At 47.7% G+C, this 110,297-nt stretch overlaps 1 protein-coding gene across 6 annotated transcripts; it reads left to right on the forward strand.

Annotated features, from left to right (window-relative positions):
- Positions 1-31,463: 31,463 nt before the first annotated feature.
- On the forward strand, positions 31,464-83,084 carry ASCC2 (activating signal cointegrator 1 complex subunit 2). Of its 6 annotated transcripts, XM_007975354.3 has the most exons (20): positions 31,464-31,589; positions 37,443-37,540; positions 43,970-44,128; positions 44,492-44,662; positions 47,594-47,723; positions 53,862-53,929; positions 55,139-55,249; positions 56,384-56,496; positions 62,085-62,159; positions 63,396-63,503; positions 63,747-63,815; positions 64,011-64,085; positions 66,126-66,306; positions 69,030-69,244; positions 70,121-70,240; positions 77,956-78,055; positions 78,142-78,272; positions 79,190-79,289; positions 81,154-81,233; positions 82,507-83,084. In XM_007975354.3, the coding sequence occupies exons 2-20, from the start codon at positions 37,460-37,462 to the stop codon at positions 82,676-82,678; spliced, it is 2,259 nt and encodes a 752-aa protein (XP_007973545.3). In that variant the 5' UTR covers positions 31,464-31,589; positions 37,443-37,459; the 3' UTR covers positions 82,679-83,084. The 6 variants fall into 6 exon arrangements, with proteins under 6 accessions (XP_007973545.3, XP_007973547.3, XP_072862928.1 ...); XM_007975356.3 differs by lacking the exon at positions 43,970-44,128 and having other exon boundaries at positions 31,482-31,589; XM_073006827.1 differs by lacking the exon at positions 37,443-37,540 and having other exon boundaries at positions 31,482-31,589.
- The last annotated feature ends 27,213 nt before the right edge of the window (positions 83,085-110,297 follow it).

Below are 110,297 nucleotides of genomic sequence, written 5' to 3' on the forward strand. Positions count from 1 at the left end.
GTGCATGAACATGACTCACTGCAGCCTCAACTTCCTGGGTTCAAGTGATCCTCCCACCTTGGCCTCCCAAGTAGTTGGGACTATAGGTGTACCACCAAAACTGGGTAATTTTTTTTTCAGTTTTTATAGACAGGTTCTTGCTATGTTGCCCAGGCTGCTCTCAAATTCCTGGACTCAAGTGATCCTTCTGCATCAATCTCCCAAAGTACTGAGATCGCAGGCATGAGCCACCATGCCCTGCCTTCTCTGCAATTTCCATAAGACAAGACAAGGGTTTAAGAGCAGTAGTCTGGTTGGAAAAAGGGACTAGGAAACTGTGCATTTGCATTTGCAGGACACATATGCATAGCACATGCACTTTTTTTTTTTTTTTTTTTTTTTTGAGACTGTCTCGCTCTGTCGCACAGGCTGGGGTGCAGTGGTGCCATCTAGGCTCACTGCAACCTTTACCTCCTGGGTTCAAGCAATTCTCCTGCCTCAGCCTACTGAGTAGCTGGGATTACAGCCACCCGCTGCCACACCCAGTTAATTTTTGTATTTTTTGCAGAGACGGGGTTCCACCATGTTGGCCAGGCTGGTCTCAAACTCCTAACATCGAGTGATCCACCTGCCTCCACCTCCCAAAGTGCTAGGATTACAGGCGTGAGCCACCGTGCCTGGCCACACATGCACTTTTTACTTACAGTGGATATTCACTTTTAGTAATTGGGAGGGGACTGATAGAGAATTTGAGGTAAAAACTCCAACCATTTCTCAGATCTGCCCCTGCTGTAGCTACTGTGGACCAAGCTTAGTGTCTGCCGTTTTGTAGGCTCCCATTTCACTGGTCCACAAATTAATCCTGCAAGCAAGTAATGTGATCTCCAGTGAGTGATGGAGAAGGTGAGGCTCCATGAGGTTCGTTAACTTACCTACCCGCCTAGTGTTGCTCAGGTGATAAATGATGGAATCACAGTCCGTTTGCAAGTCTCCTGGCCCCAAAGTCAGTATCTATTCCAATGCACCCTACTGATTGGAACCACTACCCTGAGCCTATGTTTTAATGATCAGGGTACTCACAGTCAATTTCTTATAATTTCATACTTTATTACATAGAGCATTAGATAGTTTGATAAATGTTTCACATGTTAGTCTTCATTCAGTCTCTCTGTGGATTGATTTCTTATGTTTTATTCACCTCAGTTCAATATTTGAGCCAAAATTCCTTTGAGTTCTTGACTCAGAAGTAGGCTCACGTAGATATGCCCAACTGATTTTTGACAAAGGTGCAAAAGCAATTCAACAGAGGAAAAATCACATTTTAAACAAATGATGCCAGAGCAATTGGACATCCATGGAAAAAAAAAGAACCTGGATAATATACAAAAATTAACTCAAAATGGATCAAAGACTTAAATGTGAAACGTAAAACTATAAACCTTTTAAGAAAAATACATAGGAGAGAATCTTTGGGATCTAGGATTAGGCAAAAAGTTTTCAGACTTGACACCAAAAGCACAAGCCATAAAAGGAAACATAAATAAATTGTACCATATCAAAATTTAAAACTGATGCTTTGTGAAAGACCTTGTGAAGAAAATGAAAAGACAAGCTACAGGCCAGGCGCAGTGGCTCACGCCGGTGATCCCAGCACTTTGGGAAGCCAAGGCAGGTGGATCACGAGGTCAGGAGTTCGAGACCAGTCTGGCCAACATGGTGAAACTCCGTCTCTACTAAAAAGAAAAATAGAAAAATTAGCCAGGTGTGGTGGTGTGTGCCTGTAATCCCAACTACTCGGGAGGTGCAGGCAGGAGAATGGCGTGAACCCGGGAGGCAGAGCTTACAGTGAGCCAAGATCACACCACTGCACTCCAGCCTGGGTGATAAAGGGAGACTCTGTCTCAAAAAAAAAAAAAAAAAGACAAGCTACAGACTGGGAGAAAATATTTGTAGGCTACATATCTGACAAAGAACTATGAAAATTCAATGGTAAGCCAGGCGCAGTGGTGCACACCCATAGTCCTAGCTACTCAGGAGGCTGAAGTGAGAGGGTTGCTCGAGCCCAGGAGTTCAAGTTCAGCCTGGGCAATAAAACTAGACCCCATCTTTAAAACAATGACAAACCCAACAGTAAAGATCCAACAATCCAATTAGAAAGTGGGCAAAAGACATGAACAGACATTCCACTGACAGAATATGCAGATGGAAAATGATCACATGAAAAGATGCTCAGATTAGTAATTAGGGAAATGCAAATTAAAACTACAATGAGATATAACTACACATCTGGCAGAATGACTAAAATAAAAAATAGACCAGGTGGTTCATGCCTGTAATCCCAGCATTTTGGGAGTCCAAGGTGGGAGGACCACTTGAACCCAGAAGTTTGAGACCAGCCTGGACAACATGGCAAGTGCCTGTCTTTAACAACAACAACAAAATAGCTGGACATGGTGGGGCATGCCTGTGATCCCAGCTACTCTAGAGGCTGAGGCAGGAAGGTCACTTGAGTCCGAAAGGTTGAGGCTGCAGTGAGCTATGATCATGCCACTGCACTCCAGCCTGGGTGACAGAGCAAGACCCTATCTCAAAAATAAAATAAAATAATAAAAACAATGATAACACCAAATGCTGGTGAGGATGCAGAGAAATTGGATCACTCATACATTGCTGGTGGGAATGCAAAATGGCAAAAACAGTGTGGAAAAAATATGACAGTTTCTTAAAAATTTAAACATATGCTTACCAATACCCAGCAGTTATACTCTTGGGCATTTATTCCAGAGAAATGAAAAATGTAGTGTTCATGCAAAAATCTGTACGTGACGCCTGTAATCCCAGCACTTTGGGAGGCCAGGGCAGGTGGATCACCTGAGGTCAGAAGTTCGAGACCAGCCTGGTCAGTATGGTGAAACCTCATCTCTACTAAAAATACAAAAAGGAGCCAGGCATGGTGGTGGGCACTTGTAATCCCAGCTACTTGGGAGGCTGAGGCAGGAAAATCACTTGAACCTGGGAGGCGGAGGTTGCTATGAGCCGAGATTGCACCACTGCACTCCAGCCTGGGCAACAAAGTGAGACTCAATCTTAAAAAAAAAAAAAAAAAAATCTATGCATGATTATCCATAGCAGCTTTATCGTAATAGTCCCAAATTGGAAACCAACCAAATGACCTTCAATGGGTAAATGTAAAACAAACTGTGGTACATGGTATCATGGACTATCACTCAACAATAAAAAGGAAAGAACTATTGACACCTGCAACGACTTTGTTGGATCTCAAGGAAATTATGTTGAGTGGAAAAAAAGTCAATCTCAAAGAGCTACATAGGGCAGGGCCCGGTGGCTCATGTCTGTAATCCCAGCACTTTGGGAGGCCAAGGTGGGCAGATCACTTGAGCCCAGGAGTTTGAGACTAACCTGGGCAACACAGCAAAACTCTGTCTCTACAAGAAAATTCAAAAAGTAGCGGTGTGCACCTCTAGTGCCAGCTACTTAGAAAGCTGAGATGAGAGGATCACCTAAACCTGGGGAGGTCGAGGCTGTAGTGAACCGTAATCACACTACTGCACTTTAGCCTGGGTGACAGAGTGAAACCCTGTCTCAAAAAAAAAAAAAAAAGGCTGAGCATGGCCTTTTGGTTTATAGACTCAAACCTGTAATTTCAGCACTTTGAGAGGCTGAGGTGGGAGGATCACTGGAGTCCAGGAGTTCAAAAATGAGCCTGGGCAACAAAGTGAGACCCCATCTCTACTTATAAAATTAAAAAAAATAAATAAAGGCTAAATACTGTGTAATTCTATTTATGTAACATTCTTGAAATGACAAAATTATAGAGATGGAGAATAGATTAGTTGCCAGGAGTTAGGGAGGCAGGAAGGAAGGGAGAAGGCTGTGGCTATAAAAGGGTTACACAAGGTATCCTTGTGATGAAACTGTGGGTGGTAGTCAAACAAATCTACCCATGATAAAATTGTACAGAACTAGGCATACACACACACACACACACACACACACACACACACACACACACGAACGAATATAAAACTGGGGAAATCTAAATAAGGTCGATGGATTGTATCGATGTCAATTTCCTGATTGTGATAATATACTATAGTTATAGAAGATGTCACCATTGGGGGAAAATGGGCAAAAGACATAGGGACCTAGGGGATCTCTCCATATGCTTTCTTACAACTGTACACAGATCTACAATTATCTCAAAATAAAAGGGTTGTGGCTGGGCACGGTGGCTTACATCTGTAATCCCAGCACTTTGGTAGGCCAAGGCGGGCAGATCACTTGAGGCCAGGAGTTTGAGACCAGCCTGACCTACATGGCGAAGCCCCATCTCTACTAAAAATACAAACAAATTAACTGGTGTGGTGGCGCCCACTTGTAATCCTAGCTACTCGGGTAACTAGGCATAAGAATCGCTTGAGCCCAGGAAGCAGAGGTTGCAGTGAGCACTCCAGCCTGGGCTACAGAGTAAGACTGTCTCAAAATAATAATAACAATAAAAAATAAAATAAAATAAAATAGGCTGGGCACGGTGGCTCACATCTGTAATCCCAGCACTTTGGGAGGCCAAGATGGGCAGATCACGAGGTCAGGAGATTGAGGCTATCCTGGCTAACACGATGAAACCCCGTCTCTACTTAAAATTCAAAAAATTAGCCGGGCATGGTGTCACATGCCTGTAGTCCTAGCTACGTGTGAGGCTGAGGCAGGAGAATTGCTTGAACCCGGGCGGCCGAGGTTGCAGTGAGCCAAGATCTGGCCACTGCACTCCAGCCTGGGTGGCAGAGTGAGACTCCGTCTCAAAAAATAAAATAAAATAAAATAAAAAATAAAATAAAAGGGTTTTGTTTTGTTTTGGTTTGGTTTAGGTTTTAATTCTTTTGAGTTTTTGGCCCAAGATGGTTCATTTCAGGATTTAAGGTGCACTGGCCATTCATTTGTCTACTAAGATCACCTCATAGCTTTTGGCAAAGCCCATGTCTGCCAGGCACAGTGCTAAGTGCTCTTCATAGATTAACTCTTTTAATAGAACCTAGTAAAGTTGGAAACATTGTTATTATATACCCACTTAACAGATGAGGAAACTGAAGCTCAGCAAAGTCAAGTCTTTATAAAGATATGCTCCAATCTTTATAGCCATTAAAAGCCAGGAAAAAAACCAGAGCCTCTGAGTCCAAGTCCACACCCTTACCCTCTGCACTATACCTCTTCTCTGATTAGATGCCACATGGCATTGATCTTTGGTACAGACTAGCTTTGAACCTAGGACAAAATGCCAAGGTTCTCCTTTGAGTTCTACTAGGATAGCAGTACAGTGGAAAGAACACTGCATCATTCCACTAGATTCCTCTAGACCATTCCAATTAACAAGACTAAGTTTAAGTCCCAATGCCAGCACTTGGCGGCTTTGTAGCCTTAGAAAAGTCACTTCTGTGGGAGCCTCAGTCTTTCTTCTTTAAACCAGAGCTTGTAATTCCAGCACTGCCGGTGGATCAAATGAAGTAATGTATTTTAAAGGCCTTTGGACACTCCAAAGGGGGCAGTTATTATTAATAACAGGGCACTGTGAAGTAAATTCTAAATATAGGCCACTCACTCCTATTTATCTTCTGGTTTGATGGTAAATGCTTTGAAGGCTTGAGCTGAGTTTTGGCCTTTTATTTTATCCTAACCTCTCCTTTATGAAGTGCTCCCCCAAAATGGTAGATTTCTAAAAGTTTTTGTTAACTGTAATATTGAAAGAAATGTGATCAGAATGCAAAAAGAAAAAGAAAAGTATTGATGGTAAAAATACAGAACTCTGTGCTTTAACTGCGTTTTTCTTGCAAATTGTGAAGAGAACTCAGAATGGTCTCAGCCAAAACTCAGCTCTTGAATTTCCTGCCTTACCCCAGGTAAACTTCTTATTTTCAGTTTTGGAATTGTGGGTTCTATCTTTCCAGGGGCATGGAAGAATGTGAAATTTGCAAAGTACTTTGAGGCACAACGTGTTCTTGCTATTTATACTAACCAGAATCTGTGGCTGTTTTTTGGGTAAGGTTTTTCCACATAAAACCAAACTTTTTTTCACCCTTTTCCCAGTTACAACAACCTTACAAACTCACAAACAAATTCCTCAGCTTTACTACTAATGCCAGTAACATGAACTTTAAAAATGCCTTTCATCTCCTCCCTTAAGCAACGTTGCAAACAGTAATTAAAATTCAACACTCTTGTGAAGGAAGCATCTATTATTCAACCCATTTTCCAAGCAGGTAAACCCAGACTTAGAAATTATGCTGGGTGCAGTGACTCACGTCTGTAATCCTAGCACTTTGAGAGGACAAGGTGGGTGGATCACCAGAGGTCAGGAGTTCAAGACCAGCCTGGCTAACATGGTGAAACCCCGTCTCTACTAAAAACATAAAAATTACCTGGGCATAGTGGTGTGTGCCTGTAATCCCAGCTACCCGGGAGGCTAAGGCAGGAGAACCACTGGAACCTGGGAGGTGGAGGCTGCAGTGAGCAGAGATCGTGCCATTGCACTCTAGCCTGGGTGACAGAATGAGACTCTGTCTGGAAAAAAAAAAAGAAAGAAAGGATGAAAGAAAGAAAGGAAAGGAAGGAAGGAAGGAAGGAAGGAAGGAAGGAAGGAAGGAAGGAAGGAAGAAAGAAAGAAAGAAAGAAAGAAAGAAAGAAAGAAAGAAAGAAAGAAAGAAAGAAAGAAAGAAAGAAAGAAAGATTAGAGGCCTGCCCATAAGTCAACAGGGTTTAGAGCAGGGAGGGTAGTGGAATTAAGACTTCTAGACTTCCTAGCTCTTAGATTCACCAAGGCGTGGGGCAGTAAGAGTCTATGGGCAGAAAAGGGGAGATGCCCTCTCAGAGCAGGTATTCAATGAGGTAGGGTGATCTAGAGGAGGCAGAAAGGAGAAACAGACCAGATTCAATGATACTCAAGGAAAGGAAGGAGGGAGAAAAGGAAAGAAGGAAGGATTTAATAATAGATGGATGGATGACAGGCAAATAGAATGAATGGATGAAAGAAGAAAGGCTGGATGGGAGGAAGGAAGGGAGGAAGGGGGGAAGGAAGGAAGGAAAGAAGGAAGGAAGGAAAGAAGGAAGGAAGGAAAGAAGGAAGGAAGGAAGGAAGGAAGGAAGGAAGGAAGGAAGGAAGGAAGGAAGGAAAGAAGGAAAAGAGGGAGGAAGGGAGGGAGGGAGGGAAGGGCGAGCCTGAAATCACTTATAAAAGAAAATAAATGAATTAGATCCACAAATTTGGTTGAAGGCAAGAAGGATTATGATGGAAAGAATAGTATGCTTAAACTGTCTGATTTTTAAATGAAGAATAGGAAGGATAAGATTTTTTTAACTTCATATTTTGAAAAAACTATAGACTCACAAGAAGTTGCAAAACAGTACAGAGAAGTTCCGTGTACCCATCATCCAACTTCCCCCAGTGGTAATATCTTGCATAACTATAGTGCATTACCAAAGTCAGGAAATTAATTGGCAATTAACAAGACAATGGATTTACTCAGATTACACTAGTTTAGGAAGCATAATATATGTTTACAATTTTATTTTACACATAAAGTACACAAATCTTAAGTGTACAGCCTGATGTAGTTTTATATATGTGAACATTCATGTAACCAACATCTCTATCAAGATATAGAATGTTATCAGCCCCCAATGTTACCAACTCCCTCATGTTCCCTATAGTCAATAACTGCCTTCCCACATAACTGTTATTCTTTTTTTTTTTTTTTTTTTTGAAACAGGGTCTCACCCTGTCACCCAGACTGAAGTGCAGTGGTGTGATCACAGCTCACTGCAGCCTTGACCTCCTGGGTTCAAGTGAATCTCCCACCTTAGCCTCCCAAGTAGCTAGGACTACAGGCATGTGCCACCATGCCCAGCTAATATTTTTGTACTTTTTATAGAGATGGGGATCTCGCCATGTTGCCTAGGCTGGCCTCTAACTCTCGGACTCAAGCTATCCACCTGCCTCGGCCTCCCAAAATGCTGGGATTATAAGCATGAGCCACCTCGCCTGGCCCACTATTCTTTTATTGCTGTATATTAGTTTGCCTTATCTTGAACTTTATATAAATGGAATCATACAGTATATTCTCTTTTATTTTTGGCATATGTATATCTGCGTGTGTGTGTGTGTGTGTGTATATATATATGCGCATATATATATTTTTAGAGACAGGGTCTCGCTCTATCGCCCAGGCCGGAGTGCAGTGGCTCAATCATAGCTCACTACTACCTCAAACTTCTGGGTTCAAGTGATCCTCCTGGGTAGCTGGGACTACAGGCATGTGCCACTTTGTCTAGCTAATTAAAATATTTTTTAGACTGGGCACGTTGGCTCATGCCTGTAATATCAACACTTTGGGAAGCCGAGGTGGGTGGATCACGAGATCAAGAGATCGAGACCATCCTGGCCAACATGGTGAAACCCCGTCTCTACTAAAAATACAAAAATTAGCTAGGCATGGTGGTGCACACCTGTAGTCCCAGCTACTCAGGAGGCTGAGGCAGGAGTATCACTTAAACCCGGGAGGCGGCGGTTGCAGTGAGCTGAGATCGTGCCATGCACTTCAGTTTGGGTGACAGAGCGAGACTCATCTCAAAAAAAAAAAAAAAAATGTATATATATATATATATATATAAATTAGGCCAAGGTGGGTGGATTGCTTGCACTCAGGAGTTTGAGACCAGCCTAGGTAACATGATGAGACCCTTCTCTACTAAAAACACAACAACAAAAAAATAGCCAGGCATAATGGTGCGTATCTTTGGTCTCAGCTACTCAGGAAGCTGAAGTGGAAGGATTGCTTGAGCCTGGGGGTCAGAGGTTGCAGTAAGCCAAGATCATGTCACTGCACTCCAGCCTGGTGACAGAGTGAGACCCAGTCTCAAAAAAAATTATTTTTTTATAGAAACCAGGTCTCACTTTGTTGCAAAGGTTGGTCTTGAACTCCTGGCTTCAAGTGATCCTCCCTCCTCAGCCACCCAAAGTGCGGAGATTACAGGCATGAACTACCGTGCAAGCCTACCTGGCTTCTTTCACTCAACATTATGTCTATTAGACTCATTCATGATTTGACATGTGGCAGGGGTTTATTGTTTTTCATTGTTGTCCAGTATTTTATTATATGAATAGATCATAATTATTTATCCATTCTACTGTGGATGGATGTTGGGGTTGTGTGTACATGTTGTTTGTTGAACCTAAGCACTCATCTCTCTCCCTCTCTCCCTCCCTCCCTCCCTCCTTTCCTTCCTTCCTTCTTTCCTTCCTTCCTTCCTTCCTTCCTTCCTTCCTTCCTTCCTTCCTTCCTTCCTTCCTTCCTTCCTTCACAGGGTCTTGCTTTGTCACCCAGGCTAAAACGCAGTGGTGCAATCATGGCTCACTGCAGCTTCGAACTCCTGGGTTCAAGCGATCCTCTTTCCTCAGCCTCCTGAGCAGCTGAGATCACAAGCATGAGACACGATGACCAGGTAATTTTTGTTTTGTTTTGTTTTGTTTTGTTTTGCAGAGGCGGGATTTCACCATGTTGCCCAGGCTGGCGTCAAACTCTTGGGCTCAAGTGATCCCCTTGCCTCAGCCTCCCAATGTGCTGGGATTACAGGCATGAGTCACCATGCTCAGCCCTAAGCACCCATTTCTGATATGTAGGAAAGGAGCTGCTGGTAAGAGGGTAGGTAGATGTTCAGTTCTGGGAAATACTCCTAACAAGTTTTCCAATTTGTATCAATTTAATTTATCCTCCCACCACCAGTGTATGAGAATTCCATGGGAGTATAAAATTTTATGTCATTAAACTCTGACAAACGATTGCCTGCAAGTCCAACTATGATCTATCTGTTCTTCAGAATTCTCATTTCAAAGTGTTTTTCTGTTCAAACGCAAAAGTAGAGAAAGTGTCTAAGAAAATCTCAAAGGCTTCAGGGCACGAAGATGACATCAGAGGTCAGGAAGTTAAGAAATTAGAATGGTCATTTTCTTGGGAGACTTGGAGTCAGTCACTGCTCTGAGCCTCAGTTTCCTTATCTTTAAAGTAAAGCCAATGGATGGGCTCATTTCTAACATTCTTTTTAATTCCCAATGTCATGATTCCAACTTGAAAAATGTTGATGTTGTAATGTTAAGTAAAATGATAGAGGCCAGGCACAGTGGCTCACTGTCTGTAATCCAGCACCTTGGGAGGCTGAGGCAGGCAGATCACTTGAGCTCAGGAGTGCAAGACCAGCCTGGGCAACATGGAGAAACTCCATCTCTACTAAAAATACAAAAATTAGCCTGGCGTGGTGGCAGGCACCTGTAATCTCGGCTCCTCGGGAGGCTGAGGCAGGAGAATCGCTTCAACCCAGGAGGCGGAGGTTGCCGTAAGCTGAGATCGCACCACTGCACTCCAGCTTGGGCAACAGAATGAGACTGCCTCAAGAAAAAAAAAAAAAGTCAAAGGGTAGAAAGAACATATGCTGCCACTTTGGAAAATATACAACTGGAGGAAAATAAACAATGCTTATATTGTTAGATTGTTGCATATTTATTTTCTTTCCATGTTTAATAATACAGGATTTTAAAATTTGTGGTTATATGAGTCTACAATATTTGTGTATGTAAATATATATTTGATGTATTAACATAATAATATTAGCCTACCATATTAACATACTATAGCACATGAACTAATTATTTTTTCCATTTTTTTATTTTTTAGAGACAGGGTCTCGCTATGTTGCCCAGACTGGAGTTCAATTGCTCTTCACAGGTGCGATCATAGTACACTGCAGCCTCAAACTCCTGGCCTCAAGATGTCCTCCCATCTTGGCCTACCAAGCAGCTGGAATTATAGACGTGGCTTTCACTTTTTTTTTTTTTTTTTTTTTTGAGACGGAGTCTCGCTCTGTCGCCCAGGCTGGAGTGCAGTGGCCGATCTCAGCTCACTGCAAGCTCCGCCTCCCGGGTTCACGCCATTCTCCTGCCTCAGCCTCCCGAGTAGCTGGGACTACAGGCGCCCGCCACCGCGCCCGGCTAGTTTTTTGTATTTTTTAGTAGAGACGGGGTTTCACCATGTTAGCCAGGATGGTCTCGATCTCCTGACCTCGTGATCCGCCCGTCTCGGCCTCCCAAAGTGCTAGGATTACAGGCTTGAGCCACCGCGCCCGGCCTCACTTTCATATATAATATAAAACCTGAGATTTCATTAACTCCAGATATATCATCAACTCAAATTATTAGACACTTTGAAGCCAACTAATATTTATTCAAGAAATACTGAGCACCTTCTCTGTGCCAGACACAAGGCTTGGCCCTGAAGACATGATTGGTGAACTAGACATAGGACTTGAATGTCTAGGAATTTATCACCTGCTGCAAGGGACAAGCACATCAATGGACAAGTACAAGGCAATGTGCTAAGGTTTATTTTTGGCAACTTGGGAACTTACAGGAGGAACCTTACTCAGTTTGAGAAAGTCAGAAGGGTTTCCTGGAGGACATGGCACTCAGCTGAGATCTGAAAGATGATTCTAAGTACACCAGGTACAAGGGGAACAGGAGTGGGAAGAGCATCCTCTGCAGTGGGACTAGCTGGGATACAGACATGGGAGCTAGAGGGGTGAGATGGTCATGGAGCCACAGTTGAGTCAACTGTGGGTGTTTGTGGGACAAGATAATATACAGTTGAAGAGGTTAAAATACCCCACACAGTTCATTGAACTGCCATGGAGAACCATTGCAAAATATCAATCCGGGGCTAGTCAGTAACCATTCAGTTTTGTTCCAAATTCCCCAGATATGGCTGACCATAAACTGAGATATTGACAAATACGTATAAACTGGGCTGTTTTCATGCCCTGCTGGCACTGCTGATTTTCTCATAGGGAGCTAAAGGATTGTCAAAGGCAAAAAGTACTGGGTCTGCTGGTCTCATTGGCAATCAACAAGAAGCAAGGTTTCAGCCCGGGGAGGTGTCCAAGGGCCCTATTAGGAAGATGACACAGGTGGCTGGACAGGGGCCAGAGGGTTGAGAAAATGAGGCACTCATCCAAACAGTGTCAGGGATTATCCGTGGGCACTGGTATAGGGCACAGAGCCCAGAGGAGCAGAGATGTATTGTAACATATGTCTATCTATAGTCAGTAGGGAAGCGGCAAGGCCACTAGAGACAGGGAGACAGCCCATTCTCCAGCTTCCTCTTAGTATCACTGCAAAAGCTGCTTTGTGCCTTGTCACCAGCAAGCCACCCCAATGAAACACTCAGTGACCGAGTGGCATTGAGAACACATCAGTAGTAGCATGATACATTGGTCAGAACCACAGGAGCTCAGTTGGAGGCATAGCCGCCTTCTCTCTTTGGCTGGTGACAGGTTGGTAAAGTTCTCAAGTCCTGCAGTCAGCCCCTGACAGCTTCTCTGGGCAACGGTTCATGTTGGGATGCTTCTGCCACCCTCCTGTACACCCCAGGCACAGCAGCTGGCCGGCTACTGCCTCCTACCAGGAAAGGTCTGGACCTCACTGGGATTCCAGAAGCTTGACTTTCAGTCCCTTCGTGCAGCATCCTCTGAGTGCAGCTCCTGATCAGCAGGCAGGAGGCCAATTTAAAAACACAAAACGTACTTATTTCTCACATGTCTAAAAAGTATAAAGACAAATCTAAATCTCAGACCAGCTAAAATCTTTGACTTATCCTAGATTCCCCTAAAAATAGAGTATGAGGCCGGGCAGGGTGGCTTATGCCTGTAATCCCAGCATTTTGGGAGGCTGAGGCAGGCAGATCACCTGAGGACAGGAGTTCAAAACCAGACTGGCCAACATGGTGAAAACCTGTCTCTACTAAAAATACAAAAATTAGATGGGTGTGGTGGCACATGCCTGTAGTCCCAGCTACTCAGGAGGCTGAGGCAGGAGAATCACTTGAACCCAGGAGGCAGAGGTTGCAGTGAGCTGAGATCTCACGACTCCACTCCAGCCTGGGCAACAGAGTGACTCCATCTTAAAAAAAAAAAAAAAAAAAATTGGTTGGGCACAGTGGATCATGCCTGTAATACTAGCACTTTGGGAGGCCGACACGGGTAGATCATGAGGTCAAGAGATGGAGACCATCCTGGCCGATATGGTGAAACCCTGTCTCTGCTAAAAATACAAAAATTAGCTGGGCGCTGTGATGCGCACTTGTATTCCTAGCTACTTGGGAGGCTGAGGCAGAAGAATCGCTTGAACCCAGGAGGCAGAGGTTGCAGTCAGCTGAGGCAGCACCACTGCACTCCAGCCTGGCGACACAGTGATAGTCCATCTCAAAAAAAAAAATTACTCAGTCTCAGTATTCTGTTATAGCAGTACAAAATGGACTAAGACGTGCTCAGCATCCTTCCCTCCATTCCTGGGAACGGCATCTCCATTTTGGGATTGGGAAACCACCCTCTCACTTCCAGTCCCTGTGACTGGGTGAGGCTAACCTCTCCTTGTTCCCAAGACACCAACTCCAAGGGTTGCTCAAGTCCCAGTTCCAGCCAATCAACACAGCCTGTTCCTCCCTGCCAGCTACAATGATTAGTTCACGACCAGTCCCTGAATCGTAGGTGCTTAGATCTTCATTTGAGTATTCACACAGCCACGTATTTTGGGAATACAATTCCATCCCATGGGTAGGACCTGAGAGGCTTAAACTAACCAGTTTAAGTACATCCATTCCACTGAATGAAGACACTAATTTTGGAGTGAGCATTTGACCAAAGTGGCCCAGCCAGCCTGCCTATCAAGACTGGCTTGGAATGCTGGAACACGTGTGTTCTTTCTGTGCTCAAGGGAAGAAGGAAGCCCATGGTGCTGGCTGCGGATGGAGGGCATCTTTTTTTTTTTTTTTTTTTTGAGATGCAGTCTCGCTCTGTCTCCCAGGCTGGAGTGCAGTGATGCGATCTTGGCTCACTGCAAGCTCTGCCTCCCACGTTCATGCCATTCTCCTGCCTCAGCCTCCCAAGTAGCTGGGACTACAGGCGCTGGAGCGCATCTTAAGACCCCGAGGTGAACCATTCTCAGTAGAACACCTCACTATATATGGCAGAGCAAAAAGACAAAACCGGTCCCTGAGGACCCAGGTGAGTTGTTGGATCAGCCAAACTTGAAGCTCAACTTACTTCTGGATCTCCACTTATGTGCACCAATGATTCCCCTTCACTGTTTAAGTCCATTTATGGTGGATATTTTGTTACTTGCAAGCTGAATGCAAACCTAACCAAGCCTGAAGTTAAACCTAAAAGACAACCATGAGTTCATGTAATAGAAAGGTCCCAGGCTGGATGTGGTGGCTCAGGCCTGTAATCCCAGCACTTTGGGAGGCCAAGGCGGGTGGATCACCTGAGGTCAGGAGCTGGAGACCAGCCTGGCCAACGTGGTGAAACCCCATCTCTACTAAGAATACAAAAATTAGCCCGGTGTGGTGGCGCATGCCTGTAATCCCAGCTACTTGGGAGGCTGGGGTAGGAGAATTGCTTGAATCCAGGAGGAGGAGGCTGAAGTGAGCCAAAATCCTGCCACTGCTCTCCAGCCTGGGTAACAGTTGGAGACTCTGTCTCAAAAAATAAATAAATAAAAGAAAAGTCACAGGGTAGAGACACTCCAAATAAGCTGAGGCTTTACATCCATGATCTCATTTGATTGTCATATCATACTGGTCACTACCATTCAGATCCCCATTTAATAGATGAGAAAAAAAAGATTCAAAAAAGTGATGGCACCAACCCGGTAGTTCTCAAGCAGAAGAAATTTTGCCCCCCCACCCCCAACCCAGGGGACCAGGTACACTTGATACTGTCTACAGACATTTTTGGTTGTCATAACTTGGGAGTGGGGAAGGGGAAGGAGGGAGCTATGGTACTGGCGTCTAGTGAGTAGAAGCCAGAAATGGTACTCAATGTCCTACAATGCATGAAACAGTCCCCCACAACAAGGAATTATCCAGGCCAAATGTCAATAGAGCTGACATTGAGAAACCCTGCTTGATTAATCCACGGTCACTTGGATGGTAGGCTCAGATTCAAACCCAAGCCACTCCACAGAATGCTGCTTGAGCCCACTCTAAATATGCAATACATCCCTATGCCAGAGCCGATCAAAGGGTGGCTACAGCTAAGGCTCGGGAAAGCGAGAGGTCTGAGAGCTCAGGAGTAACGGAGCCCGGCCACTTCAGGGGCACCGTAATCTTGTACCAACTTCACCCTCTGTCAAGTGCATTCCACGGTAAGCCCCTTGTGGGTTCCTGCTTCATTTCTTGGCCCTGGTGGCCTGTGCTTTGGAGGACCTAGGGAGGTCTGTGGCTCCATGCCCAAGGTCCCAATTCCATTTCTACCTATTTGCCTGGCATTTGCTCTCCAAACCTGGAAATTAATAATTCATTTTGCAGGATGAATAATTCAGCAGAGAGGACAAAGGGCCACTGGCAGTGGTTGACACCACAAAATCAGTCTGTTTTCTTCTAAAGGGAGAGGGGACTGGGCACAGTGGCTCATGCCTGTAATTCCAGCACTTTGAGAGGCTGAGGCAGGTGGATCACCTAAGGTGAGGAGTTCAAGACCAGCCTGGCCAACATGGCGAAACTCCTTCTTTACTAAAAAATGTAAAAATTAGCCATGTGTGGTGGTGCACATCTGTAATCCCAGCTACTTGGGAGGCTGAGGCAGGTTGAACCCAGGAGGCGGAGGTTGTGGTGAGCCAAGGTCGTGCCATTGCACTCCATCCTGGGCGACAGAGTGAGACTCCATCTCAAAATAAAATAAAAATACAAAATTAGCCACGTGTGGTGGCGCACTCCTGTAGTCCCAGCTATTTGGGAGGCTGAGCATCAAGGATCACTTCAGCCTGGAAGGCTGAGACTGCAGTGAGCTGTGATTGTGCCACTGCCATCCAGCCTGGGTGACACAGCAAGACTCTGTCTCAAAAAAATGAAAGAATGGGCCGGCCGCAGTAGCTCACACCTGTAATCCCAGCACTTTTGGAGGCCCAGGTGGGCAGGTTGCTTGAGCCCAGGAATTAGAGACCAGCCTTGGCAACATGGCAAAACTTCATCTCCATTAAAAACAAATAAATAGCCAAATAGCTGAGTGCGGTGACTCATGACTGTAATCCCAGCTACTCAGGAGGCTGAGGCAGGAGAATCACTTGAACCCTCGAGGTGAAGGTTGCAGTGAGCCGAGATCGCACCATTGCACTCCAGCCTGGGTGACAGAGTAAGACTCTGTATATACACACACACACACACACACACACATATATATATAGCTGGGCGCGGTGGCTCAAGCCTGTAATCCCAGAACTTTGGGAGGCCGAGGCGGGCGGATCACGAGGTCAGGATATCGAGACCATCCTGGCTAACAAGGTGAAACCCCGTCTCCACTGAAAATACAAAAAAATTAGCCAGGCATGGTGGCAGGTGCCTGTAGTCCCAGGTACTCGGGAGGCTGAGGCAGGAGAATGGCATGAACCCGGGAGGCGGAACTTGCAGTGAGCCAAGATCACGCCACTGCACTCCAGCCTGGGTGACAGAGCAAGACTCCGTCTCAAAAAAAAGGAAAAAAAGTATATATATATAATATAAATAAAATTAAATTAAAAGAAAATAAAATGATAAAAAATAAAGGGAGAAGGGGCTAGTTGCAGCAACTCACACCTATAATGTAATTCCAGCACTTTGAGAGGCCAAGGCAGGAGGATCACTTGAGCCCAGGAGTTCGAGACCTGCCTGGGCAACATAGTAAGATCTCATCTCTAAAAAAAAAAAAAAAAAAAAAAATTAGCCAACGCCTATAATCTTAGCTACTTGACAGGCTGAGGCAAGAAGATCACATGAGGCCGGGAGTTCAAGGCTGCAGTGAGCCATGGTCACACCACTGCACTCCAGCTTGAGCGAGAGTGAGAATCTAACTCAAAAAAATAAAAAATAAAATAAAGGGAAAGGGGAAAAGAAACTCTACATCCAGGATGATGTCTGGATGGAAATGACACCAATACTGGACAATTTAAACAAGCCCCCCTTTTGGGAATGGGCGTTGGTGAAGACAGTGGGGCTACCTAAAGGGAATTCTGGACTGTGTTTCCCTCCCCACATCACTTCCAGCCTCTTGAACTTTCACAGTCCATTACAGCCCAGCTTGATTGGTACCTACTCCAGTAAGCTTTCCCTGACATCCCTAACCAGTTGAAGCTGAAAATGTATTTGTGATTCCATGTATTAACCACTGACCACTGCCCTGACCACTGCCTGCCTCTCAGCCTCACACTAAGCCATGTTTCTATCACCACAGATTCTTGGGCCTTGAGATGGCTTTTCTTTTTTTTTTTTTTTTTTTTTTTTTGAGACGGAGTCTCGCTCTGTTGCCCAGGCTGGAGTGCAGTGGCGCAATCTCGGCTCACTGCAAGCTCCGCCTCCCGGGTTCACGCCATTCTCCTGCCTCAGCCTCCCGAGTAGCTGGGACTACAGGCACCCACCACTGCACCCGGCTAATTTTTTTCTATTTTTTAATAGAGACAGGGTTTCACCATGGTCTCGATCTCCTGACCTTGTGATCCGCCCGCCTCGGCCTCCCAAAGTGCTGGGATTACAGGCGTGAGCCACAAGAGGTTCACCAGGGTGCTGGTGTGAGTTGCTCTTAGCCTTTTGAGGATGTTTCTTTAAGGATCAGATGAAGCCTCTCAGCCTCTCTACTGAAAAATGTTCCCCAAACACAACTGTGTACAATTCAAGAGGGACACAGATCTTGGGAGCCCCTTCATGGACCTGAGTTTAGAATTCGTGCCTCATGGGGAGCCTTCTGTTAAGGAGAGGAATTACAGTTGTTCAGAATGTGTGCTATGGTTTGAATGTGCGCCCTCCAAATTCAGGTGTTGCCAATGTGACAGTATTAAAAGGTGGAGCCTTTACGAGGTGATTGAGTTAGGTGCTCTCATGAAAGGATTTTTTTTTTTTTGCTCTTGTTGCACAAGCTGGAGCGCGGGGCCACAATCTTGGCTCACTGCAATCTCTGCCTCCCAAGTTCAAGCAATTCTCCTGCTACAGCCTCCCAAGGAGCTGGGATTACTGGCGCCTGCCACCATGCCCAGCTAATTTTCTGTATTTTTAGTAGAGATGGGGTTTCACCATGTTGGCCAGGCTGCTCTTGAACTCCTGACCTCAGATGATCCACCCACCTCGGCCTCCAAAAGTGCTAGGATTACAGGCATGAGTCACCGTGCCCGGCCTCATAAAAGGATTTGATGAAGGAAGTTCAACCTTCTTGCCCTTCCTCTTTCTGCCATGCAAGAACACAGTGTTCCTTCTCTCTGAAGGATACAGCAACACAGCACCATCTTGGAAGCAAGAAAGCAAGGCCTCACCAGACAACCAAAGCTGCTAGTGCTTTAATCTTGGACTTCCCAGCCTCCTGAACCGTTAGAAATAAATGTATGTTCTTTGTTGGCTGGGCGCGGTGGCTCACGCCTGTAATCCCAGCACTTTGGGAGGCCAAGGTGGGCGGATCATGAGGTCAGGAGATCGAGACCATCCTGGCTAACATGGTGAAATCCCGCCTGTACTAAAAATACAAAAAAATTAACTGGGCCTGGTGGTGGGCACCTGTAGTCCTAGCTACTTGGGAGGCTGGGACAGGAGAATGGCGTGAACCTGGGAGGTAAAGCTTGCAGTGAGCTGAGATTGCACCACTGCACTCCAGCCTGGGTGACAGAGCAAGGCTCCGACTCAAGAAAAAAAAAAAAAGAAATAAATTGATGATCTTTGTAAATAGCTCAACCTCAAGTGTTCTGTTTTAACAACACAAACGGACTAAAACAGTATGGAAAACAGCTCAGTCTCTCAGTCTTGCCTCTCCTCAAAATGGCCCTGTCTCAGGGCCAAGGTATTTTAAGGAAGTCAGTAATCAACAAGGAGCTATTAGACACCTTCTATGTGACCCTGGGCAAGTCATTGCCCATCTCTGGACCACAGTTTCTTACTTGGAATTGGAAGAGTTGGTCTAGATTATCCTAGCACTTTGATTCAATCATTCAGTCAGCAAATATTTATTACACATTATAAGATGCCAGGTACCAAGCTAAGCACTGGGGATAAGGTTGGTGAACAAAACAGATGAGGTCTCTAATTTGTCAGAACACATAGTCTAACGAAGGAGTCAATCATTCATTGACCACACATAAATACAGGAAGATAAGCTGTGACCGGTGATATACAAGGGAAGTGAAGGGAGCTAGCTAGGAATGCGTGTATCAGGAAAGTGATTATAACCTGGGAAAAGATGAGATGAAGAGGAGGCTTTACCTTGACAAGGAGAGCAAGGGGTTATTTCAGGCCGAGGAAGCAGCATGGGCTAGTTCCCTGAGGTGTGAAGGGGCCGTTGCACTCAAGGAATTAGGTCAGAGCAGGGGCATACTGAAATCTCTGGGGACTGTGCAAGCCCAGAGAGTAGATACCCAGCAAGAAGAGAAAGTAGGGTTCCCTTCTTTTCATGATGGTCAAGGTAAATCTTCCAGTAACTTCTTTTCAAACTCTCTCAAGGAAAGCTGAAGAGCTGGCGATATTCCACTGGATTGAAACCCCAGGTTTAATGGCCAAAACTGCCAAGTATCAATCTTTCCCATCACCAGGATAGCCGGAGACCTCTTGAAATTCCTTCCTTTCAGATCCTACATGGAAAGTACGAGATGTGGCTGGGCATGGTGACTCACGCCTGTAATCCCAACACTTTGGGAGGCTGAGCTGTGAGGATCGCTTGAGTCCAGGAGTTTGAAACCAGCTTGGGCAACAGAGCAAGACCTCATCTCTAAGAAAAAAAAATTTTTAAATAGCTGGGCACAGTGGCTTGTGCCTGTAATTCCAGCTATTCAGGAGGCTGAGGCAGGAGGATTGCTTGAGCCAGGAGGTCAAGGCTTCAGTGAGCTGTGATCACTGACACTGCACTTTAGCCTGGGCAACAGAGCAAGACCCTGTCTCAAAAAAAAAAAAAGAATGCACAAGATGCTACCAAATAAAAAATGTTAAATCTTGACGTGAAGCAAAATGCTCGCTGCCCCAACCCTCTCTGAATTTAAACCACGTCCCAGCGTTTGAGGAATTGTTTCTACCTCCTGGTTCTGTGGCTTTATTGTCCCACCCTGATGATTATAGAGAGACCTGAACATGCCAACTGCCACTTTGATGGGTGGTCTGAGTGCAGAGTCTCCAGGCTGCATGGAAGCAGACAGGGCCACCCTTTCATCTCCCTGGGTGGGGCTTTAGGCTAGAGCCAGCATGGAAACTTTGGTTCCAGTGCCCATTCTGCCATCTCCCCCACTGCTGGGTAATTCTGAAAGGTCCCATTCCCTCTTTGGGCCTCAGTTTCCTCATCCATAAAATGAGAGGTTTGAGTTACATGTTCTGTAAGCGTTTTCTTCGATTTGGGGGATTCTCTGCCCTCTGATTTCTAAAACGTGTTAACTCTGACTTTTTTTTTCATCTTTCTGACTGTTGTTCACAGACCAGTGACAGGAGGCAAGACAACCACTATTTGTAAATTATAACGAATGGATAATTAGCTGCCTTCAAATTAAAGCTCTCTTCCTGGAAGCCAGGAGACCTGGTTTTTAAGTTGTTTACCATTATCATCACTTAACGCTGTTTTCTCACTAAAACCAAAAGGGGTAGGAGACAATGACAAGCAGATGTTTTGTTATTAGGGGCCCTGGGGGATGATTTGAGACTTTTCACTGCAGTGATCATTCTCTAGAATCTTCTGGAGTCAGCAGAAGCTTTGATGAATCCGACAGAGGCCAAGGGGATTGGACAGACACAGAACGGAGGCCTATTGAAAGAAAACCTGGCTTAACAGAAAGCTGCTGGGGACAGCAGTTCCTGGCTGAGGACAGTGTGGATTATGAAATTAATATATTTATGTGACACTTTGCAAAGAGATTTCAACTGCCATTATTTCATTTTCTCATGAGGACATTTTGCCATTGGTTGAGCTCACACTGCTATTACTTCTCACATGAATCTTTTTTATTAAATGGTATCGCTGGCTGTGGTTGATTTCCTGTTAAAACAGTCACCAAAGATCTGTAAGACAGAAAACAGACCCGTAGTTGCCCATGGATGGGGAAGAAGGACTAATTCCTCTCCACTTGAATCAGAGCTGGCTTTGTAACTTGCTTTGACCAATAGAATGTGGACGAAGTGATAGTGTGGCGTTCCAGAGCCTAGGGCTTGAGAAAAATGGCAGCTTCATTCATCCCTGAGAGGTCTTACAAAGATACATACATACATACATACATACATAAAAAGAAATATGACGCTTCGGCCAGGTGCCGTGGCTCATGCCTATAATCCCACCACTTTGGGAGGCCAAGGCAGGCAGATCACCTGAGGTTGGGAGTTTGAGACCAGCCTGACCAACATGGAGAAACTCCATCTCTACTAAAAATACAAAAGTAGCCAGGCGTGATGGTGCATGCCTGTAATCCCAGCTACTTGGGAGGCTGATGCAGGAGAATCGCTTGAACATGGGAGATGGAGGTTGCGGTGAGCCAAGATGGAGCCAATGCACTCCAGCCTGGGCAACAAGAGAGAAACTCCATCTCAAAAAAAAAAAAAAGAAAGAAAGAAAAGAAAAGAAATATGGCAGTTTCTTGGCTAGGCACGGTGGCTCCTGCCTGTAATCCCAGCAATTTTGTTGGCCAGGGCAGGTAGATCGCTTGAGCCCCGGAGTTCAAGACCAGCATGGGAAACATGACAGAACCCCATATTTACACAAAATACAAAAATTAGTTGGGCACGGTGGCATGCGCCTGTGGTCCCAGCTACTTGGTGGGGCTGAGGCAGGAGAATTGTTTGAGCCCAAGAGGTCGAGGCTGCAGTGAGTCGTGTTGGCACCACTGTACTCCAGCCTGGGTAACAAAGTGAGACTCCGTCTCAAGAAAACAAAAAACAGGCCAGGCACAGTGGCTCACACCTGTAATCTCAGCACTTTGGGAGGCTGAGGACTGGCCAACATGGTACAACCCCATCTCTACTACAATACAAAAATTAACTGGGTGTGTTGACAAGTGCCTATAATTTCAGCTACCCTAGAGGCTGAGGCAGGAGAATCACTTGAACCCAGGAGGTGGAGGCTGCAGTGACTTGAGATCATGCCACTGCACTCCAGCCTGGGTAACAGAGTGAAACTCAGTCTCAAAAGAAAAAAAAAAAAAAGAAAGAAGGAAAAGAAAAGAAATATGTTTTCCATTTTTTACCCTCTTGGGGTCTAAACCACCACACAGAAGCTCCGGCTATACCACCATTTCTCAAGCTCATTATTATTAATACTTTGGGTCAGATAGTTCTTTGTGGTGAGGCTGTTCTGTGTATTGCAGGATGTTTAGCAGCATCCCTGGCCTCTAATTCCTAGTTCCTCTAGTAGTGGCAACCAGAAATGTCTCCAGACATTGCCATATGTCCCCTGTGGGAGAAAATCACCCCTGCTTGAGAACTGCTGGACTAGACTACTGAATGATGAGAGAGACCATGTGGCAAGAGAGCCCCACCCAGCCGCCAGCTATTCCAGCTACCCCAACTCAGATGCCAGACATATGAATGATGCTGTCTGGGACGTTCCAGCCTCAAATGAGCATGCAACTCAGTGTAACCAAATGATAACACCAGCTGACACTACGTGGAGCAGAAGAACCACTCAGCTTAGCCCAGCCAATTCACAGAATCATGAGACATAATACATCTTTATAAGCCACTAAATTTGGGGGTAGTTTATTATGCAGCAACAGATAACTGTGACACAGGCCTAGCTCCATTCTTTTATCTTTTTTTTTAAGGCAAGGTCTTGCTCTGTCAGCCAGTCACCCAGGCTGGAGTGCGGTGGCATCATCATGGCTCACTGCTGCCTCAACCTCCTGGGGTCAAGTGATCCTCCTGCCTCAGCTTTCCAAGTAGCTGGTACTAGAGGTGTGAGCCACCACACCCAACTTTTTATATTTTTTTGAAGAGACAGAGCCTCTCTATGTTGCCTAGGCTGGTCTCAAAGTCGTGGGCTCAAGTGATTCTCCCATCTTGGCCTTCCAAACCATTGAGATTACAGATGTGAACCACTGCACCAGCCCTAGCTCCATTCTTGCTATCATCTATTCTGTCCACTGCCATGGCTATTAGAGTTATCTTTTTTCTTTTGTTTTTTGTTTTGTTTTGTTTTGTTTTTGAGGTGGAGTCTCACTCTGTCGCCCAGGCTGGAGTGCAGTGGGCGGATCTCAGCTCACTGCTAGCTCCGCCTCCCGAGTTTATGCCATTCTCCTGCCTCAGCCTCCCGAGTAACTGGGACTACAGGCGCCCACCACCTCGCCCGGCTAGTTTTTTGTATTTTTTAGTAGAGATGGGGTTTCACTGTGTTAGCCAGGATGGTCTCGATCTCCTGACCTCGTGATCCGCCCGTCTCAGCCTCCCAAAGTGCTGGGATTACAGGCTTGAGCCACCGCGCCCAGCCTTTTCTTTTATTCCTTTCACAAAACTGCCTACCATTGACTACTAGAGTTATCTTTCTAAAAATTTCTCAGCTCCATTCAAACCCTCCAGGACCTTCCCCACCGTCAGTTGCTTAGCATGGTCCACAAAGCCCTCCGTAATCTGGCCTCTCCTTAAAATGCCCTTAAACTCTGAGATTCAAGCTATACACATTTACTTGCAATTACCTGAATGGTCCATCTTCTTTTATACCTCTGGGTCTTTGCTCCTTTCCTTGTTAAGTTCTACTAACCTGTCAGTTCCTAGATTTCCTGAAAACTCAGATTAAACAGCATCCTCCCCAGAGAGTCCATGTATATCCTACTACATACGATGCTTTTCCTGGCCGGGTGTGGTGGCTCATACCTGCAATACCAGTTGGGAGGCTGAGGTGGAAGGATCACTTGAGCCTAGGAGTCCCAGGTTGCAGTGAGCAATGATGGTGCCACTGAACTCCAGCCTGGGAAACAGAGTGAGACTTTGTCTCAAAAAAAAAAAAAAAAAATTTTTTTTGGCCAGGCACAGTGGCTCATGCCTCTAATCCCAGCACTTTGGGGGGCCGAGGTGGGTGGATCACATGAGGTCAGGAGTTTAAGACCAGCCTGGCCAACATGGTGAAACCCCGTCTCAACTAAAAATATGAAAAAATAGCGGGGCATGGTGGTGGGTGCCTATAATCCTAGCTACTTCAGGAGGCTGAGGCAGGAGAATCACTTGAACCTGGGAGGCAGAGGTTGCAGTGAGCCGAGATTGCACCATTACACTTCAGCCTGGGTGACAAGAGCAAAACTTTGTCTCAAAAAAAAAAAAGGTTTTTCCCTTATGACCTCAAAGCATTATGTATATGCCTATCACAATACTTCTTAAACCGTGCTATATAATTTATGTTTTATTCATATTTCTGACAAGACTGTGAAAACCTTGAAGGCTGGAATTGAATTGTTACTTTATTGATGATAACTGGCACATGGTAGGTGCTCAATGAATATTTGTTGCTGAGTGATTATAGTAGGTTGAACAAGCATTATTATACAGCTAAGGAAACAGAGGCTTAGATAAGCTAGGCAACTTATCCAGTTTGCCTAGTAATTAAGGGATATAAATGGGCTTAACACTTATATCATTAGACTGTACAACGAATCCATCAGCTACCTCTTTACCATGTACCTCTCCAGAACACCACTGGTCTAATAAAAGAATACCAATTGGTGGGTACCCAAAGTATACCTGGTCTATCCAGAAGCTAATATCTCCTTATTCCTAATCTAGCAACTTGAAATGCCAGCCACTGTTTCTGGTCATGATCTTGAACAGTTAACAATCTCACCCCTCTTGCCCCAGTGGGTACCAGTCATAATCTTTAGAAAAGGCTGGTCAACTAAACAGGAGGAGGACTGAGCATCTAAAAGTTGTATTAGGACAGAAGCCCATCTCAAAGTGGCTTAAGCAAAACAGGCATGAGAAAAGCCTCAGGGTACCTGAATTCAGATTTGCCTAGATCCAGGGTTCAAATGATGTCATCTCTCTCTTTCATTCTCTCTCTGTTTATCATTCCTTTTCTTGGCTCTGCAGTTCTCTGAGTTGGCTTCATTCTCAGGTTCTATGTGGTGGCCTCCAGCCAGCATAAGTTTATTCTTACTGCTAACAATCTCATCAGAAGGAGAGCTTCTCTTTCCTTTTGATTTCAAATAAAGATACCAGAATTGGGTATCACTGGATAGATTTGGCAGACTGGATGGAATGGCTCATACCTGTAATCCTAGCACTTTGGGAGGCTGAGGCGGGAGGGTCACTTGAGACCAGGAGTTCAAGACTGGCCTGGGCAATATAGACCCTGTCTCTTAAAAAAAACAATTGAACGTCATGTATCCACTCTTGAGCCAATCACTGTGACTGAAGGTTTAGAATATGCCATTTATCCAGGCTCATATTAGTTTGATGTGGCAGCTTCCAAGATGGCACCCAGTGATCTTGCCTTCTGATATCCATGCCCTTGTATAGTAAGACCCCTCCCACACTGAATCAAGACTGGCCTATGTGACCAGTAAAAATGTGGCTGAAGTGATAGTTTGTGACGTCTAAAGCTAGGCCACAAAGACATTGGTGCTTCTGCTTTGATCTCTTAGATTGTTCGCTTTGAGAGATGCCAGGGGCCATGTGGTGGGGACACTCAACTAGCCCTGTAGAGAGGAACCGAGGCCCCTTGCCAATAGCCAGTACCAACCCAGCAGTCATGCGAGTAAACGATCCACTGCAGAAGTGAATCCTTCAGCTCTAATCAAGTCTTCAGTCCTAGCTGACATCTGATTGCATCTTCCTGAGAGACCCTAAGCCAGAACCACCCAGCCAAGCCACTTTGGAACTCCCAACCCACAGATACCATATGGGATAATAAACTATTTTTTTAAATTCAGATGGGGTTTCACTATGTTGCCCAGGCTAGTCTTGAACTCCTGGGCCCAAGTGATCCTCCCACCTTGGCCTCCCAAAGTGCTGGGATTACAAGCATGAGCCACTGCACCTGGCCTAAAAAACTATTATTACTGTTTTGTTTTGTTTTGTTTTGTTTAGATGGAGTCTTGCTCTGTTGCCCAGGCTGGAGTGCGTGGTGTGGTCTTAGCTCACTGCAACCTCTGCCTCCCGGGTTCAAGCAATTCTCCTGCCTCAGCCTAGCAAGTAGCTGGGATTACAGGCACCCGCCACCACACCTGGCTAGTTTTTTTGTATTTTTAGTAGAGACGGGGTTTCACCATGTTAGCCAGGATGGTCTCAATCTCCTGACCTCGTGATCCGCCCTCCTCAGCCTCCCAAAGTGCTGGGATTACTGTTTTAAACTGTTGTATTTTGGGATGATTTGTTGCATAGCCCTAGATGACTAATACAATTTTGGACATTTAAACTCTGGGTAAGGGGTCAATGCCACTCCATACATGTTGAAATGGGAGTGACGGTTCCCTAAGGAGTGATCAAGTTGCTATTGGTAGGAAAACAGAGGAAATAAACACTGGATGCCAAACAACAGCTAATCTCAACAATGAATGCTCTGCAAACACATGCTTGCTGGAGGACTGACATGCAAAAGAAGGGAACACTTATTCATCTGAGGTGACTCAGAGTGTCTGGGCCAGGCAAGACTCAGACCTAGATATTTCAATGTCTATTTTGTAGCACTGAATATTGACAGTTTTCTCCCTAGTTACCCCTAGACTTTGTTGATTATACGAACCATGGACACTTCTCTCTTTTGCCAACCCAAATAGTTGTTCTTAGTTGTTTTTCTTTTAATCTAGAGGAGAAGCCAGGCCAAGAAATTACTCTGTATTTGCATGTTTGCAAATGACTTATGCATGATTTGAGGCCTCTCCTGTTAACTCGGCTTTTAAATTTAATTTCAGTTGGACACATATTAGCTCAGACAAGAATGTGTCTTTTGTAAACCAACATTCCTCATTAAGCTCTTTCAGCAAGGGAGAAAGATGAAAGAAATGTAAAAGTTAACACTCCAGCTGATAGGGAGTCTCCTTTCTTCCTTCCTTCCTTTTCACTAACATTTTTCGAGCACCTACTATGTTCTTGGCATTGTCTATATTATCTCATTTAAGCTTTCTGTTTTGTTTTGTTTTGAGACTGAAATGCAGTGGCACAACCATGGCTTACTGCAGCCTCCACCTCCCAGGCTCAAACTATCCTCCCATCTCAGCCTCCAGAGCAGCTGGGACTACAGGTGTGTGCCACCACACCCAGCTAGTTTTTTTATTTTTATTTTTTGAGAGATAAGTCTCATTATGTTGCCCGGGTTGGTCTCGAACTCTTGGCCTCATGCAATCCTCCCACCTCAGCCTCTCAAAGTGCTGCAATTACAGGCACGAGTCACCACATCCAGCCTTAAGCCTTCTAATGATGAGGTGGATATTAACTATCTTGTTTAACAGATGAGAAAACAGATACATTTGGAGAAGTTGGTGACTTATTGGATGTTTTTTTTTTTGAGACGGAGTCTCGCTCTGTCACCCAGGCTGGAGTGCAGTGGCCGGATCTCAGCTTACTGCTAGCTCCGCCTCCTGGGTTCACGCCATTCTCCTGCCTCAGCCTCCCGAGTAGCTAGGACTATAGGCGCCCGCCACCTCGCCCGGCTAGTTTTTTGTATTTTTTAGTAGAGACGGGGTTTCACCGTGTTAGCCAGGATGGTCTCAATCTCCTGACCTCGTGATCCGCCCGTCTCGGCCTCCCAAAGTGCTGGGATTACAGGCGTGAGCCACCGCGCCCGGCCTGGATGTTTTGACTTCTTACAGTCATGTTATTTAGTTCCAAAACCTTTGTGATATGAACATCTTTGTACCCATAGGAAAAGATGGAATCAGTGCACATATTTTTTCCGGAACTATTATTTTAAGTTTTTCCTGGACCAAAGACTGCTGTATGTGATTTTCTCCCAACTAGTCACCAGGATACAGGTTGCGTTTTCCATGCGTCCAGTGTGTGTGGATGACAGAGAAGAAACAAAACAACACAAAACAAAACACACAGTTTCTGGCACCTTTTTCTGTCCCTTCCATGTCAGTGGAAGATCAGTTTTCCAAAAATGACAGCAAGAGGCTGGCATGGTGGCTGTAATCCCAACACTTTGGGAGGCTGAGGTGGGAGGATTGTTTGAGCCCAAGAGTTCAAGACCAGCCTGGGCAACATATTGAGATACCATCTCTACAAAAAAATTAAAAATTAGCCAGGCGCAGTGGTGCATGCCTATAGTCACACCTACTCAGGAGACTGAGGCAAGAGAACTGCTTGAGCCCAGTAGGCAGAGGCTGAAATGAGCCATGATCATGCCACTGCACTCCAGCCTGAGTGACAGAGGGAGACCCTATCTCTAAATAAATAAAATAATAATACTAACAGCAACAAAGGGAAACATTCACTGTTCTGACACAGCTTGTGGCACTTGAGACCTCTTGGAGCTTGGGAAGGGCTCTTGGTAGGGAGGTTATGAGGACAGGCTCTGTGGTTAAACAGGGCTGAATTCAAATCCCCACTCCACCCACTTACCAGCTCTGTGACTCTGGTCTAGTCTTTAAACCTCTCTTTAAAATGGGGTAATAATAGCATCTACCTCTTATCATTCTTACAAAGATTCAAGGAGCACCTGGCTCAGTGGCTCATACCTGTAATCCCAGCAGTTTGGGAGACCAAGATGGGCAGATCACCTGAGGTCAGGAGTTCGTGACCAGCCTGGCCAACATGGCAAAACACCGTCTCTACTAAAAATACAAAAATTAGCCCAGTGTGGTGGCATGTGCCTGTAGTCCCGGCTACGAGGGAGGCTGAGGAAGGAGGATGGCTTGAACCTGGGAGGCGGAGGTTGCAGTGAGCCGAGATCGTGCCACTGCACTCCAACCTGGGTGACAGAGTGAGATTCCATCTCAGTAAAAAAAAAAAAAAGTCAAAGAGATAATGTATATTAAATGCTTATTCCAGTGCCTGGGATGAAGCAAGGGTTTGACAAATGTGGTCATTACTATCACAATTGTCTTTATCTCTCTGCACCTCTACCTCCTCTGCAGCAGACCTGGGGTTGATATGTGTCCTCTAAGTATCTGTGGCAGGCAGACTCTAGAATGGCCTCCATTGATTCACATCTTTTGGTATTCCTGCCCTTGTGTAATCCCCTGTGGGCAAATCCTGTGACTTGCTACTAACAAATAGAACACGGCAAAAGTGATGTCACTTTCATGATTAGGTTACATGAGATTGTAATTTCTCTCTTGCTAATAGAATCTCCCATTGCCTCCTTTTGTTTGTTTGAGACAGGGTCTTGCTCTGTTGTGCAGACTGGAGTGCAGTGGTGTGATCACGGCTAACTGCAGCCTTGAACTCCCGGGCTCAAGCAATCCTCCTGCCCCAACCTCCTAAGCAGCTGGGACTACAGGCATGCACCACCATGCCTGGCTAATTTTTAATTTTTTTTTGTAGAGACGAAGTCTCGCTATGTTGCCTAGGATGGCCTCAAACTTCTGGGCTCAAGCAATCTTCCTACCTCAGTCTCCCAAAGTGTTGGGATTATAGGCATGAGTCACTGTGCCCAGCCCCTATTGCCTTCTTTGAATTTTTTTTTTTAATTTTTAGAGACTGGGTCTTGCTATGTTGCTCAGGCTCTATTTGAACTCCTAGGGGCAAACAATCCTCCTGCTTCAGCCTCCCAACCTGCTGGAACTACCAGCATGTGCCACCACTCTTGGCTTCCCTGTTAACTTTTAGGCTTTCGTGCTTTGATGAAGCAGGCTGCTACACTGGAGAAGCCTACGTGACAAGCCTTTGGCCAAAATCCAGCTAGGAACTGAGACCCTTAGTCCAACAACCATTAAGGAACTGAATTTAGCCAGTAGCCATGGGAACTCAGAAGCAGACCCTTTTTGAGTTGAGTCTTTAAATGAGACTCCAGCCCTGGCTGATACCTTGATTACAGTCTTGTGGGTGACCCTGATGTAGAGGAGCCGGCTATGCCATCCTCAGATTCCTGGCCCACAGAAAATGTGAGAATAAATGTGTTTGTTGGCCAGGCGTGATAGTTCACGCCTGTAACCCCAGCGCTTTGGGAGGCCAAGGTGGGCAGATCACGAGGTCAAGAGATCGAGACCATCCTGGCCAATATGGTGAAACCCCGTCTCTACTAAAAATACAAAAGTTAGCTGGGGGTGGTGGCACGTGCCTGTAGTCCCAGCTACTTGGGAGGCTGAGGCAGGAAAATCGCTTGAACCCAGGAGGCAGAGGTTACAGTGAGCCAAGATCGCACCACTGCACTCTAGTCTGGTGACAGAGTGAGACTCCGTCTCAAAATAAATAAATGTGTTTGTTATAAGTGGCAAGCAGTGTGTTGTTGTAAGTTTGTGGTAATATGTTATGCAGCAATACAAAACTAATATAAAATCCAGCTCCTCTCATCTCATTTCTGGTTTACAGGCCATCTCTCCTATTTCCTCAGCACCTTGCATTCATCACATTGACTCGTTGCTATTGGTTTTCTTGCACTCCCTATTTTGTAAACTCCTTGAGGACAGGCACTGGACTAAGCATTACTTGTAGCCCTAGTGCAGATAGCAGGGGTTGGCAGGAGGGTCCTGGGAAATATTTCACGATCCCAGGGTAGGGTTGTATTTTCCATTCGGGGGCTTCTATAATACCCCAATAATGATGGTGGTTGGTTTTGAATTCTTACTGTGTGCCAGGCACTGAGATGAAGCCAGGGATGTGTGTTCTTAACAAGTTTTCTGTGATGATTCTGATCCATAGCCAGACTTAGGAACCACTAAATCTACATTACCTGAGACATTTTGTAGAAAAACTGCATCCTTCTCTCAGGATAGCTATACTTGTACCTTCATTAAAAAAAAAACAAGAACAAAAACCAAAAAAAACTGTATTGCATACATACAGAAAAGTGCACAAATTTTAAGTGTACAATTTGATGAATTTTCCAAAGTGAACACATCTACATGGCTACCACCGAGATGAAGACAGGGGTGACCCCAGCCTCACTTGTGGCCCCTCCCAGTCCACAGCCCCAGAGGAAACCACCAATCTTAACACCATCACCACTCATGAGTTCTGTCTGTTCCAGAATTTCCCGTAAATGAAATCGCAGTCTGTACTCGTACATCTGCTTAATACTATGTTCGTGCTTTTGACTTGTTAAAATTTCTCTTCTGGATTAAATATGTAAAACGGTGACTAAGGAGGTCGGGCAGAAGGTGGAAGCCTGGGATTCCGAGACGCCTTCTTAGCTGCCCAACTTCGATTTCCCGAGAGGTGTAATCACGTAGGGGACGTAGGAGGGGAAGGAGGCGTGGCTACAGACTGCCGAGTGTGGGGCGGAGTCTTAAGAATTGAGGTGCTGCCCGGGTCCGGCTTCCCGGCGGTAGTTTGCTCTGCTCTGGGGGCGGGGCCAGGCCGAGACTTCCTGTCTGCTCCTGCGGAATCGCCGTTTGACCCCGGAAGTGCGGGCGCTCAGGGAGCTGTCACCGTGGTCGGCGGCTGCGGCGGCGGCGGCGGAGGAGGTGGCGGCACAGAGCTGGTGGTGGAGCCGCCGAGGTGAGTGCGTGGCTGGTCCCTGCCGGATGCAGGGCAAGAGGCCCCGGAGGAGCCGCGGCTGTGCCTTGGGCACCCTTGGCTTTCCCACCCTCTGGCCTCCATTGTGGGGCCCACGCGTACGCTGAGGGGTTGTGAGCCGCCCCCCGCTCCCGAGACTTGGCCGCCAGGGTCAGGAGCCACGGGTTCGAAGTTCGGCCCCAGAGTGGCCTTGGACTAGCCACAATCCCCACCCGGGGCTTCAGTTTTCTCAGGGTTCACTCATTCGTTCAGCAAATATTTGTGGAGTGCTTCCTATGTGCCAGACACAGATCTAGGCACTGGGGATATACATAAAGCAAGACAGACAAGGCTTCTGCCCTCATGGAGCTTACAGTCTAGTGGGAGGAGATGGTCAACGACAAACAAATGCACGAGGTCATTAAAGCTGTGACACTAACTGGGAGAGTAGATACTATAGGTAGAGCAATCAGAAGGTCTCTGAGGAGAGTAATATTCAATTGAGAGACTAGAGGAATGATGACAAAGAAACTGAGGAAGCAATAGCCCCGGGGATGTTCCCAGGCCATATTGTAATTGGGTGCTTGTAGGGAACTCCCGTCCCTTTCTTAGCTTTTGGCTTTCGCTGTCCTGCCTGCCGGGGGAATACAGTGGTGGCACAGACATAGTCGTGATTATTGTTTGTCCTTTTGAAACTTAAAGTTCAGATTGCCTAGTTAATTTCTTTTTTTTTCTCCCCAAAACGGGGTCTTGCTCTGTCGCCCAGGCTGGAGTGCAGTGGCGCGATCTCGTCCCACTGCAACCTCCACCTCCTGGGTTCAAGCGATTCTCCTGCCTCAGCCTCCCGAGTAGCTAGGATTACAGGCATGCGCCACCACGCCCAGCTATTTTTTTTTTTATTTTTTATTTTTGTATTTTTAGTAGAGGCGGGGTTTCACCTTGTTAGCCAGAATGGTCTCGATCTCCTGACCTCGTGATCTGCCTGCCTCGGCCTCCCAAAGTGCTGGGATTACAGGCGTGAGCCATCGTGCCCAGCCCTGCCTAGTTAATTTGTACCCATGCTTTAGACAAAAACTCAGGTTTTCCTTGACATCCCTCCTCCCTCAAGCCAGGTCTCTCTTTTAAATGCTGCCACAGCTTCATGAGCCTTACCTACATAGCTACATCATGGTATTGGTTTTTATTTGTTTGTATGGCTAATTGGAAAAGTATCTGTCTTTCCCCATTATGACTGTAAGCTCTGTGAAGGGCAGGACCAGGTTTGTTATTTGCCCACCTTAATATTCTCTGGGCATCAGTGCCTGCCACATAATAGGTGGTCAAAAATATTTGAATGGCCGGGCAGTGACTCATGCCTGTAATCCCAGCACTTTGGGAGGCCAAGGCGGGTGGATCACCTGAGGTCAGGAGTTCCAGACCAGCCTGGCCAGCATGGCAAAACCCTCTCTCTACTAAAAACACAAAAATTAGCCAGGCATGTGCCTGTAATTCCAGCTACTAGGGAGGCTGAGGCAGGAGAATCTCTTGAACCTGGGAGGCAGAGGTTGCAGTGAGCCGAGATCGTTCCTCTGTACTCTAGCCTGGGTGACAGAGTGAGACTCCATCTCAAAAAAAAAAAAAAGGAATAAATGAAATGATTAACATACTGTTTGCTCTCCCATGGTTTATAAAAGGTCTTTTCTGCCACCAGGTTATCATCATCTCTTTCTGGTCACGTCTCTCCCATACTTATGTGAGTCCTCACTGCTTTCAGGTGAAATACTAAAATCTTTAGTGTAGCATTGAGGCTTTTTTTTTGAGATGGAGTCTCGCTCTGTCGCCCAGGCTGGAGTGCAATGACATGGTCTCTGCTCACTGCAACCTTCGCCTCCCGGGTTCAAGCTATTTTGAGGCTCTTTTTAAACTGGTCCTGTCTTCCCTATCCAGCTTCTCTTCTCTCTTCACTTCTGTCATCCCCTATCTGACCTTGTGGTTTCAGCAACACCAAATGTCTCCCTCTTCCTTCAAAGCCACACTTTTTAGACAGGGTCTCACTGTGTCCCCTAGGCTGGAGTTCAGTGATGTATTATGATTCCCTGCAACCTCACTCTCCTGGGCTCAAGCAATTCTCCTGCCACGGCTTCCCAAAGTGCTGAGACTGCAGGCGGGAGCCACCTCACCCAACCCAGAGCCACACATTTTAAGACTCTGAGCCTTTGTTCATGCTTGCTTTCTGCTTGGAATGTCACCTTTTCCCCCATTCTTCAACATCCAGGTTATAGATCACCTTCTTTGTAACATCCTTCATTTCTCTACTGTACATTTCCTGTTATAGCTTTAACGCCAAATGATAGTCAGTTATATGCCTAGGACCCAGATTATATGCAGGACATTTCCTGTTACAGCTTTAACGCCAAATGATAGTCAGTTATATGCCTAGGACCCAGATTATATTCAGGAATTGTTTGCTGAATAAACCAGGAAGCCCAAAGTGTCTTGCCTCTGGTTGAGACTTGAATAATAACAACTAAATTTTATTGAGTGTTTATTATGTGCCAGGTATTGGGTTGAGCACTTCACACTGATTACTTCTCATGGCAACCCTGGGAGTTTATATACTATTACAATTCTGATATTACAGAAGAGGCAATCAAAAGTTACAGAGGTTAGGGAACTGTCTCAAGGTCTCAATATGGATAAGAAAAGGTGGAGCCAGGATTTGAACCCAGGCTGTAGGACTGTAACGCTGTCTCCTTACCACCACACCAGACTAGCCCTGAATTGCCCTGGCGGGCAATGGTTTGTAAGGGTGAATTTCTTTTAAAAAAAAAAATTTTTTTTTTTTTTAATTTTGAGACCAGGTCTTGCTCTGTCACCTAGGATGGAGTGCAGTGGTGCCATCATGGCTCACTACAGCCTTGATCTCCTGGGCTCAAGTGATCCTTCCTCCTCAGCCTCTTAAGTAGCTGGGACTACAGGTGTGCACCACCACTCCTGACTAATTTTTGAATTTTTTGTAGAGATGAGGTCTCACTATGTTGCTTAGGCTGGTCTCAAACTCCTGGCTTCAAACAATCCTCCCGCCTTGGCCTCCCAAGTGTGGGGATTACAGGTGTGAGCCAATGCACCTGGCCGTGAATTTCTTCTGAAAGCAAATGCTGTCTCTACCGGTCTAGGCCTGGACTGTAGGGCCTAGAGGTTAAAGGGTGGAGACTTGCTTCCTCCTCATGACTTTTTTTCCACCCTGTGTCTCAGAGCCAACACTCCCACGGCCATCTTCAGCGGGCAAGCCTGGAAAGAATTGGGCCTGTCAGTCATTTAGAGTTCTGCACTGGTGTGCAAAGCAGTGGTGTTTCCAGCTCGCCTTCCAGCATGGCTAGAGGGTTAGGAAAATAAATTATTATTATTGTTTTTTTTAACATATTCAGCACGAGAGCCCCAGGTGCCCTAGCAAAAGACCTGGGCTTTGGTTTCAGCTTGGCCAATAATGTATTTACCTTGAGCAAATCAGGGCCCCTCTTTGGACATCTGAGCATAGTAATCCTTGTCCTTAATTGGGTTGTTGTGAGAGGCTAGTAAGATAGTAACTTGATTAGAAATAGGTGCAGCAGAAGATATTATCTATGCTTTGCAAAGCTGAAAGGTGAAAACTTACCCCAAGCTCTTTATTACTTTCTTTGCCTTGTGATTTTTTTTTCAGGCCACCTCATGTATGCAGAGACCGTGTGTGTCTGATCTGCTGGGATCCTATAGCTGGAACAGTTGTCAAGGACTAGGCAGACTGGTCCTCTCTCATTACTCCTTCTAGGGTGGGGATTTTCACAGTCTTTATAACAGGCCGGAACCAAGGTTCCTTGGGTGCCAGGCTGTGTCTACCTCCTTGCCTTTGCTCTGCTGTTTCCTCTGCCTGGGGCACCCTTCTTTCCTGGTCAGTTTCTATTATCAAGACTACTCAGGGTCTCCTCTAGAAGTGCTTTGACTCTCACTCCACCCCTTCACCCAGCCCCACCCCTAAGTTTAACTAAACTAGACACAGTATAGTGAATAGTTAAGAACCAGCCTGCTTCACCACCTACTAACTGTGAGACCTTGGGCAGGTTTCTTGTTTTCTGTGAGCCTCTGTTTTGTCACTGATAAAATGAGGATAATAATAGAACTAACCTTAGAGTTTTTGTGAGCATTAATACATGTAAAGCCAGTTAACTGGGCAAGTAAGTTAATGCTGAGAAAAGCACTTAGAGGCCAGGCACTCACACCTATGATCCCAGCACTTTGGGAAGCCAAAATGGGCAGTTTGCTTGAGCTCAGGAGTTTGAAACCAGCCTGGGCAACATGGCGAAACCCCATCTCTATTTTAAAAAAGAAAAAGAAAAAAGAAATTCACTTAGAGGAGCTCTTCATATCATTAAGCCTGGCCCAATGTCTGAGATATGACACACCTGGTAGCTCATGTCCCCCGTGCTCCTCTGCTTGTCTGTGAAGGCTCAAGAGGTGACAGTTTCATCACCCCAGCCTCTGTCTCTTCATGTTGTCATTGAGACTGTTCCAGCCTTTTATGGCATGTTTTTTGAGGGGCCTAATTCACTTCTATTCCATGATTCATTTAACATGTATGTCCCTTCTGTGGGTCAGGCCAAGTGATATTGTGAAAAGAACACTGGACAGCAAGACAGGAGACCTTGGATCTGCCGCTTACTGACTGTGAGGTCAGTTTGGGCTTTTGTAGAAAGAAACTTGCACTGTCAGTTTTCTATGAATTATCTTTTTCCCTGGTCCTTCTGTTTTTCCATGTCCTTCTTCCCTTCTTCTCATGTCCTATTCTTCCATCTACTTCTTCCCTGAAGCCTAGAAAGATTGTAAAATCTTAACATCCTCTACAAGTGAGGAAAGGCCCATGGCTTCACCCCTCAAAAGACTTAAAATCTGGCTAGAGTTTTAAAAGGAGTGTCCTCACATGTAGTTGTTCTTCAGGCATTTGTTGAGGCCACCTCTGTACCAATCCTGTGCTCACAGAAAAGATAGCAAGAGTAGAGGCCTGGGCGCTATCTTCATAGAGCTCACAGGCTAGTGAGCTCACAGAGCTAGAGCTGTAATAAAGAGAATCTAAGTATTTTTAGCCAGTACTTCTCAAAGTGGGTGGAAACAGGCTGGACACAGAGGCTCACACCTGTGAGTGCTTTGGGAGGCAGAGGCAGCACTTTAGGAGGCCAAGACAGGAGGATCATTTGAACCCAGGAGTTTGAGACCAGCCCAAGTGATGTAGTAAGAACTCATCTGTCAAAAAATAAAGCCTGTCTCTACAAAAAATTTAAAAAATTAGCTGACCGTAGTGGTGAATGCCTGTAGTCCCAGCTACTCAGGAGGCTGAGGTGGGAGGATTGCTTTAGCTCAAGAGTTAAGAGGCCACAGTGAGCTATGATCATACCACTTCACTGGGCAACAGAGTAAGACTCTGTCTCTTTAAAAAAAAAAAAAAAAAGGCTAGGCGTGGTGTGTGCCTGTAGACCCAGCTACTGGGGAGGCTGAGGCAGGAGGATCACTTGAACCGGGGAGGCGGAGGTTGCAGTGAGCTGAGATAGTGCTACTGCACTTCAGCCTGGCGACAGATCGAGACTCCATCTCAAAAAAAAATTAAAAAAAAGTGTGGAAGTCATCTGGGGAAGTATTTTCTTCTACAATTTGAGAACTGCTTTATGCAAAAAAACAGTCACTTTGTCTGGGTTAATAGGCGCATGAACCAGGTCCTGAACCACAACAGGAGCCTCCTAAGGCGAGAGGTCGAAGCTTCTCTTCTGACTCTGTGATCAGCCCCAGAGCAGGCCCTGCCCCCAGGAGTCTGTGTGTCTGCTCTCTTCTTCCCATCCATATTCCTTTCAGGAGGGTCACGCAGCACAATGCCAGCTCTGCCCCTGGACCAACTCCAGATCACCCACAAGGACCTGAAGACAGGAAAGCTGAGGACTTCACCAGCGCTGGTGAGCCGGTCCCTTAAGGCCATTCAGCCTGATATTGTCAGTCTTGCAATTTCAGAAGCAAAAAGTAAATTCCTTCTTTATCTGTTCCAAGAATGACCCGAGGGCCATGGTCAGTGATTCAGTAGCTGAGACACTACTAGTCTCTTCCAGGCCCAGAGTAGGAATTTCCTTCCGAGGGGCAGCTTGAATTTGCATAGGATTTTCCATGTCACCACCCTGCACCTTCCCCCCAAAGCATTTTATTTCAAATCAGTCTGATGGCAGTTCTGATTTAGCCTGGATCGGGCTAGAAATGAGTCCAGCCCAAAGCTGGGTTTGGGGATTTGACCCTGTGGAGGGTGTTCAGGTTTCAGGTAGCGTTTTCAGAGCTATCTAAGCTGCTATCCGTATTTTGGTGGGAACGCTGATTTCAGAGGTTGGGCTGTGTTTTATCTCAACTGAGATAAGAAGCACCACATACAAACACCCCGGCAGGGCTTGTGAGACTGAAAAATAAGGAGGCTGCGAACATGTCGATTACCAGCTGCAGAGAGAGATTAGAGCCATGGAGAGGTACCAGGCTGCTGAAGAAGGAGATAGATGCGGCCCTGGAGTTCCTATACCCGCTTGTTGTTTTCCCAAGAATTTGAGCTCCCTTGAACAAGGTGGGAGGAAGTGTTTTCTAGGGGTTTGAGTAAAGTCGTGGGAAACAGGAATTGGTGTTTTATTTCCTGCCTTCTAGATGGCTTCTCATTACTTCTTAAATACTATCTAATAATAGTACCTGACATTTATAGAGTACTTGCCCTGTGCCAGACCATTCTAAACACTTATGTCATTTAGTCCACATCACAGCCCTACAAATAGACATTTTGATTGTCCCCATTTTACAGATGAGGAAACTGAAAGTTCAGAGTCACAGAATTAGGAAATTAGGGGAGCCAGGATGGGAACCTAGCCGAGCAGACCCTAGGACACATATCCTTAAAATCTTTCTACTGTAAAGCCTCATGTTTCCTTTTTATAACCTTTTTATGTGTGGGAGATATTTATCAGAAAATCTGGAGTGTTCTTTTCGGTACGATAGCCACCCAATTCATTCACCACATGTAGCTATTAAGCACTTGTAATGTGAATAGTGAGTGTATGCTGAGGAACTAGATTTTTAATTTAATTGTAACGCTTTTAAATTAAAATAGCCCCATGTGGTGAGTGCCAGCACAGATATAGAGCAGTTCTATTGCAGAAAGTTCTGTTGGAAACACTGATGGAGACTGGCTCCTTGGGTGGTCAAGTATGATTTTCCACCTCAGTCCTCCCCCCATACGGAATGAACATGTGGGTTGTTAGACTGCGGGCACTGTGAGAGCAGCGGCCTAGTCCTTGCCCTTTACTCCTGATTTCCAGTGCCAGGCGCATAGGAGGCTCTCAGAAAACATTTGGTACATGAGTCAGGGACTGTAGCCAGGCCGTGTGCCAGGTGCTGGAGCTATAAAGAGAAAAGACATGTTCTCTGCCCTTGAAGAACCCACGACCTAAGAGAAAGACAGACCAGTAGCTTCTCTAGTGTGATCAGGGTTGTGATAGAAGGAAGTCTAGGCTGCTTCATGAGTGCAGAGCCGGGGCCGCTGATCCAGATCAGTGGGGTGTATAGGGGCAGGGAGGCCTTGGGCCTGGTGGAAGGGTACGTGCAGCCCAGGAAGGCTTCCTGAAGGAAAGGACTTCTGAACTGGGTATTGAAGGGTGACTTAATACTAGCTGGGCAGAGCAACAGAAGGCTGGACCTGGTAGGACGACCTTAGTATGCAGTCCTGGAGTCTTGAGAGAGCCTGACTCTTACACTAACCACAAGTCACTTGAGGTAGCAACAGTATAGCAGAGTTAGCAAGTACAGGCTTTGTGTTCATTTCACACATATTTGGATATTTGTCTTTGTGTCTTTGGACAAGTTATTGAACTTCTCTAAGCCTCAAATCCAAAAACGATAATAATAGGACCAGCTTTGCAGGGTGGTTGTGGGGACTAAATTAGATGTCTATGAATGAGCACTGTGCCTGGAACATAGTAAGCACTCAATAAATTGTTTTTACAATAGTGATGACAGCAGGGACAACAACAGCAGCACTGAATGGGGGGTAGGGTGGGAAGGCGGATGAGCTGAGGGAGGCAGCTGCCTGATTGAGGAAGGGTCTTGTTCGCAGACTGAAGGGTGTTACTCCGAAGGCCACGGGAAGCTCCTGAAAGATTGTACTAAGATATGTGTCCACCCTATATTTGTCCCTTTAGTCTTGACTTGGGGCATGATCTCTAGCCAAAGGGTAGTTACCACACCACCTTTTCAGGATGATTGTTAGAGCTAATGTTGGTTGAGGATCTACTATTTGAATAGCACATACTTGACCCAAAAGAAATAGTCTTGTGGCCAGGCCTGGTGGCTCATGCCTGTAATCCCAGCACTTTGGGAGGCTGAGGCGGGTGGATCACTTGAGCCCAGGGGTTCGAGACCAGCTTGGGCAACATGGCAAAACCCTATCTTTTTTTTTTTTTTTTCCCCCAGACAGAGTCTCGCTCTGTCGCCCAGGCTGGAGTGCAGTGGTGCGATCTCAGCTCACTACAACCTCCACCTCCCGGGTTCAAGTGATTCTCCTGCATCAGCCTCCTGAGTTGCTGGGACTACAGGTGCCTGCCACCAAGCCTGGCTAATTTTTGTGTTTTTAGTAGAGATGGGGTTTCACCATATTGGCCAGGCTAGTCTCGAACTCCTGACCTTGTGATCCGCCCACCTTGGCCTCCCAAAGTACTGGGATTACAGGCGTGAGCCACGACGTCCCGTCAGCCACCATTCATTTCTTTGTCCAGCCAGCAGATCTGTACAGAAAGTCTGCTCAATGTGTGGTGCTGTTCTATAGACTCGGAATGCTGGGTGAGCAAGGCTCAGGCTGCCTCCAGACACCTACAGGCTAGTGGGGGAGACAGTTGGGAAGACTGGTCCTCCCATTTTTTTTTTTTTTTTTTTGAGATGGAATCTCACTCTGTCGCCTGCCCAGGCTGGAGTGCAATGGCGCGATCTGTGCTCACTGCAACCTCCGCCTCTCGGTTTCAAGCGATTCTTCTGCCTCTGCCTCCTGAGTAGCTTGAGATTACAGGCGTGTGCCACCATACCCAGCTAATTTTTGAATTTTTAGTAGAAACGGGGTTTCACCATGTTGGTCAGCCTGGTCTCAAACTCCAGACCTTGTGATCCACCCGCCTCGGCCTCCCAGAGTGCTGGGATTACAGGCGTGAGCCACTACGCCCAGCTGGTCCTCCCATTTTATACAACTTTATTCAGGCATTGTTGAAGGACAATAAACTGCACATATTTAAAATATACAATTTGTCAACACCTATGAAAAGAAAGGGTTTTTTCTTTTGAGGTGGAGTCTCACCTCTGGGGTGCAGTGGCGTGATCTCGGCTCACTGCAACCTCCACCTCCCAGGTTCAAGCAATTCTCCTGCCTCAGCCTCCCGAGTAGCTGGGATTATAGGCACATGCCACTACACCTGGCTAAGTTTTACATTTTTGATAAGAGACGGGGTTTCACAGTGTTGGCCAGGCTGGTCTCAAACTCCTGGCCTCAAGTGGTGGGCCCGCCTTGGCCTCTGTAAGTGCTGGGGTTATGGGCATGAGCCACTGTACCCAGCCAACATTTTAAAAATTAAAATATGCAATTTGATTGGTTTTTCCATCTGTATACATGCATGAAACTATCAATGAACATTTCTACCACCCCTAAAAGTTTTCTTGTGCCTGCCTGCAATTCATACCTTCCTCTCACCCTTTCCCCATGCAAACCACTGGTCTGAAAGCACTTTTAATGCTGTTCAAGTGGTATAGAGAGGTGAGCACAGAATGCAGGTGCTGAGGGAGAGCTTAGATGAGCTTCTAATCCAGATGGGGTGGGAGTCAGGGAGGCTTCCTGGAGGAGGTGAGATTGGAACTGGGGTCAGAAGGACGATCAGTGAGACCAGGATGGCACACAGATACCAGAGGTCATTTAATAGGTCTGCAGTGTAAGCTTTGGCTCAAATCCTGCCTCAGTTGTCTCTTTAATCCCATAACCTTGGGAAAGTTCCTGAACCTTACTGTTTGATTCCTCCTCTAAAATGGGATGAATATTGTGTCTTTTTAAATAGTTTTTGTAGATTAAAAAAGAAATAGGGGCTGTGGGTTGTGTCTGCTTAGTGGCTGGCACAGGGCAGGTCCACGATAAGTGGCAGCTTTCGTTTGCATCATTCCAGCATTCGCCAAATCTGTCTCCCACCTCCCAGTACAATCTGTGCCCTTTTGTTATGACCCATGTTTATGCCTCCATAAAAATGTGTCTTTCGTTTAAAGTCCTTATCCTCCAAGGCTCAAATGCTTGGAGGTTTGGAGGAAGGCTGCTTGCTCTGGGAAGCCGTCCCTTATCCTCCAGGTGCTGTTAATTCCCTTCGGCATTTCCACAGTCCCTCTGCCAGGTCTGAGCTGTCACTTACTCTGTTTTGTGCTCACTTGGTGATTTAGATGTCCATCTTCCCCCTGTGGGATGGCATGGAAAGTAGAATCTCAGGGGATGTGTGTATGTGTGTGTGTATGTGTGTGTCAGGAGAATGAGTAGCCTGGTGTGTATGTGTGTGTGTGTGTGTCAGGAGAATGAGTAGCCTGGTGTGTGTGTGTGTCTCAGGAGAACGAGTAGCCTGGCCTGAGTGAGAAGTGAGGGAGGAGGTAAAGTGCCAACAGATAGAGGAGGAAGGAAGCTTGGAAACCAGGGAGATGTATTTTGGCTCCTGACAGTTGTTTTGAACTTGTTTCAGCCAGCAGAATTTATTTTTCAATGGATTTGTACCTGTAACTCCATGATATAAATTTCATTTAAATGGGAGGGGGTCCTGCAGACCCACATGATAGGTGGCCTTGAAGAATCCTTGTGGTACCCACAGGCTCTATAGTTTAGAAACTCGCCTAAGGCAGTAGGAAGGCATAGATGGTTCTTGAGGAGGCTGACCTCTTATCAGTCTCAGTTTTTCTATATCCTCTGGATCAACAGACCTGGAAATGGATGGACTGTGGTTGATAAGAGCTAACACATTGCCTGGCCATCCTCCTGTTACCACTTCCCCAGAGAAAGCACCCCTTATGTAGTCAGAGGAGAAGACTTAGCCCATCTCCTCTTTATGGTGAACAGAGTAAGGTTTGTTCATGACAAGTAGGGGCTGGAAGGGAGAACTTGTGATTCTATGCTGAGACTTACAGTTACTTGATTAGAATATTTTATGTAGAAAAAATTACTGAAGTTTTTTTTTCTGGTCATAAAAAAGATACAGCATAGTGATACAAACAGTATGATGCTATTTGTGTAAGAAAGAACAGACCCAAACAATCGTTTTTATAGGTATAATTTAATGTAAATGCCTGGAAGAGGTCTGCAAGGACACTCACCAGGTGGTGAGTGGTTACCTCTGCAGGGAACATGGGGCCGGGGAGTATAGTCCCAGGCAGCTCACTTTCTCTGTACCCTTGTAAGTTTTTGAAAGAAAAGATGCTTGTGTCAAATTATATAATTAAAAATTAATTTAAAAAGTAATACATGTGGCCGGGAGAGGTGGCTCACACCTGTAATTCTAGCACTTTGGGAGGCCAAGGCAGGTGGATGGCTTGAGCTCAGGAATTTGAGACCATCCTGGGCAACTTGGCGAAACCCCATCTCTACTAAAAATAAAAAAAATTAGCCAGGCATGGTGGTGCGTACCTATAGTCCCAGCTACTCGGGAGGCTGAGGTAGGGGATCACCTGAGCCCAGGAGGTAGAGGCTGCAGTGAGCCCAGATTATGCCACTACACTTCAGCCTGGGCAATGGGAGTGAGACCTGTCTAAAAAAAAAAAAAAAGAAAAGAAAAAAAAGTAATATGTGAATATATGTTCTTTTTTTTTTTAATGGGAAAGTCTATTCAAGCCACAATTCCCCACCCCCCACCCCCATCAGAGATAACCACTATTAGCTCTGGGGCGTCATCTCCCCAACTTCTTTTTTAAAAATCGATACCAGTGTGTGAATATATTTATACTTTTTAAAAACCGAAAACTACGCTCTGGTTTTTCTTCAGAACAAATAAATCTTTCGCCTTTTACTAAAAAAGAAAAACGAAAACCGATTATATTAAATAGAGAGTTTTGTATCCTACTTTCTCTTCCCTTAACCTTTCCCTGTGTCATTAAATCCACTCCAAAAACATGGATTTTAATTACCGCCTAGTGTTCGCTGGATGCAACCATGCCCTCTTTGTTAGATACACTTGGTTCTTTATGCTTAAAAGCTCCTTGGAGGGTCACCGGTTGGAACAGCCAAGTGTTGTCATTGCTGTGGGTTGGCAAATGGGCCCTCGCTGACTAACCTCTGCCACGTTAACACGTGGTTTTTGGATCCGTAGCACCCCGAGCAGAAGGCAGACCGGTATTTTGTGTTATACAAACCGCCCCCTAAAGACAACATTCCCGCCCTAGTGGAGGAGTACCTGGAACGCGCCACCTTCGTAGCCAATGACCTCGACTGGCTCCTGGCCTTGCCTCACGATAAATTCTGGTGCCAGGTAACATTCTATCAAAATTAACGCTAAGACAAAGCACATGACATGCCGTTGGTTGGTTGCTGTTGTTGTTTTTCTTCCCTTAGGAGGTGCTTTTTGTCTACTTCTTACACTGGATCCTTAACAGCAAATTATGGTTTGGATTGCTCTGTCTTGTATCACAATCTTAATGTTTACACACCTTTCAAAGTGTCAATTTTAGAATCTTGTGTTTAGTCCTCGGCTCATTCATACCTCCTTGGTCCCTTGGGGTCGGAGTGTTTGGAATAGGGCAGGGCTGATGGGCATTGAGCCCCTGCACAGTCCACCCACAAGTCCCTGGGGCCTCAGGGATAAATCCTCGCTCTCTTCTGTCTCCTGGCTTAGGTGATCTTTGACGAGACTCTACAGAAGTGCCTGGACTCCTACCTGCGCTATGTCCCCCGCAAGTTCGACGAGGGGGTGGCCTCAGCCCCTGAGGTTGTTGACATGCAGAAGCGCCTCCATCGAAGTGTTTTTCTCACCTTCCTCCGCATGTCCACTCACAAGGAATCCAAAGTAAGCCACTGATCCCATGACAGGTCGTCACCTGACACTTGACACCTCTGTGCCAGGCTCTCCACCCCTGGGAAGGAAGGCTCTGGAGGCATTGAGTTTCCTCTTTGTCTCCCCTCCATCTTTATTCCCTCTGTTGGGGAAGAAATCTGTGCCACCTCCCTTATCCTCTAATTCACTGGGTTGGTCTGTGTTACACCCAGTGTTTCCATCAAAGAGAGCCGAGGGCCCTTTGCCAGCTGACGCGTGACTGCCTTGACTTGTGCGTCAGAGAGAAGAACATTGATTCTGACTTCTTAAAGGAACTTGTATACTCTTTTTAAAATCTTTACTGTTTTTTTTTTCCTGACTTTAAAAATAATACTGCTGTCTCTAAACAACCCAAACATTGCAGAAATATGAATGTCACCGACAAAATCTCAGCCCTGCAAAATAACCACTGTTAGGTGCATCTTTCTTTTCTTTTTTTGAGATAGGGTGTCACTCTGTTGCCCAGGCTGGAGTGCAGTGGCACAATTATAGCTCATTGCAGCTTCGATCTCCCAGGCTCAAGTGATCCTCCCACCTCAGCCTCCCAAATAGCTGAGATACAGGCATGCACCATCATGCCTGGCTAATTTATTTGATTTTTAGTAGAGATGAGGTCTCTCTATGTTTCTCAGGCTAGTCTTGAACTCCTGAACTCAAGTTATATTCCCACCTGAGGCTCCCAAAGTGCTGAAATTACAGGCATGAGCCACTACACCCAATCCTGTTACATGCTTATTTCTCCAGAGAATTTATTCCCTTTGAATGTGTGAGTGTGTGTATTTAAAAAATAGGATCTTGCTTTTTAAAAAGTTTTATAGTATGGACATATTCTTTTCCTTTTTCTTTATTTTTAGAGACAGAATCTCTGTCACCCAAGCTGGAGTGCAGTGGCGCAGTCATAGCTTCCTGCAGCCTCAAACTCCTGAGCTCAAGAATCCTCCTGCCTCAGGCTTCAAAGTACCTGGGACTACAGGCACCACCACACCTGGCTAATTTAAAAATTTTTTTTGGACAGAGGGGATCTTGCTATGTTGCCCCGGTTGGTTTTGAATTCCTGGCTTCAAGCAGTCCTCCCTCCTCAGCCTCCCAAGTAGCTGGGATTATAGGCACTAGCCACCACACCTGACCTACAATGGAAACTTCCAAATACACATACATATAAATTTTTTTTTCTTTTTCTTTTTTTTTTTTTTTTTTTTTTTTTTGAGATGGAGTTTCACCCCTGTTGCCCAGGCTGGAGTGCAATGGCATGATCTCTACTCACTGCAGCCTCCACCTCTTGGATTCAAGCATTCTCCTACCTCAGCCTACCAAGTTGCTGGGATTACAGGGATCTGCCACCATGCCCGTCTAATTTTTGTATTTTTAGTAGAAATGGGGTTTCACCATGTTGGCCAGGCTGATCTCTAACTCCTGACCTCATTCGCCCGCCTCAGCCTCCCAAAGTGCTGGGATTACCGGTGCGAGCCATCGTGCCTGGCCACAAATACAAAATTTTCATGTATAAAGTACAGTAAATCCCGTGTACCCTTCAACAATTATCAACATTCTGCCAATCTCATTTTATCTCTTCCCCTTAGTTCTCTTTTTTTTCCTGAAGTATTTTAAAGCAATCCCAGATATCATACTAATTTATCTGCAAATATTTCAGGATGAATTCCCAACTGACTGTTTTATAGCGTGTTTTGTTTCTTTTTACATTTAAAGGGAGAATGGGCCTGGTATGGTGGCTCACGTCTATAATCCCAGTACTTTGGGAGGCCGAGGCAGGTGGATCGTTTGAGGTCAGGAGTTCGAGACCAGCCTACCCAACATGGCAAAACCCTGTCTCTACTAAAAATATAAAAATTAGCTGGGTGTGGTGGCAAGCTTCTGTAATCCCAGCTACTTGGGAGGCTGAGGCAGGAAAATGGCGTGAACCCGGGAGGCGGAGCTTGCAGTGAGCCGAGATCATGCCACTGCACTCCAGCCTGGGTGACAGAGCAAGACTGTGTCTAAAAATATAATAATAATGCCGGGCGCGGTGGCTCAAGCCTGTAATCCCAGCACTTTGGGAGGCTGAGACGGGCGGATCACAAGGTCAGAAGATCGAGACCATCCTGGCTAACACGGTGAAACCCCATCTCTACTAAAAAATACAAAAAAACTAGCCGGGCGAGGTGGCGGGTGCCTGTAGTCCCAGCTACTCGGGAGGCTGAGGCAGGAGAATGGCATAAACCCAGAAGGCGGAGCTTGCAGTGAGCCGAGATTTGACCACTGCACTCCAGCTGGGTGACAGAGCGAGACTCCGTCTCAAAAATAATAATAATAATAATAATAATAATAAAATTAAATTTAAAAAAATTTTTAAGTGGGGGCTGGGCACTGTGGGTCACACCTGTAATCCCAGCACTTTGGGAGGCCGAGGCAAGCTCATTGCTTGAGATCAGGAGTTCAAGACCAGCTTGAGCAATTTAAGGAAACCCTATCTCCACAAAAAATACAAAAATTAGCCAGGCATTGTGGCACGTACCTGTAGTCCCGGCTACTCGAGAGACTGAAGTGGGAGGATGGCTTGAGCTGAAGAGGTGGAGTTTGCAATGAGCAGAGATTGCACCACTGCACATCAGCCTGGGCGACAGAGCCAGACCCTGTCTCAAAAAATAAAATAAAATAAAAGACATGATAATACAGCCAGTTCTAAAAGTCATGGGGACGTTTAGTCTAGAGACACAAAGACACAGATAGATGAACATTAAAAAAAAAAAAAGGTGGGGAGAATGGCCATTGCTCCAGGTCTATGCATAAGGCATCATTAGCCAGTCCCCATTTGATGGACCCAAAGATTGTTTCTCATGAGTTTGCTATTTGTAATGCAGAAGTGTTCAGAAAATCTCTATCCTTTCTTTCTGCATTTTTCCTTAGGATCACTTCATTTCCCCTTCTGCGTTTGGAGAAATCCTCTACAATAACTTCCTCTTTGACATTCCAAAGATCCTGGACCTCTGTGTGCTCTTTGGAAAAGGCAACTCACCACTGCTCCAGAAGATGATAGGTGTGTAGGATGTGGGACTGGGAGGATGCACCGACATGGCCCCCACATGCCACACTAAAGGTTGCAAAGGCCAGCGCTTTGACAGTGCACTGGGACTCAGGGCAGTAAGGGCAGGGAGTCTTGGGAAATTGCTTAACAGATATATGAGTGTCGTCTCAAAATGACTAGGTAGTGACACTACCTAGGGAGGTGGAAACAAAACTGTGTACCAGACAGTTCCTCAAGGATCTGAAAGTTTAGTTTTGTTTTGTTTTGTTTTGTTTTGTTTTGTTTTGTTTCCCAGGAGAATCACTTGAACCTGGGAGGCAGAAGTTGCAGTGTTTGAGATGGAGCAAGCCTCCATCTCAAAAAAAAAAAAAAGAGAGACAAAGCCTTACTCTGTCACTCAGGCAAGAGTGTAGTGGTGCAATCATATCACTGTAGCTTCACATTCCTGGACTCAAGCTATCCCCCCAACTCAGCCTCCCAGGTACCTGGGACTACAGGTGCATGCCACCATGCCTAGCACATTAAACAAATTTTCGGTAGATGGAGTCTCACTATGTCGTTCCAACTGGTCTCGAACTCATGGCCCCAAGTGATCCTCCTGCCTTAGCTTCCTGAACAGCTGAGATTACAGTGTAAGCCAGCATTCTGGCTTGGGAGTGTATTAGTATTATGCAATTGACCATGCGTCAAACATCGGAATGGGGAAGTTTCCTTTGGTGATGAATGTAAGAACTGCAGTGATAACTAAGCTAACCTTTATTGGAGCGTGTTCCAGGGACCCGGCATTCTGCCAAGTACTCCACATATGTCAATTGGATCCTCACAGCAGCCCTGTGAGATAAGTGCTGTCATCATCCCCACTTACAGATAAGGAAACTGAGGTTCAAATGTAGGGGACTTGCCTGAGAGGATATGACTAATAAGTGGCCCAGTCGGGACGTGTGTCCACGTAGACCTGACTCTCAAGCTCTTGCTCTGCAACTCCTTGCTTGAGGGATGATGGCACTGCATCAAAAACGTCATGATTTGCATTGCTGCTGAGAGCAGGTAGGGACAGAGTTCAGAGAGGGCTCTTCTGGGTTGCAAAAGGAATGGACATTAGCAGTTGGATCCCATTAGCAGGCAGAGGGCTAGAAGGTTTGATTAAAAAAAGCAGTTATTTTAGAGGTTCCTCTTTATACACACACACACACACACACACACACACACACACACACAAATAAGAAAATAAAAGAAACACAAGCGTTGTGGGATGTTACAGAGGGTGCGTCCCAGTGATATCCTCTTTGAATTGTAACTCATGGAGTTGGGCCAGGCACAGAGAGGTGTTCACCCTGGATGCCCTTGTCAGCTCTCCTCACCTGGAGCCTGTAGGACATAGTCTTCTAAATATCTAGTTACAAAACTGAGTTACCCCTTGTAATGGTCGCTTTCCTTTATTCTTTCCTTCCTTTTTTTTTTTTTTCTTCTTTTTTTTATTTATTGAGATGGAGTTTCGCTCTTGTTGCCCAGGCTGGAGTGTGATGGCGCAATCTCGGCTCACTGCAACCTCCGCCTCCCAGGTTCAAGAGATTCTCTTGCTTCAGCCTCCCAAGTAGCTGGGATTACAGGTATTTTTAGTAGAGATGGAGTTTCTCCATGTTGGTCCGGCTGGTCTCGAACTCCTGACCTCAGGTGATCCTCCCATCTCAGCCTCCCAAAGTGTTGGGATTACAGGCATGAGCCACTGCACCCAGCCTTTTTTTTTCCTTAATGGTAAAGGTAATACATGTTAATTTAAGAAATTTTGAAAGGATATAAAGCATAGTTAAGCAGGAAAGCAGTTACCAGATTTCTACAAGAAACAACCATTTGGTTGTTTTTTCCTTCTAGTCTTTTCTCTGTATTTTTCTTAAACCATACTCGATCATAATGCATATGAAATTTTGCAGCCAGGCGCGGTGGCTCACGCCTGTAATCCCAGCACTTTGGGAGCCGAGGCAGGCAAATCACGAGGTCAGGAGTTCGTGACCAGTCTGACCAACATAGTGAAACCCCCTCTCTACTAAAAATACAAAACAGTAGCCGGGTGTGGTGATATGCACCTGTAATCCCAGCTACTCGGGAGGCTGAGGCAGGAGAATCACGTTAACCCAGGAGACAGAGGTTGCAGTGAGCCAAGATGGTGCCATTGCACTCCAGCCTGGGAGACAGTGCGAGACTCCATCTCAAAAAAAAAAAGAAAAAAAGAAATTTTGCATCCAACGTTTTCATTGGAATAATCTCTGGTTTCTCATTCATATCTAATTATTTCCTGATCATCAGTTCATCTTTTTTTTTTTCCCAGCCTGGGAAACAGCGACACCCTGTCTCTACAAAAAATTAAAAATTAGTCAGGCGTGGTGGCATGCCCTTTTGGTCTCAGTTACTCTGGAGGCTGATTCAGCCCTCCAGCCTGGGTGACAAAGTGAGATCCTGTCTCTTAGACCCTGACTAAGAAAGACTCCTAGTAATTTTACCACATACTGAGAGGATGCAGCGAGTGAGCACCAGAAGGCACAGTTAGTTAGAGAAACAATTCTTAGGCCAGTTTGCTTAGAGAGTGGAGCATTCCAGGAGGGCAGCTGCAGGAGACAGGGGAGGGGAAGTTGGAGCCTTGGAGCTGGATTGGGAAGGGCTTCATGCCAGGCTTTAGCACTTGGGGAGTGGTATTGCTTGGTGGCTAAGAAGACAGGCTCTGAAATTGAACTGCCTAATTCACACCACAGCTCTATTCCTGGCTGTGTCCCCTTAACCAAGTCAATTAACTACTACTCTAAGCCCCAGTTTTTTCATCTGCAGAATGGGAAGACTAATAATATACCTACCCATAGGATGGGTGCGAGGATTAAATTGGGTTGTTGAGGCTGGGTGTGGTGGCTCATGCCTATAATCTCAGCACTTTGGGAGGCTGAGGCAGGCGGATCACCTGAGGTCAGGAGTTTGAGACCAGCCAGGCCAATATGGCGAAACACCATCTCTACTAAAAATACAAAAAATTAGCCGGGCATGGTGGCAGGCGCCTGTAATCCCAGCTACTCAGGAGGCTGAGGCAGAAGAATCACTTGAACCTGGGAGGCGGAGATTGCGGTGAGTCGAGATTGTGCCATTGCACTCCAGCCTGGGCAACAAGAGCGAAACTCGGCCTCAAAAAAAAAAAAAAAAAAAGGTAAAAACAAATTCAGTTGTTGAAATAGCATGAGTAGAATGCTCAGCACCATGCCTGGCATGTCACAACCGTTGGTAAGCATGAGCTCTTGCTGTGATGAGACCGTGGAGCCTACAGGAGCTTGGAGCAGGTAACAAGATTCATCTGGCAGCATGCAGGTGGGAAGGGTGGAGACAGGAGGCCTTGTAGGAGGTGGGCGCATCTGTGTGGGTTTGAAGGTGAGAGCCTGGCTGGGCTGCTGGGGAGGAAAAGGAAATCCAGGAACCTGATTTAAGCAGGCCTTGGTGCGGTCATCTAGAACTGGTGTTGGTTGCAGGAAAAAAGGCCCTCTGGGAGGTGGGAGAGGGAGCTGTGGGTAGAGGGGAGGTTCAGCATGGGACCTATTGGGTGTAAGATGCTGCAGGTGTCCAGAGGGGACTGCGTGGTGATGGGAGAGTGAGAAAGCCCACTCACTCACTGCCTGGGCTCCGAATCATCTGGATCACTGACTCCTCTGAGAATCAGATGAAAACTTCTATACAGAAAAATGTCCTCCTTCATAGATTCTGAGGTGTTTTTTTAAGAGTTCTCAGACCTTGAGATTGAGAATCCTAAACTGGCTTATTAAGAAGAGCCCCTTCTTTGGCTCTTTGAGGGGAGTCAGCACAAAAGAAGTTAGGACCAGGCCTCAGGAGCCCCTTCACTCTGTGTGTGTGTGTGTGTGTGTGTGTGTGTGTGTGTGTGTTTGGAGACAGGGAGTGATGCAGAGAAGGTGCCTGCAGTTTCTGTCTCTCTCTCACACACGTACACAACAGCTCTCTTTTTAACCTTTGAGCAGAAGGTACAAGAAGGGGCAGCCTCCAATTTCTATACTGTAGAAACTCAGGCAAAGTGATCACTTGTAAGAGGATTGACAAGTGAAAGAAGGTGGGAGAAAGGGGACTGGTTGAGTGTTCTGTGAGTAGAAGCCCAGTTCCTTACGTTGCCTTTTTTTTTCCCCAAGCGGTCCTCCCACCTTGACCTCCTGAGTACCTATCCCTATTCCCCCACCTTTTTTTTAACCTTCAAGGCTGGTATTACGCATCAACAAGTGTAATTTTGAAAGCAAGCCCTTTCAGTTAGACTCTCAGCACTGCTTTGCAAACCAGGAATGACTTGGGCCTTGGCCCAGTTGTGGACTGCAGTGATCTACTTGGCAGTATCTCCATTCACCCTGGGTTTTTGAACTGCTTTCATCTGAGAAGGGACATTTCAAAGGATCCCATTGCTGTTCCTTACATTTTTATTATTTCTTTAGGAGATCAAAAGTTAAGATCATCACTGTCATTAGAATCAGATGAAGGTGAGGAAAGGGACTTAGAAGACCCCAAGAATAGAGTATGAAATTTGATCTATACTAATAGATCAAATGTAAAACCTCGCTTTACTCAGACTGCAGCACTGGAAGGATCATGAGAGGGTGCCTCCCCAGTGCAAGGTGGTTGGGATGCTTTAGAGAACATGGTATGGCCCTGGGGATTGTGAGAGGAAACCTCCTAATGCCTGGGTCAGGAGGCACTGCGTGGAGTAGGTGACACCTGCTTTATGGTGGAGTTAGCTCTAGGAAGGCACTCCAAACAGAAGGCAGGGACAGGGCTGGTTTTCTGAGGTTGAGAATGGTGTGAGGGAGGAGTGCGGTGTAGGGAAGGGGGAAAGGGTAGCCTGGGATACCAGCAGAGGCCAGATCTCACAGGGTCTTTTGTGCCATCATCAGGAGTTTGGACTTAACCTTGAGGGTTTTATAGGAAGAACAGAGTTTGGTGGGAAGATAGCTCTGTCGTTCCTTGCCTGTCAGGAGTAGGAGGTGGGTGCGGATGGTCTGAGCACACCTTCACAGGTTATGGGATCAGCACCCATCTGGAGATGGGAGGTGCTGAGCAAGTCTGGGCTGGTAAAACTCAGCTTTCTGGAATCAAGAAATGCAGTGGCGTGGCATCCAGGAAAGTGCTTACAGAAAGTCCAGCCACCTAGTGACTTGCTTACTCACCCAGCCCCATCTGGTTTTTGAACTCATTCATTTTTCAAATCCTCCAGAGTCCAGCAAGGGCTGCAGGGTCATCAATAAGGAAACCAAGGACAGACCTGCCCAAAGGCAGAGAACACCTAGAATTCAGAACATCCTGACCATCAGCCAGCCTTAGATGGTTGGATTATAGGGGGCCAAGAACCCTGGCCTCTTAAGGGCGTTGGCATTTCACATTGTCACGTCCCCAAGCTAGCTGTGATCTTCCCTCCCTCCCTCCCTCTCTCACCATTTGGGCAGCCAGAACACTTGGTTTCTGTTCCAGCTACCATATGCTCAAACCTACGCACTTACAGCGGCAGCACTTGGAGAATAGTAAACACTCGGAGACAAGCTTCATCTTATAGGAACAACTGCAAGTATGGTAAATCTGTCTCCAGGTCCTTCTCAGGCCTCTCACCTTGGAGTAGGATTAGTATGGTTAGCATATCTACAAGTGGAAGGTATGAAATTTCCAGAGAAATATCTCCCTGCAATCTCCTCACATTATTGGAGAGTCCTGGATTATTGCATCCATGTTTCTTCAGCAAAGAGATCCTCTCTGCTAATTTTCCTGGATGACTAACTCCAACTTCCAGAGTCATAGCTGTCATAGGAGGCAGGGTGCCCAAGTGTGATCACTCCTTGGGGACATCAGGGTGAGCTGGTTTGACCAGGGCAGGTCTTTTATGTAATTCACTAGGCAGAGGTACTTAAAAGGTTAAATCATACTGAGCAAGGTCCCTCCCCAATCCTGGGGAAGCTTCTAGGCTGGGCCAAAGCTCAGCGCCAGCAAGGCCTGGGGCCAGAAATCGTCCGAGGTCTTAGCTGCAGATGGGAGAAAGGTCACAGATATTATGCTGGCAACCATATGTAATGTGTCCTCTTCACTCCACCAAGCCCCCACCTTTTCTCAATTCTGACCTTTCTCTTCTCTTTTTAGGAAACATTTTTACACAGCAGCCAAGTTACTACAATGACCTGGATGAAACCCTGCCTACCATCCTTCAGGTATCGGCTCTTGGCCCTGCCCAGGGGAGGTTAAGCTTGGGGGATAGGCCACCTCCCCAACTCAGTGGTGTTTCCTGACTTTCCTGGAAGAGCGGAGGAAAAGTTTATTCCCTGACTCCCCCGTCTCCCCAGACAGTCTCTTTGTCTTACCCCTGACTACACCTCTTTAAATTCACCCTTTTCCCTTTTGAACAAGACTTAAGCCTAAGGGCTGGCTGTCTGGCGCTCCTACAGACAGAGTTTGGCTTGCATTTTGTGTTGCTTGCCAACAGCCATATGCCTCTAAGGATATCCCTTTAAGAGACCAGTGTTTCTCAAAAAGTAGCTTTAAAGTTTTATAAAATTATTTCATGAAATAATGTTCATTGTAGAAAATTTGGAAAATAAAAAATGAAAGAGGAACATTACCATTCCCTCATAATCCCACCACCAAGAGATATCCACTATTCACAGTACGTTTTGGAATCCTTACATGCTGGCCTCCTTAAAAATGGCGCAGTCAGTTCAGTCCCTATGATGGGCTCTGTTTTCCTCTCACTGTTGATTTGTCTTATTTCAATGTAGTTTCTACAGGGGCTCTAAAGATTTGTTATACATTGCGAAAGGTATATCTTAAATGTTCATTGTCATACTTGCTTGGCCTATACGGTCAGATAATATCTACAGGATTCTGGGAGAGAAGACAGGATCTTGCTCTGTCACTGAGGCTAGAGTGCAGTGGCACAATCATAGCTCACTGCAGCCTTGAACTCTTGGCCTCAATTGATCCTCCCACCTCAGCCTCCCAAGTAGCTGGGATTACAAGTACATACCATCTTGCCCAGCTAATTAAAAAAAATTTTTGTAGAGATGGGGGTCTCACTATGTTGCCCAGGCTGGTCTTGAACTTCCAGCCTCAAACGATCCTCCATCCTTGGCCTCTCAAAGTTTGGGGATTACAGGAGTGAGCCACCACACCTGGCCCCAGGTTGTCTTTTTAATCCTCACTGCCCTCCTGTAAGAAGGATGCTCCCATCATCCCCATCTTACATAGTTTTTACTCTGACCTTACTATTGGAGAAGGTAATTGTCTCAGCTTACATCCTAGAAACATGGATAAATATTCTAGAAACTCCAAGGCAGTTTTCAGATCACGTGACCCTGGCTGTGGTCAGGGGTCCTAGCCCTGGTTTCGTACGATGTGAGAGAGCCCGTTCTTGTCTTTCACAGGTCTTCAGCAATATCCTCCAGCACTGTGGTTTGCAAGGGGACGGGGCCAGTACCACACCCCAGAAGCTCGAGGAGAGGGGCCGATTGACCCCCAGTGACATGTCTCTCCTGGTAAGGTTGCCCTACAGCCCAGTCTCTTTCCTGCTGGGTCCCTCCAACCAGGGCCTGGCTACCCAGAGGCTGGGAGGATTGCCCCAGTAGAGGACCCAGTGGTCTCTTCCCAGACCAGGGCCCCTTCCCCACCAGGGCCCCTTTCCCTAGTGCAGTGAGCAACTATTATGTCCTATCACACAGGTATAGAGCATTTTCAGTTGGCTTGGATTTCTCTCTGGGAGCTTCATTTACAGAGTAGTGGAAAGAGCCGGGGAATAAGAATTCAGAGTCCTCATATATTTCAGTTTGACGTGTTCATTTGTGCATTATTCATTGAGCCATTCATTCAGTGGACTTATATTGAGGAGTCTACAGCATATGCCAGACCCTGTGCTATGTCTGGAGGTAAGGTAGTAAACAAAAGCAGACTGGCCCCTGCGCTCATGGAATTTAGAGTTGACAAGGGTGACAGAAGGGAAACATTCAGGAAACCTCGACGTGTCAGGTGCTGCCCTAAGCCCTGGAGATAGAACAGGAACAAGGCAGCTATGAGCTATCCTCCTGGAGATTGTGATTACATTTCAGGAGGGCACGTGGCAGGTGCTGTGGGAACAAATCATTTTACCCCTCAGAACCTTGGTTTCCTTATTGGTAAAATAGAGATCCTCAACAGCTTCCCAGCCTACTTTTCAGAGTTGTCATAAGAACCAGGAAAGTATGTAAGAAACTTAGAAGAAAGTGTTTTGTATACCCTCTTCAAGATGTGACAAACCTGTGGACATGATATTCTTGTCCTGCCTCCGATGGTCCTTCTTTGCATGATGTCTTCAGATTCAAGAGCTGGTTTTCCTTTAACTTAGAAGAGGGAATCATATTATCTCAGAACTGGAAGTAACCCTAGCGATGATTGGGTGTAAGGTCATTGAAGCTACCATAGAAAGACCTGAGGCTTAGAGAGGTTAGGTGACTCACCCAGATCGTGCTCCTGAAGATGGACCAGCCAGGCTTTGCCCGGAACCTCCAGTGTTCCCTTCCTTCCATGTTAACATCCTGCCTGTTTGAGACCCTGACCGTGTTAAAGTTGTCTGGGACCTCTGCAGATCTGTATGTGCGGGCAGAGGAGAATAATGCAGGGTATTCTTTTGGCAACAGGAGTTAAAGGACATTGTTCTCTACCTTTGTGATACCTGCACCACACTTTGGGCCTTTCTGGATATCTTCCCTTTGGCTTGCCAGACCTTCCAGAAGCATGACTTTTGTTACAGGTATGGCAGTAGTTCTGGCTGTTGAAATAGAGGTACTGGCTTATGTACTAATTTAACAAATATTTACTCATTTAACAAATATTTACTGGGTGCTTAGAATGTGCCAGTCTTCCAGCCTGGGGATGCAGCAGTGAAAACAACAGATAAGCCTCCTGCTTGTGTGGAGCCTGCATTTTAGAAGCACTCCCATTTTTTGGCCAAGACCAGGATAGGGTAGGGGGAAAAAAATACACACACACACACACACACACACACACACACACAATGGGCTGGGCACGGTGGCTCATGGGTAATCCCAGCACTTTGGGAGGCCAAGGTGGGTGGATCACCTGAGGTTAGCAGTTCAAGACCAGCCTGACCAATATGGTGAAACCCCGTCTCTACTAAAAATACAAAAATTAGCTGGGCATGGCAGCATGCACCTGTAGTCCCAGCTACTCAGGAGGCTGAGACAGGAGAATCAGTTGAACCCGGGCAGCGGAGGTTGCAGTGAGCTGAGATTGCGCCACTATACTCCACCCTAGGCGACAGAGCAAGACTCCATCTAAAAAAAAAAAAAAAAAAAACACAACCAAGAATAGTTTCAGTTCAATAGAGTAGTCCGGGGGGAACATACACAAGGAAACAACAGAGTGCTCCAACGTGGGGCTGGGAGATCACCCTTGAAGGATGTCTTGAAGGAACAGGTATCTTCCAGACAAAGAAAAGTTCCCATAGCAGGAAGGGCATCTTAGGCAGGTGAAGTGAAGCATGCAGAGGCCCAGAGAGAGAGCTGGGGAGTGAAGTATGACATGAGGCAGAGTGGGGGGACACACAGGACAGCAGGAAAACAAGCCAGTAACAAGAACCCACTTTGGGTAAGTCAGTAGAAGTCAGATTGTGAGGAGCCTGGGATGTGCTGGCAGGGCCTTTATGCGGTGGGCAGTGGGGAGCCCCTGGAGGCTTTTATCCAAAGGAGCCTTTAGAAAGATCCTGGTGGGATGGAGGCAGATGGGAAAGAGAATATGAGCGAGGGAGGCAGACCCACTTTGCCCTCTTAGCGCCAAGAGCATCTGTTGCTAGTGCAGTAAGAAAGGGGTGGGCATGGGCATTCCAGGCCAGGGTGAAAGGGCTGGCAACCTGCGTATTGCCTCGCAGTTGTGGGCACAGGCCTCTTCCCAGTGGCCTCTGACTGTCACTCTAGCAAGACGTCTCTTCCCACCGTTTGTAGCAGCTTCTGGGAGCTGCCCAACTCCGTCCATTCAGCTGCCTGCCCATTCTGTCATTTACTCACCCATTTAACAAAACATTTATTTAGTCCTTACATGTGCCAGAGATGGCAGCTGGTGCTGTGACCCCTCCCTGGTCTCCTCAGCTTATAAAAATCAGACATTAGGGTTACTGAGCCTCCCAGAGAATGTTAGGATAACGTGCTGCCCAGCATTTTCCCCAGAAGAGAGGGGTATGTAGCTGTCCACTTTTTTAAAAAGGTATCTTTTCTCATGATAAAAGCAGCATGTGCTTGTAGGACATTTGGCAAATCCAGAAAAGTAAGAAATTAAAAGCACCGTAAGAAATCGTATTATTCTTAGAATTTTATACCTTGCGTATTTTCGCTTATCGTAGGCATTTTCCCATTTTGTTAAAGTGTTTCCCCAAATGTGGCACAGATTGCTTTTGAAAGGCTCTTTGGAGATGGGGAAGGGGTAAGTTTTGGAAGAGCCGACTTTACTGCAAGGGACAGCAGAGGCAGGAGAGAAGCTATGCCCATCTCAGGGTGAGGAGGAAGAAAGGGAAACACTTTTGACTAAAGGCAACACTGCCTTTGACCCACAAACACCCTGGGGCTGACCCAGCCTGTTCCAACTGTGCTGGAGGCCAGGAACGCCCTGCTGAGCAAATGCAACCACCTCAGTTCTCCAGAACTCTCTGAAAGTGGTTACAGTTGCCCAGTCGGCTTTGTTGATAATCCCTCTGGAAATAACCTTTTTCCTCCTCCCTCTCCCGTCTACTCAAGTATAGATGAGTATACCTCTTGCTGCCCTTTTAAGAATAAATAATATATTCACATGGTTCAAAATTCAAAAAGTATAAAATACACACTGAGAAGTCTCCCTTTCCACTTTCCCAATTCTATTATTCACATACGGCCATCGCCATTAGGTTTTTTTGGTGGAATTTTCCAGAGATATGCAAGTATACTCCTTTTAGAAAATTTAAGGCTGGCATATTATGAGTATTTACTGTTTGCATTTTACTTTTTTACTAAACAGTGGTGCCGTATCCGTGCATTAAGCACTCTTTCTCTAATGTCTTTGGTATGGCTGGGTAGAATTCCACTGTATGGAATACCAGATCCCATAGATGGTCCTTTAGGTTTTTTTCAGTTGTTTGCTATACAAAAAAATACTACAGAAGCCAGGCGCAGTGGCTCATGGCCGTAATTCCAGCACTCTGGGAGGCTAAGGCAGGCAGACCACTTGGGGTCAGGAGTTCGAGACCAGCCTGGCCAACATGGTGAAACCCCACCTCTACTAAAAATACAAAAATTAGCTGGATGTGGTGGTGCACGCCTGTAATTCCAGCTATTTGGGAGGCTGAGGTGGGAGAATTGCTTGAACCCAAGAGGCGGAGGTTGAAGTGAGCAGGGATTACACCACTGCCCTCCAGCCTAGGCAACAGAGCGAGACTCTGTCTCATTAAAAAAAAAAAGAAAGAAAGAAAAAACAAGAATAACTTTGCACACACATCATTTGGTACCTCTGCGAGTATATCTGAGGAATAATTCCTAGAAGTAGACTAGCAGAGACAGATGGAATGTGCATTTTTAATTTCCATAGATCTTGCCAAATCGCCCTCCATAGGGGTTGTTCCAATTTACTCTCCCACCAGCAACATATCCTGGCAACAGCTAAACCTGTTTAGGCCAAACTGCCCTCTCTGTCATTTTCTGGGCTATGCTGTGGGCCTAGTAGGGCCCGCCTCTTTTGGCCTAGTTACCCTTTGTTGTGTATAGCATTGTAGTAGGATAGACGTTGCCAGAAACCAGCCAATTGACAGGCACATGTTTACAGAGGACTTGCTCCAAATTCAGCACCAACCTAGACACTTAAGCTGCAGTTCCGGCTTTGGGAAGCTTAAGATGTTTGGGGGAAGAATTATACCACAGAAAAGAGGCAGCTGCAGTTTCACTTGCCAGAGCAACAGGGCAATGTATTCCACATGCAGTGCATCTAGTTCTAGAAAGGAAGAATTCCCATGAGTGAGCACGATCAGGAAGTGCACAGGGAGGAATTGAGCCTGGAATGCTGCATGGAGGAGGAGGAGGAGGAGAATAAGGAGAAAGAAGAGGAGAGCAGTGGCCAGCATTAGCCTGAGAGGAAGCCAGAGGGCTGTGGGAGTGCTGATCTCTGGAAGAATGTTGAGGGGCTGTGCGACTGGGATGGAGAGTTTGAATTTGAGTTGGGAAAGGGTGGTGTGAAATCACCAAGGTGAGAAGCAAGATTGGCTGTACTGTGACAGCTATGGATGTACCAGAGAAAATAATTATGGTTTGCTGTCATAAGAGGTAGGGAACTGCCAGCAGGTGTTTTTCTTTTTTTTTTTTAATTAGTATAATTATATTTGTTTGAAAATAATTTCATATAAATTATTTTTGATTTACATTTTTTTAAATTTTTTGAGACAGAGTCTCACTCTGTCTTCCAGGCTAGGGTGCAGTGTCACGATTTCAGCTCACTGCAACCTCCACCTCCCAGATTCAAGTGATTCTCCCTCCTCAGCCTCCCAAGTAGCTGGAATTACAGGTGCCCGCCCCCATGCCTACCTATTGTTCATATTTTTAGTGGAGACAGGGTTTCCCATGTTGGCCAGGCTGGTCTCAAACTCCTGACCTCAAGTGATCTGCCCACCTCAGCCTCCCAAAGTGCTGGGATTACAGGCAGAAGCCACCATGCACAGCCTTAATTTTATAAAAGTTTTAAGCCAGGTACCTGTAATCTCAGCTTCTTGGGAGGCTGAGGCAGGAGGATCACTTGAACCCAGGAGGTCAAAACCAGCCTGGGCAATATAACTAGACTTCATCTCAAAAAAAAAAAATTAATTAGTTAATTTAAAAGTTATAGAAACAGTGCTAACTGGCTTAACTCATAAGCCAATGTAGAAAATATGATACATTTACTTTTTTCTTAAATTTTTTAATTATTACTTTTTATTTTAATATATTTTTTCTCATTTCCAGTGGGATTGGAAAAAATCCTGAAAACATGTAGCCTATTTTGACCAAATACAAATACTGTGTTGAGATTTTCATATTAAAACAATTTTTTTTTTTTTTTTTTTGAGACAGAGTCTCACTCTGTTGCCCAGGCTAGAGTTCAGTAGCACGATCTTGGCTCACTGCAACCTCCACCTCCCGAGTTCAAGCAATTCTCCTGCCTCAGCCTCCTGAGTAGCTGGGATTACAGGCATGTACCACCACTCCCAGCTAATTTTTGTATTTTTAGTAGAGACCGGGTTTCACCATGTTGGCCAGGCTGGTCTCAAACTCCTGTCCTCAAGTAATCCACCCACCTTGGTCTCCCAAAGTGCTAGGATTACAGGCGTGAGCCACAGCACCCAGCCAGAACAATTTTTTTTTTTTTTTTTTTTTTTTTTTTTTTTGGTGACAAGGTCGCTCTCTGTCACCCAGGCTGGAATGCAGTGGTGTGATCATGGCTCACTGTAGCCTTGACCTACCGGCCTACTGCCTCAGCCTCCCAAGTAGCTGGGGCTACAGGTGTGCACCACCATGCCTGACTGATTTTTGTATTTTTTATAGAGATGGAGTTTCACCAGCCTGTTTCCCAGGCTGATCTTGAGCTCCTGGCTCAAGCAATCCTCCTGTCTCAGTCCCACAAAGTGCTGGGATTACAGGCCTGAGCCACTGTGCCTGGCTAACTGACAGTGTTTGAGCAAGAAAATTACAAGCAAGTAATCTTCGATCTGCTTCTCAAACTTCAGTGGGTCCTGAGTGGTCTTCTGATTCCTCTGTTAGTATGAGCCTATCTGGGCCTTAGTTGCCCATCTGAATGAGGGACATGGCTATAGGTCACCTCTTTTTTTTTTTTTTTTTTTTTGAGATGGAGTCTTGCTTGTCGCCCAGGCTGGAGTGCAGTGGTGCGATCTGGGCTCACTGCAAACTCCGCCTCCTGGGTTCACGCCATTCTCCGGCCTCAGCCTCCCGAGTAGCTGGGACTACAGGCACCCGCCACCTCGCCCGGCTAGTTTTTTGTATTCTTTTTAGTAGAGATGGGGTTTCACCGTGTTAGCCAGGATGGTCTCGATCTCCTGACCTCGTGATCCGCCTGTCTCGGCCTCCCAAAGTGCTGGGATTACAGACTTGAGCCACCGCGCCCGGCCTATAGGTCACTTCTTATGAAGCTGTTCCTGGGACCAGCCCCAGGGGGTCAGTCTGGGGTGAGCTCAGGGAAGAACCAAGGGGTCCCGGAGAAAATTGTGTGGAAAAAGAAGAAATGGACCTTCCCACTCCCTGGGGTTTGCTTTGATGTTCTTACGAAGTGTGGTATTTATGAACTAATCCAACATTTTCCCTGTGTGTGCCTGCACAGACTAGCTTCCTTCTACGAAGCAGCAATTCCCGAAATGGAGTCTGCAATTAAGAAGAGGAGGCTTGAAGATAGCAAGTGAGGCGGGGACAAAATTAAGAACGTTGTTGTGGGAGAGAAAGCCCCGAGCAGGGCCCTGCCTTCCCTAGGCATTAGCATCCCCATCTCTAAGACAAGTGGGTGGGACCAGGGACTGTGCAGCTTTTGGGCTTCTGCATCCCTGTCTAGCCACTTCCTGATCTCTGCATTGGTTTGTTGTTGTTGTTGTTGTTGTTGTTGTTGTTGTTGTTGTTGTTGACAGGGTCTCACTCTGTCACCCAGGCTGGAGTGCAGTGGTGCAATCACAACTCACTGTAGCCTTGACCTCCTGACCTCAATCAGTCCTCCCACCTCAGTCCCCCGAGTAGCTGGGATTATAGGTGTGTGCCACCACACCCGGCTAATTTTTGTATTTTTTGTAGAGATGGGGTTTTGACATATTGGCCAGGCTAGTCTTGAACTGCCTTTTTTTTTTTTTTTAACTGTTAGCATATTAAAATGTATATATATATATGTGTGTGTGTGTGTTGTCTGTAAAGACTTGTGTGAGGACCTAACTAGAAAGATCGCAATAGCTAGAGTTAAGTGTTACTAAACAGCATGAAGGAGATTTGATCCAAAGTCCTGCTTGTCCCAAGGCAGTTATGTCTGTTAACCCAATCCCCCAAAATACCGTGATAGCTGGCCCCTGCATTTAAGCCCTTCCCTCAGCTGTTACTCACACTGTTGATACTCAGCCTGCTGGTTCCTGACCCACCGTTTGAACTGAGAAGCAGCCCTGGAAGCAGCTGGCTTCTCTGGGCCTGTGGCTTTTGCCAGCTGCTCTCAGCAGTGAATTGTGAGGCCTTCTGTGCTCCAGGGAGGCACCTGCAACTGCTGGAGAGAAGCTCCCTTCGTGCCTTTTTTGCTTTTTCTTTTCCTTTTTTTTTTTTTTTTTTTGAGACAGAGTCTTGCTCTGTCACCCAGGCTGGAAGGCAGTGGCGCCATCATGGCTCACTGCAGCCTTGACCTCCCAGGCAAATGCGATCCCCCTGCCTTAGCCTCCCCAGGAGCTGGAACTACAGGCCTGCATCACCACACTTGACTAATCTTTTGTGTTTTTTGTAGAGACAGGATTTCACTTAGTTGATTAGGCTGATCTCAAACTCCTGGGGCTCAAGTGATCCTCCCACCTCAGCTTCCCAAGGTGCTGGTATTTCAGGTGTAAACCACTGCGCCTGACACCTCAGGCCCTTTTTGTCTCCTAAACCTGTGTCTTTTTTCTCTCTGGCCTAGGCTTCTAGGTGACCTGTGGCAGAGGCTCTCCCATTCCAGGAAGAAGCTGATAGAGATTTTCCACATCATCCTGAATCAGATCTGCCTCCTTCCCATCCTAGAAAGCAGGTAAGCCCTCAGGAATTGCCTCCTGGTGGAAGAGTCTCCTCCCCAAGCCCTGCAGGAGCATTTCCATTCTTTCATCTTGGCTTCCTCCCCTGCACTGGGGTTGGCTGAACAGACATGAGAAACTGAGAAAAATGCCTCATTCGTCCATCGCGCCTCAGCCCTGAAGAGGGGCAGGGGGTGTATAAAGGAGCTGTAGCTCATCTTGCATTGCATGAGCTTATCTTCCCTGGTGTCCTGTTCTAGCTGTGACAACATTCAGGGCTTCATCGAAGAGTTCCTTCAGATCTTCAGCTCCTTGCTGCAGGAGAAGAGGTGAGTGCGGCTGAGCTGGGCCAGGCCTATGACCCTCCCACCAGTCCCCAAGAGGCCTTACATGATAGAGCCCCTGCCATAGGCCCACCACAGCTCTAATAAGGTCGGGCAGTAGACACAGGGAGTGGCCTGCAGCAGTACAGTGTTCCTGTGGCCCCAGCCCTGTCCATCCCATCTGCTCTCCTGTGCTTGCAGGTTCCTCCGGGACTATGATGCACTCTTCCCCGTGGCCGAAGACATCAGCTTGCTGCAGCAGGCCTCGTCAGTCTTGTATCCTTCTACCATAACCCACTGCGACAGGGCCCAGCTTGACTAGGTCAGAGGTGAGACAGGCTGCTGGAACCCAGAGGAGTGGAAAGAGGTTTAGCCCCAGAACCCACGCATGGGTCAACCAGCTGTCCGAGGTGGCCTGCCAAGGTGCCAGCCTCGCCTTTTCTTTTTTTTCTTTTTTTTCTTTTTTTCTTTTTTTTTTTTTTTTTGAGATGGAGTCTCGCTCTGTTGCCCAGGCTGGAGTACAGTGGCGCGATCTTGGCTCACTGAGGGTTCACACCATTCTGCTGCCTCAGCCTCCCGAGTAGCTGGGACTACAGCCACCCGCCACCACGCCCGGCTAATTTTTTGTATTTTTAGTAGAGAGCGGGTTTCACCATGTTAGCCAGGATGGTCTCGATCTCCTGACCTCATGATCCGCCCCCCTCGGCCTCCCAAAGTGCTGGGATTGCAGGCATAAGCCAGCGTGCCCGGCCTTTTTTTTTATTTTATTTTATTTTTTGAGACAGAGTCTCTCTCTGTTGCCCAGGCTAGAGTGCAGTGGCGCAATTTTGGCTCACTACAAGCTCCGTCTCCCAGGTTCACACCATTCTCCTGCCTCAGCCTCCCAAGTAGCTGGGACTACAGGTGCCCGCCTGTATTTTTTTGTATTTTTTTAGTAGAGATGGGGGCTAATTTTTTTGTATTTTTTTAGTAGAGACGGGGTTTCACCGTGTTAGCCAGTATGGTCTGTATCTCCTGACCTCATGATCTGCCTGCCTCGGCCTCCCAAAGTGCTGGGATTACAGGCATGAGCCTCCACGCCCAGCCTCCCAGCCTCACCTTTTCTAGAGAAGATGGCTGCTCTGATGCTTGGGGCAGGGGAGATGCAGTCCTAATTTCCCTATGTGTTTCCGGAACATCTGGGCCTATATGACCAAGATGGACTCAGCCCCTCCTCACAGCAGGAGGGGAGGTGGACAGGTAAACAGGCAGTTAGAGCGTCACGTGGGAAGATTTCAGAGGGCAGGAAACCAGAGGAGGCGCCTCACCCAGCGGAGCTCCAGGTGGGGGTGTCAGATGGAAGTGATGTCCAAGCAGAAGAACAGCAGAAAGAGTGGGAGAGCACCAAGCTAGGAGCAAGGACAAGGACAAGAATGTTCCCAGTGGACAGAGGACAGAGAAAACAGGCTTCTCAGAGCCACAGATGTCGTGTAGGGTACAGGGGGCAGTCATTAAGGAGGGGTCTCCCAGGAGGAGGAATTGGGGTGTTGCAGGTGAGGTGAAGGCCAGCAATATGCACAGCCCTGGGGTGACCATCACTAAGAAGTTTGGGCTCTGTCCTGCAAGCGCTGGGGAGCGTGGAAGGTTGTGAAGCAGGAGGTGACATGGGTAGTTCTATACTTTGGAAAAGCTCTGTCTGGCACAAGGAAGAGAATGGACTGGCCCAGAACCACCATGAGGCTCAGGCCAGTGAGGAGGCTGTTGCTGGCATCCAAGCATGGGTGATGAGGGTTTGGACAAGAAGCAGAGTGAGGGAGTCTAAGGGAACTCTCAGATTTCTGGCTTCACAGTGCCCAGGGTGGTTGACAAGGAGGAAGGACAGGGAGGGGCAGCCTGTGGGTCATTCTGGTGGTTGCAGTAGATTGCTCAGTCCTGCTTCAGGGAAACCTGATGGCCCACAACCTTTGCAGAATGCCCTCAGCTAGTTGGACAGGAAGCCCAGTGACAGTGGCCCTACCACGCCCTTCTCCTGGCAGTCAGTACAAAAGAAGAGCTGCTGGCTCGTCCAAACCTGTGCCCCAGGGCACTGATGGCAGCCCTGGCCCTGTCTTTACTCAGAGCTGCTTTCTGCTGAGTGGCAGGCCCTAGGTTGTAAAGCCAGCATGGCTGTAGTCTGGCCCATTTTCCCATGCAGCCCAGGTGCCCGTGATGCCCGCTTAGGTATAGCCCAGAAAGCCCCTGGCAGGAACCGTGTGGTCAGATGCTGAGGAGGGACTGAGAAATTATGCTGCTTCAGAGCTAGGAACCTAAGACAGACCCTTTAACAAGTCCTCACAGGGATGAGACACGGACTGCCTACATCCTCCAGGCAGTCGAGAGTGCATGGGAAGGGGTGGACAGACGGAAAACCACAGATGCTAAAGATCCATTGGTGACTGAGGAGCCTAATGGGGTCACGGTGATGGCAGAGGCAGTCAGTCAAGCGTCATCACACCTGGAGAACTCGGAGGAAGAGGAGGTATGTGTCTGGGTGGCACTTTTCCCTCTGCGCTTGTCCCTCCTTGGCCCCATCTGAGAGGCTGGGGCAGCAGGAAACCTCCTTTCTTTGCTTTTATACTCAGGGAAAAAGGTTTTTTGGGAATAGACAGCCTCAAGCAACTGGTCAGCTCTGTGCTGCCTTTAGAGGGTCCCAAGCCAGGGGCATGCTGGACTGGGTGTGAGGGGAGAGCAAGTTGCTTCAACTATCGAAACCTCAGCTTCCCCTCTATAAAATGAAGAGGCGAAACTTTCTGTGAATGTTTCCACGAGCCCTTCCCGGAGCTCTCCTCTCAACAGATAAAAGTGGAGCTCCTTTGGTTGCAACTGGGAACAGTGCCAAGTCCCATGGTTTGGCCTTCTTGGAAGCCCCTCAGTGGGGCTCCAGGATGCCACTGAACAAATGTAGAAACCTCGGATCTGGTGCCTTCTCTCCAGGCTTTTCCAGGACTGGCCAAATCTGTGGCTGTCTTGATTGGCCACCAAGGCCAGGACTCCCCTGCATATTGGGAGGCAGCATGATAAGAGTGGTGAAGACCACACAGACTCAAACCAGGCAGCTCAGGGGTGTGACCTGGTTCTGCCACGTGGCAGCTGTATGGCCTTAGGCGCATCACTCACATTGAACCTTGGTTCCTCATCTGTAAGGTAGGGACAGATGCAGTGGCCGCCTCCACGAGGTGCTGGGATTCCGAGAGCTATCACATGCCCAGGCTCACCGTGAGCCTGGCTGGCCTTCAGTGCTCCATTAACAAATGCCGCTGTCCTTCCTCCCAGACCCCAGGCCCTGTGATTCCTGCAGGGCCTTGTGAAACAATAGCCTCCTTCACCTTTTCCCACCCTCTTCCTCATTTCGCTGCTTAGCAGACTCATGGAGATTTGTATTGTTGTGATCTGTAAATGTCCTTAAATTAAAAGGCTAACACAATTAAGTAATATTGAGCAATATATAAAATGCTTGCCCCTTACTTAAAAAGGAGATTATAGGCCGGGCACGGTGGCTCACACCTGTAATCCCAGCACTTTGGGAGGCCGAGGCGGGCGGATCACGAGGTCAGAAGATCGAGACCACGGTGAAACCCTGTCTCTACTAAAAATACAAAAAATTAGCCAGGTGCGGTAGTGTGCGCCTGTAGTCCCAGCTACTCGGGAGGCTGAGGCAGGAGAATGGCGTAAACCCGGGAGGCGGAGCTTGCAGTGAGCTGAGATCACGCCACTGCACTCCAGCCTGGGTGACAGAGCGAGACTCCGTCTCAAAAAAAAAAAAAAAGGAGATTATAATTTTATAATTAAAGGGGAGCATCTCCACACAGTCCAGCTCTGGTGGTTGCTGTTCGCCTCCAACGTCAGTCAACTTGTTAGAGTTGGAAAAGGACCTTGGATTAGTAGAAAGAATCAGTAGAAACCAGGGCTGTTTATGGAGGGCCTGGTCTGTGCCAGGTACTGTGCTCACTGGGTTTTGTGCCATCTTTGAACTATTTGAAACAACCCCATGAGGTGGGTGGTATAGGCCCATTTTATGAGGAGGAAACTGAGGTTCAGAGAGGGGAAGCACCCTGCCCAAAGTCACACAGCCAGTAGCCCAGCTGGTAAGTCATACAGTCCCTTCAAAATTTTAATTTAATTTAATTTAATTATTTGGTTGGTTGGTTTTTGTTTTGTTTTTTTTTTCTTGAGATGGAGTTTTACTCTTGTTGCCCAGGCTGGAGTGCAATAGTGCGATCTCTGCTCACTGCAACCTCCGCCTCCTGGGATCAAGCAATTCTCCTGCCTCAGCCTCCTGAGTAACTGGGATTACAGACACCCACCACCACACCCAGCTAATTTTTTGTATTTTTTTACTAGAGATGGGGTTTCACCATGTTGGACTGGTCTCAAACTCCTGACCTCAGATGATCCACCTGCCTCAGCTTCCTAAAGTGCTGGGATTATAGACATGAGCACCACACCCGGCCTAATTTATTTTATTTTATTTTTTATTTTTTGAGATAGGTTCTTGCTCTGTCACCCAGGCTGGAGTGCAGTGGCTTGATCAAGCTTACTGCAGCCTTGACTTCCTGGGATCAAGTGATCCTCCCACCTCAGCCTCCTAAGTAGCTGGGACCAAAGGGGCACGCCGCCATGCCTGGCTAATTTTTTTAGTAGAGACAGGGTTTCACTGTGTTACCCAGGCTGGTCTTGAACTCCTGAACTCAGGCAATCCACCTGTCTCGGCCTCCCAAAGTGCTAGGATTACAGGCATGAGCCACTACGCCCAGCCACCTGGCTACTTTTTAAAATTTTTTGAACTGATAGGGTCTTGCTCTGTTGCTTAGGCTGATCTAGCTCCTGAGCTCAAATAATTCTCTTGCCTCAGCCTCCCAAAGTGCTGGGATTACAGGTATGAGCGACTGTACCTGGCCTTAAATTTTTTTTATTTTTTGTTTATTTTCCTGGATATGTAGTAGGTGTATATATTTATAGGTTACGTGAGATATTTTGATACAGGCATGCAATAATCATAACAATCACGAGCCCCCTTTTTCACAGAGAAAGAAATGGAGGCTCAGAGACACTTGTGTCACTTGGCAAAGTTCCCACAGGCAGGAGGGGCAGTTCCAGGACTTGAACCAGATCCCTCATGCCTAGTCCAGTGCTGTTTGGGGCCTGTGGCCCTATCACCGGCCCACTTAGCCTTCCCCTTCTTGGCTCTGGCTCTCACTACAGTGCATGGGAGCAGCCGCGGCTGTGGGCCCTGCTGTGTGTGGGGTGGAGCTGGACTCACTCATCTCCCAAGTGAAGGACCTGCTGCCAGACCTTGGTGAGGGCTTCATCCTGGCCTGCCTGGAGTACTACCACTACGACCCAGAGCAGGTGATCAACAATATCCTGGAGGAGCGGCTGGCCCCCACCCTCAGCCAGCTGGACCGCAACCTAGACAGGTGGGAGAGAGAGGTGGGAGGCGGCTCCCGCTGCCCAGGCTGCCTCAGGGTGGGGCCCCTTCCTCTCTTCCTTCCCTCATTCGTGGCCTGAGAGAACTCAGCTTGTTCTCTCTTCCCAGCCATTTAAACTAAAGCCGTCTTTGGGGAAACAAAAATCTTAGGCCCCACCAGTTTTTCACTTGCCCCAGGCAGGGCAGAGAGTATACACATCCCTGCCACACTTTGTGGGAAGGTTGATTAGAGCCATGGATGTGTCTTCAGGGATGTGACACGGAGTTGTTGAGCCCTTCTGATCCCCTACATTCCTGACCTGCCCCTGTCATTACCACGTTCCCACTAGATTTGTGAGAGAGGATGGCCACAGCTTCTCACTTTCATCACACCTACCATTTCTTTGGCCCACTGCTGCCCTGAAGGCCCCATGGGACAGCAGGAACCAGTGCCCGAAAGGGTGTGTCTTCCATAAGCAAGTGATGTTTACCAAATGAATGAGTGAAGTTAGCTTTGTGCCTTTGGACAAGTTCTGCAGCCTCCTTGTGCCACATTTTACAGATGAGGGCACTGAGGCACAATGACGTTGAGTGATCTGTGACTATTGATCTCATGGGACTATTACAAGCATTAAACAAGGGATAGCGCTTTTAAGAAACAGAAGGAAACCCTGTGTGAATGGCATGCAGGGTATGGGGGGGAGCTTTGTTCGAGGTGTGGCTGCATACCCAAGCAGGGGCTTCAGGGTTTTGAGATTGTGTCCTAGGAGTGTCTGTTGAAGGGGACTGAAAAATCCGATGGATTTAACACAGCAGGGGGGTGTGGGGCGCAGGTTGCTTCAGCTGGCAGGGCCCCCTTAAATTGATCTCTGTGTCCCCCACCCAGAGAAATGAAACCAGACCCTACACCCCTGCTGACGTCTCGCCACAACGTCTTCCAGAATGACGAGTTTGATGTGTTCAGCAGGGACTCAGTAGACCTGAGCCGGGTGCACAAGGGCAAGAGGTGAGTGCAGTGGGCCATGCGGTTCCGATACCCCAACTCTGGAAGTGCAGAGAGGACACAGGGAAACCAAGGGCTGCATCTTCGCAGAACTGGTCATGGAGTATCAGCACAGGGATCCCTTCACAACCCTAGACCTGTGCACCCCCAGTGGTTAGAAGCAGGTTCTCTAATGATCAGTCTTCAGGTTCTGACTCTGTGCAGGGAGGCTGTTAGTGAATCCCCCTTGTTGATAGCAAAAGGCCAGAAGGGCCAAAACTATCCCCACTTCCCTTCTTCTTACATCTTTAATGTGTTAACCATCAAATCACTGGTGGACAGTGCTTCCCAGAAACCACTCTTTGACCTGATTTTCCCCAGGCTGTGACAAAATGAGAAAATTAAGGACTTTGAGTGAGCTTTTCAGAAGGTGAACATATTCCACTTTAAGGCCTTTCTATTTATATTTAGTTTATGTCCTTCCTACTTTTTTGGCATTGAAAAGTCCGTTCATGATTTATTCATTTATTCAACAAATATTTGTCTAATACTTACAGCATTCTAGGCTCTGGATTAATTAGGTTCTGGGGATATAGTGGGAAGTGAAACAGACACGGCCCCTGCCCACGTGGAGTTTGCATTAATCAACTCATCAAACAAGCAACACCAAATCACAGATACAACAAATACTACAAGCTGGAGGTGCACAGAATTCTGAGCCTTTGGTAGGGCTTCACCCCAGGCAGGAAGGCTCCTCTGAGAACATGACATGGCACCGAGAGCTAAAGGGTGAGGTGGAGTCAGTTCTGCAAAGGAGGGAAGGAGAAGCTTCCCAAGCAGAGTGAGCAACAGGGGCAGTGGTCCCGAGGCCATAGTGAGTACAGCAAAGGGTCCCATGAACCGACAAGGCCAGCATGTTTTATGTTTTGAAAAGAGCAGGGCCGGGCGCGGCAGCTCATCCCTATAGTCCCAGCACTTTGGGAGGCCAAGGCAGGTGGATCACTTGAGCCCAGGAGTTCGAGAACAGCCTGGGCAACATGGCAAAGCCCCATATCTACAAGAAATACAAAAATTAGCCGGTGTGCTGGCACACGCCTATAGTTCCAGCTATTCTGGAGGCTGAGGCGGTAAGATCACTTAAGCCCAGGAGGTCAAGGCTGCAGTGAGCTGTTATCATGCCACTGTACTCCAGCCTGACTGACACAGTAAGAACCTGTCTCAAGAAAAAAAAAAAAAAAGAGTTCACTCAGCTTTGGAATGATGACCCATCAGAGGGACAGAGAGTCGGATGTATTGGTAAAGAGTACAACATCCAAGTGGAAAACTGCAAAATAAGATGTATTCTAGTCCCCCCGAGTTCTGCATGGAAGCTAGAAATCAGGGGACCTCTGGACAAGTACAGGTTGCTCTTTCACCATCACGTGGATGGGGATCGTGAGGTTCAGAGAGGGAGGAGACCAGTCAGCCTCATTCTTGTGGTAGGACCCCCAGTGGTGAAAATGTCAGGTGCTTCTTCAGTTAGGGCCCTGTGTTGTTACCCCTCCCTAGGGCCATCCACTGCTAAAAGCTTGGCTGGCTGAGGGCTTGGGGAACCGACGCAGGGCAACTACAAAGCCATCTGGCTGGCTGGACAGGAAGCACTTGCAAACTGCTTAGTCATACACATTGCAACACCCCCAGATCCCAGACTAGAGGTATTATCCTGCATCATTGCGACATCCCCAGATCCCAGGCCAAAGATGTTATCCTGGACCAGTGGCCGCTTTCCAGGCCAGCATGACCCTCTGTAGCTCTAGTGGTGGGCAAGGAGCAGACAAGGGGTCCTCCAGGCTGGTAGAAGGCTGGCCCCCTGCTCCAATCCAGGGAGCCTGATTGGTAAGTTCCCCACGGAAGTTAACCATCTCTGGACATGGCCTTTCACCTTGATCTGTGGTTTTGCCCAGGGCCCATGGTATTGTAAGGTCTCATCTAACCCCACGCAGGTCGTAAGTCACCTATGAGCATTTGCCAAGGGGCTGGTCCCAGCTGTCAGGGTCAGCAGAGTGGCTGGCATTGAGGTGGCCAGGTTTCTGGAGCGCTGTGCCCTTGCTCCTGGGGCCCTCTGGGCTGCCATGCAGAGAGACTCACTGTGCTGGGTAGCCCAGGGGCTGCAGATTGCAAAGAGGCAAAGCCTCCATTCATGTGTTCATTATTTATTCATTCAGCAAATATTTATTAAGCGATTTACTAGCACCAGATCATATGCTAGACACCAGGGAAACAGGGTGAGCTGGATACCCAGGCCTTGCCTTCAAACGATCATGAGGAAGACCATTAAACAAGTAAGGACAGAGTGGGAGGTGCTGGGTTGGGGTACACAGGAACTTCGGCAAGGACACATGTCCTAATCACATGAGAAATTAGGTAGGACACTGCAGATGGTACTGGAGTTAAAATGTGTTTGTTGTTGAATCAGATAGGCTGTTGTTGAACTCAGTGGCTTAAGTAGTAAGGAAATCTGTTCCCTTGCATGACAAGGCAGTGTAAGGTAGGGCAGTCTAGGCTTGGTTGAGCTATCATCCAGAATGTATCTTTCCTGTCTCCTGGGGCCTCACTTCGTGGTCAGGCTCCTTCCTTTGAGGCTGCAGTGGGGGCTGCAGCAGCTGTTTCTACTATGGCTTCCAGACATGACAGTGCCAGGAGATAGTCCAGACCAGGTCTTCCTGTGTCTCTCCTAGAGACTAGGGTACCTTTCCCAGAAGTCTCCAATACCCCTCATATCTCATCAGGAAAACCAAGTCACAGAGTCCAGGCCTGTAGCTCCAGGGTCCAATGGAAAGGTAGAAAGACCTAAAGAAAATGTAGGGTCTGTTTGGAGAATAGGTGACGTGCAGCATGGCTGTTGTGGAGACATCAATACATGTGCTACAGGTATATCATAGCCAGTGAAGGAGTCAGTGGGCGAGAGGCAGGGTCCCCTAATGCCTTTGGACAATTCCGTGGTGCCCTGGAAGATAATATGTGTTCTAAAAATGTGCCGGCCGGGCATGGTGACTCATGCCTGTAATCCCTGCACTTTGGGAGGCCGAGATGGGGAAATCAGCTGAGGTCAGGAGTTCAAAACCAGCCTGGCCAACATGGTGAAACCCCATCTACTAAAAATACAAAAAATTAGCCAGGCGTGGTGGCAGGTGTCTGTAATCCCAGCTACTTGGGAGGCTGAGGCAGGAGAATCGCTTGAACCTGGGAGGCGGAGGTTGTGGTGAGCCGAGATCGGGCCATTGCACTCCAGCTTGGGCAACAAGAGTGAAACCCCATCTCAAAAAATAATTAAAAATTTTTTTAAATGTCTGTGCCCTTGGTCTGCCTTTTGGGGAGTCACAGAGCACATTAAGGCTCTGAAAAGTCCTGTAGTAAAAGAAACAGGATTCACTTTGTTGAGCCCAGAAGGTGCTGGATCTACTTCTACATGTCATCTTATTTCTTTCTCACATCAGCCCTGGGAAGTGGGCGCCGAGAGAAGGAACTGAGACTTAGTGAGGATGAGGGACTTGCCTGTGGTCACACAGCCCAGGAAGTGGCAAAGCAGACCTGAAGCAGGAGACCTATGCCTGGCCCTGGCTCTGCTCTTAGTAGCTGTGTGACCTTAAGAGGGTTGCTCTGCCTCTCTGGATCCCCTGATTCTTCACCTGGAAAAGGAGGAGTCTGTTGCTTCTGCAGGCTCTTCAGAAGTTCAAAGGCAGGGGTCACCCTGCTAAGGACCAGTTTGAATTGGGCCTTGAAGGACAGGCTTGAGTAGATGAGGAAGGGAAAGGTGGGAGGTTTCAGGGAAACCTGCATGTTCCCTGGGCTTGCTTCCAACTTGGAGGCTGAGGAAGCTACCTGCTCCAGCGGGTCTCTGCAGCCACCATTGCCTGTGTTTCCAGGCTTGACTAAAGTTCTGGCCTCTAATGCATCTTCTCCCAGCTGACTTTGATCCTGATTTTTCTTTTTCCTTCCTGGCTCCAAATGATGTCTGGGGCCAAGGTTACACCTCCCTGGACAGGCTGCCCGGGTGCCTGGGTTTCACTGTCCCTACCTGTGTCTTTTCCAGGGCACAGCTAGGGTGGGTGGAGCTTGCCATGCTTCTCTGCCTGGCCCTGCCCGGAAGCCACATAACCAGAGGCCACATAGCATGGAAGAACTGCCCCACTGCACAGAACCAGGGACGGGATGGACCAGAAGCCGAAGGTGTAGCAGAAAGGATGGTGACGCCTCTCATTCTTCTCAGTCTCGTGGCCCAGCGCAGGTCCTGGAAGCTATTAGGCCCTTAGGAAATATGTGTCAAATGTGTGGGTGTGCTCCTACCAGTGGCACCTACCACCTGAACAAGCTTGGGCTCCATTTTCTTCCTCTCTACCTCTTTTTCACCTTAGCGAAGAAAGCCAGGTACAGGGCCAAGGTCACAGTCACAGGCCCCTTCCCTGGTGGATGTGAAAGATTTCTTTGAACTGAGATTTCTTCCTGGTCTAAATCAAGTGCACCATCCCTCCTGCCATACCCTGGGGCTCCTGGTCCAGTCAAGTAGCCTCCTACCGTGGAACCTCCATTACCCCTTCCTACAGATGCCCCGCCAGTCCTCCTGAACCAAGTTCATTGCTTTTGTTTCCAGGGCCTCTGTTCAGCACATTTTGTGTTGATTGGTCTGTCATCTCCACTACACTGAGTTCAAGAGGGCAGAGCTATATTTTCTTCATTTCTGAATCTCTCCCCAACTCAGCCTCATACCTTGCCTGGCACAGAGCAGGTCCTTAATAAAGACTACTGAAGAAAAAAACCACAAAATATTAGCCGGGCTTGGTGGCACACACCTGTAGTCCCAGCTACTCGGGAGGCTAAGGCAGGAGAATTGCTTGAACTTGGTTGGCAGAGGTTGCAGTGAGCTGAGATCGCGCCACTGCACTCCAGCCTTGGCAACAGAGCGAGACTCTGTCTCAGAAAAAAAAAAAAAAAGACGTGAAGGGAGGCAGACCCTAGTCTACCACGCTGAAGGCTGCAGTCCTGACCTGCCCTGGCTGCCAGGCAGACAGCCCGACAGACTGAGACGGACTCAGACGCCTGCCTCTCCCTGCACCAAAAGCCAGTTAATAGAAGATTTTTATGGAAGCTGTGTTTGGCTTTGTGTCTTTTCTTTTTTTTTATTATCTTACCCTTGATACATTCCAGAGACCCGATTTCACAGCTAAGCTGGATTTTCTTGCCTGGCATCTCATATTGATTTTCCCCTGCAGGGCTAGAAGCTACATTCCACAGGCCTGGTTATGTTTCTGACAAGCCAGGTTTTTTCACAGGTTTGCAAAGCCACAAGTTGAGAAGCCTCAGTCTCTGCTGAGCTCAGCTCACTTGTGACCCAAACATGTCCCTTCCCCCACCCAATGCACCCGAGTTTCCTCACCTTTTTGTTTGTTTTGTTCTGAGACGGAGTCTAGCTCTGTCTCCCAGGCTGGAGTGCAGTGGCGCAATCTCGGCTGACTGCAAGCTCCGCCTCCCGGGTTCACTGGGTGCCACCGTTCTCCTGCCTCAGCCTCCCGAGTAGCTGGGACCACAGGTGCCCACCACCACGCCCGGCTAATTTTTTGTATGTTTTAGTAGAGACAGGGTTTCACTGTGTTCACCAGGATGGTCTTGATCTCCTGACCTCGCGATCCGCCCGCCTCGGCCTCCCAAAGTGCTGGGATTATAGGCATGAGCCACCGCATCCGGCCCCGAGTTTCCTCACGTGTAACATGACCGGAGTTGGGCTTCCAAACATTTTCTTCCAGTGAAATTTTACATGGAAACTTGAGCTGTGGAAGAGACAGAAGGCTGCTGTGGTGAGGTGGGGGTGGTAGGAAGAGGACTGGGCCTCCCAACTTTTCTTACATCCCAAAGGTCCCTGGGGCTCCCTTGAGCTCAGTTGGAAAGCCACGTGTGGCCTTGCTGCTTCTTAAATTTTTGTTTGTTGGCAAGGAAAGGTCATTTTTGAAAAAACAATAAACAAGTAAAATTTTTTAAATGAAAAAAATTTTTGTTTAAGAGATCCAGTCTGGGCACAGTAGCTCACACCTGTAATCCCAGCACTTTGGAAGGCTGAAGCAGAGGATCACTTGAGCCCAGGAGTTCAAGCCCAGCCTGAGCAATATAGTGAGACCCTGTCTCTACAAAAAAATTTAAAAATTAGGCCGGGTGTGGTGGCTCATTCCTGTAATCCTAGCACTTTGGGAGGTTGAGACAAGCGGATCACTTGAGGCCAGGAGTTCCAGACCAGCCTGGCCAACATGGCAGTATTCCATCTCTATAAAAAAATACAAAAATTAGCCAGGCATGGTGGCACGTGCCTGTACTCCCAACTACTCAGGAGCTTGAGGCACGAGAATCGCTTGAGCTCAGGAGGCGGAAGTTGCAATGAGCCAAGATCATATCACTGCACTGTAGCCTGTAACAAAAAAAAAGATTTAAACAACTCCAAGTGCTTCCAAGCAGTAACCACTGTCATTTGGCGAGGGGCTTACTAGCCTTCTCTCTGCATTGCCATGCATAGGTGTGTGGCCATAGAAACAGAGTTAGTGTGGTTTGCTTTTGGGATCATACTGTATACATTTTTCTGTAGCTTGCTTTTTTTCCTTGGGAATAAGTGAGAATTCTTTCCAAGTTAGTACAAATAGATCAATGTCTTTCTTGACAACTGCCACACAGCGATCTGTAATTTAGATGTGGCACAGTTCATTTGGCTCTTTCACTCATGATGGACATTAGTTGCTTTCCATTTTTCACTGTTGCAAACAATGCTGAAAAGAAAATCCCTAATCACACCTCTGTACACACAGTCAGTGTTTCTTTAGGGTCCATGCCTTGACAGGGAATATCCTGGTTGAAAGGTGAGCACATTTTACCTTTTTTATTTATTTATTTTTTTGAGACAGAGTCTCGCTCTGTCGCCCAGGCTGGAGTGCAGTGGCGTGATCTTGGCTCACTGCAACTTCCGCTTCGCAGGTTCAAGTGATTCTCCTGCCTCAGCCTCCTGTGTAGCTGGGATTACAGGCACCCACCACTATGCCCGGCTAATTTTTGTATTTTTAGTAGAGACAGGGTTTCACTGTCTTGGCCAGGCTGGTCTTGAACTTCTGACCTCGTGATCCACCCGCCTCGGCCTCCCAAAGTGTTGGGATTACAGGAGTGAGCCACTGCATCTGGCCCCATTTTACCTTTTAACAGTGGCTCTTGGCCTGGCACAGTGGCTCACACCTGTAATCCCAGCACTTTGGGAGGCTGAGGTGGGGGGATCACTTGCGGTCAGGAGTTTGAGGCCAACCAGGCCAACATGGTGAAACCCCATCTCTAATAAAAATGCAAAAATTAACTGGGTGTGTAGTCCCAGCTATACGGGAGGCTGAGACAGAAGAATTGCTTGAACCTGGGAGGCGGAGGTTGCAGTGAGCCGAGATTGTGCCACTGCACTTCAGCCTGGGCAACAGAGCAAGACTTCCTCTCAAAAAAACAAAAAACAAAGAAAAAACAATGGCTCTTGGGATGCCCTCTAAAGTGACTGGAGCCATCCTTATGGGCACCAGCAGCAGTGAGAGTCCCACCTTCCCACGCCCTCACCAAGGCTTGATTTCATTTGTCTCTATTGACAGTCTGAGGGCTGGAGCAGTTAAGCCTGTGGTCTCTGGACCCTCCGTACCCTGCGACCTTCCGAGCCTGATGGTTTTCCTTCCTCTCTTTCTGCTGTTCCTTCTCAGCGCCAGGAAGGAGGAAAACACGCGGAGTTTGCTGAACGACAAGCGTGCGGTGGCGGCACAGCGGCAGCGCTACGAGCAGTACAGCGTGGTGGTGGAGGAGGTAGGCCACCAAGGCCAGGTCTCTGCGGGGCCGGGGAGACCGGGCCAGCCCCTGAGCCCCCCAAACCCATGCTTATGCCATTGCAGGTGCCACTGCAGCCAGGCGAGAGCCTGCCCTACCACAGTGTCTACTATGAGGATGAGTACGATGACACATACGATGGCAACCAGGTGGGCGCCAATGATGCAGACTCAGACGACGAGCTCATCAGCCGCAGGTGAGGCCGTAGAGGGGGTGGCATTCCAGGGCAGAGCAGCTCGCAGGCCCATGGGGCTCCCTCACCCACTTGTTTACACAGATGTGGCAGATCCAGGGCCCAAACCCAGTCCTCCTGACTCCTAATCCAGTGCTCCTCCACCCCCCAGCCCACCCTAAATGGGGCAACATTTATTCAGTGTCATGCAGTAGCTTTGCATTTTTCTTTTTTGAGACAGAGTTTCCCTCTGTCGCCCAGGCTGGAGTGCAGTGATGGAATCATGGCTGACTGCAGCCTTGGTCTCCTGGACTACAAGTGATCGTCCCACCTCAGCCTCCTGAGTAGCTGGGACTACAGGTGTGGTGCGCACTGCCACACCCCACCACACCCCGCCACGCACCACCACACCCCACCACACACCACCACACCCCGCCACGCACCTCCACACCCCGCCACGCACCACCACACCCCGCCACACCCTGCTAGCTCTTCTCTTTTTTGCAGAGGTGGGGTTCTCACTATGTTGCCCAGACTAGTCTCACTTCCTGGGCTCAAGCAGTCCTTCCATCTCAACCTCCCAAAGTGTGGGCGTTACAGGCGTGAGCCACCGCGTGCAGTCCGTTTTTCTTCTTAATTGAATAAAACGTTTTCAGGTGGAATGTTACAGCGATTTCCCCAATACAGATCAAAGCAGAGCTGTCCTGACTAAAGAGAGAACTGGAGACCCTCTCAGCCTCCCCCTGAACCCCCACCTCAAATTCTGTTAACCTCAGAGAATCCAGGGGCTGGAGCAAAGCTGGCTTGAAACCCCTTTGGTGTTTCTCAGCCTCCTGAGCCCTCCTGGCAGCCCCCCATCACCCAACCAGGTTCCCTCCTCCTTGTGGCTCTTGCTCCTGGTTGAACCTTGTCTTTGATCTCATTTCTCTCCACACCCTCAGGCCATTCACCATCCCTCAGGTGCTGAGAACCAAAGTGCCTAGAGAAGGGCAGGAGGAAGATGACGATGAGGAAGAGGAGGCTGACGAGGAGGCTCCCAAGGTACCTCCCTGGCAGGTGGCAGATGAAGGGGAAAGTGCAGTTCTGAAGGGTGAATCAGAAGTGCCCCTCACCCCTCCCTACATCTGGCCATGAGGCAGCCCCAGCGTCACTGGCAGGGACAGGAGGAGTCACGTTGAGCCCAGGATGTCTGCTTGGAGAGCTGCTGGCTTAGAACTCACTTCTGCTGCCCACCAGTGAGGACCCAGGGGACAGATTAAAGGCAGGGCCTCTGAGCCGCTAGCTTCATTATTAGGCCCAGGAGCCTGGGGGTCAGGAGAAGGGCAGTTACCAGCACCGTGCCCAGGATGGCAATTCTTAAAATCAGAGAGGAGTTAGAGCCCAAGGGCCCTGGGAGGTCATCTGGATCAGTAGGTTAGAAAATTCTACTTTTTAGCAGCTAAACTTTTTATTTGAATGAAATCTTAACTAGAACCTCACCATATAGAATAGATAAAAGCAGTACTACTCAGGTGACGGGGCAGCAACCTGGGATCATGCCCCACACCAAGGTGACAAATTCAGATGTTTCTGGGGCCGGGTCACCAACGGCAATGAGTAGCAGGGCCTGGTGGGGACTGCGCTGAGCAGTGGGAAGCACATGCCCTGCCTCAGGGGCTCCTCGGTGGAAGCACAGACTCAGGGTTTCCACAGATCTCTGCTTCTCAGACAAGGGGTCAGCCCAGATTTTTATGTAAAACCTACCAGTTTTGTGTGTGTTTTGTTGTTGTTGTTTTGGAGATGGAGTCCCACTCTTGTCCTCCAGGCAGGAGTGCAATGGCGCAATCTTGGCTCACTGCAACCTCCGCCTCCCAGATTCAAGTGATTCTCCTGCTTCAGGCTCCCAAGTAGCTGGGATTACAGGAGCTTGCCACCACACCCGGCTAATTTTTTGTATTTTCAATAGAGACGGGATTTCACCATGTTGGCCAAGCTGGTCTCCAACTCCTGACCTCAGGTGATCCACCCGCCTCGGCCTCCCAAAGTGCTGGGATTACAGGCATGAGCCACCATGCCCAGCCTTCTTGTTGTTTGTAGAGACAGAGTCTTGCTTTGTCACCCAGGCTGGGGTGCAGTGGTATAGTCATGGCTCACTACAGCCTCAAACTCCCAGGCCCAAGCAATCCTCCCACCTCAGCTTCCCAAGTAGCTGGGATTATGGGCTCACACTACCACGCCTGGCTAGTTTTTATATGTTTTTGTAGAGATGGGATCTCACAGTGTTGCCCAGGCTGGTCTCAAACTCCTGGACTCAGGTGATCTTCCCACCTAGACCTCCCAAAGTGCTGGGATTACAGATGTAAACTACAGTGCCTGACCTTTTTTTTTTTCCTTTTTAAAGCTACTGGCCACCAAAGCCTGTCTGTGGTTCCTAGGTCCCGGTTTTTCCTTGCACGATTGGCACAGAAGGCTGTCCTTGAGAGCGGGCGCTCTCACACATGCTGCTGGTGGTGCCAGAGTGAGGCCTAGGCCTGCAGCTCCCAGGACCACTCAGCTCCCAGGGGTGGCTCCCACAGCCTTCAGGGCCCTTCATGGCCTCTCACAGTGGCCATCCTGGCCTCCCCGACACTCCCATTTGTCATTGTTTTGCCATAACTATTGGTCTGTCCACTCTACCAGCCTGTCCAGGAAGCCTCAGTCCCTTCAGCTGCCACCTGCTCAGGGAAGAGGTGGGGCAGGGGGCTCCTCATGGAAACCTCAGACCACAGTAATCCCACTCCATTCCTGGGCATTGCTCTGCCAGGCTGCAGCTTCCCCACACACGACATGGAGGCATCGACAAGATTCACTTGAGCAGGGCCTCACTGCCGCTTAGGAAAATGCAGCAGCTCCTGACTCCAGATTTGGTCTTCTCTCCCTTCCACAGCCTGACCATTTCGTGCAGGACCCTGCAGTGCTGAGAGAGAAAGCAGAAGCCAGGCGCATGGCCTTTCTCGCCAAGAAGGGGTGAGCATTCAAGGGGCTGCTTCTAGGGGGACCCCTCCCAGCATCTGGGGAGGGCCCAACCAGCCACCCAGGAAACCCACACGTGCACCCTAACTGCTCCATGTGTATTTAGTTCTCACGACAACCTTGTGAAGTAGCTACTATTATCACTATCCTCATTTGACAGATGAAAAAACTCAGGCCCAGAGATGTTAAGTAACCAGCCAGAGGTCACACAGCTCGTACGTGATGGAGCAAAGATGGAGCTCAGCTCCAGGGTCCCCACTCATAATCATTATTTGGTGAACACAGGAGGGGATTTATCACCAATGCGTCCAGGGCTAGCTGATACCAGGCAGAGTGTAGATGTGAGAGAGCTCAGACAGACAGACACACATCCTTTCCGGCTGATAGAGGTATGGAAGTGAGGGGCACTTGAGCTGGGCCCCTAAGGGTGAAAAGGGCTCAGAGGAGTTTGTCATATGAGGGCAGAAAAGTAAGAAAGCAGGCATGGTCAGGAGAGGGATCTTTGAGGGGAACTGAGATCAGTACCCAGACTCCTCATCCAGGCCCCGCATCTTCCCAGTGAGGAAATATTCAGAGGGGCCAAGGATCTGCCTCCACCTAAGACCAAGCCAGGAGTAAAAGCCCACTCCCCAATCCTGGCCCTAGGCTTCATGCAGCACTGTCTACTGGGTGCAGGAGGCCTGGCCACAGGGAAGGCATCTGGATTTCATTTTGAGGGCAGTGGGGAGCCACACAAGGTTGTTGAGCAGAGAGCAGAGCAACCCTGACTTCTCATCCGTCCCAACCCCGAGTGCGGAGCTCTGGCAAATCCCGGTGGTCGAGATGGTCTGAAAGGGCCCTAGGTCGCATCTGTGAGTGCTCTTGGTCTTTGGAGGCCGCCAAGCAAAGCCCTAGGGTGGAGAACAGCAGTAATGTCTCAGCTGCAGCACGTGGCCCCAGACGGAGAAAGGAGGAGACCCCCCCAAAGCCCGCCCCGTCTCCTGTGGGCTGTGTCAGCTCTCTAGCTGTGCCTCCGCTACACATAGCGATGGGTGCACCTGGAAGCAAGGCCGAGACAAGAGAAAACACCAGGCTCGGGGCTGGTCAGAGCCCCAGGGCCCTGCCCCTGCCGGGTTCCATCTCTCCTTCCATCTGAAGTTGGGACATGGGTGACCCAGCCCAGTCTGTGTGTCCTTTCCCAGTGAACACCAAGGCAGGCTGTGCGCTCTCCCTGCCAGAGCCTCTTCCAGCTGACGGATTCTCGTGGGGTGGGTTGTCTCTCCCTCAGGTACCGGCATGACAGCTCGACAGCAGTGGCCGGCAGCCCCCGGGGCCATGGGCAGAGCCGCGAGACAACCCAGGAACGCAGGAAGAAGGAAGCCAACAAGGCAACAAGAGCCAACCACAACCGGAGAACGATGGCCGACCGCAAGAGGAGCAAAGGCATGATCCCATCCTGAGGCCTGGTGCAGGGCCAGCGGGGAGGCAGCGGCACCAGACTCACCAGGCTGCGCTCCCATCGCCTGGGGCCTCCTCACCAGGGTCCCCAAGTTCAACTCGACCCCTCAACAGCCTCAGCTTTGCAGCCCCTGAGAAGGCCGCCTCTCATCTACCAGCCAGCCATGAGCGCCTTCCTGCAGAACACACAGTGCCTTATGCCACAGCCGAAGAATCCATGGGGCCGGCAAGCAGGCACCTTCCCCCAGCCGTGCTGGTGGGAAAGGGACGGGCATGGAGTCCCAAGGCAAGCGCCGCAAACCTCGGGCCACAAGACACCACTTCCCCTTTACCCTGGACAGCAGGAAACCTGTATATTCAAAAACAGAAAAAGGCCTGCTAATAAAATTTTTGACCCTTTCAAACGAAGATCCGTGTATGCCCATGACCCACATTCCCTGTGTCTCATTCTTCAGGGACGGCCGCCAGTTGGAGGGCAGGATGGTCAGTCAGAATGGTCTGGTGCTCTCTCCATCAGCCTCTCTTGCTTGCGGCCCCTGTAACCCCCCTAATGCTGCTCTGCATTGCTGTGTGACCCGAGACTGTCACCCCCTTCTCTGAGCCTCCAGTCCTTGCTAGTGGAATGAAGGGCTGGGTGGGGGGAGCCCCTGTGGTCCTTTCCATTTTCTCATTCAGTTATGACAGCTCCACTGTAGGAGGTAGGGACCATTTTCAGCCCCATAGTGCAGATGAGGAAAATGAGGCACCAAGGGCTGAAGGCACCTGCCCCGGCCACAGCTAGAAAGTAGCAGAACAGGAATTGGACCCTGGCCCTTTATAGGGCTATAGACCCTGTAGGTGGTGTCATCTCCATCTCACACCGGGCGCAAGGACATTCAGCCAGTGGCAGAGGCAGCACCCAAACTCAGCACCTCATGGTCGCATCTGCACTGTAATAAATCCCCCCAAATCGAGAGTTCACACAGAAACCTTAAAAAACAAGTGAGAATGTCACTGCCAAGCCCTGTCGAAGTGAGTGGGACTTGGTTCCTCAAAGCCCCTTCTCAGGCAGGGCCAACCAGTTCCTAGCGTGGCAGCAGCTGCCAGGCCACCATGCATGTTGTCAGTCAATGGCGAGTCAACAGTGGGGCATTGACTGGGCTGACCCTAGCCCAGCCCAGCCCGGAGCCCCATCCTGTCAGCGGAAGCCAGGGCCCATGCCTGGCTGGACCTTGACAAATCACCCTGGATGCTGGTGCAATTTATTTGCACGTGCTTAGGATGAGAGTCTGAGGCAGAGGCAGACAGACACTTGATGGATTGGTTTTGTTAGGTCAGCCCACACAAGTGAAAATCAATAGCAATCCCTCTGCCTTGCCAGCTCTCTTGGTCTATTTGAGATGCAGAGCAGATACGGGGATGGTGTCCTCCCCCTGAGCTGCTGAATTAGCTGAGATCAGGCCCAGGGTCAGCCGTCCTGACAGGCAGCAGGAAGACTCTGTTTCCTCCTGGAGGCATTTGCCAGGGACCTCCCTGAACTCCTCAGGTCCAGTGCTTGTCCCTGGAGCAAGGCGAGGTGAATTGGGAGTTCCCAGGATTTACTGGTCTTACCCGTTCCTGTTCACACGGCCCCTCTCACCTTCTCTTAGTCTCTATACCTCCCACCCACCCAGACTGGTGTTCAGGCCTCATGTGAAAATCCTGGTTTAAAGGATTTGAGGCGGCGGCAGTTTTTCAAATTTTTCAGAATACAGTGCCAGGTCAAACTTCATCTCCCTTGAGGAACTACTACTTTCTCGTTTCCGATCTCGAAAGCACTCTTTCAGGGGTGCTTTGAAAACAGCTCAGGGGCTATCCAGAATGGTGTTCCTCACCTACCGCCTCGCCTCTCAGGGCCTGTTTTCCCATCTGTACAGTGATCCAGCTGGACCGAATGAAATATTTCCACTTGATGCCAATTAAATCCTCTGAAGAGATCCCAAGGTTTAATTAACATTGGCAGCTGCTCCAGCCTGTGCAACAGAGTGAGACCCCATCCCTACAGAAAATAATAAGGTGGGTATGGTGGTGCACACCTGTAGTCCCAGCTACTCAGGAGGCTGAGGCTGGAGGATCACTTGAGCCCAGGAGTTGGAGGCTGCAGTGAGCTATAATCATGCCACTGCACTCCAGCCTGGGCAACGAATGAGACCTTGTTTTTGTTTTTGAGATGGAGTCTTGCTATGTCACCCAGGCTGGAGTGCAGTGGCACGATCTCAGCTCACTACAACCTCCGCTTCCCGGGTTCCAGCAATGCTGCTGCCTCAGCCACCTGAGTAGCTGGGATTACAGGCACATGCCACCATGCCCAGCTAATTTTTGTATTTGTAGTAGAGACGGGGTTTCACCATGTTGGCCAGGCTGGTCTCGAACTCCTGACCTCATGATATGCCCACCTCGGCCTCCCAAAGTGCTGTGATTAAAAGCGTGAGCCACTGCACCCAGCCAGAGACCTTGTCTCTTAAAAAGAAAAGAAAAAAAAAATTGCAGCTGCTGAAGTGTTAGAAGCAAAGTGGGGTTAGAAATGCCTGCTGGGTCACTGCATCCCACCTCCCCACTGCTGCTTCTACACAGTTATTTTCTAAGTGCCTTCTCTAGGCCCTGGCAAAGAGCACGACTACCACATTTGCCGGCAAGCTTTGAAGACCTTGTGTCTCCAAGAGGACTTAAGACTCCAGTGTCTTTGTTCCTAGTCCGTGGGTGGCAATGTCGTGGGCATGTGTGTTTGAACAGTGCTTCTGTGCCTCTGTGAGGTGGTGGGGCAGAGCCTGTCCTTGTTTACTAAAAGGGACCTGAGAGTCCCCACAGGGGTGGGAGGACGGGTTAGGCTTAAAGAGCCAGGTGCAGTCTGGAAGAAGAAAGGATTGGTGAGAACTTGCATGGCCCTGCCATGCCAGGAGCTTGGGTAGAATCATACAGGGAGGGAAACAAAAAACTAATAAAAGTCAATACTCAAGAAATGCAGGGGGGTAACTCGAGCACCTCTGTAAAGAAGAAATAAAAGCAAACGAAAAATGCAAGGGGGTGTTGTGTAGCCATTTAAAATGATATTGACAGACTTGGTAGTGACATGGGAAACTAAATATTCAAGAATTTTTAAAAGTGGAATACATGATTGTGTGATGCACCATGATTGTGAAAATGTTAATTTCTTTTTTCTCATACAAACCAAGCAAGTCTGGAAGGGAATGTGCATAAATGAAAATAATAGAGGCCGGGCATGGTGGCTCACACCTGTAATCTCAGCACTTTGGGAGGCTGGGGCAAGTGGATCACCTGAAGTCAGGAGTTCGAGACCAGCCTGGCCAACATAGCGAAACCCCATCTCTACTAAAAATACAAAAAGTAGCCGGGGGTGGTGGCACGCACCTGTAATCCCAGCCACCCAGGAGGCTGAGGCAGGAGAATCGCTTGAACCCAGGAGGCAGAGGTTGCAGTGAGCAGATTGCACTCCAGCCTGGGCGACAGAGCGAGACTCTGTCTCAAAATAATAACAATTTAAATTAATTAAAAAATAAAAATTAGCCAGGCATGGTGGTGCTCAGCTGTAGCCCCCGTCCCAGCTATTCATGAGGCTGAGGCTAAGCTCAGGAGTTCGAGGCTGCAGTGAGCTATTATCAAGCCACTACACAGGCTTGGATGACAGAGCAAGGCCTTGTCTCTAAAAAAAAAAAAAAAATTAAAAAAGAAGGCAGAAGGGAGGGAGTTAAGGCCACAAGGCAGGCCAGCCCACGGCCCAGTCATTGGTTCAAAGCCCAGCTCTCAGTGTTTGCAGCTTGTTCTCAGGAGTCAGGGACTGGGCAGTCAGCCCGGCTGGAAGGGAAAAGGAAGGGGAGGGCAAGTGCATCTACTCACATATTCGCCAAAAATCGACTATGTGCCAGGCATGTGTGAGAAAGACCCAGACTCTGCCGTCTTGGAAATCACAGTACAAGAGGCATATGGATATTAAATAAGACATTTTGGAAAAATGATTAATAATAATTGTGCTAAGTCCCAATACATGAATGAAGGAATGAGTGGGAAGAGAAATAAACAAGCAAAATCAAGAGAAAAAGGCTGAGAGCAAAGAGAATTCCCAGAAGCAAAGAGAGAGAGAGAGAGAGAGAGAGAGAGAGAGAGAGAGAGAGAGAGAGAGAGAGAGAGAGAGAGAGAGACCAACTAGGCAGAGGCAATGGGGTTCACTGGGGCTCTGCCAGGAAGTGGCGGGGAGGCAGCCAGCAGGACGAAGGGAACAGGAGGATCCTTCTTGGAAGGAAATTGGCATTGACAAGGAAGAGGGGACTTAGAGGTGGGGAGGGGTGTTGGCACCCAGTGCATGTTTATGTGATGCCTGGAAGGAGCTGGGGAGGCACCCGGGCTCCAAGGGACCCACCTGGGGGAAGGCCAGTCCCCAGGGAGAGGAAGGGTGGAGCAGAGGCTCCCCAGAGCAGCTTGGCATCTGGCCTTCTCTAAATCACTGAGTGTGGGGCAGCAAGGCAGGGGCTTTGACTGTGGCCAGAGGCTGTTGCAATTCAGTAGTCAGAACTAGCGTTAAAAATTCATTCTGAGGGCTGAGTGCAGTGGCTCATGCCTATAATCCCAGCACTTTGAAAGATCGAGGCAGGTGGATCGCTTGAGTGCGGGGGTTCAGGAACAGCCAGGGCAACATGGCGAAATCTCATCTCTACAAAAAATAGAAAAATTAGCCAGGTGTGGTGGCATGCACCTGTAGCCCTAGCTGCTCGGGAGCCTGAGGTAGGAGGATCACTTGAGCCTGGTGGGGTGGAGGCTGCAGTGAGCCCTGAGCATGCCACTGCACTCCAACCTGGGCAACAGAGCAAGACCCTGTCTCAAAAAAAAAAAAAAAAAAAAAAAATTCATTCTGTCTAGAGGTTACCCTATGTGTGTACAGGGTGGGGTGGGGTCCTCAAAACGAGCATGAAATTCTCACTTCGCATCACACTGAAAATTCCCTTCCGACGACTGATAATCAGCAAGAGGATTTCACACAGACTGGCAGAATTCAGTACATCTTAAAGGGCATTTAGTCCAGATTTTCTCAACCTATTTCAACCCCCAACCAGCCCCAATCTTAGGCTTTGGAATTCCAGACATTCCCCCCTCCCCCGGCCCCTGGGGGTAGGGAGCTTTGTCCTGCTTAAGACTTTGCTGGGGCCGGGTACGGGTATGGTCGCTCATACCTGTAATCCCAGTACTTTGGGAGGCCGAGGCAGGCAAATCACCTGAGGCCAGGACTTGGAGACCAGCCTGGCCAACATGGTGAAATCCCATCTCTACTAAAAATACAAAAATTAGCTGGGCATGGTGGCACACATCTGTCGTCTCCAGCTACTCAGGAGGCCGAAGCACAAGAATCACTTGAACCCAGGAGGTGGAGTTTGCAGTGAGCCAAGATCACGCCACTGCACTCCAGCCTGGGCAACAGAGCAAGACTCTTTCTCAAAAAAAAAAAAAAAAAAAAGACTTTGCTGAGCTTCTGTGGGTCTCTCCTAGTCATGGAGGTTTCCTCCAGCTTTACTTACTGTGGTCTGAATTACAAAAATGACAGGTACTTAATTCTAGTTTTCTAAATATGAAATGACGACAGTGATGCTGCCTTTTCTAGCAACAGGAGTCTACTCTCAGCACTCTGACATGTCCCTTAAGTGCTCTGCCATCCCAAGGAGGTAATTATGGTTTTCTCCTCCTTAAAAGTGATTTTACCCGGAAGAGCCCGGTGGAAAAGGGGAACCACCACCAATGATTCCTATGAAGTTGGGGACTTCTCTTTCTTATTTTATTATTATTTTTAATAATACAGACAGGGTTTCACCATGTTGCCCAGGCTGGTTTCAAACACCTGGGCTCAAGTGATCCTCCCGCCTTGACCTCCCAAAGTGCTGGGATTACAGGCATGAGCCACTGTGCCCAGCCAAGTTGGGAATTTTCTTTGAAGAGTTTACAAGCAGGCTCCCCCTCACCTCCCATCTCAGGGGCTGGTCTGCATCTTGAATGTTCTTTCACACCCAGACTCCAGGCTTCAACATACTTGTCCTTTTTCACTGTTCGTTTGTTCATAAAGGTGGCCTGGGGTAGTGAAAAGAGCACTGGATTAAAATTTAGGAGGGTAGGGTCTAGCCCTAGATTTTAAGGACCTGTGTGACCTTGGGTCAGTCACTTGGCCTCTCTGGGCTTTGGTTTCTTCTTTTAAGAAACGGAGGCGGCCAGGCGCAGTGGCTCACACCTATAATCCCAGCATTTTGGGAGGCCCAGGTGGGCAGATCACTTGAGGTCAGGAGTTCGAGACCAGCCTGGCCAACATGGTGAGACCCCATCTCTACTAAAAATACAAAAATTATCCGGACATAGTGGTGCGTGCCTGTAATCCCAGCTACTCGGGAGGCCAAGGCAGGAGAATCACTTGAGCCTGGGAGGTAGATGTTTCAGTGAGCCAAGCCAGCCTGGGAAACAGAGCGAGACTCCCTCTCAAAAAAAAAAAAAAGAAAAAGACAAATGGGGGATAAGCATTGTCCCTTGCCCTCTTGCCTCATGGGCACAGGTAATCTCAAGGATCAGATGAGATCAGAATGGGGAGGGCACTGTGAAAGCTGTGTACCCTGTTCAAATGGGAGAGATGGAAACTCCTGTGATGAGCAGGCAGCCCTGTCTACCCTGTATGTGGAGCCATTGCCACCTCTCCCTTTTTTTTTTTTGAGATGGAGTCTTGCTCTGTCACCCAGGCTGGAGCGCAGTGGCACCATCTCAGCTCACTGCAACCTCCGCCTCCCAGGTTCAAGTAATTCTCCTGCCTCAGCCTCCCGAGTAGATGGGATTACAGTCACGCACCACTAGGCCCAGCTAATTTTTGTATTTTTAGTAGAGACTGGGTTTCACCATGTTGGCAAGGCAGGGCTCGAACTCCTGACCTCAGGTGATCCACCTCCCTCGGTCTCCCAAAGTGCTGGGATTACAGGCGTGAGCCACTGTGCCCAGCCATCTCCCTTCTTTTAATCACCCTGCCGGAAACCTCTCTGCATACATCACCTGCTATTTCCGGTGGGGCGGGGGTGGGCACAGCTCCAAGCGTGGAATTCTGGGGTCCTAGGGCCATAAACAGTTATAAAGCTGCCTGTCTCCCTGGGTTTTGGGTAGTTCTTGCTGGTGGGACAGAATCGGGGGTGACTTGAACTCCAAGGCTTTTGCCTCCGTGGGTGAATTCTGTCGTGAAACAGCCTCTCCTCAAGCCCTTGTCCCTAAGGCAGGCTGGAAACTGCATAGTTGAGCCCTTTGGATGGGAGTTTGTTTAGAAGAAAGTGAAGCTACTGACCCCTTCACTCTGATGGACTCCCCAGGTGCCACATGACAGAGCCAATGTCCACAGCCCAGGCTTCAGGGTCAGAGGCCTTGCCATAGGACAGTAATAGTGACAGATGAGGACCAGCTTGGTGACCTGTCAGACAGGAGGTGGCCTGTCACACCCGGAAAACCACACTCCCCTGCTTGAGAGGAGGAGTCTACACAAAAAGGCATTTCACACTCTCTAGAGTGTTAATTCAGAGTAAGACGTGAGGGCCAGGTCAGACTTTTTCCTTGGGGGACCAGGGTCCTCTCTAAATGGCTGGTGGCCTATTTTGCTTTTGTCATTCAGAGCAGGGGCTAGGCTCTGGGGTCAGAAATGAGCTGGGCTCAGCCACTCCCTGGCTTTCTGACTTTGAGCAAGGTGGCCTCACCTTTCGAAGCCACAGTTGTCCTATCAGTAAACTGGAGATGTTGGCAGGGTGGCTGGGATAAAGTGTGTACAGTCCCAGCCTGCCATGGGACAGGCTAGTGAGCTCACAGGGACTTGCCCACAGGGACCAGCCTGGGAGAGGAGTGACAGGTACCTCCTGCCAATGCTCCAGTTGGCTTTCTGTGCACCCCACCCCCCACTCTCTTGGCATAGCTGCCCTAATTCCTCCTGGGCCATCTCCCAGAAGCCTTCAGGCTCTGGATGGCCTGGACACACAAGCTGGACACAGAAGACAGGCCTGGTAAGTGTGTACTGGGTGTCCTGGGAGCCCAGAGGAGGTGCGCCACACAGCCTTGTAGGACTGGAAATTACCCTCAGTGAATCCTTGAAACAAAGCCAGGAAATACGTTGATTAAAAAAGCCTTGTTTAGAAGTTCAGACCAGGCGCAGTGGCTCATGCCTGTAATCCCAGTACTTTGGGAGGCTGAGGTGGGCAGATCACCTGAGGTCAGGAGTTCAAGACCAGCCTGGCCAACATAGTGAAACTCTATCTCTACTAAAAATAAAAAAATTAGCCCGGCGTGGTGGCATGCGCCTATAGTCCCAGCTACTAGAGAGGCTGAGGCAAGAGAATTGCTTGGACCCAGGAGGCGGAGGTTGCAGTGAGCTGAGATCGCACCACTGCACTCCAGCCTGGGCAACAGAGCAAGACTCTGTCTCTCACACACACACACACACACACAAAAGGAAGTTCAGTCACTTGCGTCTGGCTGCAAAGTGGCTGAGTCAGAATTTAAACCCAGGTTTGCGGCTTCTGAAGTCTATTCTCTCAGCCCCTATAGGCTTTCCTTCCCTATAGCTTGGCACTTGAACTGGAAGCCGCAACATTCCACATGTGGTTAACTCGGCACGAAAAAGAAGGCCTATCATGTCCTTTGTTCTAAATACCATGCTTTTACTGATATAGCCTGTAATTCAAGTCATTCTATTGGCAGAGGGGCAGGGGAAAGGGAAGAGTAGGAAGCTGGGCAGGATATATTTCCCCAATCTCTGCTCTGCCGTAGCCTCTCCTGTCTGCCAGTGGAGGGAAAAGATTCCCTGCAGAGGGACCAATGGAGGGAGATGTTTTCATTAGGAAAGCTTGGTGAGCTAAGGAGATCAGGCATCGCATGGAGTTGCAGCCCCAGGGTAGGAGGTGGCTCTCCTTGCTTGGGGCCTGCACAGGAGGGAGACAGAAGGCTGCTCAGACAGCAGGGATGGAGGGAACTGAGAGGACTCCGTTCTTGGTGAAAGGTGTTGGGAGAGATAACGGATGCCCGAGGAAGACACAAGGTTGCTGGGGCTTAAAATAGTTTTGGAGGCATGAAAAATGGGATTGCCAAGGGACAAAAAGGAGAACACAGGAAAGGGATCGGGCCTCAGAGGGAGGGAAGGGATGCCTTTTAAAAAACACGATTTTAAAGCAGCTGGGACAACGACGGGGAGGCACTAGGCTGATTCAGCTATACAGTCAGCCCCAAAGCTCTCAGCCTGCATTTTTGTGGATCAAATACGCTAATTAGGCACAGGTCCCTGAAGACTGTGCGGGGAGACCCATTCATTTGCTCTCTGTGGCAACATAACAACATTACTCCTCCTAGACCTGTGCTAAGTACATCACAAGCACTCTCTCATATACTTTCCCAACCACCCTGGGACACGTCGGGATCATTATTCCATTTTTCAGCTGAGGAAAATGAGGCTCAGAGAGGGGAGGCAACCTGCCCAAGGAGCCCCAGCTGAAGAGCAGCAGGGCTAGGATTCAAATTCAGGCATGTCCTGTCCCAATTCATTACCAGGCACAAGGTGATAGAGCAAAGGGAAGCCCAGCAAGGATCCTACTTGGTAGGTTTGTGAAGTGAGATTTGAGGTAGCCTGGGTCTTACATGTCAGGCTAGGGAATATGAACTTAGTCTTGTTGTGGGCAGCGGGAAGCCATTGAAGGTGTTGGAGCAGGGGCATCAGTCTGGCCTTACAAGAGTGCAATGGAGGCCAGGTGCAATGGCTCATGCCTGTAATCCCAGCACTTTGGGAGGCCAAGGTGGGTGGATCACCTGAGGTCAGGAGTTCGAGACCAGCCTGAGTAACATGGTGAAACCCTGTCTCTACCAAAAATACAAAATTAGCTGGGTGTGGTGGCACATGCCTGTAATCCCAGGTACTTGGGAGGCTGAGGCAGGAGAATCGCTTGAACCCAGGAGGCAGAGGTTGCAGTGAGCTGAGATAGTGCCATTGTACTCCAGCCTGAGCAACAAGAGTGAAACTCCGTCTCAAAAAAAAAAAAAAAAAAAAAAAAAAAGGAGTACAATGGAGAAGGGTTCCAGAGCAGTCAGGGAAAGTTCCGGACAAAAGCTTTTTTTTTTGTTTTGTTTTGCTTTTGAGACAGGGTGTCACTCTGCCACCCAGGCTGGAGGGCAGTATAGTGACCTTGTTTCACTGCAACCACCACCTCCCAAGCTCGAGCGATCCTCCCAACCTCAGCTTCCTGAGTAGCTGGGACTACAGGTGTACACCACCACACCCAGCTAATTTTTGTATTTTTTGTAGAGATGGGGTTCCCCCATGTTTCCCAGGCTGGTCTCAAACTCCTGAGCTCAAGCGATCTGCCTGCCTCAGATTCCCAAAGTGCTGGGACTACAGGTGTGAGCCACTGTGCCTGGTCTAGGCAGAAGTTTCAAAATGAGGATATGCCAGGAGCAGCAAGAAGGCAGTCAGCATCAAGCAGCTGCCAGCCAACACTTTCGCTACACTCCATCATTGCCTTGTCCTTGATGCCTGCTGGAGTCTGCCCTTGGCATTCGGTCTGTATATAAATCCAAGCATATCAGGCCAAGGCCCCAAAGAAAAGAGAAAAATGTTTTGTTTTTTTTTTTTTGTACATGGCACAGAGTAATATGAGCATAGCCAATGGTCCTGCATTTGGATCTCTGCTCTACTCTCACTAGCTGTGTTACCCTGGGCAAGATACTTAACCTCTCTGAGCCTCATTTTCCACCTTGGGATGAGGATCCAGTGACACAGGGTGCATGTGCGGCACCTGGCCCAGGCCTGCCCCCCGGTGAGTGCCCAGAGAAGGCACTATTTTTGTGCGTGTGATCCTCTGCGTATGCTGGTTGCCTGCCCCACATAGCACAGTGTTAGTCCTTTGCTATCACTCAAGCAGCCGCCACAACCTCCGTCTTGTGCAAGGAATTTGTATTCTCTCCAAATTTGCACATTGCTCAGGCATTTTAAATTCAATGATTTCTGTCCTTTCCCTGGAAAACTTCAAACTCATTTGTAGGACGGCTCTTGTTCCTTGTTTTTGGAAGGGCTGACTGAGTCACGGAGATGGAATCTATTTCTTTTTAATAACTTACATTGCTTTCCCCTCTTAGTACAAAAGCAGTAACATGCTCAGTGTGGTTCACACAAATAAGCAAAGGAAAACTACTGATAATCCTATCATGTGGAAATAATCACTGTTAAGATTTTAGTTCTTGAATAGGCGGGGGCGGAGCAAGATGGCCGAATAGGAACAGCTCCAGTCTCCAACTCCAGGTGCGAGCAACACAGAAGACAGGTGATTTCTGCATTTTCAACTGAGACTCCACCTCTGGGGACAGAGCACAGCTAAACAACAACAACAAAAAAAAGCAGCTGAAACCTCTGCAGACGCAAACGACTCTGTCTGACAGCTTTGAAGTGGGCAGTGGATCTCCCAACACGGAGGTTGAGATCTGAGAAGGGACAGACTACCTGCTCAAGTGGGTCCCTGAACCCTGAGTAGCCTAACTGGGAGACATCCCCCACTAGAGGCAGACCGACACCCCACACCTCACATGGTGGAGTACACCCCTGAAAGGAAGCTTCCATAGCAAGAATCAGACAGGTACACTCGCTGTTCAGCAATATTCTATCTTCTGCAGCCTCTGCTGCTGATACCCAGGCAAACAGGGTCTGGAGTGGACCTCAAGCAATCTCCAACAGACCTACAGCTGAGGGTCCTGACTGTTAGAAGGAAAACTAACAAACAGAAGGGACACCCACACCAAAACCCCATCAGTACGTCACCATCATCAAAGACCAGAGGCAGATAAAACCACAAAGATGGGGAAAAAGCAGGGCAGAAAAGCTGGAAATTCAAAAAATAAGAGCGCATCGCCCCCTGCAAAGGAACGCAGCTCATCGCCAGCAATGGATCAAAGCTGGACGGAGAATGACTTTGACGAGATGAGAGAAGAAGGCTCCAGTCCATCAAACTTCTCAGAGCTAAAGGAGGAATTACGTACCCAGCGCAAAGAAACTAAAAATCTTGAAAAAAAAGTGGAAGAATTGATAACTAGAATAATTAATGCAGAGGCGGCCATAAACGAATGGACAGAGATGAAAACCATGACATGAGAAATACATGACAAATGCACAAGCTTCAGTAACCGACTCGATCAACTGGAAGAAAGAGTATCAGCGATTGAGGATCAAATGAATGAAATGAAGGCGAGAAGAGAAACCTAAAGAAAAAAGAAAAAGAAATGAACAAAGTCTGCAAGAAGTATGGGATTATGTAAAAAGACCAAATCTACGTCTGATTGGGGTGCCTGAAAGTGAGGGGGAAAATGGAACCAAGTTGGAAAACACTCTTCAGGATATCATGCAGGAGAACTTCCCCAACCTAGTAGGGCAGGCCAACATTCAAATTCAGGAAATACAGAGAACACCACAAAGATATTCCTCGAGAAGAGCAACTCCAAGACACCTAATTGCCAGATTCACCAAAGTTGAAATGAAGGAAAAAATCTTAAGGGCAGCCAGAGAGAAAGGTAGGGTTACCCACAAAGGGAAGCCCATCAGACTAACAGCAGATCTCTTGGCAGAAACTCTACAAGGCAGAAGAGAGTGGGGGCCAATATTCAACTTTCTTAAAGAAAAGAATTTTAAACCCAGAATTTCATATCCAGCCAAACTAAGTTTCATAAGTGAAGGAGAAATAAAATCCTTTACAGATAAGCAAATGCTTAGAGATTTTGTCACCACCAGGCCTGCCTTACAAGAGACCCTGAAGGAAGCACTAAACATGGAAAGGAACATCCGGTACCAGCCATTGCAAAAACATGCCAAAATGTAAAGACCACCGAGGCTAGGAAGAAATTGCATCAACTAACGAGCAAAATAACCAGTTAATATCATAATGGCAGGATCAAGTTCACACATAACAATATTAACCTTAAATGTAAATGGACTAAACGCTCCAATTAAAAGACACAGACTGGCAAACTGGATAAAGAGTCAAGACCCATCAGTTTGCTGTATTCAGGAGACCCATCTCACATGCAGAGACATACATAGACTCAAAATAAAGGGATGGAGGAAGGTCTACTAAGCAAATGGAGAACAAAAAAAAGCAGGGGTTGCAATACTAGTCTCTGATAAAACAGACTTTAAACCATCAAAGATCAAAAGAGACAAAGAAGGCCATTACATAATGGTAAAGGGATCAATTCAACAGGAAGAGCTAACTATCCTAAATATATATGCACCCAATACAGGAGCACCCAGATTCATAAAGCAAGTCCTTAAAGACTTACAAAGAGACTTAGACTCCCATACAATAATAATGGGAGACTTCAACACCCCACTGTCAACATGAGACAGATCAATGAGACAGAAAGTTAACAAGGATATCCAGGAATTGAACTCATCTCTGCAGCAAGCAGACCTAATAGACATCTACAGAACTCTCCACCCCAAATCAACAGAATATACATTCTACTCAGTACCACATCACATATTCCAAAATTGACCACATAATTGGAAGTAAAGCACTCCTCAGTAAATGTACAAGAACAGAAATTATAACAAACTGTCTCTCAGACCACAGTGCAATCAAACTCAGGACTAAGAAACTCAATCAAAACCACTCAACTACATGGAAACTGAATAACCTGCTCCTGAATGACTACTGGGTACATAACAAAATGAAGGCAGAAATAAAGATGTTCTTTGAAACCAACGAGAACAAAGATACAACATACCAGAATCTCTGGGACACATTTAAAGCAGTGTGTAGAGGGAAATTTATAGCACTAAATGCACACAAGAGAAAGCTGGAAAGATCTAAAATTGACACTCTAACATCACAATTAAAAGAACTAGAGAAGCAAGAACAAACACATTCAAAAGCTAGCAGAAGGCAAGAAATAATTAAGATCAGAGCAGAACTGAAGGAGACAGAGACACAAAAAACCCTCCAAAAAATCAATGAATCCAGGAGTTGGTTTTTTGAAAAGATCAACAAAATTGATACACTGCTAGCAAGACTAATAAAGAAGAAAAGAGAGAAGAATCAAATAGATGCAATAAAAAATGATAAAGGGGATATCACCACCGACCCCACAGAAATACAAACTACCATCAGAGAATACTATAAACACCTCCATGCAAATAAACTAGAAAATCTAGAAGAAATGGATAATTTCCTGGACACTTACACTCTCCCAAGACTAAACCAGGAAGAAGCTGAATTCCTGAATAGACCAATAGCAGGCTCTGAAATTGAGGCAATAATTAATAGCCTACCAACGAAAAAAAGTCCAGGACCAGATGGATTCACAGTTGAATTCTACCAGAGGTACAAGGAGGAGCTGGTACCATTCCTTCTGAAACTATTCCAATCAATAGAAAAAGAGGGAATCCTCCCTAATCATTTTATGAGGCCAACATCATTCTGATACCAAAGCCTGGCAGAGACACAACAAAAAAAGAGAATTTTAGACCAATATCCCTGATGAACATCGATGCAAACATCCTCAATAAAATACTGGCAAACCGGATCCAGCAGCACATCAAAAAGCTTATCCACCATGATCAAGTGGGCTTCATCCCTGGGATACAAGGCTGGTTCAACATACATGCAAGTCAATAAACGTAATCCAGCATATAAACAGAACCAAAGACAAAAACCACATGATTATCATCTCCATAGATGCAGAAAAGGCCTTGACAAAATTCAACAGCCCTTCATGCTAAAAACTCTCAATAAATTCGGTATTGATGGAACGTATCTCAAAATCATAAGAGCTATTTATGACAAACACACAGCCAATATCATACTGAATGGGCAAAAACTGGAAAAATTCCCTTTGAAAACTGGCACAAGACAGGGATGCCCTCTCTCACCACTCCTGTTCAACATAGTGTTGGAAGTTCTGGCTAGGGCAATCAGGCAAGAGAAAGAAATAAAGGGTATTCAGTTAGGAAAAGAAGAAGCCAAATTGTCCCTGTTTGCAGATGACATGATTGTATATTTAGAAAACCCCATTGTCTCAGCCCAAAATCTCCTTAAGCTGATAAGAAACTTCAGCAAAGTCTCAGGATACAAAATTAATATGCAAAAATCACAAGCATTCTTATACACCAGTAACAGACAAACAGAGAGCCAAATCATGAATGAACTTCCATTCACAATTGCTTCAAAGAGAAAGAAATACCTAGGAATCCAACTTACTAGGGATGTAAAGGACCTCTTCAAGGAGAACTACAAACCACTGCTCAGTGAAATAAAAGAGGACACAAACAAATGGAAGAACATACCATGCTCATGGATAGGAAGAATCAATATCGTGAAAATGGCCATACTGCCCAAGGTAATTTATAGATTCAATGCCATCCCCATCAAGCTACCAATGAGTTTCTTCACAGAATTGGAAAAAACTGCTTTAAAGTTCATATGGAACCAAAAAAGAGCCCGCATTGCCAAGACAAACCTAAGTCAAAAGAACAAAGCTGGAGGCATCACGCTACCTGACTTCAAACTATACTACAAGGCGACAGTAACCAAAACAGCATGGTACTGGTACCAAAACAGAGATATAGACCAATGGAACAGAACAGAGTCCTCAGAAATAACACCACACATCTACAGCCATCTGATCTTTGACAAACCTGAGAAAAACAAGAAATGGGGAAAGGATTCCCTATTTAATAAATGGTGCTGGGAAAACTGGCTAGCCATAAGTAGAAAACTGAAACTGGATCCTTTCCTTACTCCTTATACGAAAATTAATTCAAGATGGATAGGAGACTTAAATGTTAGACCTAATACCATAAAAACCCTAGAAGAAAACCTAGGTAATACCATTCAGGACATAGGCATGGGCAAGGACTTCATGTCTAAAACACCAAAAACAATGGCAACAAAAGCCAAAATTGACAAATGGGATCTAATTAAATTAACGAGCTTCTGCACAGCAAAAGAAACTACCATCAGAGTGAACAGGCAACCTACAGAATGGGAGAAAATTTTTGCAGTCTACTTATCTGACAAAGGGCTAATATCCAGAACCTACAAAGAACTCAAATTCACAAGAAAAAAACAAACAACCCCATCAAAAAGTGGGCAAAGGATATGAACAGTTCTCAAAAGAAGACATTCATACAGCCAACAGACACATGAAAAAATGCTCATCATCACTGGCCATCAGAGAAATGCAAATCAAAACCACAATGAGATACCATCTCACACCAGTTAGAATGACAATCATTAAAAAGTCAGGAAACAACAGATGCTGGAGAGGATGTGGAGAAATAGGAACACTTTTACACTGCTGGTGGGATTGTAAACTAGTTCAACCATTATGGAAAACAGTATGGCGATTCCTCAAGGATCTAGAACTAAAAGTATCATATGACCCAGCCATCCTATTACTGGGTATATACCCAAAGGATTATAAATCATGCTGCTAAAAAGACACATGCACACGTACGTTTATTGCAGCACTAGTCACAATAGCAAAGACTTGGAATCAACCCAGATGTCCATCAGTGACAGACTGGATTAAGAAAATGTGGCACATATACACCATGGAATACTATGCAGCCATAAAAAAGGATGAGTTTGTGTCCTTTGTAGGGACATGGATGCAGCTGGAAACCATCATTCTCAGCAAACTATCGCAAGAACAGAAAACCAAACACCACATGTTCTCACTCATAGGTGGGAACTGAACAATGAGATCACTGGGACTTGGGAAGGGGAACATCACACACCAGGGCCTATCACGGGGAGGGGGGAAGGGGGAGGGATTGCACTGGGAGCTATACCTGATGTAAATGACGAGTTGATGGGTGCTGACGAGTTGATGGCTGCAGCACGCCAACATGGCACAGGTATACATATGTAACAAACCTGCACGTTATGCACATGTACCCTAGAACTTAAAGTATAATAAAAAAATAAAATAAAATAATAGGCAAGAAGTAAATGTAAAAAAGATTTTAGTTCTTATCCTCCCCAGATTATTTTTTTTTAGAAAGAAAGAATACACACACTGGTTTTCTACAAATACAGGATCGTACTACACATGCTGTTATCACCATTTACTCAGGTAATGAGATACTGTGAGTATCTATTTCTCATCCGCATCATATTGAATGGCTTGTCTTCTATTACACCATGCTTTAGTCGGGAAATTCCTTGTTGTACATTTAGGTTGTTTCTAATTATTTGCTGTTAAGTTACAATGAGTCTCCTGGCTAAATACTTGCCCACAATCATGATTATCTTCTCAGGATAAATTCTTAGACATAGAATTGCTGGGTCAAGTGTTTTTTTTTTTTTTTTTGAGACGGAGTCTTGCCCTGTCCCCCAGGCTGGAGTGCAGTGGCACGATCTCAGCTCACTGCAAGCTCCGCCTCCCGGGTTCACGCCATTCTCCTGCCTCAGCCTCCTGAGTAGCTGGGACTACAGGTGCCCACCACCACGCCCACCTCATTTTTTGGATTTTTAGTAGAGACAGGGTTTCACTGTGGTCTTGATCTCCTGACCTTGTGATCTGCCCGCCTCAGCCTCCCAAAGTGCTGGGATTACAGGCATGAGCCCCCGCTCCCGGCCAAGTTTTTTGACTGATGTTGTCGAATGGGTCTTCCCACCAGCAGTGTTTGAAACAATTATTTCCCACATCTTGGCTCATGCTGGATATTATTAAAAAAAAAAAAAAAAAAAAAAACTCTGAATTTAATAAGTAAAAGGACATCTAGTGATTTTTATTTTGCCAATCTGTTGTTACACAGCTTCAAGAAGCAAATGCAGGTATAAAATGGACCTGAGAAAGAGGCAGAGGTAGGGAGGGGAGTGTGGTGGGCACCCATACCCACTTCAGTATGAAGGATTTATCACCTCGGGTGCTGGATGTGCTGTCGGCCTCTTCAGGGATTGGCCAGGCTGAAGAGAACTGCCCTGCCCTGTCTGCCCACTTCCTAGGCAGCAGCCTCCCGTAAGTAACCAAAAGAGGCTATAGCCTGGGTGCAGTGGCTCACACCTGTAATTCCAGCACTTCGGGAGGCCAAGGCAGGCAGATCGCTTGAGTCCAGGAGTTCAAGACCAACCTGGTCAACATGGTGAAACCCCGTCTCTACCACAAAAAAAAAAAAAAAAAAAAAAAAAAACCTCAAAAAGAAAAAGAGGCTATAAATGGCCCTGCTCACCCAGATCAGGACAGTTCTGAACGGCCATGCTTCAGAACTCACCAGGGTCAGCGGAAGCCTTGGTTGAAACTGCATCTATGGCCAGATGCAGTGGCTCATGCCTGTAATCCCAGCACTTTTGGAGGCTGAGGCGGGTGATCATGAGATCAGGAGTTTGAAACCAGCCTGGCCAACATAGTGAAAGCCTGTCTCTACTGAAAATACCAAAATTAGCCAGACATGGTGGGGGGAGCCTGTAGTCCCAGCTACTCAGGAGACTGAGGTGGGAAAATCACTTGAACCTGGGAGGCAGAGGTTACAGTGAGCCAAGATCATGCCACTGCACTCCAGCCTGGGTGACAGAGCAAGACTCCGTCTCAAAAAAAAAAAAACAAAAACAAAACACAAAAAAACGTAACTACATCTACATCTTGGTCTGACTTTTTTTTTTTTCTCTCCAGATGGATTCTCACTCTGTCGCCCAGGCAAGAGGGCGGTGGTGTGATATCAGGTTCAAGCAATTCTGTTTCCCGAGTAGCTGGGATTACAGGTACCCCCCCCCCCACCACACCCGGCTAATTTTTCATATTTTTAGTAGGGATGGGGGTTTCACCATGTCGGAGAGGCTGGTCTCAAACTCCTGACCTCAGATGATCCACCTGCCTCAGCCTCCCAAAGTGCTGGGATTACAGGCATGAGCCACCACGCCCAGCCGGTCTGACTTCTGCTGGTCCTGTTTCCTTTCCTTGGTCTACACTAGCCCCCAGCAGAGTCCACTCCCCAGAGAACCCAGCCCGTGGTTAGGAAGCATCCTTGTGTCTACTATGGGACAAGCTCAAGGTGCGCTGGGTGCACAAACCTAGAATGTTCTGAGAGCTGGGTCTTCTTTCTTCGGGCCGCCATGACAACACAGAGGTAAAATGTTTTAACCCTGGCAGGCAGCCCTGGGGTGTCAGAAGCTTCTAGGGTACCCTCTAGCTGGGTTATTTAAGCAGTCAGCTGGGTGGAGATTTACTATTCAGAGTTTACTTCCCTTGACACCCCTCCTAGATAACAATACCTTCAGAAACAACAGGGATCAGAACTGCCGTTGTGCAGTGTCATGGGGGTTATTTATTTTACAGATAAAGGAACTGGCTTGGAGAAAGTGAGTAACTCGTCTGAGTTCGCACAGCCAGCGAATGGTGGGGCTTGTAAAGTCTAACCCAGGACTGTCCATTGTAAAATCAATGCTCTTGGCCAGCCACGGTGGCTCATGCAGGTAATCCCAGCACTTTGGGAGGCCAAGGTGGATGGATAGCCTGGGCAACATGGTGAAACCCTGTCTCTACCAAAATACAAAAAATTAGCTGGGCATGGTGGCACACACCTGTAACCCCAGCTACTAAGGAGGCTGAGGCACGAGAATCATTTGAACCCGGGAGGCAGAAGTTGCAGTGAGCCAAGAGAGTGCCACTTCACTCCAGCCTGGGAGACAGTGAGACCGTCTCAAAAAAATAAAAAATAAAAAATAAAAAGATAAAAGGCCGGGCGCGGTGGCTCAAGCCTGTAATCCCAGCACTTTGGGAGGCCGAGACGGGCGGATCACGAGATCAGGAGATCGAGACCATCCTGGCTAACACGGTGAAACCCCGTCTCTACTAAAAAATACAAAAAACTAGCCGGGTGAGTTGGCGACAAAGCGCGACTCCCTCTCAAAAAAAATAAAAATAAATAAAAGAAACAAAGAACATGTAACATTACTCTTCAAGCCAGAGTCACTCTCCATAAATTATCAGTTTGATTTTCTTCATAGCCCTAACATGAGCTGAATTTTTTTTTTTTTACTTTTTGTAGACACAGGGTCTCATGTTGCCCAGACTAGTCTCAAACTCCTGGGCTCAAGCGATCCTCCCGTGTTGGCTTCCCAAAGTGTTGGGATTACAGGTGTGAGCCACTGCGCCCAGCCTAAGAGATATTTTTGAACACAAGAGAGAAGCTAGAGAAATGACATTAACTCCAATACTCAGCCCAGAGAGTGGTCCTGCTCGCTCAGAGCTATGTGGGATCAGAGACCTTCTGGAACTCACTTCTAAGGTACCCAAGTATTTAACTTTTCCTACCACCTGTGCTGGGGAGCAGGTGGGAAGTCTTTGGGGCTTTCTGACTATAAAGACTGTTCCAGCTCTTGCCTACAGGAAATGCCTCAGGCTAAGCTTGGGAGAGAGAACATTTTTCTAGTTACAAACAGCTTCTTGGTGTCAATCAGAGGAGGGTGTTAATCCTACCTTTCCCCACCTGCATGGCAGACCCGTCCAGGGAGCTCTGGGACTGGAGCGGGGAGGCAGCTCTCATTTGGCAGTGCCACCCAGGGACAAGTCCTCATTGGCATCTGAGGAAGGAGTCCTGGGTCACCAAGCAGAGGGGTTCCAGGCCTGGAGCCAGAGCTAGTGGCTCCTGTTTCTCAGCTCTCTATATTCACTATCTCTCTGGGAAACCCCCTTTTAATTTATGTACCCCACTTTATAAAAATAATACACAATTGATGCAGAAAAGTTAGAAATCTAGAAAATACAATGGCAAAGAAAAATAACAGCGGGATGCAGTGACTCACGCTTGTAATCCTAGCACTTTGGGAGGCCAAGTGGAAGGATCACTTGAGGCCAGGAGTTCAAGACTAGCCTTGGCAACATAGCAAGACCATTTCTTTAAAAAAAAAAAAAAAAAATTTTGGCCGGATGGGCGCGGTGGCTTGTGCCTGTAATCCCACCACTTTGGGAGGCCAGGGTGGGCAGATCGCCTGAGGTCAGGAGTTCGAGATCAGCCTAGCCAACACGGTGAAACCCGATCCCTACAACAAAATAAAAAAATTAGCCAGGCATGGTGACAGGTGCCTGTAATCCCAGCTACTCAGGAGGCTGAGGCAGGAGAATCACTTGAACCTGGGAGACACAGATTGTAATGAGCCAAGATCGTGCCACCGCACTCCAGCCTGGGCAACAAAACAAGATTCAGTCTCAAAAAAAAAAAAAAACACACCAGGCATGGTAGGCACACCTGTAGTTCCAGCTACTTAGGAAGCTGAAGTGGGAGAATGACCTGAGCCCTGGAGTTTAAGGCTCCAGAGAGCTGTCATTGCACCACTGTACTCCTGCCTGGGCAACAGTGAGAATCTGTCTCCAAGAAAAAAAATAGCCGTGCGCAGTGGCTCACACCTGTCATCTCAGCACTTTGGGAGGCTGATGTGGGTGGATGACCCGAGGTCAGGAGTTCGAGATCAGCCTGGGCAACACGGTGAAACCCCATCTCTACTAAAAATACAAAACTAGCTGGGCGTGGTGGCACATTGTAATCCCAGCTACTTGGGAGGCTGAGGCAGGAGAATCGCTTGAACCTGGGAGGGGGAGGATGCGGTGAGCCAAGATCGCGCCATTGCACTCCAGCCTGGGCAACAAGAGTAAATCTCCGTCTCACCGAAAAAAGGAAATGAAAAATAACGACTTACTCAATAGTTAACCACTGTTAATCTGGTGTGAAAGGAGCAAATTTAAGAAACCCTGTTTGCTCATTTGTTTGAGCCTCCGACTGCGATGAAATGCAGCTCTCCGGAAGAATCCTTGAAGACAGAACAGGTTAGAATATGCAACCGCCCCCGCCAACACCTCTTGCCTGAGTTATTAAGATTCCCTGAAAGATAAATGACTCCAGGCTGGGCGTCGTGGCTCACCCCTGCAATCTCAGCACTTTGGGAGGCCACGGTGGGCGGATTGCTTGAAGTGAGTTTGAGACCAGCCTGACCAACATGACGCAACCCCATCTCTACTAAAAATATACAATTAGCCAGGCATGGTGGCAGGTGCCCGTAATCCCAGCTACTCGGGAGGCTGAGATAGAATTGCTGCAACCCGAGAGGCAGAAGTTGCAGTGAGCTGAAATCACGCCACTGCACTCTAGCCTGGGTAACAGAACAAGACTGAGCACAATGACTTACACCTGTAATCTCAGCACTTTGCAAGGCTGAGGCGGGAGGATCACTTGAATCCCGGAGTTCAAAATCAGCCTGGTCAACATAGCAAGACTCCATCTCTACAAAGGAAAATTTTTAAAATTAGCTGGGTGTGGTGACAGGCAACCTATATAGTCCCAGCTACTGGACAGTCTGAGGCAAGGAGATCCTTTGAGCCCAGGAGTTGAAGACTCCAATGACCCATGATTGTGCCATTGTCGTTTGGCCTGGGCAACAGAGTGAGACCGTCTCAAAAAATAAAAATACTTAAGACTAATTCTTTATGCATTTTTGTTTGTTCCGTTTTCAGATAAAACCTTGCTACGTCACTCAGGCTGGAGTGGAGTGGCACGGTTTCAGCTCACTGCAGCCTCCCAGGTAGTTTTTTTGTGTGTTTTGTTTTGAGGCGGAGTCTCGCTCTGTCGCCCAGGCTGGAGCGCAGTGGCGCTATCTCAGCTCACTGCAAGCTCCGCCTCCTGGGTTTACGCCATTCTCCTGCCTCAGCCTCCCGACTAGCTGGGACTACAGGCCCCTGCCACCTCGCCCAGCTCGTCTTTTGTATTTAGTAGAGACGCAGTTTCACCGTGTTAGCCAGGATGGTATCGATTTCCTTACCTCGTGATCCGCCCGTCTCGGCCTCCTAAAGTGCTGGGATTACAAGCTTGAGCCACAGCACCTGGCCCTGCCTCCCAGGTTTAAAAGATTCTCTTGTCTCAGCCTCCTGAGTAGCCGGTATCTCCAGAATTTGTTGGTCTCACTGACTTAAGCCACGGACCCTCTCTGTGAGGGTTAGTTATTAAAGATGGTGCATCCGGAGTTTCTTATTTCAGATGTTCAGATGCTCTGGAGCTTCTTCCTTCTGGTGGGTTCATGGTCTCGCATGCAGACCTCCATGGTGAGTGTTACATCTCTTAAAACCAGCACGTCTGGAATTATTCATTCTTTCCGGTGAGTTCATAGTCTTCTGGGCTTCAGGAGCGAAGCCACAGATCTCTGCAATAAGAGTTACAGCTCATAAAGCAAGCAAAAGCCTAAAAAACCAACAACAACACTTATTGCAAACAACAAACCCTCCAGACTCTGGCAGGAAACTCCAGCAAGTTGCCGCTGGTTGGTTGGGGCAGCCTGCTTTTATTCCCTTATCTGGCCCCACCCACATCCTGCTGATTGGTCCATTTTACAGAGAGCTGATTTGTCTATTTTACAGAGAGCTGATTGGTCCGTTTTGACAGAGTGCTGATTGGTGCTTTTACAATCCTTGAGCTAGACACAGAGTCACAGAGTGCTAGTTAGCTAGATACAGAGTTAGCTAGATACAGAGTACCAATTGGTGTATTTACAAACCTTGAGCTAGACATAGAGTGCTGAGTGGTGTATTTACAAACCCTGAGCTAGACACAGAGTGCTCATTGGTGCATTTACAATCCTTGAGCTAGACACAGAGTCACAGAGTGCTAGTCCTCCAAGTCTCCACTAGGTTAGCTAGATACAGAGTACCAATTGGTGTATTCACAAACCCTGAGCTAGACACAGAGTGCTGATTGGTGTATTTACAAACCCTGAGCTAGACACAGAGTGCTGATTGGTGCACATACAATCCTCCAGCTAGATGTAAAAGTTCTCCAAGTCCCCATCTGGTTCAGGAGCCCAACTGGCTTCACCCAGTGGATCCTGCATACGAGCTGCAGGCGGAGCTGCCCACCAGTCCTGAGCTGCACCTGCATTCCTCAGCTCTTGGGCTGTCGATGGGACCAGGTGCCACAGAGCAAGGGGCGGCACCCGTCGGGGAGGCTCAGGCCACGTGGGAGCCCACCTTAGCGGGAGGAGCTCAGACATGGCGGGCTGCAGGTCCTGAGCTTTGCCCCGTCGGGAGGCAGCTAAACCCGGTGAGAATTTGAGTGCAGCGCCAGCGGGCCGGCACTGCTGGGGGACCTGGCGCAACCTCCGCAGCTGCTGGCCCGGGTGCTAAGCTCTTCACTGCCCTGGGCCGGCGGTGCCAGCCGGCCGCTCCGTGTGCGGGACCCGCGGAGCCGCACCCGCACCCGCACCCGCACCCGCACCCGCCAGAACTCGCACTGGCCCGCGAGCGTCGTGTGCAGCCCTGGTTCCCGCCCGCGCCTCTCCCTCCACACCTCCCCACAAGCAGAGGAAGGCAGCTTCGGCCTCAGTCAGCCCAGAGAGGGGTTCCCACGGTGCCGTGGTGGGCTGAAGGGCTCCTCAAGCGCGGCCAGAGTGAACGCCGAAGCCAAGGAGGCGCTGAGAGTGAGGGCTGCTAGCACATTGTCACCTCTCACTGGGACTACAGGCAGACGCCACCATACCCAGCTAATTTTTGTATTTTTAATAGAGACAGGGTTTCACCACGTTGGCCAGGCTGTTCTCGAACTCCTGACCTGAGGTGATCCACCTGCTTCGGCCTCCCAAAGTGCTGGGATTACAGGCATGAGTCACTGCGCCCAGCCCCTGCTTTATTGTTTACCAGAATGTTGCCCTCAAATCATTGGGAACAATTTAATATAAGTTGCAATCTTCAACCCCCAGAGTCATTCTCTACGTGATGCTGAAATCATTCATAAAAGTCTGAGACCGGTTGGGCGCGGTGGCTCACGCCTGTAATCCCAGCACTTTGGGAGGCCGAGGCGGGCAGATCACGAGGTCAGGAGATCGAGACCATCCTAACATGGTGAAAACCCGTCTCTACTGAAAATACAAAAAAATTAGCCGGGAGTGGTGGCGGGTGCCTGTAGTCCCAGCTACTCGGGAGGCTGAGGCCGGAGAATGGCGTGAACCCAAGAGGCAGAGCTTGCAGTGAGCCGAGATTGCGCCACTGCACTCCAGCCTGGGCGACAGAGCGAGACACCGTCTCAAAAAAAAAAAAAAAAAGTCTGGGACCAGGGATAGTGCCTCACGCCTATTTTCCTAGTGTTTTGGGAGGCCAACGAGGGAGGATCACTGGAGGCTGGGAGTTTAAGACCCTTCTGGGTAATGGCAAGACCACATCTCTGCGAAAAACTAGCTGGGCACAATGGCACACACCTATAGTCCCAGCAACTCAGGAGGCCGAGGTGGGAGAGCCCAGGAGTTCAAAGCTGCAGTGAGCTATGGTGGCGTCTCAAAAACAAAAGTCTTAGAATAGCCTCTACTTTGGTTCAGGTCTTCTTCTTTTTTTTTTTTTTTTTTCTCAAAAAACAAAAAACAAAAAACAAAACCGCAAAAACCAAAAAAACTTCTGAATAAAACTAAGTTTAATTTTTTATGCGTTTTTTTGTTTGTTTGTTGTGAGATGGGGTCTCGCTCTGTTGCCCAGGCTGGAGTGCAGTGGCACAATCTCAGCTCACTGCAACCTCTGACTAACAGGTTAAATCGATTCTCCTGCCTCAGCCTCCCGAGTAGCTGGGATTACAGGCATGAGCCATCACACCCGGCTAATTTTTGTAGTTTTAGTAGAGACAGAGTTTCGCCATGTTGCCCAGGCTGGTCTCAAGCTCCTGACCTCAAGTGATCCACCTACCTTGGCCTCTCAAAGTGTTGGGATTACAGGCATGAGCCACCGCGTCTGACCGTGCCTGGCCTCGCTTAGGTCTTAATTTGACCACAGAGCTGTACTATCTTTGGCAGGTCATAATTTTTCTAGGCTTCAACTTCATCTTCACAAAGATATGCCTCAGGTAGGAAAAACTGGACGATTTCTAGGGTCTCTCCTACCTCTCCATGGGTTTCCTGACCTGAATCTTCCTCCATCAGAGAAGATTCTGGATAATCCAGCTCTGGCTGAATCACATCAGGCCATAGGTGAAAGATGGCAGACTGGTGAGTCATTTACCTTACCCAGGCCGGGCAGCTTCCCCAGCTACGAACCAGAGCTGCTGTATCCCTGCTCGGGGCTTCCCAATGTTCTCCTCTGCCACTCCCAGCCAGGAGGCACAGTTTCCAGCCAGGCTGCATGGTCTCTAACAGCCATGGGCTCTAACCAGGAGCCAGGTATCAGCCTCCTAGCTACCCTCTCTGCTTTTATTCCCACCCACTTCCAATCTAATTGCCCCACAGTTGCCAGAGTGAAGTTTTTATATGACAGAGCTTGTTGCTCCCTTGCTTAGGAAATTTTCAGTAGTAGCTACTCATTCTAATTTTGGTAAAATCCAGACCCTTTTTTTTTTTTTTTTTTTTTTTTTTTGAGATGGAGTCTCACTCTATTGCCCAGGCTGGAGTGCAGTAGCGAGATCTCAGCTCACTACAACCTCTGCCTCCCAGCCTCAAACGATTCTCCTGCCTCACCCTCCCAAGTAGCTGGGATTATAGGTGCACACCACCACGCCCTGCTAATTTTTGTATTTTTAGTAGAGACAGGGGTTTCACCATGTTGGCCAGGCTGGTCTTGAACTCCTGACCTCAAGTGATCCACCCGCCTGGGCCTCCCAAAGTGCTGGAATTACAGGCATGAAGCATACTGCACCCAGCCCAGACTCTTCACTGTGACTTACAAGGTCCTGAATGATCTGGTCTTGTGTATTCTCCACCTTCAACCTCATCTACCTAGCCTCTTAGCTCCTGCAACACAGCAAGTGCTTTCCCCACTTAGGGACCCTAAAACCTGCTACTTCCCCTGCTTTGCCTCTGATGCCCAACATAAGTGGCTCATCTTTGTCACCTATCCGTCTCAGCTCTTCTGAGGCTTCCCTAGACCAGCTGTCACTCCTGGTTAATCCCTCCCTCTCCTTGTACTGCTTCCCAGAGCCCTTGGCTCAGTCTGTAATAATACAGGATGGCTTTTGGAGTCTTCCCCATAGGAGTTTAAGCCCCAAGTGCTATATTACCACCATATGTCCTGCTAGCACAGTGCCTCACAGTGGCCAGCCAAACGCTTGCTGAATGAATAACCAGACGTTTCTCCAACTCCTCCTCTTCACAATTCCTGCTGCTCCAGCCTTCCAGCAGAATCATCTGGTTTTCTGAGTCCTTAGCATCCGTGTCTTTGCCAACAGTTTCTTCCATGTGCCAGTATCTGTGACTGTGCTAACTGCAGTACAGCTCCTCTATTTTTTTTTTTTTTTTTTTTTGAGACGGAGTCTGGCTCTGTCCCCTAGACTGGAGTGCAGTGGCACGATCTTTGCTCATTGCAACCTCTGCCTCCCCGGTTCACGCTATTCTCCTGCCCCAGCTTCCCAAGTAGCTGGGACTACAGGCGCCTGCCACCATGCCCGGCTAATTTTTTGTATTTTTAGTAGAAATGGGGTTTCACCGTGTTAGCCAGAATGGTCTCGATCTTCTGACCTCGTGATCCACCCGCGATGGCCTCACAAAATGCTGGGTTTACAGTCTTGAGCCACTGTGCCTGGCCTACAGCTCCTCTATTTTTAAAAATTTAATTTAAAAACATTTTTGGCTGGGCACGGTGGCTTGTAATCTGGGGAGGCCAAGACAGGAGGAT

The sequence above is a fragment of the Chlorocebus sabaeus genome, chromosome 19 (genome assembly GCF_047675955.1).
Source record: "Chlorocebus sabaeus isolate Y175 chromosome 19, mChlSab1.0.hap1, whole genome shotgun sequence".
NCBI lineage: Eukaryota > Metazoa > Chordata > Mammalia > Primates > Cercopithecidae > Chlorocebus > Chlorocebus sabaeus.

What these genes read in the sequence shown, in the direction of transcription:
- ASCC2 (XM_007975354.3), top strand. Translation starts at nt 37,460, where the DNA reads ATGCCAGCTCTGCCCCTGGACCAACTCCAGATCACCCACAAGGACCTG. An exon ending in TCCTTGCTGCAGGAGAAGAG is followed by an intron (nt 63,816 to 64,010) that starts GTGAGTGCGGCT and finishes CTGTGCTTGCAG; the next exon opens with GTTCCTCCGGGACTATGATG. An exon ending in AGAACTCGGAGGAAGAGGAG is followed by an intron (nt 66,307 to 69,029) that starts GTATGTGTCTGG and finishes CTCTCACTACAG; the next exon opens with TGCATGGGAGCAGCCGCGGC.